This window comes from Vigna umbellata, chromosome 8 (genome assembly GCF_029865625.1).
Source record: "Vigna umbellata cultivar VRB3 chromosome 8, Vumbellata_1.0, whole genome shotgun sequence".
NCBI classification, from domain to species: Eukaryota; Viridiplantae; Streptophyta; class Magnoliopsida; order Fabales; family Fabaceae; genus Vigna; species Vigna umbellata.
The window spans coordinates 32,469,612-32,611,835 of NC_142172.1; the positions used below are offsets into that span (position 1 = coordinate 32,469,612).

Here is a 142,224-nt window from a genome sequence, read left to right on the forward strand (position 1 = left end):
GTTTTAAATTAAGATTTTTATTATCAACAAAAAAATTATTAATAATAAATTCATCAATAATATTTGTCCATAATTTATAATATTTATTATAAATGGATAATTTTTTCGATGAAATGGATGTCGTTAAAAAATTGTTTATAAATATATTATTTTGTATATATTTTAAATTTGACAATAATTTTTTGCTAATTTAATTTTTTTAAATTTGCCCATTACTTTGTTTGTATATTTATTATAAAATGATGTCAATTTTCCTATTATATATGAAGAAATATCTAATGTAAATTAATTATAAAAAAACATAAAGAAAAAGAAAATGAAATGATAACAATAATAACAGTAATAATAATTATATTTATAAAAGTAATGGTAGGGATGGAGTTGGTAATGATGTGACTAGGGTTGGCAACCGAGCAGGTCGGACACGGGTAGTTCTTACTCGTAATCCGACTTGTTGGATAAAACTGTACACGTTATCCGACCTATTATTCGTATAGGTACCCGTTTAAAAAATACCCGTGGGTATTTTAAAACCCATGACACCCACGAATACCAGCAAAAATAAAAAAATATATATTTAATACAATTTTAAAATAAAATTTAAATAAAATTACAAAAAAATATATATAATATAATATAAGTTAAATTAAATATAAATAAAATTTTAATTTTAATTAAATTTAACCTAATAAATTATAATTTTATTTTAATTTTAATTAAAAAATATATAAATTATTTTTTTATAATTTTTTGCGGATAATGAATACCTACAGGGCGGGTAGTATACTATCCGTACCCGACCCGTTTAGAAGCAAATATTAAAATACACGCTACCCGTTACTCGCGGATAGTAAATACTCGCAAATAGTAATTACTCGCCTCGGATTTTATCCGCGGATAACCATGTCCGCACGTAAAATTTTCATCTAGATGTGACCGAGAAGAATGAATAAAAAGGTAAATGAAGAGAACAAAGGAAATGAAAAAAAAAGAATATTAAATTACAATATTTATTAATAATTAAAATTTATCGGTAATTATTAATAAATATTTTTTAATAAATAATTATCGATTCTATCAATATTGATGAACTTTTTATTAATAGTTTTTTAATCATTAAACATATATTAATAACTTTAGTTTATTAACAAATTTTAGTTATTGGTATCAAATTTTATCTATCTTTAAATCTGTTCCTTTTACTATCTTACAGAAATAAATTGTGATTACCAAAAAAAAAAAAATTACCTAAGTCTAGAATAATAAATATATAACAAGATTTTTCTTTTCCCTAGCTAAATCAACAACATATTAAAAGGCCAAGTTAACAAAGTGACTCAACCAGAGAGCAGACTATTGATTATGCATTGATACCGGAAAACAACCCCTGAGAGAAAAAAAAAAAAAAAGAAAAAAAGGGAAAAGTTAATGGTATCCACTCTTATACCAAAAACCAACTTACTAACCTAAGTATATATCCGTATTAAGAAATATGTAATTTTATTATATAAACCTCTAAAATTTTATTTTTAATATGTAATTCCAATTTTAATAATAATATCTTTATTTTCATAGTTAGTGATTTTTGTGTACATTTTCTTTTGGAATTAGATGACAGAAGTAAAATTTTTAGTTAAAAAAATTAATAATTGAATAACCATTTAAATTTGCTTTTGTAAATTTATAAGTTTTTATTTAGATTTATATAAAAAGAGTATATATATATTATAACTCTTTATATGTTTTTAAATTTATATGCCTCTTAATGCATTATTAATTTAATTTTTCTTTATATTTATTTAACTACTACATATCTATAGAAACTATTTTACATTTTTATCTATTTGTTATATTTAAACTAATTTGTCTGAAAAATATAAATATATTTTTATATTATTTTTTCATTTTAAATTTTATTTTTTATAATTTTTAAATACTTAGTCATTTAATATATTATCAAAGAATAACTCATATTTAAAGTATTCGTTATTGTTCTGTATTAATTTTTTAATTTTTTTTATAATTTCAAATTATTTGATCATTTAATAAAATAAAATTTAGAAAAATATATTTTATTTTTATTTATTAAAATAAATTTATTTCAAATATAATATATATTTATTAAATATAAATCGTTTATCCTGCATGTAAAAATTATTTCTCTAAATAATTATTTCACTATTATATTCATGTGTTATTAAACTTATTTACCGTAAAAATAAAAGTATATTAATTCTCTATTTAAAATCTAATAAAATACTATTTTAATTTTTAAATAACATTATTAGTTTTTTATATTTAAATTCTACATACTAATATATAAAATGTCAATTATAACTTAATTTTAAAATTTTATTCTTAACCAATTTAATTCAGGATATGCATTTTACAAATTATTTTAAAAATTAGTCTATTTTTAAAATAAATAAATAATTACTTTTTTCAATAGAGGTCTTTCAATAGGTGTTTTTATACACATATTTTATCCTTTTATAATTTTTAATTATTTTTTATTTAATAAGTTATTTTAAAAATAACTGATATTTAAAATATTATTTTTTTATACTACATATTTCATTTTATTTTGTTATAATTTCTAATTACTTGATGATTTAATAAATTAAAAAATATATTTTACTTTTTTCTCTTAAAATAATATTATTTAAAAAAATATTAATAATAAAAATTGTTTACACATTCATATAAAAAAATTGTCTATGTAAAGATTTGTTTTACTTCTTTTATCCATTTTATTTATTTTTAAGTTTAAAAAGTAAAAATATATTTAACTATATTATTTAATATTTAATAAATTATTATTCTAGTTATTAATTAGCACCATTAGTTTCTAAAATTTAAAACCTTCGTATCATTCTTTAAAACGTCAATTATGTTTAAAATTTGAAATTTTTTTATTAATTAATTTAATCTATGATACACATCGCTAAAATAAATTATTTTAGAAAAAAAGTTGACTTTTAGAATAAATAAATAATTATTTCTTTTACTATGCCGTTCTAAATACATTTTAATCACCGTTACAAGTTTTCTTTTTAATATAATATTGGATTCTTTTCTTAATCAATTTAATTCTTTTTTATATTATTTTTTATGTTTATTTTATCCTTTCATATTAATTATTTTAAAATATACTTTTAATATATTTATATTATTATTAAATGACTCTGTGAATATATATTATACATATAACTATATTAATTAGGGTTAAATATGTTTTTAGTCCCTAAACTATTGACCGTTTCTGGTTTTCGTCCCTCTTCCAAACTAAGGTACGATTTGGTCCTCAATCTTTAAAAAACGTTCGTTTTAGTCGAAAAAACGAACGGACTAAAACGAGGATTAAAAACAAAATTTTGAGGACTAAAACGAACGTTTTTCTAAAGAATGAGGACCAAATCGTACCTTACTTTGGAAGAGGGACGAAAACCAGAAACGGCCAATAGTTTAGGGACTAAAAACATATTTAACCCTATTAATTAGACGAGTACTATAAACTACATTAGTATAATAAAAATATTAAATAAAAATAACTTATATTAAGTTATTAATTCTCCATTTTATATTATATTTTTCATTTTCAATTCTAACTTTTAATCATTTATAATTACTTATTCATTTAATAAAATAAAATTATAAAAAATAAGTTTTACTTTTATTTCTTAAAATAATATTATTTAATTGAATTTCTGTTTAATAATGAGTTTTAAAAATGTGAACTTAGGAGTAAGAGCGTTAACTTCACGCTTAAATAGTTAAACTCTTTTTCTCTCTCCTCTCATCTTCTTGACACCTTTTCTTTCTTTTTTTTTTTTTTCTATTTTTCTCACCGTTACAAAAGCTACTCACAACAGTAGCAAACCACAGCTTCAATCTCTCCCTGTTTGCATGTTGAACCAGAGTATACTCCATCACGAGGACCCTTTGTCACTGGAAGTGATTCACCTGTAAGTGCGGACTGAAAAGCACAAAGGAAAAAGAGGATAATTGACCAATTACGCATGTGGAGAATTCAAAGAACAAATACTATAACATAGATATATGAAAATAATAATAAAAAACAACCCGCTTGATCAATTTCCAAAGGATCACATTCAAGAAGCCGAGCATATGCTAGAATAATATCTCCAAGCTTGATGTTGATTATGTCACCAGCATCTGCGTGGTGTAATATATTTCGAAACGAAATTATAGCTACTCACAGCAAGTTCAAAAGCTTCCATAAGATCGAATGATGATAAGAACCATACTTTAAAACGATGACGTCTCGAATTAATGAAGAAAGAAATAAATAAACATATACTAAAGACCTTCTCACCCAGCAGAAGCAGCAGCGGATAGAACTACATTTAGAAGATAATATCCTCATCTTTGTCACCCACAGCCAACAAATGAGAGGAATTGTAAGAAACCGCTTTGTGCAGAGGTAAATTAGACTCAACCTTCTTCAACAACATCTGCTTCTCAATCTCCCTCTTCTTATACCCCTGAATCTTCTTCAGCCTGAAGAAATCTTCCCTCTCGAGCTCATCCAACTCCCCCTTGATGTAACTAATCGTATTCTCCAACCGCGGCTTCACCACATTCTCCTGAGCGTTAACCCTACGATTCGTGGTCTTGATAACCTCATCGAGAGTGAGGAACGAGGTCTGAAGCGAGGCGAGCTCGACGAGAACCTCGATGGCCTTGATGTAGGCGGCACGACAGTGCTGCACCTGCTGGCCGCCCCGCGCCAGTCCGGTGAGGTCGTTCTTGTTGGCGTCAGCGTCGGAGGTGTACTCGAACTTGGGGAGCTTGACACCGGCGACATTTTCCTGGCGCAAGCGGACGCGGAGGGAGGCTTCCCGGACATTCTCGAGGACCACGTGTTTGATATTGTCGCCGGCGACGTACTTGGCCTCGGTGAGCGCGAACGACGAGGTTTTCGTGATGTCGCCCATGGACTCCTTCGCGGTGACAATCTTCTTCAGGATCTGACGGAACTGCACCGTGAGCGCATCGCTCTTCTTCTTCTTCTTCAGCGCATCACTTTCTGCTTTTACTCGATGGTGAGAGAAACAGAAGAAAGAGAAAAAGGTGAGAAAAAAATTGCAACCAGTTAAGTGTCAAATTAACGTTATTTCTACCCGGTTAACTTTCATAAGAAAAACTGATTATTAAACAAAAATTAACTTCTTAATAGTGAGATCAAACAAAAATTTATTTCTTGATATGGAGATCAAGTAAGTATTTAAACTTATTATTTATTATATTATATATATATATATATATATATATATATATATATATATATATATATATATATTGATAATAATAAAAATTTAGAGTGTTACACAAAAATTCTCATGTGATAATTTTGTCTTAAAAAAATTTTCAACAAAAAATTACATTTATTTTTTTATATTAAATTATAATACAAATATTTTTTTTAATATTTTTCATAATTTTTGTATGTAAAAGTTAAAATGAAATTATTTAATAAAAAGATTAGTATTAATCATATGTACATAAAAATTGATAATAAGGTTTTAAATAATTATATTTGTAAATGAGTAAACTAAAACATTGTAGTTAACCGTTCATTTCAATGGTTTAAGTTATATATTTATAATAAAAAAATTACACCTTTTGATATTATATATATTTTGTTTTATATTCTTTGTATTTACTTTTTATTATTTTTTAAGTTGAAAATGTAGACTTAAGACTTTAGTAAGACCAAAATGAAAGGTAAAATTAACAAATTAATTGTTTTAAATATATCACTAATGTATTTATATTGTTATTAGATGAGTTCAAAAATACGTACATTAATTATACAAGCCTAGCAACACGCTAAACAAACATAATAAAAATTATTAGATGAGTTTAGCAATATATACTTGACGAGTATGTCCATACATTAATTAGACGAATATAAATAAAATCATTAGATGAGTTTAACAATACATAATAGATGAGTTTGCCTATACATTAATTAGATGAGTATAACAAAAAATATTAAAAAGTTTGTCAACAGTGATTAGACAAGTTCAATAATAGAGATTAGATAAGTTGTTCATACAATCACTAGATAGTAAAAAACATGACACAAATCATTCCACATATTGATTAGAAGAGTCTAATTATGATGGTAAAATATAATTATGATGCAAAGAAGAAATTGTGCTCGATGGGTATGGAGGCAAAAAGATTCATGCATGTATGAACGATTATGTGTTGTATATGAAGGAATTTGAAAAGTTACATTAATGTCCACATTGTGGATTATCAAGATACAAGAAAAAAGATGGTGACTTTGAATATGATGTTAGGAAGGGTGTTCTACCAAAGGTGTTATGATATCTTCCTATAATTATGAGGTTTAAAAGATTATTTGTTAATGTAAAAGATAAAAAACTTATTAGATAACATGCAAATGAACTTAAAAAGTATGGTCATTTAAGGTATCGAGCTGATTATAGTCAATAACATGAACTCATATGGTGACTTGAGTAATAAACATAGTACATGGTTTGTCATGCTAGTGATCTACAACTTACCTCCATAGTTGTCCATGAAACGTAAATATGTGATGTTATCTTTAATGGTTTTTGGTCTACGACAATAAGAAAATGACATTGATTTTTATTTAAGCCCACTAATTGAAGATTTGAAAATGTTGGGGGAAGGGATTGATGTATTTAAAGGGTATACATACTCCACTTTTAAGTTGCATGTTATATTATTTTGTATAATCAATAACTTTTCAATGATAATTTGAGTGGGTAAAACACAAAAGGTCACATAATACATATATTTTAATTACTTTTAGGCTTCAATTATTGAAAATCTTACAACATATTAAAAAAAAGAAAAGTAAAAACTCTCCAAGTATGAAGGTAACATTGACCATCTTATGGTAAACAACAAGAGAAAGAATAGGAAACATATTTAAGCTTTAGCTTTAGTAAAGACCCACCTTGTACTGGTGTTTTGTGGGTGTAACTTACAATACGTCATCCATAAAGATGAAAGAAAATCGTTGATCATAAGCACAATCCATATAATTTGGTTAATTCAATTGAAATAAAAAAGAAATAAATAAAATTAAAAATTAAAAATTAAAAAGTTTGTTTGAGTGAAAACATAAGTTGAGAAAGACAAAAATTATGCACCATAACAATACGCTTAATAATGCTGGAAAAAAAAGGAGAGTTAAATTTTAGCTTTTAAAAGATTCAATTGTTTTAAACATAAAAAATAAATAATAATTACTTTTATCAAAGTTTGAGTAAAACTGAAACGTTATAGTATTGTCGGTATAAGCACGTTTACAACAAGCTATTTACGCCAAAAGTAACACCAGAGAGATACGTACCAAACGTTTTCCTTAGGTGCATTGAGATTGTGCTAAAAGTAAAAGTAAAAGAAAGATTGCACGTGTTAAAATAAAAGTTGTAAAAGTAATATTTCGCATATACTTGAAATAGATAAGAAGTTGATATAGCTACAATTCGATTTCACAAGCCATGCATTTGCTTACCGTATTACAGTTTGTTAAGAACGTTAGTTTGCGTAAGTAATTTGGCAGTGTTTACTTTCTTATTTCACTTTTTATATTGAAAAAATATATTTTAACACGATTTTTTTTACAATATTTTAATACAACACACATTATTTTCTTACTAGTTTATTATTTATTTGTTATTGAAAATGTTATAAAAAAAATCTGTGTTAACATATTATTCTCCTTTTATATTACAGAAACTCCACACTTACGCTAATGCTATCCACGATATCCTATACTTGTTGGTGTTTCTTGTGTATATATTTGAATAGAGAGACATGTATATCTCATACTCTGGAACATTTCATTTCTCATCCTTTGAAAAAACTCTGGCCAAATTCCCAAGAAGAACCTTTGAAGAGAGAATGGGTGGTAGCGTTATTCCACTCTTGGCCATGATTGTTGTACAATTGAGTTATGCAGGAATGAATATTTCCTCAAAGCTTGCAATACAATCTGGCATGCACCCTCTTGTCCTTGTTGCTTATCGTCAAATTTTTGCCACTTTCTCCTTAGCTCCTTTTGCTTATTGCTTTGAACGGTAATACACATTATATCATACACTAATTACCTCCCTTAAACACTTTTACTTTCACATTAACACCTATTATTTTTGTTTGCTTTCAATAGGAATACGGCTCCCCCAATGACAAAGCGAATTGCGTTCCAGATATTATTAGCTTCCTTAACAGGGTAAGTTTAATCTGGTCTGTTGCTGCTACCTTTTAACGTCTTCAACTTGCACTTTCTTCTTATGCTATATAACGTACAAGTTACAACCATCATTGTATTTCTAATCGATACAAAATCTCTTATTTTGTTTACTGATTTAGTGTTTCACCCATTCTAATTGTTTAGTAATTATTAGTTTGACCTCGAATGCAGAATTACAGGAAATCAGATACTATATTTCTTGGGTCTTAAATATTCAACCCCTACAATTGCATGTGCACTAAACAACTTGCTCCCAGCATTCACTTTCGTTCTTGCAGTTCTCTTCGGGTAACTATCATGCAAGCAAGCAAACAAACAGAAGCAACCACCCCAATATTTTCTTTGCAGTGCACAAATTCATGTTGTAATTGATTAAGATTATGTTTTTATGAGCAGACAAGAGTGTTTGAGGATCAAGACAAAGGCTGGGGTAGCGAAGGTGTTTGGGACAATCCTTAGTGTGGGTGGAGCAGTGGTTCTATCATTTTACCATGGAAAACTCCTTGGTCTAGGTGAATCAAAAATTCAATGGAAATATGCTGAGAAAATGGAAGGAGGAGCCTCCTCTCGCGGTGAAACAAACTTGCTTCTGGGTCCTGTTACTGTAATTTGTAGCGCTCTTCTTTGGGCAGTATGGTTCATAATTCAAGTAAGGATCATATAAACTAAGTTACGTTAAACTAAACAAACACTACATCTTAAAAAAAGCTCCTAAATTAAGTACATACACATACACTTGTTTTGTTTGTTTGTTCAGGCAAACATAAGCAGGAGCTACCCAGTTCCTTTTACCAGCAGTTTCTACATGTGTTTGATGGCAAGCATTCAGTGTTTGGTCATTGCCTTGTCTGTCGAACACGAGGCCTCAGCTTGGTCACTGTACAGTACAATAAGACTTACCTCTGCACTTTATGCGGTATATATATTATATAGTTTCCATTTTCTATGATGAATTGGGTTATTCATTTCGCTAATTATTGCATTTTACAATGTCGGTTTCAAGGGAATTATTTCAACTGGGCTAACCTATTCGCTCCTCTCGTGGTCTATCGAGAAGAAAGGTCCTCTCTATGCGTCTGTGTTCTCCCCTTTGCAGCTTGTCATCATTGCTGTTGTTAGCTGGGCACTACTGCACGAAAAAATATACATTGGCACGTACGAAATTCATGGACTTCAATAAAACTCAATAAAAATTGAACATTTTGGGTTCTTCAATTTGATTTCTTTGTTCCTAATCAAAGGTTTTTGGTCATGTTCAGTGCGATAGGGTCTCTGGTGATAGTGTTTGGGCTGTATTTTGTGTTGTTGGGAAAAAACAAAGATGTGGATGAGAATGACGGTGTTGATGAGATAACGGAGGCAATGGAGGATGATGTGAAAGACCTGGAATTGGAACCCTATAATCCTTTCAACGGTAACGGAAAGCATCATGAAGAAGATGATAAAAGGAAAGGGAAGGTGACAGGCAGAGGATTCGACGCAGATTAGGTGCATGAAGACAAAGACGTTTCTATATTATAGTGCAGTTTGAAATGTCGCATTTGAAAGTCTAGATCGAAAATTGCTCCTACACATTTCAATTTATTACCTTTATCTAACAACAAGGTCGAAGGTCTCTTTCACATTTAGGAAAGATGATTGTACAAGTTACTATAGATCATATGAGTTTTAAAGTAGAAGAATTCCATATAAACTTTCTTCTATTCCTATCGCTCCTCGTCTATCATTATTAGTTTCCTCGTGCTCATTCATAATTCTTTTTGCTTTTATTAATAAACGGCATCCTTACTTCAAAATTTCCCTTCATTAGAATTTTTCTTAAAACAAGCAAGAATCATAACCTGAAATCAAAGTTATTATATATATATATATATATATATATATATATATATATATATATATATATATATATATATTTCATCTTACACTTTATAAAAATAACGTGAAATATTTTTTCAATAAACAACACATAAAGATTGTATTATAAATTTTGTTTGTTATATAAGGAACCGGTCTCCTCCTAATGTCGGTTTACATCATTTTACATAAAATACAGAAATATATATTAGTTTAGTTTATAGGACATATATAATATACTTTTTCTTTTTAAATAGCTTGAGGTAAAAATCATATTTAACCTAAAAGTTAATCATATCGAGAAACTTATAGCTATAAATGTTAATATAAAAGATTTGGACTATGAATGAAAACAAAAACTCTACCAATAAACTTTATAGCTATCACATTATTACAATTTGTTCTATGTAAATAACTACCAACTTCATTCTTTTAGTCTGAAGTCGTTTTTAACATAAAACTTTGTAGTCATGTCTTTAAATATTGATTCTTTTATTCTCGTTCACACAAATGGTATCAATTTTTAGGTTCACACAACGATAGCAGTAATAAAAGAGGACAATTGTATTATAAAAGAAAGTCAATCAAGAGACAATAAAAAGTTTTTTAATTCTATGGTATTAAATAATCAAATTACTTTAATCAATCTCATGAATTTAACATTTTTTTATTTCTAATCTAAATAGAATATTTTATCATAAAACATTTAAATACTTTATATTAATATAAGCTTGTTTTAAAATATTTTATATACATAAATTTTCTTTTAAATACTCTATTACGAACACATTATAAATATTTTGTTGACATATATCGTTTGATGAATGAATTTTAAGATTTATATTTACATGAAATAAATTTAATTAAAATGTACTAGAATCTAATCGTATACGACCATGCATAATTAACTAGGGTATTAAATATAGAATAGTATTTCTCTTTTATTATATTAAATAATAATTTTTGGTACTAAAATAACTCAATAATATTAAACGTAAGAAGCATCGTTCCCTTCACCACCACCGTCTGGATTCGATTTGGAGGGAGCTTCTTCTTGGATCTACCCTCTCCATTTCTCTAATCGTCTCAATTATCTGCCTCTTCTTCTTCTACAAAGTCATCTCTCTGTAAGATTCTTCTCTTTTGGACTGTGATTGATTCATTTTTGCCTCTCGCTTGCTCTAGATCTGATTACCTTTTGTTCAAGTTCTGGATTGAAATCCTTGCCATCTCGTTACGTGTTATGATAGCAGATCTGTTGCAAGTAAAAAAGTTTCTCATTTTCAATTATAAAATCAAGCAGGTTTTTCTCAATTACGGAGATCTTGGCTTTCACATTTCCTGTCTTATGATGTTCGATGAAGAAATCGAATAATTTCATTTCAAAACTTTCTTTCGTATTTGTGTTTAACAGACTGTTCATCTTACCTTGCACCGAATTATGTTATTCTAATTTTTTGATAGATTTCGCGAAATAAATTAACACTTGACACCACCTCTCCAGTTTTCAAAAATTGATGGGATATCACTTGCGTGTAGTATTTTTTTTTTCGTATTTCTGTCTGAATTTGGAAAATTAAGGTTAATGGTTCTCATGTACATTGATTCTTAAAATATGAGTTTTGACTGCGACTATCTGATTTTGTTGACATGTACCTTCCCATGAATATCTGCATCCAGTTGAAGCAAGATGGGGTTGTCTTTCACCAAGCTTTTTAGCCGGCTCTTTGCAAAGAAAGAGATGCGTATTCTCATGGTAGGTCTCGACGCTGCTGGTAAGACAACCATATTGTACAAGCTCAAGCTGGGAGAGATTGTGACAACCATTCCCACAATTGGTATTCTCCTGAATTTGTCTTTTACATGCTTCAGTTTTTGCTTATGTTGCGATTCTCCTTAGTTTTAGAAGTTCTAGTGCTTTTATGATCTGATCCAAACTTACCATCCAACTTCTCTTGTGTACATCTTTTGTTTGTTGAAAAAGGAATTGCCAATTGATGCTGATGTTTGTTGTTATACAGGATTTAATGTGGAGACTGTGGAGTATAAAAATATTAGCTTTACTGTATGGGATGTGGGTGGCCAAGACAAGGTCCGTTGCTTGCATATTTGTATTAAGATCTGTTAAGGTTTTGGAGGAATCGTTTATTATTTTTGTCCTGTTCCTTTTCTTTGTTGATAAAGCACTCTGAACCTTAGACAACAGATGTGAACATGTGGCAGTAACTACTTCTTTCTTTGTTAAACATACTTTTTGACGATCAACGTAAACTACATAAATCTCGTTACAAGTTTTATTTGAACCATATTAGGGAAAATTATAGCGTTGTGCTGTGACTTACCTCTTAAAAATAATTAAATAGAATTCATGTAAACAGTGATGGAGCATTTCAGAAAATCACCCAAAAGTTTGATGGGGACAGGAGCTTAATGAAGGCTTCTATGTAGTTGTGGTGAAAAAGCTTCGAGCTTTGATTGTGATAGAAGATTTATAACCAATACAAGAAAGATAAAAAAAATTAGGGCGCAACTGCCACCCCTCTCCCTAAAGATGCTCCACCACTGCCAATGAACATATACAAGGCTTTATGTTTCCTTATTTGTAGACATATGCTATCTTTCACAATTTATTCTAGATTTGCTGCTTGAAATTTATAGGTTTTGATGAAAATATGCTTATTGATGGTCCTGTGCCTAGCGGAGTTTCTCTCATTAACACACAACACAAACATAAACTAGTATTGAGCCATCGATGTTTACAAGTTTTTCCTGAACACATTGTGACTTACAGTTTAGATGTCAAACATATATATTGGTGTTCATTGAAGAGTTGCATTTACCTATAGACAGTCTGTGTCGAGTAGTCTATCTTCCCAGTACTTTTCTATGCATTTTTGTTAAGAACGTTCTTCATTTGTCCATTTTTCTTGCTTTGAAAGTATTTACCAAATATATATTCTATTATGTGCTTTAGATTGACTAAAATTTTTGTACTCGCGTGTGGTAGCAAAATTTCTACCGTGTTCCTGTTTACTTTTGAAAATGTTTTGGATGGTTTCTATGGCTTTTGCACCGTTATTACAGTACATACGATACAAGGTCTTTTAGGTTAGCTTCTAAATTTTTCTTGCCTTCATCTTGATCCTTGCATGTTAACATTAATGGTCTTTTGTGCGGTGCTCTCACAGATTCGTCCTTTATGGAGACACTACTTCCAAAACACTCAGGGACTTATCTTTGTTGTGGACAGCAATGATCGTGACCGTGTTGTTGAAGCTAGAGATGAGCTCCACCGGATGCTGAATGAGGTAAATGGATTAAAATAAGAGCAAGATGAGTGTAAATTAATATGGACGGCATCACCGTGATCGAAATGTCTTGCATTTTCAGTTGTTTTAAATAATTTTGGACTTTAATTTTTATACTTCTCTTACTCTGTCAACTACATACATGGCCTTAGTTATGAGGTAAATGGATTAAAGTAAGAGCAAGATGAGTGTAAATTAATATGGACGGCATCACCGTGATTGAAATGTCTTGCATGTTCAGTTGTTTTAAATAATATTGGATTTTAATTTTGATACTTCTCTTATTCTGTCAACTACATACATGATGGCATTAGTTATACTCTTTTTATTGATAATCTTCTGGTTTTAGCCTTTCTCGATTGACCGAGTGTTGATAGTGAAACTGCTGCATTTAAGATTTACATTGTGGTAGAAAATTTAGTTGTCTACTTGGTTAATTGATAGGATGAGTTGAGAGATGCAGTTCTCCTTGTATTTGCCAACAAACAAGATCTTCCAAATGCTATGAATGCTGCAGAAATCACAGACAAGCTTGGTCTTCATTCTCTTCGTCAACGCCACTGGTATTCAAATGCATCTCTGTTATGTATGCCGCATGCTGCCATCTTTATCGATTACTTATGATAATTGGATTTTGGTGTTGGGTGTTTTGTTTTTCTTGTTCATCACAGGTATATCCAGAGCACATGTGCCACCTCTGGGGAAGGGCTCTATGAAGGTCTGGACTGGCTCTCCAACAATATAGCTAACAAGGTAGGTTTAGATTCTTCATCTCTTGCGTTCGATGCTTGAGCTGTATAACTGTAGTTGATTTCTGTTTACTTTTCTGGATCAGGCTTAGGGACATTTTTGGGGAACGCTGCTATCTTGCTCGGCTTTACGATTATATTTTGAAGTTGATCGGTTGATGTTTAAAGTCTTTTTCAACTACTTATTAAGTTCTTTTTGTCTTTATTTAGGTTTTTGATACTATATTATCATAGCAATCTTATTTGTTCCTGTAGAATTTCTAAACAATTAATAATATTAATGAATTACAAACTATACATGCAGTGATCATGCTTTTCTTAGAATTCTGCATGAGTCAATAATCTCACCCATTTTAAGCCGCGACTGCTAGTTGTTCCGAGGTACAATGTACTGGTTATACTCGTTATATGATTTTGATTATGCAGTAACGTTGGTACTTTTCAATAGTGGTACTGTTTTTCTTTTTTTCAAAAGAAATTAAATTACTTGAGTCATGAGCCTAGGGTTGGAAAAATAGGTTCTAATAGTTAATATTTTGCTCACTACGAATTTGAACCGGAAAAAATTTAGGATTTTTGATTGTGAATCTAATTAGACATAATTCACTTAACTAGGAGATTAAATGGATTCAAGTTGAGTGAAGGTGGATTGACTTAGTTGACTGTTAAACAATAATTTTTCATTAATTTTTTATGATTTTTTATCATAATTATTTATTATTTCTAATTATGTAGATTAATAATTTGATATTTTTAAATATTAGAACATTGTATAACAATATTTAAATAATTTGAATATTTAATTTATTTATCTGTTAAGTGATTGATACTTTAATTTTTAACTATTAACTATTGTCTTCGTAATAATGTTTATTAAAATAGATGAATATTTTGTTTATATTTTTATAAAATAATGAGTTAAATTAATTTATTTTAATTGTATTATAATAAATATATAAAATAAATTAAAATGTAAAATATTATTTAGTAAATTAGTTTACTAATTTATTAATATGTGAAGAGTGAAACTTATTTATAGAATATTTTACTCAAAAAATAAATTGTGTTAGTCATTATATTTAGCTCCTAGGATGATGAGTGTGGTTGACTCACCTTGATACTCTTTGCGTAGTGGTTCAGTTGCAATGCATAGCAAAGTCTATGTTACGTAGAAATTGGGAACCCCATATGTCTTTCACAGACATCACAAGATTCAATTGAAGACATGGGGAACGGATATACGATTTAAAGTGCAACGTTATATTGCTAGCGTATTTTAATTCGTAGGATAAATAAAGCGTTTCCTTCTTTGTTATCTTTTATAAACAAGGTATGTGGAGAATTACATATTCTTTGTTTGTAAAAGCTTATTTTTCGTGGAAGTGGAATTCTCTGATATTTGGATTTACAGTCAAAGACTCCAACTTAATGAAAAGAACAGGAAATTAATGGTAACGAGAATTTCACGAGGCTATTTTCTTTATTCTCATATATCGAGCACAATTTTGCAAATACTAAGGCCACATTAGACATATATATTATTACCTCACATGTTATGCTTCCTATATAACAACAACTCATCATATATGCCATAAGGCACTGAAGAAGAAATTTTGTTCAGAAGTTGATTGCATTTGAAATTTATCTACTGCCTCAGTACTCGATTAGAGCTGAGGATGAAGTTTTCCTCACCAGCAACGGTGGAATTTAATCGTCCTGCTGCCCACCCATTATTAGTTGCTCGAATTGCAGCACGTGCAGGATCCCCTGTTACACGGCTTCCCTCAATTTTCTTTCCAAATTCAGGAAGCCCAGCTGCTTTTCTTTCTTTTCTTTTCCTTCTATCTTCATCTCGTTCCTTCCGCAGCCAACTTTCTACTGTTCTCTGCATATTCAACACCAATTACTTTTGCATATACTCAAGACACACAGCACATTACTTCGCGTTACAATCTAACAGTAGCACACATATCAATAACATGTTGAGTTATCCATGTTTGGGGTCTTGACAAGTTTTATAATGGCCGAATTGTTATTTTCTTTGGCATAGGCTCGCACTACGGGCAACAAATAAATAATCGATCAATAACTCATTCAAGTCTTAAGATTATGTACAAGAACACTAACCATTAGTGACAATTTGCTAATTTCTTTGACTTTGTCCATAGGCATTGCTAGTTGCAGCTTTCCATGGGCTACATACACCTGATAAAAAGAACATTAAGAATGGTGTAGAGCTTATGCTAAAACTGACACAAAAAGAGTTCAGAAATAGCCCAAACGTACAATATGTGTAGGCCAATCCTCAAGACCGTCAAATATATGTGTTGCATAGATAATGGTGGCACCCCTCTCTTCACATTCCTTTCTTAGAAATCTAAGAAGGTCAGCTCTTGCTAGAACATCAAGGTCAACAGTTATCTCATCAAGAAGAAGAACCTATATAAACAAGGAACAAGCTTGTACATATGTGTAATGAGGCTAAACTGACTTTTTGACAGATCAAGCACAAGATTAACATACCTTGAACGGTTTGAGAAGACCCATACAAATCTGTACTCTTCTTCTTTGACCGTCAGATACTTTATGCAATCTCCAGGAAAGATCAATGTCCAATACCTACCCAGTTGAACAGTAAAACTATATATAACAAAAAACATGAACATGAAGAGAAAGTAACAACTTGGTTTTAGACATATTCCGATAAATATCTGCATAAACACTAAAAGAAGAGAAAAATGAAAGTTTATCCATAAGCTTAAATTAGCTAATGCAATAAAAAATCATCTTTTGGAAAAACTAGTATGGAAGAATTTCTACAGATTAACTAAGTATAAGCTAATCTTAGTTTATCAATAAACAGACCCTAGTCAAGTACCAAGCTCAGTCTTCATGGAATCAAATATTAAATTGATGGATATAGAATCAGGTACCATATAGAACACATTTAGGTTCTTATGTTTTCCACCACGATGAGTTACTTATATTTTATCAACATGAACGACATAAGTTAATAGAAACCACATGCAGAAATGAACAAGTAGTTAAAACATAATCAATAAATAAAGCAATGGAAAAAGGAGGAAATAATAGGAAAAGATTCATCCAACCTTGATGAGCTCCGCCCTTCTTTGAGGATCAATCCCAGCCACACCAAATATCATTTTTTCAGCAGAAACGTCCATCTGTATTGGCACATCAAAACCCGCAAAAGCAACATCTCGCCTCCACTGATGGAATCAATTTCAAACAATTAAAAAAGTTCCAGAGACACAAGAAATAAAATAAAAATGCAGATCGCAATACCAATTTCCGACAGTCCTAAAGTTTAACTGGGGAGTTGGGCATATAACTAGTTTGTAATAACCAAAATGAACATTAGTTATTAGTTACATAAACAGAAGCAGTAGAGTTGAAAGGTAAAAGTAAAATGAAAACAGGAACGAACCTCGCCACCGAGATAACAGAGATCACCAGAAGACACCAAAGTGGTGTCGTGAAAAGCTGATCTTCCAAGCACGCGAACCATGTCAGGTTCCACCAAGTGCTTCCCTCCTAGTATCTTCAGGATCGTGGTTTTCCCTATAAATCGCAAAACCAATAAACTTACAATTGAATACAAAAAAAGGGCCAATCGCATATTCCAAGATTCAAAGAGAGAGAGAGAGTACCGGCGCCGTTGGAACCGACGAGAAGGCAGCGGTCGCCGGAACCGAGAGTGAGAGAGAAGTTTTGAATAAGCGGTGAGGAACCCGGCGGCGCGTGGCCGTCGATGCCGGGGTATGTAAATTTGAGATCTTTAATGACAATTGTTGCAGCTTTTGAATCTGAATGGGTCCCATCACCGGCCATTTTGATTTGAACTTTTAACAGCGAAACGTATCTGAGTGTCTCTGCTTCTGCTTATTCTTGTGAGCTTTTGATTGGCGAATAAATTGATTCATGAAGTGGGGTTTGGTGGCTTTGAGGGAAAGGAAAAGGAGTTGCGTGGCTTCTTCTCAGACACTCGCGTTGGCCTCCGCCACCAACCCAAAGGACCATCAAAAATGGAAAACTCTGAAAACTCATATATTGTCTTTTAATGAAAACGGTGGATCTACTTAGCTTCTTTTTAGTAACCTTTGTCAAAACACTATAAGATTAATTCTTAAATAATTTATTTTTTTTAAAATTTAAAAATACTTTGACAGTTATATTAATCAAAACTTGAAAAATATTATTTGAGGAATTATGTTAATGTATATTCAATACCTAACTTGATAATAAGTGATTGAGATTTACAATTTTATTTGATGTTTTCAGGATTTATTAATCTTTTCATTATTTTATACATTTTCTGACAGCACAGAGGCATTCTTTAAGAAAAATATTGTTCCTTTAAAAGAAAATAAAGAATTATATCTTATTATATGTTCTATGATGATTGTATAGTTATAGAGCACTCCTACTTCTAAAAATTTTTATAGTTACACACAATTACATCTTATTGATATGTTTATAGAATAATTTTATCATTAAATTACGAGGTTTTAAAACTAATATAATATTAGATCATATTTTTCAAAGAATGTTTCACCTTATGTAATAAAATTCAAGGATTAATTATTATTCAGTAGTAAAATTGAATCGGAATTTTCTTTTTTCACACACCAACGGAATAAGTAGTGTATACAAAGAAAAGTATGTGAATCATGTAATGTAAAATCCTATCACACCAATCTGGTTATAATAGTTGAAAAAAAAATATATGAAAAAGGACACAAAAAAAGGGTCCTCTCAACTACAAATCCATAAAACTTAATGATCTACAAGTCTTAAATATAGTATATGGAAGCAAAAACACTTTAAGCAGCAGATGGAGCAGGAACGTAATTGAGTTCGCCACCCTCTAAAAGCGCCTCAGTGAACCTTTCTGCATTGAGTGAATAGTTATAATCCAAAGTCTCATCCTCATATATATCCCACCACTTCTTCACTAACATCTTTATATCTTCTCTCTGCATATTCTCCTCTTTTCCACTGTACCTCCAAGGTTTTGATCCCTGTCACACCAATGCAACCAAAATAAATAAATATTATATCACTATTCTACATTCCATTTTCATTTCATTCAGAATTCAACACTCACCGCAGCACAGTAGTGAACCACTTTAACTTTTTCAAGCTCAACATTCTCAGGGTGACGCCATAACATGGCCAGCACAAGATTGTACATATTGGAAATTGGCTTATACTTATCCTTGAAGTACATGTTCAGAAAATCCTGCAACACAATAAACAAAATCATAAGTTTCTGTCATAAGCTAATTTCATACTAACATGTTTGTTGTATCAGCAATTAGTACTTGTTCAGCAAAGGAAGTGGGCTTGGTGACTTGAACTTTTTGAAGAAGGTCCTTGTAGGTAGCCAGATTGGGCTGGTAAACAAACATCCCAGCGTTGAAATAGAGAGGAGGCTTTGGCCCAAGGTTGGTGGGCCACTGAACCTTGTCGGGGCACTGCTGGCAGTACCCGATCCCATACTGCGGAGTGTGGGCCCAGGTGGCTTCACAGAAACAGTCCTTCACCGCATAGAAGTAGTTGTCAGCCAAGTCGAACAAGTGGTCGATGTTGTCAAACACTTGGATATCACCATCTAGGTAAATCATCTTCGAGTATTCCACAAACTGGAACATTTGGCAGAAAAAAAAAACACATTAATACTATAAGAAAATGGAAAAAAGAACAAAAATTAAAAGATGAATTATAGTTGTGTGTTTACCTCCCAAATTCTTAGCTTGGAGTAGTTGATGACATAATATGCCATGGCAAACTGGGTTTGGTTTTCTGGAGGGTACACGGGCTCAATCTCTCTAACAATGCAGCCTTGGTTGATGAGAATGTTGCGATGCTCTTCGGGAACATCCGGTAGCATTGCTACCACCAGAGGGTACATGCTCTTCACCTTTCTCAGACCTTTCGCCAACCCAACCACACCTTTTACATAGTCACCGTTTCCGGCAAGGAAGGTCACGTAGGCACGGTCAACACCTCCGACGGATTTAGCTTCTGCTTTGGTGAGATTGGCTTCCACGGTGGTCATGACAGGGGCCATGGTCTCAGTGAGTAGTTTTACTTGCTTGAAGGATATTTTTAGACAGGACACTGCAAAGTTGCAAAGAAGATCTTGGTTTGTTGCTGTGTTGATCGGGAGTTGCACAATTCTTTATATAGATCTCCGAAGGGTACTATAGTCATTAACTACGTCATTAATCCAACGGTTAGGAGATCGTTCTGGAATCTCACAGTGATATCTTTCATTGATTAATTAATTTATTATTCCACTGATCACGCGGTTAGAAATGGTCTTTTTTCCGGTTAATCAATTAAAGAAATTATCAATCAATTCACATTATCCCTTTAGTGTACTTTTATAACATTAGAGTATTCTAGCACACTTTCAGGATGAATTATTGGTGTTATTAATTACTGTTAGGTGTAATTATGATAAATCCTTGATAAAAATGGATAATATAGGAAAATAATGATAGTAAAATGGGTGCTTTATTAGCTGATCAATAGAATCTTGACATTAATGTAGTCCACAATTTACAAGCTGACTCTTATGTCATTATTACAAGCAAATCATAGTTGATTTTTTTTACAATATAGTATATCTCAGTAGAAATTAATAAAACGACCTGAATCAAAATTATTATAGTTTAGGAACATGAGAGAATCTTCAATTTCTAGTAAAGAAAACACATTGAAATATTTGTTTTTTTTTTGTCATAATAGTTATTTTCTGAGGAAAATATGGAGTAATAGCGTTGAAATGGACACATGCAAGAGGAGAAAAATTGAAAAGAAAAAACCGACATCCAAAAAATTTGGAAAAAGTTAAACTGAGGTGACATGATGAAAGAAAGATATGGGCATGCATAAAGGAGAAAAAGAGAGTACAGATAGAATATCCGTTAAGAGCTTAACTGCCACCGCCCAAACAGTGGATATCATCACCACCGACTGCCACATGGACTATCATTGGACACGTGGCATTAAATGAGGGTATTGTTGGGAACTCTGTATATTTTTGTGGGATCCATGAAATCCTTTGCGTGTGTAAACGGGGTGGTGCTGTAAGGTGGAGAGAGAGCCACATGGTAGTTAGTTTAACTTCCTATCACAATCGTTTTCTGGTTTTGTTAGTTGGTGGACCAAATATAATTCATTTTGCGACTCTTTTTATTTATTAATTAATAAAATATAGTAAGGTCACTAAAAGAAATTTAAAAAAACACGACACTAATCCATGTTATAAGATTTATAAGATGTTGCAGCATGAAGAATAGTCAAATAGTCAAGTGAAACGTAATTTTATAATGTTAGGATAATGCTTTGATCTTCTTTTCCAACGCCGACAGCCTTAACTTGGGTTCGAAGGTTTTCCTTAAATTTTGACAAAAGAAACTCACTGCCAACGCCTAGGAAACATCCTTTACAAGAATATTCTCTGAAATTCTAGATTCCTTTCTTTTTTTTCTTTTTTTATATTTTGATTATTATTACCTTTGACGTCAAAATGAAAAAAAAAATTAAAATGAATTTTTATTGATAGCATCAAATAAGAATATTTGTATTGCTTTTCTATCATTGTAGAAAAGATACTAGTGAAACATGCATTCTATAATTCACTTATCTGTTTGCTTGTAGATTAAGTACAGAATTTTTACTTCTAACATGCACATGATTTTAACTGTTTTAACATGCACAATAATGTATATTTAATATTTCATAATACTTTAAAAGGTATTGTTCCGAATAATAAAAAAAATCTGTTAGAAATTACAAAATATATACTGAAAGGCGGTTTTTCCCTCCACCTCTAATGTTTCTCCCAGCATTAAGTTTACAGTTTCTTTTATCAGTAAAAAAAATTATATAAAATAAAATAAAAATAGATAAGCAATAATTGTTCATTACCAAAGCGTATTTATTGTATTTTTTATATTTATTTAATCATGTATCCTTTAAGTCTTCATGTGTTTTTTTTATTTCTTTAGTCTCTTTTCACATATATTAAAATTTGAAATTCCGTTAAACTTATCATTTTGAAATTCATATTAAAAAATTACTCAATTTTAAAATCTAGTTTTAAAAATTATTGGATTTTGAAATTTGATTAAAAAACTTACATAATTTTGAAATCCAATATTTATTGATTTCAGATTTTGAAATATGATATTTATTATTTTTGGATTTTGAAATCAGTATTTATTTTCCTCGAATTTCAAAATTTGGTGTATATTTTTTTTTTGGATTTCAAAACTGATGAACACTCCTACTTAATTTCAAAATTCGGTAATAAAAAATTATATATTTACATGTTTTAATTCATAAATAATTTATTATTAATAGTATTAATGATATTATAATTAACATAATATTGGTAATGATATTATAACTTATAATAATAATATTAATAATATAAATTTTATCATTAAAAATTGTAGGAATAATGTATCAAATTTTACTATTTTTATTTATTATAACTGAATTCATCATGTATTCTTCAAATAATTGATCTAATTTAAAGCAAAATTCCAATAAATATGTCAATTCTAATTTTGAAATCATGTTAATATAATTTAAAATATATTAAAATATCAAATTATTCTAAAACGAAATTCAATTAACTTTAAATTATATTAAAATGAAATCAGGTTAAATATAAATATGAAATCTGATTAACTAAACTTAAAATATTTAATAAATTTTATTTAAACCTTTATTCAAATGAATTTAAATTTCCATTATTAAAATTTGAAAATCCTGTTTAAATTATGTTTAAAAATAGAATTTAATCATTGTTTTTATTAGTATAATTTATATATATATATATATATATATATATAATATATATATATATATAATATATATATTCATTTGAATTAACATAAAAACAAAAATTATTTTATTTGGATCAATTTTAATTTTATAAAATTTAAATAATTCAATCTATGTTAATATTTTAACATATAATTTATTAAAACAAGTAAAACACATTTAACAAAAAAAATTAAAAAAGAAAAGAAAATAAATAAAATATAATAATAAAATCAATAGTGAATTTTGAAATATAAAGAAAGTGTTTATTGAATTTTGAAATTTGGAAGAAATGAACTTTATCAAATTTTGAAACATTGAAAATACATTCAACCTAATTTCAAAATTCGATAAGTTTTCAAAACAGATTTTAAAATTTGATGAGTTCTTAAATTAAATTTTAAAATTTGAAAAATTTCCTTCACCAAATTTTGAAATTTTGTAAATTTTTAAATCAGATTTTGAATTCTGATTAGAGGCTTTATCTTTTAAAATATAGTTAAGTGTCACTATGTTTAGATTAAGAAAAAATGAGAGTAAAAATGGGTAATGAGTGGATGAGGTAATTATAGGAGAGAGAAAAAATTTTACATTTATAAAGAGAGTAGTTTAGACATTAAAAAAAAGTTTGGAGGTGGAGAAACCTTGGAAATACATGGAGAAGCATCCGTACTGAAATGCATGAAACTTCCACCCGGCCCGCTAATTTGTTTTATTGTACTGGGCTCGAAAGATAGCCCAATTTGTAACATTTGGCAATTGCTTCCTACACTCTATTATTTTCTTCCTGTACTCCATCATTTTATTTAATTTCCATTTTGGCCCTGAGACTTTTATTTGAAATCTATCTCAATAAAGGAGTCATAGTGAACAAGGAAGAACTAGTGTTGCATTGTTGAAGGTTCTTGGAAAATAAAATGTTATCCTAAATGATTGTGGAGGTGGGAAATTTATTTTAGAATTATGTTTTCAGAATTTGAAATCTATATTCCTGAACCTGATTAATAAATCTGCAAGTAGTTTACTATGTTCTGAAAAATAAATTCTGTAATACTAGTTTTGTTTCGTTACAGAAAGTGAAAACGAAGTGTAAATATGACTTCCGGAAAATCTATTTCAGGAAGCATAAAATATCTTATCCGTAAAATGTCTCACTTTTGGGTCATCGTGGGAGCAGAAACATTTAACAATTGCGAAAATTTGTGGCAATTTGTAGGCTTCATAGCTTTTCTCTGTTATTTGCGCTGTCACTGGTGGAAGCAGTTGTCACCATGAACGTAGAGAAGAAGATGCAATCAAGTGATAACGGGAAAATTTAGGATAAAGTAAAAAAAGGTATAAAGGTCAGTTCTGGTATTTCACATGTTTGATGGGTACAGAAATAAAATGTTAGAAAGAAAAATAATAGGGTGCAGGAAGCAATTTTCCTTTCATCTCCTTGAAAAAGCCCAATCATTAGCCCGAGTAAAATTCCTTTCCAGCACAAAACGTTTTTGTTGTACAGTTTGCAGTTCCTCGAAATAAAGAAGTTCTTACTCTCCAAAAATATTTATTTAAGTGTTTTGCTAACAAATTTTGGTCCGAAATTCGTTGGAGGGTATGAGATCTGGTATGCTATAGTTCCCAAGACTCTCGTTACTTGCAAGCTTCGTTCATTCTCTCTCATCTGTACACATGGATCCCAACCAGGTTAGTCAACCACCTTTCTACATTTCTTCGCAATTCCTAGATCTGGTGTTATCCAAGTTCTTTCATTCAATTACTGTGCGTTTCTTGAAATAAAGTTTATTTCATTTTTGTCGCCGAGATTATCTAACCAAATAACATACATGCTTAATTTCCTCTGATGATTTACAATGTCTTTGATTTTCTGCTCGATTTTTCACTTGTTGCGCTGGACACTGAAAATGGATGTTTTATGATTGATCTTGGTATTGAATATTGATTCTTTCCAGATTTAATTGATTAGATAAATTTTTCTGTGTGCAGCCTGTGGGTGAAAACTACGCTAATCCTAGGACTTGCTTCTTTCATGTCCTCTTCAAGGTTTGTTTATCCAATTGTGCACTTTAATATGTATTTTTATGCAAGCCATGTTCATTTCATTGAGGCATAAGTTTTTTCTCTGTATCTTGCAGGCTGCATCCTTGGCATTTTATATTCTCTCGGCCTCCCCCCCTTTTTATTTTTTTTTTTGGTTTTTTTTTTTTTTTTTAAAAAATCGATAACTTTGTCATCATTTTTGTGGTGACTGTCCTTCTCGCTGCCCTTGACTTTTGGGTAGTCAAGAATGTGAGTGGGCGAATTTTAGTTGGTTTGAGGTGGTGGAATGAAATCAATGATCTGGGTGAGAGTGTTTGGAAATTTGAGTGTCTTGACCAAGAGGTAGGTAGTTCTTCTTCAGATCAGTGGCATTTTTGAAATGATATCTCTGTCATGTACTGTTTCTGCTGAATCGGAACATAGCAAAAGAACGAGCGCTTAATTCTTTATAGATACTTCCTTGCACCTTACACATTGACTTTCCCCCTGCAGTCTTTGTCTCGGATGAACAAGAAAGATTCTTGGCTTTTCTGGTGGACCCTGTACCTTACGGTAAGTAAATATAGATTGATTACCGTATGCAATGGCATTCCCAGTTTTCTCTCGGATTGTTAGAATTACAGTCAAAATGTGGGCGTTGGCAGTTTTTGATAATGGGGGCTTTATGTAATAATATTGATCAGATTCATTCACATGGTGCATGTGTTGTTTAGGATTAAATAGTATTCTAAATAGGTTAATACCCGCCAGATGGAGAGAAACTCTAGGAATTAACATGGCATGGTGTGTTAGTGCTTAGGGTCATTGCGTCTGAAAGGTGGTTCTGATGTGATGATGGGATGGCGTGACCAACTTTCAAGAAGATACCATACTGAGTCTATGGTGCGGCAGATTTGTGGTTGTGCTATGGTGAATATCACGCTCACCGCGCAATAGAGCCGAAAAACAGTTATGGTGGAAAATTCCCAGGAAAAAAACGGGGCCACTCTAACCTGACATGTTAGACCCATATTCATGGATATACCCATGATTCATAAGTTCTAGTGTAACCGTGTTGCACAATCTTCAGGAAACCTGTATCTTTCTCCTCAGTTTTCATTTTCAGCACTCACTCCCATTCTAGATCTTTCCTCGTCCACCTCTGGCCAGCCTAGACTCTATTTCCCACAGTTTCCTCCCTGTTTTTGGTTTTTATGCTCCCTGACCCCTTTTTGTGTCTCTTCCATATCCTTACATTCTCTAGGCAGACACTGTTTCTTTTTCTTTCCCGTTCCATCGGTTGTCTTTTTGGATTTATTCTGCACTCCATTTTTTTCGTAAGTGTTTATTTAGGTTCTAGTGCTCTGTGTCTAAAGTTTATGAATTGAGCATTTCTTTTGTGCATTGTTCTTTAACACGTTGGTTTTATGTTCTATTGTTTAGTTTTTTATATTTTTTGCATCCACTTTGAAATGCTACCCCTTCTAGCAGATTTTTATCGGCTGTTTTGACCTGTTTCCATAAACCATGATCTCTCATTAACAAAATTGCTTGTAGTTTTGATACAATCCCCCTCCGAGAAGTTAAAATCGTAATGGTGATCAACATAAGAATTGATGTTTTCTATTTGTATTTTTATACAGGCTACTGCATGGATTTTTCTGGCAATATTCTCGCTCATAAGGCTTCAAGCTGATTATCTCCTTGTTATTGGAGTTTGTCTGACCCTCAGCATTGCAAATATTGTTGGTTTTACCAAATGCAAAAAAGGTTAGTAAGTTTACTGATAGTATTCTTAAAAGTGTATGTTTTCCACTCTCCTAATATTCAAAAATTGATTTGGAATGGAGGAACCATCTTCATATAATAATAAGATACGGGTAATTTTTATTGTTTATGATATATACTATACATATATCTCATCATGAAGTTATTGAAACTTAATCTTGAAGTGCCCTTTTCCTCATCTCATTTCTAAAAATGTGAACTCTAATTTGCTGCATTCTCCTACTTCCTTAAGTTTGTTGACATATTAGGATGATCACTAATAGATGATTCATGTTTAGAGTCCACCTCTTATTTGTGAACTGCCAATTTATGATATTTGTTTCAATTCACTGTTGGTGAAAGGGCTTCATTATGAATCAACATGACCTTTTTAATATCTGAATCATAATTCCCCAGGGTTGGATATGATGTTAAGTATGAAAAATGGTTTGGGTGCTGATATAAACTTATGTAGGGTGCTCTTAGTCTCATTCTACATTCACAACAATTGGAATATATTACTAGTGACTTTCTGCCAAGCACACCATTAGCATTAGTAGTTTTAAAAGTTAAAGTGTTGAATCCTCGTGGACTCGATGTAATGCTGAGAATTATACTAACTTTGATCCTACTAGGCATAAAAGAAACAATCAAGCATGAAGTGAGACTAAATAGCAATAACTTAAAAAATAGTAAAAATTAAACACTACAATATTTTTGATATTTTTTAAATATGAAAGCTAGTCAGATAGAAATATATGATGGATATTCTTGGGTAGACTTCACACCTCCCTCTCCTGATTCATTAAGCTCATGAATAAAGAGTTTCCTCTTCTTTGACATCAATCCTTATCATGAAAAGTTATTCTCCAATTTCTCAAAGCGAACCTAAGTATACTCCAATCTCTTAGAGCAAATTGAATTACAAATCCTTGTCAAATTAATAAAATCAACACGCATTGTGTTCAAGGATTTGAAGATGATCAATAAGTCATTCTCTTTCCTAGACAAATGATTTATTGATTGTTTTATCTTAGGTCAAGAACTCATAAGGGTTTTCGAACCTCTTACAACTTCACTAATTTATGATTGAGTAAGCCACAATAAACAAAAAGCATTAAGAGTAAACATCAAAGGATAAGAGTAATATAACATTGTACATAGATATAGTCAACACATACAAGAGAGTTTGGTGATTATATCTAACCCCAATAGAAGAGGGTTTAGTTGGAGTTGAATAACATGGAAGCAATGTTTTCATGCTCTTTGCCTATAGAACTCACTAGGCTACCCTGATCTCTTGCTGGGAAGACCTGATCTTCCATATATGGTAATCTTTGGTCTATGTTTTGTCTGAGCAAGGAGAAGATTGATTAAGAGCGAGGTCAATTTTGGGCAAGCAAGGAATCATGTTAGCTTGGCTAGCTTTGCTTCTTCCATGTTCCTTTATTCTCTTAACTTTTTTTTCTTCCCTAAATCCTACCAACAGAATTTCAAAATGTTATCAATAAAAAATATGTTAAAGCTTTTTTTTACTGTAATTATAAAAAGAGAAAACTGTGAGAGTCATCTTCAAGTGTCTAAAAAAATGAAATAAGTGAATATTATGCTTAAGCATAAAGAACTCTATCAATTACAGTTATTGTTGTTACTGTACAAAATAATTGCAGGGGGGGTGTTAAGTAACAAAAAACATTTTGGAACGAAGATTCCTTTGTACTAGCACCTGTTTTTGTCAGATTGGGAGCTCTGGGTCTTGTATTGTATCAATATTTTCTGCATTCCATCTGGTTTAATTGATGTTACCACGGAGGCATGTTTCATTCTGAATGATTGGGATGTTTGTGAAACATACACGCCTAAGGAGTTCTCTATTAGTCTAGTTTTACTCATCTCAAGAGTGGTTTTATACTCGAAATGAATGGCTAAAAACTTGCAATGGTGAGCTTATTGGTTTTATTTCAGATGCCAAGAAGCAGATACAACAATTTGCGTCTCAGACAATTGCCTCTCGGTTCTCATCAACCCTACAGTCAGCATTCAGTGTCGTCTGATTGTGAAAGATGGAAATACAAGTTGAATTGAGATGCGGTGGAAGTTTGTACATGATTATACAGCACGTGCAAAATTTTGTACTTTTTATATTAAATGGCTTGAATGAGACTTTTATGATCTAATAGCGAAACAGTTATTTTTAGGCGTAAATCATGTTTTTTTCTTGTATTCTTTTTCCATTGAAGGATATTCAATATTGACTGCAAAAAAAATCTTTACGGCATATATAATCAGGATATTGACTCATGGAAATGAATGATAATAATTATAAATGACGATGTTTCATAATCACGGGTAACTGGCCACAGTTGTTTCACTGAACAGAATATATGCAGAACTCGCATAAAATTTATGATTTAATTTTAATCATCTTTTCCTGTCTACATATATAAATTCTAACTGTTTCTAACCACTTCAACACAGGACAAGAAAAACAGAGTTTCCAATTATATAAAGCTCTGTATCTCCGATAACTGTAGAATTTATTTGTTGCAACCTTCGATTTTAAAATTTATTTTACGAAATAGTATAAATTCCTTCTTTTTTCCCTTCTGTTTCTTCCTTTTGTTGATACGTTTAACACCTTTTTCATATAATTTTCTCTGCTTCTTTTATGTAAGACACTATTAATTATTTGGCGAAGTTCATTTCATAATTCAACTCCAGCCTTTGCAATTTCCGTCAATCACAAAATTATATATTTTTTTATTTAGTGTTTAAAAGTGTGTTAATATCATTTTGATAATCATTAATATATTAAATGTATTGTAACATCCAAAAAATACAATGTAAAACCATATACGAGTGTAATCACATATTAACAATACTACAGATCAGTTCAACATTAAGCCAGATATAATTATGGCCTTACTTAACAACAAGGAATTAAAAACCACTAGACCGAACGGTGTACAAAATAACTTATATTGAACGGTCTTACAAAAAGGTAAGCTAGCAATAGACCGAACGTCACTAAGGTTCGGCCTTCACTTCCGTCGCGTCTTCCAATACTTCTTCCAGCAGCTCTTCTCCTTCTGCTCACATCCACACGGATGATCATTGCAACAGGACAACGACAGGAAGCACAACACAGATAAAAATGATAAACAGGGTAAGCTTATGTAATTTAATTTATTGAATAACAACGTACAACATTCATAATTAAACCAACAACACCCAATTTATTATTCATACATCAAGGCATACAAATAACGACCACTTGACTATGACTGTCCGGACTGTATGAATCCTGTGTAGCTACGACGTTCGTGCACCCGGGTGATGTAGTAACTGGGATACCTTCAACAGCTTCCACCCGAGGTTGATCCGTTCCGTCCAAGTTAACCTTATGGACTAGGACCTCCGGTCATTCCTACACATGACTTACTCCTCTCTAAATGAGAACTAGTAATCATGGAATATCAGGATGAACGCCTGCTAAGCTTTGCCCACGTTCATACTTTACCAATCAGTAACCACTTCCTGAGATATTCCTCCCTGGAATACTCGTTCATAATCACATTATTTCATTCACATCACATTTCAAACTCCATTAAAATCAATCATTAATACATTCGACTGAAATACGATCACATTCTCTCATCATCTCATAAATTCGACTCGAATAATACTTCTTAGAAACTAACATGACTGAGCGTTACTTATTAACTTAAATAAACAGACCACTAAGAGTTCAAAACGGACGTCACGAAGCCTAGGCCGAGTACTAAGACTCTAGGCCAAACACCTTTTAAAGACCAACATTGTTTGACATACAATACTAATACTGATGAGAAACTATGAGTAACGAACGCTATCGAGTTTGAATAAAAACTCTTATTCTAAAAACGGTAATAATATATTATAGAAAACAAGACTCAACGCTTGGTTTAAGACCGAGCCCTACAGAAACCGAACACTATTGAACGAGCATTGGTCCAAGACCAAGTGCTTATCAGGAACGAACGCTACTGAGACTGAACGTTTGGTCCAAGATCGATCACTAATAAACTTACATAAAACGAATGAATCTATATATATACAATTGAGCCACCACTTATTCTGAATGAAAAAGAATGATAACGTCCACGACTTTAAGTAGTATATAATACATTAACTAAACTGCTTAGGAAACCTAAAGAAGAACTACACTTAGGCCGAACACTCATTCATACATTTCTAATATTATAACACGATCGTTATTACCGAAATTCCTAGTATAAGAAGAACATAATATAAACGGACGCTCGACCAGATTACCACCTTTACTCAGAATACTACAGTTGACGATCAATCCCTATCTCAACTCAATTCACCACATGCATCATTCATCCATCCACACGTCCAAACAAGCACTACACACCTACTCATACTCATCAAATAATCAAACAACAAATCATGCAAACATACCAACGTTCAAACAAGAATTTAATCAAGTTATATAAGATTCCCTTACCTCTATACGTAACCGAACGCTCAACGATGCAGAATAGAACTCCCCACTACCAAAGTCTTAACGTTCGACAGTCACGTTTTAGGAGTACGACTCAAAATCATAAACCGATCGGTTTAAACGAAAGCTCTTGTCGCCGGGAGTGTTCCAACGGTGCCTGAGAGGTGATCGGAAGAAGAAAATGAGAGATTTTCTTAGAGAGAAGGAGGAGATTTTAGAGAAAAGGAGGAGAAAAATGGTTTCAGCAGTTAGGAGAAGAAGAAAGACATGCAGAGAAGTGGCACGACATTTGAAATTTGGCATTAAATACTGCCATCACCCAAACCGAACGGCGACTCTCCTGCAACCACCTGTTGTTTTCCACTAACTGAAACCCTCAGTCACTTCCTGCCACATGGATCCCACTGCTTGGAGTTTTGAGTGTGTTTTAATGGGTCTGACATATATCAATTTATAACAAATTATTTCTTTAATCAAATTATAAAACTACCATGAAATAATTCTTAATATATCTAAAACATAATTGATATAAAAAAAATCTAATCATTCATAATTCATAACATTAGTAAACATAAAAGTAAATTATATAGTTAAATACTTTAACTTTTGAGATTAAATCAACATGTGACTGCGTGAAATAAATTACAGCAATGTTGTGACAGAGTTTTGTAATAATTATTTAAAAATCAGATATAAAATTATTTGTATTTAATCTTCACTTAAGATTAAATTAAGATAATAGTTTATTGGATATCCATGTCAGCAGGAAAGTTTGCCAGCTTCTTTGTGGTTGGAACTTGGAATCATTGCAAAGCTGACGAATTGTTTATAGTTTCGCAGCAAAAGCAAACTTTTTCTCATCTTCTTCACTACCAATTCTGCTTCCGATTTTGGGTATACTCCAGAGAACGACAGTGATGCTGCAGTGCATATTTCTCCTCTCAGATGCCGGGTAAGATAAATCAAACTTCATAATCTTCATTTTATTTTAAATCTGCTCTACTTGCTCCAAATTCAGTTAAATTTTATTGCAATTTGAATTTGATTCCATGTGAAGAGAGGTAGTACTAGAGAAACAGCTTTCGGGGCACTGCGTCGATCGCTCCATATGTGCCTGGTTCTGGGAACAAGCCGTTTCATTTGGCGACTCCTTCAAGGTTTTTTTTTTTCTTCTTTCAGATTTTTGAACTTCATTGACCTTATTTATTTGCGCTCTTCATTCAACTATTTTACTTTTAGCAACAACCAGTGATCACCTCTCATTCGCATTACATTTTCCAAGTTTTTCGCGATGGAATCACTTTTTTGGGGTGCACGCAAATTGAAATGCCACCCTTGATGGCCATTGAGGTATGTTTTTTGCTACTCAGAATATGAAGCCGAATGAATGCTACTCTGTTTATTTAATGATTTTTCCCTTAACTATGTCAGTTTTAGTTCCTTTGTAGGGCCGCTGATGTTCTCAATGATTATTTTGGGGCCTTAAACGAAGACATAATTAAAGACAACTTTGTCATTGTGTACGAGGTACTTGTCTTGAGTACTAATGTCTACTGACAACTTTATCAACTGGTCTCTGTTGATTAGATGCAAACTGACCAGTTTACTTTGCGTTATTCTTTTAGTTGTTGGATGAGATGATAGACAATGGATTCCCCTTAACTACAGAACCTAGTATCCTGCGAGAGATTATTAATCCCCCAAATGTGGTTAACAAAGCTTTGAGTATTGTGACTGGTAGCAATTCAAATGTGAGTGATACCCTTTCGAGGGCTACTGCATCTTGTATTCCCTGGAGAACAGCAGAGCCAAAGTACTCCAACAATGAAGTATATGTTGACCTTGTTGAAGAAATGGATGCGATTATTAACAGGTCTATTATACACATTCTTCTTTATCACTTCTTAATATTACACTTTGATATTGATAATATTAACGGTGTTTTTACTTTTTGGATATTGCGGTCGAATGCCACAATGTTTTTGTAATGGGACATCTACCTTACAATATTTGTGAATGGGATATTACTAACTATTCGAAGTCAGAACTTGGAGGAACCTTTTTTGTAAAAAATATTGCAGATCATGTTCAGACCGCTCTTTTGTAGTTTTTATCTTTTGGAGAATTTCATTATTTCTTAGCAGTCACAGCTAAAGTGCTTTATTCATTCAGGGATGGAGGTTTGTTGAAATGTGAGATCTATGGTGAAGTTCAAGTAAATTCCCGTATCTCAGGTTTTCCTGATTTGACCCTTTCTTTTACAAATCCTTCCGTCCTAGATGATGTCAGGTTCCATCCGTGTGTTCGTTTTCGGCCTTGGGAGTCTCATCAAATTCTTTCGTTTGTGCCTCCTGATGGACAATTTAAGCTTATGAGTTACAGGTGCAAAATCCCCTCGTGTGTTGCCTGGATCAAAATTTGAAACTAGCATGTGTGAGCTTTGTTTCTCTTGGCGGTGTTTATCAAGAACCAAAATCTTTTTGGAAAAAAGTTGTAATGGATACAGTTGTGATTCTGAATGTTAAATTATCCCAATTTGTGTTCTTTCAATAATTCAAGCACTTCACTTTTCAGGGTAAGAAAGTTGAAGAGCACCCCAATATATGTAAAGCCGCAGTTAATATCTGATGGTGGGACATGCCGTCTTAGTGTATTGGTTGGAATAAGAAATGATCCTGGAAAGACAATCGACTCGGTTACTGTTCAGTTTCAGCTCCCTCCTTTCATCTTGTCAGCTGATCTGACTTCAAATCATGGAACAGTGAACATCCTTGCTAAAAAGGTACTTAAAATTTCGCTAGCATCATGTTTCTAATGAATAGTGAGTAGTGAGCATCAGTGTTTCATATTGACAATTAATTATCCACTGTGAAACTTGAGAATAATTAAAATCATTAAAGACAAGCTTCTGGGTCCATTTTTGTAACATCATTATAGATAGTATATACATAATATAAAAGGTTTTCATACTGTTATCCAATTACAAATCCATTGCTAAGTGATTGCAATGATTTTTACAATAACTAGTTTAAAAACGATGATTTCAGACTGACTGACACTGTAAACTTTTATCCTATCATTACTCTTGCTTTATTCTTTCTTTATATCATACCAGACATGCATATGGTCCATTGGTCGGATTCCAAAAGATAAAGCCCCTTCCATGTCTGGATTATTGGTGATTGAAACTGGCTTGGAGCGCCTTCATGTCTGCCCCTCATTTCAAGTGGGTTTTAGGATTATGGGTGTCGCCCTCTCTGGTCTGCAAATAGATAAACTGGATCTGAAGAATGCACCATACCAATTTTACAAAGGTTTTAGAGCTCTTACTCGGGCAGGTCAATTTGATGTAAGATCATAATTTATGATCTACCATAAGTCATTTGTATAGTGTGGATATGAAATTATTGTCTGTATAACATTAGGTGGTTTTTTTTGTAATTTGTTGGAATTTTGTAACTCACGTTTGGTTGAAAGAGTCAAATAAGTTAAATAAAAATATATCCCTATCCTATTTTAGGAAGATTTTATGCATTATTTAATTAATTAGGTTTAGTAAATATTTTTCAAAGTTGGTTACAAATCTTGTAATTTAAATATTTACTGTTTATGTTCAATAAAAGATATCAGTTCCCCTTTCATTTTTTTGCCTCTTATATTTTAAAACCCAACAATTGATATCAGAGTAAAAAGGATCTCACAGGATCTGTGATATAACCCACAAACACCTACAACCACAAAATAGCCACCACACATAAGATGGAATCTCAAACATCCTGCACCTGAATTTGATGGACAAAACTATCAAATGTGGGTTGTCAAAATGGAAGCATATACAGATGCTAACCATGGAAAGCATATCAAATGTGGGCTGTCAAAATGGAAATTGTAATAATTACTAATTATATACAAATTAACATTTCTATTATTACATTTAAATAAAAATGGTAATAATTACTAATTATATACAAATTAACATTTTTATTATTACATTTAAATGGAAATTGTAATAATTACTAATTATATACAAATTAACAAACATAGCACACAGAACAAAAAAAACTCTTTGTTTTAACACTAAAACCTTCTGGTAATCAATTACCATACCAGAGCTTATGTCTATTACAGGTGAAGTCGTGCCTCCTCTACATGAGTTCAAACTTCTGTAATCGATTACAAGGCCGGATAATCGATTACCAGACCTAAAATCGTTTCAGGGGTACACGACTTCACTTCTGACTCGTGTCAGGGTGGAGCACGACTTCTTCATTTGAAGTCGTCTGGACCCCACAACTTGCCTAAATGTGTAATTTTTAAAATTTTTGCCTATATCTATAAAATGTTTTTCAAATTTGCCTATTTACGTAAAAAAATCCAACTTTTAAATATAAGCTCCATTCTATTTATTCTTGTGATGTATACTATATCTGCCAGTTCTTACTATATGCATTAGATGGTACTTCACTTTTTACTTACACAACCTTTCGAATTGAAAGAAATTCACAGGCAATCAAAAGAAAAATGTGGTTTACTTCCTTGAAGCTCCTGTTTCGGATAGCAAGAAGCCTGCAGAAGATGGCCAACTAGTCATACTTGTCGCTGGGGACAAGGTATTAATTGTTGATAAATGTTCTTTGCATGCTTCTCTGTTGTGCCTTTAACTATGCGAGGGCATTGAAATATTCATATGCCTCTTCTCTCCACCATATGACATGTTTGCCTGACTGGATGTTTTCAGAGTATAGGATGCATAAGATATATCAGCAACCAGTTAATGCCCTCAAAACCTTTTAATGAATGTCATTGATGATCAGTGTTCTCCTGGAGTATTCTGTTGATTTCCCAAAACAATAAAATGATGTATATTTGAGTAATTTAAGCAATATTTAGTGTTGTAAAATGCAATCTGATGACAACAATGTGAAGATAATATCTATAAATTATGGAAACATCTATTGATTATTGTTATCCAAACAGCAGTCAACTTTCCACAGAGAACTTGAAAATATCATGACAGAGTCCTACCAGTCAATTTTAAAATGTATAGGCAAAGACGATTGTTGTGAACCAACTATTCCATAAATTTAAGTTGCAAAGGAAGTTATCAGGAAGCAATTTTAAAAGGTATTATTGTAAAGGATTTGCTACCGTACCATGAATTAGGATTGATTGGTCATGCTTGTTGTATTCGCGTTGATGTCCATAATTCTAGCATAGTTCAAAGCTGTATAAATAGTATTTCTTGTTATACTGTGCTCTCATTCAGATTCTTTGTTGTGAACTGCTCCATACTGAGTAAAACACGAGAATTGTTGATTCTTTTGACTTGCAGGCATTGTATGATGAAGCACTTCCAGCATTTGACATACTGGGGAAGAAGTCTTTCTTTTTGGGTGACATTGTAGAATCTAATTGAAATGAATGAACCATTTAAAATTTTGACATCGTTGCAACAATATGCCTTAATATGTGAAAACGAGTTTAGTTCAACTCATTTATGATTAGATAAACAACACGAAAGCATTAACCATAGAAAATATAATTTTCCCTTAATTGCACCGGTGGTACCCATCATTTATATTTCATACAGTGATGTCAAAATGGGTTGTAACCCGCGAGCCAACCCGACTCACCACGGGTTTGAGCCGGATTGAGTCTGAAAGAAATGTAATTTTTTTTTTATGCAGATTAGTTTTCAACCCGACTCACTTAGAACCCGGCTCATCGGGCTGAACCCGTGGTGAGTCGGATTGAACCCGTGGTGAGCCGGGTTGGCTCACCAACCCACCTAATTTAATTTAATGATTTATTATTTTGTGTTTCAATATTATTAGTTAGCATTTTTTTTTATTATATTGTAGATAGTGATAAAGAAGATGTTTTAAGAGAGAAAAATATTATAGATTTATTTATTCAAAACTCTAATATTATAAATGGACAAGTGATACAAAAAATTTTAATATTAAAAACTTATTTGTTCTTGTGTACATGTTTTTGGATTACGCTTGGATTGTATAATATTTCTTTATTTATTTTGAATTATCTGAGTTTAATATCATTTTAGAGTTACGTTTATTTATATTTGAATTTAAAAAAATTGTAACTTTTTTATTTTAAAAAAAATTATAATTAAATGAACTAGTGAACCAACTCGTTTAACCCACCAACCCGTACCCGTAGTGAGTCGAGTCGGATTCGAATTTTTTCAGCTCGATAATAAGTAAGCCGGATTGGGTTGACTCACTAAATGATCAATCCGTGGTGGGTCGAGCCGAGTCTAACCGGGTTACTGACACCTCTTTTCATATCGGTATAAAGTAACATCATGTATATATACTTGACATATATGAACTTAAAAAACACTTGACAAACCATACAACTTCAAATTATTTTAGAGAGAAGTAAGAAAATTTAACGTAAATACGACCAACATGCAAATTGTGTTTCTTTGTAAAACAAGATGGAACACTTTTTTTGTCTTAACTAGTGTGATTTTAAGTTTAATAACTTTTTCATAGAAACTTCATAACTTACTAGAGTTTAATTTATAAGTGTTCTCAAATTATATTAAACTTTAACGTTAAAATTAAAAATAATTTGATAAAATATATTAAAAATAATTTTTAGATTGAATAACCTAATATTAAAAATAATATTTATAATTTATAAAATAATCTATAAACCATAGATAAAACATAATGATTTTAAGTGAAAATACAATTTTAAAAATAAACTACTGAATTAAAAAGTAGAAATAACATAAAATTTTACCTTATTCATATTTAATATATTACATAGGTTTCTTTATATTCTAGTTAATGAAGTATATTATAAATATTAATTCTTAATCTTCAAATTTATATATCATTATATCTTTAGAGATAAAGTATCTGTTTATAATGTTCCAATATAACTAAAAGATAGAAACAAAAATCAAATTTTAAACCGTAAGTAAAATATAACTATTTTTAATGAAAATCCAATTTTAGAATACATTGTTTTTTTAAATACGTTATCCAGTGCAATAATACTTAATAATAAAATTATCTTATTTGTATTAAATAATGAATAAATATATCAAATTAAATTAAGCATTCAAAGAATAAAATTAACTTAATTTAAATTTTGTTTACTTCAATTACTTTAATAATTAATAATTCTCTGTTTTACAAGAATAAGACGACAAAGAACATTTAAAAAAATCTCAGATTTAAAATTTGAACATTATTTTCAAAAACCAAATATATTCCTAAAATTTGAAATTATTTGAGTAAATACTTATTAATTATAAATATATATTTTATTTTAAACTTTGATAGTTATACTTAAGGCAGAAATGCTTTAAGATCAATTATTATATTATTTTCATAGATCCGACCGCGCTATGAATATATTACTTTTTGTTATCAACAAGTTCAAATTAAAATAAAAATAAAATAAACATAAAATTAAAGAAGAACAAATATAGCTATCAACCGAATTCGAATTTAAATAAAATAAACATACAAAAAAAATAAGTTGATTTCAAGTTGAAAAATTGACTACAATTAAAAGATAAGAGCGTAATCTTTACAACGAAATTTCATCCGATATTAAAACTACATCTCCTTAGTAATTAAGGGAATAACTAAATAATTAACAAAATAACAGTGATTAACAAAATAATTAAACATCTCAAAATTTAGTAATTTTTTTCTTAAAATTTGCCTTAGTAATTTTGCTGTTCGTTGTAACATAAATTTTGAGGCCGACAAGGAAATGTAAACGGCTGATTATACTACTAAGGAAAATACCATCGATAATCCATTAAAATTAAATGTTAAGACAAAAATAAATATAACTCCACTCCAAAAGTATCCCAAAATTGTGATCCAGATGCAAGTTAAACACCTCCTATTAATGCAGCAATTAGACTGCACCCATGATAAAGTTTCACTCATCATCATCTTCATCAACATCAGCAGCAGAGTTCAGAGCCTGCAAACGTGCAACCAACTTGGCCTTTCTCTCTTCATAAGTGAGCTTCTTCAGGTTGTACCTACGCAAAGATGGAAATACTTTCAGAAACATTCTCCAAACCAGACATTACAAATGTCAAACAATATAATGAGCACAAACTAGATTAAAAACATGTGCAAATCCAAAAAATTGATAGACTATACATAGTTCATTATTTGTGGAACGTATAAGCATTCTCAAAAATTATCAGAGCGATTTAATTTACCTCTTGTGCTCCTTTGGTGGCTCTTTCTCAGATTTCTTGACAGTAGGATCTGCACGGATGGCAGCATGGACATTCTTGTAGAGCTCCTCCATACCATCAGGCTCTATTCCACGCTTAATATACTCACTGAAGTGTGTCTGGTATTTTTCTGGCTCATCTTCGATCAGGCTCTGCAAAAAAAATAAAATGGTTTGCCTAGCTTATCCTTTGAAAAGTCACAATAAAGCTCCAAAACATTCTACCAGCACGATGCTAAATAAAATCTGTCCATACCTTCATATAAGAAGCAACATGTCCACCAAAGACATATTTGCGATGAACATCAGCATCAAGCTCCTTTTTATCCTTATCAAATCCAGCAAACCTTTTGTCACTGTGAGGAATATCCAAACCACCATCCAGAGCTCCCTGTAAACGATTACAAATACTCCATTAATAACTAATAAATCAGAAACAAACCAAGTAGCATTGCGTATAGATCACCTTAAGGGCACCAAAGACACGATTTCCCGTTGTAGTCCTGATAAGACCAACATCAAGGAGAGCACGGAATGGTCTCCTGGTATCAGCGGGTTCAACAGAATAATCCTCTCCACTGGCCTAAAAAGTGAAAAAAGTTAACTAAATAAGATGTAAAAACAAATACAAACACAGATCATAGAAAACTCCTATACCTCAACATTTCCTTCATAATCCTCGTCCATTTCAAGCTTTTTAAGTACTCGACGGGCCAATAAGAGCCCAGTGCAATAAGCTGTTCACAGACCCAAAAGAGTGAGATATAAGCACAAAACAATAAGTGGGTTGGGGAGATAAACTATAGCAGAAAATACCTGCAGCATAATTTGTAAGGCCTACTTCAAGACCATAGCGTGGCAGCTCATGTGAATATGCTGCAGCGAGGACAATATCGCCAGCAATGCTAGCAGATGTTATTTGCGCGATGATGTCTTTGTTGGTCTAATAAGAAGGTCAAGGTTTGTACACAGACACATAACAGGACATATACCGGTAAAATAACTTCACTTATTCACATAATCTAAGTATGTCTCAACATAAAAATCGGACGATCAATGAATTCTAAACAAGTAAAACCAACTAGTCATAACATAAAAAAAAATTATAAGCAGGATACAAATCGAACCACAAAGCGATATTTTGGAGTGTTGTACTTGTTCTTATCCTGGTTAATCAATCGAATCCTGGCTCGGTAATCGGTTTTACCCTCTGCGATAATTAAAATTACAATTATAAAAAAAACGTATGGAAGAAACAATTTAAACATTAAACACAAAGAAACAAAACAAACAACACACCTCTTCTTCTTTTAAACTTCACTTGATATCTCTTGAAGTAGGCCCTTGATTTCTGAGCCTTAACAAACGCCTTTCACATACACACAAGTTTCGATACAAATTATGTCAGAGACCCGTTATATATTATCAAAAGCTTTGTTTAAAACAGACCCGTTATATAATTATCAAAAGCATAAAAACTCCGAAAAAAAAAATAAGAAAACAATGGAACAAGATGCAAAACCCCATCGTAATTGAAAACTTCAAAGAGACGACGTAAACACATTAATTGGATTGGACACTTTTGTAAGCAAGATGCGGTTAGCGGAACTCAGTTCTACGACCTACCCTTTTGAAGTCTTTTTTCTGGGACTATAAACCTTTGGAATTGATGCCAAGACTAGATTCGAAACTAGGGATAGTTCTTGTTCAGGAAAATATTACTATAACTACCCAAAACCCTTACTATAACAAACAATAAAAGTATAAGACAAACTAAAACATGTATAACTGAAGTTCAAATTAGGGCATCTGATGAGATGAAAGAAGAAGGATCCAATACGCACCATTGCTGTGAAGCTCGGTCTCTTCCCCCGACTGTGACTGATGGAAGAGTGAAAGCAAATTAGGGTTTGCCAATATTTTTTGCTTATAAAGACGTTGAGTTTTGGGTAGACTGGTTTGTTGTGGGCTTAGGGTTTTGTAGGCCCAAATGGGGTTATTTTTTTGGACTAACCTGCTGTTTGAAATCCTGCACCATATTTTCTACATATACCCTCATCTCACTAAAAAAACTGAAATATCTCATGTGGATTTTAACTTCATTGTTTCAAAAACAACACACGAGGAATTACTTTTTGCACTCATGTTTTCTTTTTAGCAAATTAGAAAGTGGTAAAAGATGTCACCTAAGCATTTTCTATGGGTAGATATGACTAAGGATGTACTTCCTAATGTAGAGAATCCTTCACGTACTTTTAGATTATAATTATTGTTAATGTGAGAAGTTTATAATCAAATCGTATTCTTATTTATTAAATTGACAAATAAAATTATTGGTGAAAGACATATTAATTACTGAAATATTGTTTTACTATTTGACTTAATATATATTTTTTTATTGAGGTTTATAAAATGAAAGTTATTAAAATGAAATAATTTTATTAAATTTATATTTTAGTGTAATTCATTTAAATTTACATTGCATTAATATTTTAATGAGTAATTTGATTTAAATCATATTTTTAAAATTAATGTTGTATTTACTTGTATATTTACAAAGATTATTTTTAAATAATTTTATTTAAAATTTAAAATAGAATAAGATATAAAAATATTTGTCTGTGTCCATGGTATTTACATGTATAAAAATACTGCAATATTTCTTAATAAATACCCAATGGATAATGTGACTGATACCGAAACAATTTTTTTAGACGACAAATAATAGGTGGACATTACATATATCCGATCCATTGTCATTTATAAGTGAGACTCAAAAATTTAAAATGTTAACAATTTTAGATTATTTATATAATCAAATACGTTAGTGTCGTTATTTTATTAACTAAAAATATGAGAGTGATTTAATTAATATAAAATTGTATTTAAGAAGATATATGTCTAATTGTATAGATACCATAAATAATATTTTTAAATTTAATAAGGAATAAAATTAAAAATATTAAAAATTATGAATGTAAATAAAAGTTATATAAAATAATTATAGTTCTCATATGTAAAGAAATGATATTATTTCTATTTTTTTTCTTTTCATCCTGGTCGAAAATGCAAATCATTAAAAAATTTAAAGTGTTACATGCTTCTTACTCATTTTATAACTTTTGTTACTATTTTTAATGAGAAATCCATATACGCTCTCGTGTTTTCATTGGAATATCATATGCTTCTGCAGTTTTTAAATGCTATAAAATTCTATAAACCTTTATTTCTTTATTTTTTGTTTTTTCCTACAAATAATTTGACATAGTACTAACACCAAGCTAAGAAACTTTAGCAGATCCAATACGAAGATAGCCATAGTCAAACATTGTGTGATACTATTTACCACTACAAATACTAATATGCTGCAGTAATTTCATTAGAATGTTTATTCATTACCATATCTAGAGGAACATAATCACCATAGCAGCCAGTGAAATTCTTTAATTCTTAGCATATGCTGAGAACATAAAAGGCTTATTAAATGTTTATTTAATATAAGTTACTAAACATGGAGTCAAGCAACCTTAGTATCAGATAATTGAGTTGTTGGAGAAGATCATAGAGATCAATTTTAATAGTAGTCAAAGATAACTGTTAGAAGTACACTTGTAGGGTGAGGTTTGCACCCACTTATAAAGTATGAATTGACCTCTAGTCGAGACGGAGCTTCCAACAGACCCCCTTCATGCCGAAATATATACATCTCGAGCATGGAACTAGACATTTTTAATGAGTGGTCAGATAGATTTGCACCCACTTACATCGAGCATAACAAACAATAAATTATCGCTAGGATAGGCTCTAACCATGACTCTGATACCATGTTAGAAATGGAGATTAAGCCTAACTCAACCCCAAAAAATCGGTTTGTAGGGTGAAATTTACACCCACTTATAAATTATGAATTGGTCTCATCTCTAATCGATGTGAAATTTTTAACATCAAGTAGAAATAAAGTTCTGGTGCTTACTCATATAAGGTTGATTCACTATAAATTTGGGAAATATCCTGTCCAAGTTCAGATTCTGCTGATCTTGAAGTAACCTCTAGCGGATTTGTCTTTAATCTTTTGTACTCCCTTTATAACAAAAGATATACTAATCATTTTGTTATAACAAAATCCAGAGATTATCAAAATTTGCTTTCTTTAATAGATCAAAGTTAACTCTTCTTCTCTTATAAACGATAACTGAAACAAAGGTAAAATTCAAATTATTAAATGCATGTTTCAATATGCAATGATTTTGTATTTAATTCCAATTTCATATTAAAAGTTAAAAGTTAAAGTAACAAGTTACTTCCGCATATTCAAATTTTGGATCATGATGACACTACAAAAAATTCATATTAAATAAGATGATATGTGATATAAAATGGTGTTTATGACAATTATATTTTGCACAAATGACATTCAAATATCACTCTATATATTGTCGTCACAAAATATAAATTTTTCTAAATTTCTATAACTATGTTTCTACCTAGTTTTGTCTCCCTCGCTTAATCTTCTTACACCAGTTTGATCTTCTTACATTCAGTGGTGATGAACGCTATTTCTAACATTCAGTGCCTGAAATAAAAAATATACATATAAATTATTTAATTTCAATGTTTATAAACTTATGTAGTTTTTTGAGTCTGTCTCTGACCATGTTTTCTGTTATTTGAAACTTATCAATAAATAAATAACAATAATATACAAATGGATTCTTATGTATTATCATTTAAATCTAATTTATTCTTTATATATGACTAAATTATATTTTAATTGAAAATTAAGAATAGCAAAATTAAATTGTATTTTAATGAATATGTAAGATTTTATCTAAAATGAACTGAAAGTTATTTTCAGAATCTTATTTTAATTTATTTAAATTTTAAGACCAACTTCAAACCTCCAGTACTTTCAGCAAACCGTTCCATCATTTTATTTTCACATACTTCTATGGAGTATGCCTTGGGAACAAAAGACCGAAAAATAAAATTATATGTAATGAATAAACATTTTGAAAAAAATAAAAACATATACAGAGGCACATATAAATAATCATACTTCATACTGCATGCAGTGTACTACTATAATTGAATAAAGTAGGATATTTAAATCAAATGAATTTATGTCCATTAAAAAATAGAAAACCAATTTACTCTGTTTAAAAATTCATTCAGGTTTTTTTATATTAGTGAACAAAATTATTAAAATTGAGTACAGGTGTACGTGAAGAGATAAATTTTAGACACATGATTATATAGTCCAAACACTACAAATAAAAAGGTTTTTTCAACTATAAAACTAAACTGGTGCCAAAACCATATATTACCTTATTACTGTATTTGATCCAGTAAATGCTTTAATATTTTTCCAATCACAATAAAATCTGCATACAAAAGGAAAGCAATAAATTAATATAGGAAACATCAAATGGTTCGATTTTAATGGGAGCATCACTCTAATACTTATCATAACTTAGAATTGTGATGGTAAATTTTAGGTTTAAACTCTCGTATTTGTGTGTCAGTTTTCGTTTTTTTTTCGGTTTCAATCGGGTCTATAAAATGAGTCAATTAAGTTTTCTCTGTTAATTTATCAGTAACGCCGTCTAACTTTGATGACGTGGTGCACATATTATTAGCTAAGTTATAAGGATTAAATTACGTGGATATTTATATATAAAAAAACAGTTTTTGATGTGGCAGGAAATTAGGGATTTTTTTTCTTGAACTTGCATTAGGGATATGTTTGTTCAGAGTCTTCATCATTATTCACCGTCTTCGTCTTTCCTTTTGAGCCTTTTCCTTTCTCAAGGTTTTGGTTTGCACGGCGGAGATGGATGAACTGGGGGAAAGAGGGGTGTGGTTTCAAACTGGGCTATACTAGATCCGACTCTGGATCCGCACCGACGTCGCTGATATACTCCGGCCAGACTGCTACTTCGTCAACAGTGAATGTTCTCCCCACCAGAACATCTACCCTTCCGGGAAGATCTTCGCATTCATCTGCCCCACCGGCGATGAATGCTCTCTGATCATGTTATTTCTCTTCACCATTTACCATCCTTACCTAGTAGAATTTTCTCTAATGGAAAGAGCCAGGGTTCGTGCATCTTTACGCAGTAGGGCCGCAAGGGTAGTAATCAGGATGCCATGATTGTGTGGGAAGTAAGGGTATTGCTTAAAGAGAGACTGTTAATTTTAGACACTGAATCCTATTTTGGATCTGTATCTGTGCAAAATTTCATGTCTGAAGATATGATCTTTTGTGGTGTTTTTGATGGGCATGGTCCGCACGGTCATCTTGTTGCACGCAAAGTTAGGGATGATCTACCTCTTAAACTACTATCATTTTTGCATTCTTCTAAATCAAAGTGAAATGGGTCTGGTAAAACTTGCTTCAAAGGGAATGTAAAATTTGATAGTGTAGAATTTGAGAAGGATTCCTCCATAGAGGATAAAATGAACTCTATGTGGATTGCTTCTGCAGTGGGAGCACTGCTGTGACTATAGTGAAGTGGGTAGTAGAAGAGCACCATTTTACTGTTATTATTGTTTCCCATTCTTTTTCAATTTTCTTGATTTCTTATCTTACCAGGGTTCCAATCTGTTATTGACAATGGCGCAAGGGCAAGCTTCCTTTCCTCTCCATCTTTCTCTGATTTTTGATTGGGTTCTCTTGGGATTTCCTGTTAGTGTATTGCGGTCTTGAAATTGGGATTTCTGGGAAGGTTCATTGGATTTTCTATGCAGGTTTTTTATCGCATTTTTGGAAGTTGGAGTTGAATTGGGATTTTGATTTTGTGTTCCCATTTGTGAGCTTGAAACTGTTAGGTTTAATTGAATTTGTGAGTGGTGGTTGTTGTTGTTGTTGGTGCCAGTGGAGCAACGACGGGGAAGGACGCAGAGGGGGAGGGAAGAGAAGAGCTGGTGGAGCGTGTCGTGCGAGAGACGGTAGATTAAAGGCTCTCTAAATGTTAGGTGGAATTGAGATGGTAAAACACATCACTCACTAAATTTAATCACAATGATACGTACTCTTAAAAAATAATTACAGTTCAGCATTTGTTAACACCGTCTGAGAACATTTAACGGAAATGACAAAATAGACTCAAATACTAATTTAGACACTTGAAATTATAAGAACTCGCTTGAGATTTATTAACAATATGAGGACAAAAAGAGGGTTTAAACTTAAATTTTAAAAAGGAATTTGTTTAAAATATGATTTGGTGTTGTATGGTTCTTGTAAAATTAAATTAGGTTTTATAAAAAAAAATATTTTTACTTTTTACATTTGGACGAATTTCTGATGAGAGATTCCAAAATGATTTTTTTGTTTCATATAAATCTAAAAGCATATATATTATTTTTATAAATATTAAATATTTGGACATTTATACAGTGATAAATCATGTTCGACACGTCCAGTCGAGTCGGTAATTGACAGTCATGTTATTATGAACCAAGTGAAAAAGAAAATAATATAATTAGAATTGTAAAGTTTTTATTTGTGATCATTAAATTTAATACTTTTTTAGGAAACCTTGTTTTTTTTTGTAAGTTTTTTTTTTCACTAACAAAACTCAAACTATTATTTTTAGTGGTGATATTGATAATTATTTTATTTTTCCATTTTAGGAGAATAATTATATGTTCCAGAAACAAGTAAGATTTCATGAGTTTGACAAAATTGTTGTTTTTCTTATTTTTCCATGGAGAAATCTGTGTCAAATTTATTATGTTGGATAAAAGTGTAGTATTATTACAAGGACCAAAGTTATAAAATAAACAACAAAAAACAAAATGTATTTAAATTTTCCGGGAGGTTATAAGGATCAAAACATTGAAGTGCAGACAGGTGTAGATATCAAATTAATAGTTAAGCCAATTAAAATATTTTAAAACTAATATTTGGATAACCCACTCACGTTTTAAATCGAAAAGGTGTCGAAGGATATTGTCTTCCCCGCCGGCAACAGCACCGCCTTAAGCCCACATGCCATGATGCCATAGCCACTCAACCTAAACTTTCTCATTCATTCTTACAAACACCAAATTTCTCATTCCCGAATGCTAATAACATCGTCTTTAACATATTTTTCGTACAAATTTCCTTAGTTTCTGTATCTGTTGCCGTTCTTATTTCTTTGTCACGATGAACACAATTGTCCTTATTCGCAACCGGGCCATGAAATCCATTCGCAGGATTCTCATCAGTTCTCGGAACTCATCGCCTTTTCTGTCCACACCTGCAAATTCAGGTCATGCTCCTCCTATTGCTAGCAATTCCCCGAAACCCCGTTTCAATCATCACCAGCCTTTGCAAATGCATCGCATAAAGGGTATTGCGCAGAATTTTTTTGGCTTGCCCTCTCCGAATTTCGCCCCTTTAACAATGCCCTTTATTTTAATCACGTCCAACAGGGACGTATCTACCTTCAAGGTTCGAAATTGCTCAACCTCTGTGGAGAGCCGTGGCCATGACAAGAATTTTGAGAGGATTTACGTACAGGGTGGCATGAATAACGTGAAGCCCTTGGTGGTGGAAAGTTCTCATGAGGATGTTACAGATGAGAGAAATTTAGGTGATGTGAATGTGAGTGTGGGGAAGAGTAAATGGGAGGAGTCAGATGTGGAAAAACAGGCATGGAAGTTGTTGCAGGGAGCCGTTGTGACTTATTGTGGCAACCCTGTGGGGACTGTGGCGGCAAATGATCCTGGTGACAAGCTACCCTTGAATTATGATCAGGTCTTTCTTAGGGATTTTATCCCATCAGCACTTGCTTTCTTGCTTAGAGGAGAAAGTGAGATTGTCAAGAACTTTCTTCTTCACACCTTGCAGTTGCAGGTAATCTACCCTTTTGAAGTCAGACACCTAATGATTCAATCACGTGCTTCATCACTTGAATACCTTCTATGTAGGAAGAATAAGAACTGTGGACTACACAAAATGATTTTCATGATTTAGTAGTTTTTAATAAACTCTGATAATAGTAGAAAATGTTATAGAAAAAGCGAGTTGCTAGCTATGAAAAGGATTGTCAAATTAAACAAACGTTTGTTGGGTTTCTGGCAGACATAGTACTAAAACAACCTTAGTAAGGGCAGATACACACTGTATTCCATGATAACTAAGAATATTATGAAGTTTCTATTATGTTTATGAAAATAGGCCAGAAATCACATAATCAAGAATGTTTTGATTTATATATATGCATTATTTAGAATGTTTTTATTTATTTTCTTCTTATATCTTTATATAATATGAAAATTGTTAAAGTTGTCAATTCCAAGTAGAGTGTCTTTCTTTTTCAATTAGATGACGAAGAAGATGATAAAATGTCCTAAATGAATCCTCTTTTACTTTTTATTTATTTTAGATAAATGGATTAGATTCAATTTGTATTTGGTAAGAATATATTTAAATTGTTATATTTTGCTAATCTTGTTATAGATAATTTTAAATAGATAACTTATAATGATTTTCAATATATATATATATATATATATATATATATATATATATATACTTTTGTTTTATTATACGTGATGTAATGTCCGTGTTATGTTGCTAGTACTCCTTTTTGGATGAATATATTTTACAGTTCAGTGTTTTGTCTGTAATTGATTGATCCTGAAAGAAAGTGATTTTTGTGTAGCAAGATTCATTTAGTGTTTAAAAATTTTGTTGAGAAATGATTGTTAATATTATACATTTTTGTTAAAAGAGTTGGGAGAAAACAGTGGACTGCTACAGTCCAGGGCAGGGCTTGATGCCTGCAAGTTTCAAAGTTAGAACTGTAGCTCTGGACGAAGATAAACATGAAGAAGTTTTAGATCCTGATTTCGGGGAATCAGCTATTGGTCGCGTTGCACCTGTAGATTCAGGTGAGCAGTTGATTATTTAGCAGTTTCTTAAATACTTCCCATAGAGGAATATGTTGAAAATTGCTAGAGTTGTACATACGCAATGAGAACTCTGGAAAATATTATTTGAGTAGTATGGAAAAGAACTTTCATTTATTAATTCTGTTTTTGTTTTCTCGATAGGATTGTGGTGGATCATCCTCTTGCGGGCTTACGGGAAGCTCACAGGAGATTGCGGCTTGCAAGAAAGGGCTGATGTTCAAACAGGCTTAAAAATGATCCTTAACTTGTGTTTAACAGATGGTTTCGATATGTTTCCTTCTCTGCTAGTCACTGATGGTTCTTGCATGATAGACAGGAGGATGGGGATTCATGGTCACCCCCTTGAGATCCAAGTAAGTTTAACTATGCTATAAGCTTTTTCATTCTTCTGCTGTTCTGTGCCTGTTCTGTTTAAAATTGTACAATGCTCTGTATTACACATTTGAAATTGCCCAAGTCTATGCATCTATCATTATATGCTCCCGTTCCATTGAAGTATGTTATTTTAGTGCATATGCTTCAGCTCACATTAATCTGTCTGCTAAATAAAGATAAAACTCTCAATTCAGGCAACGTGGTTTCTGCAATGTACTTCTACTTTTTCACATATTATCCTTCCATTTAGCTGTGGCAGTTTTACTTTTCAGGCATTATTTTACTCAGCTCTTCGCTGCTCACGTGAGATGCTTGTTGTAACTGAGGGAACTGATAATCTTATTAGAGCTATTAACAACCGGCTCAGCGCTTTGTCATTCCACATTAGAGAATACTATTGGGTGGACATGAAAAAGATAAATGAAATATACAGGTATAAAACAGAAGAGTACTCCATGGATGCCATCAATAAATTCAACATCTATCCAGAGCAAATTCCACCGTGGTTAATGGATTGGATTCCAGAAGAAGGTGGATATCTGATTGGGAATTTGCAGCCAGCTCACATGGACTTCAGGTTTTTCACACTTGGAAATCTTTGGTCCATTGTATCGTCATTGGGCACCCCAAGACAGAACCAGGCTACTTTAAATCTGATAGAAGCAAAATGGGATGATCTTGTGGGCCATATGCCTCTTAAGATATGTTATCCTGCCTTGGATAATGAAGAGTGGCGCATAACTACTGGTTCTGACCCAAAGAATACGTGAGTTCATACCATAATTTTCCTTTTTGTTGTTTGCAGACCTGAGAATTTTGATTCTTTTTTAATATGAAGCACATTTGTTGAATTCCATTTTCATTATTTGTTAGTCTTTGTAGTCAGAACTGCGAATTCCATTTTTATTATTTGTTAGTCTTTGTAATCAGAATTGATGCTACTGTGTGCATCTTAACCTAAACACCGTGCTTAACTTTTGCAGCCCTTGGTCATATCACAATGGTGGATCTTGGCCAACCCTTCTGTGGCAGGTAAATTTTTCCTGATGGCAATGGGTGTATTTTAAGGAAAGCTAAGACTCGTTGTTGGCTATTCTCTTTGGCCTGTGTCTTACCACCTAAACCTTTGAACTCAATGGGGAATAATAATAAGCATGGCAGGAATACATACCAGGTTACCAATAGAAACTCATTCTACTATAATGCGGTAAAGTGGAAATTAAAACCATACACTGCAGAACCTGAAGTAAGAGAAAAATATCCAGAGAGATTAGTTCCTCGGTTTTTTAATTGAGAGCAAAATATTTTATAAATAAAACAAAATTATTTTCCAGTTTTGTTGCTGGGACCTTGCATGTCAACTGTCAAGTCATGAACTGTTGCTTTAATTTCTGATATATTCCCTTGCACCTCATCTCATATTCAGTTCACGCTGGCATGCATCAAAATGGGGAGGACTGAACTTGCCCAGAAAGCAGTTGCTTTGGCTGAGAAAAGACTGCCAGTTGATTCTTGGCCTGAATACTATGATACACGCACTGGAAAATTTATCGGAAAACAAGCCCGGATGTATCAAACATGGACCATAGCTGGTTTCCTTACATCCAAGATGCTTTTGAAAGATCCTGAGACGGCATCCAGGTTATTCTGGGAGGAGGATTATGAGCTTCTAGACATATGTGTTTGTGGACTTAGCAAGAATGGCAGGAAAAGGTGTTCCCGTGGTGCTGCCAGGTCTCAGATTCTTGTATGATGAAAACCTAGTGTTGTGTGAAATTCAGAGTTCAGGGGATCATTGGTATATGCTTATAGTAAAAGTTACATAGGAAGGTTAACATATTCTGCATTGGTATAATTATGGTTGAGAAGGCGTTCCTTTGTTCTAGGATGGCAATTCTTACTTTATTTTAACAATGAGGAAATAGAAGGTTAAAAGTACGTCCTCTTCTTGTATATGAACTAATATTCACATTGATTTATTATTTCACACTATACAGTCGCTCCTTTTCAGCATTTTGTAAGAGTTTCTTTATCTCCCAATACAATTGTTTTACCTTGTTCTGGTTCGTGTTTGACTTCACTTTCTCATCACTGGTCTTAAGATTGAAGGACATTACTAATCATATAGTCAAGGTTGCCGTATAGGATGTTTGCAGAGAACAGTGGCTGTAACACTACCAAGATTAATGATTCACCGTTTAGTTTAAAAGGACGCATTACAAGGTAAATTATAATTATAACCCTTGACTAGAACATTATAGATATTGTGAAAGAAATACTGAGTCCAGAAACTTATCAAGTGATAATTTCAATAGTTATTTTTTTGTTAAGAAAAAAAAATCTGTAGTAGTGCAAGATCCGAAGAACTTGAGGAACAATAGGGAACCACGAACAGAAACAGTTTTGAAAGCCACATTGAATTGAGAAGAAGAATACAAGAATATGAGAAACGTCAATTGAATGTCTTCACATAAGGTCGGAGTTGCTTATATAGCAAAACTGATCAACTAACTCCTACCAGAGTTAACCCCTTACTATTGACTTACTGCAGCCTAGTCCTAACCGACTAATGGCTATACAAGTTTCCTAACATGGCCCTTCCCTTGAAAGAATCCTTGACCTCAAGGATGGAAGATTAGGAATTTCTTTTTCAAACCGTAGTAGTATTTCCAAGTTGCATCTTCTAGAAGCTGGTGTTTCCATTTCACAAGGCCTTTAGTAACAGGCATGCCTCTTCTTCTAGCTATCATACGATACGTTCAGGCTCCTTTTCCGCAAAAATATCTTCTTGCTGGTAAAGAAGATAAGTGGCAGTAGCCAAGTTGCCCCCATGTTTCTTGAGTTGAGAGACAAGCCTGTATGTAGGCTACACTACCAATGCAGTAAGAGGCTAAAATATTTAGGACTCAGTTTAGAATTGTGCCTGAATGCCATTGATACCTGTCTATAAGGATGTAGCTTCACATAGACAAAATCTCTAATCTTAAATTGCTATCACTTCTATGTTTATCAGCAACCTGTTTCATCCTTTCTTTGGCTCTTCTCAAGTGGAACTTGATTAATTTCATAATTTCTTCTCTTGATTAAACTTTTGTTCACCAATTCTACTTTTGATTCTCTGGGGAGGTAAGGGAGATTGATTGGGTTTGGCTGTCCATACATTATTTCGAAAGGAGTAGCTTTAGTAGCAGTGTGGTAGGAAGTGTTGTACCAGCATTCAGCCAATGGCGGCCACTTTGACCCCTTGTGAGAACCATCATTACACAGACATCTCAGATAAGTTTCCAAGCATCTATTAAATGATAACTTCAGTTTGACCATCTGTCTGCCGATGGTAACTTGATGACAGCTGAACCTAAATCCCGTGCAAAGTCATGAAATTTTAACACAACTAACTGATAAAAATGGGATCTCTGTCACTGGGGCTGGTGCTTGGGAATCCATGCAATTTAAACACATTATCCATATAAGATTGGCCACATCACTGTCTGTATAAAGATGGGACAAATCCATAAAATATGCAGCTTTGCTCAATCTGTCAACCACTACAAATATCACGTTCTTACTGAATGAACTTGGCAAGCCCTCAATGAAATCTATAGTGACATGCTTCCAAATTTGTTCAGGAACTGGAAGAGGTTGATGTAAACCAGGAGCCGCTGAAGAGTCATATTTTTCATTGTTGGCAAATTGTACATCGTTGGATGAACTTCTTGACATCATTGATTACCCCTTTCCAATATACCACATCTTAAACCGGTTTCATAGTAGCATTGATCCCTGAATGTCCTTCCCCAGCAAAAGTGTGCAACCACTTTAAATATCATTCCCTAATGCTAGATCATTGCCAATAACTAACTTGCCCTTCCTTTTCAATTCTCCATGCTGCCATCTATAATGATTTTGAGAAACTGATCCCTCTTGAATTTCTTTGATTAGCTTCTGTAGGTTAGCATCATTCACCCATGACAAATGAATTTTATTTATCCAATCAGCTTGTAACTGATGCATAGGAAGACTATTGTATTCAATCATAACTCTTCTTGAAAGAGCATCAACAACTACATTTTCTAGCCCCTTTTATAATCTATTGAAAAGTCAAACTCCATAAGTTTAACTAGCCATTTTCGCTGAAAATCTATTGACAACCTCTGCTCCAGTATACACTTAAGGTTGTAATGATCTGTTCTGACATTAAAGTGCCTGTTCAAAAGGTAGTGTCTCCATCTCTGAGTCGCAAAGACAACAGCTAATAACTCTTCCTCATGTGTGGCCAAAGATTGTTGCTGCAGATTAGAGGACTCTATTGATATAAGCATAAGGTGTTGATCTTGCATAATAACTGCTCCTATTCCACCACCCGGGGCATCCACTTCCACCACAAAAACTTTAGAAAAATTAGAAAGAGCTAAAACTGGAGTACAATTGAGCAATTCTTTCAGTTTCTGAAATGCCAGTTTAGCATCTAGGGTCCCACTAAATCCATTTTTTTTAACATATTAGTTAAGGGTTTTACTACTATTCAATACCCTTTCACAAACCTTCTATAATATCCCACGACACCAAGAAACCCTCTCAATTGTTTGATAGTCTGTGTAAGAGGGCAGTTGAGCATAGCTTCAGTTTTATTTGGATCTGTAGATACGCCTGAACCATAAATGAAATGCCAAGGTGTTCTACTTTACAAACAACAAAATAGCATTTACTCCTCTTAGCGAACAATTAATTGTTCCTAAGAGTGAGTTTCAACAGACCAAAGTGTTCTTCCAAGGTCTTCCTATATACCAAAATATGATAAAAAGAACAATAAGTGTCGTCTCAAGAATTACTGAAATACTGTATTCATTAACCACTGAAAGGTTGCTGGAGCATAAGTGAGACCAAATGGCATCACTACATGCTCATAGTATTCCCTATGAGTCCTAAAAGCTATCTTGTACACATCCAAGGGATCCATCTTCACTTGGTTATAGCCAGACTGAAGGTCAATCTTGGATAAGATTGAAGATCCAGGAAGCTCATCTAATAAATCATCTACTAAGGGAAACTCATTCTTCAAAGTGTTCTTATTAAGTTCCTTGTAATCGATGATCCTTCTTTTTTACCCACCAAAATCACTTAACTAGTAAAATGACTAGTACTATTTTGAATGAATAGAGTTGTAGAACTGAAATGTGCTCCCCTGCCGCTAAGGCTTTATTGAACTGTTGAGCCTTGGTAGACTTGCCACTATTATTTGATTATGGATTCCATGGTAACTTGTCAAAATTTCGAATTATGTCATCCAATGTAATTAGCCACTCTATCCTTAACAACAAATCACAACAGCCAAGTGGGGTTACAAACATGTCTGAGGTTCCTCGATTTGTCACCCCAATTTCTGAGCCATGTCAACATCCAGAAAATTGTGTGTGGATCCACTATCAATCAAGATGTTTAGAGGATTCTTTTGCTTGTATCATGTGATTCACATGATTCTGAAATTTACCACACCAGTCAACGCATTCATTGATATTTGAGGAGAGTTCTTATCAGAGTCATTAAATGAACTACCAACAGGGTCTACAGATTCACGTAAGTCCTCCTTTCCCTGAGCCTCCAAAACATGCACCTAAATCTTTTTGTGTTAAACTATGCTCTTGCGAATATAGCACATCACATAAATAACATAGTTTTTTTGCTCTTCTTTCACTTGTATAAATAGGGGTTAAAATCCTGTTATTTCTGACCTTAGGACTAGTTTCCATATTAGACCGATAACCAAAGTTAGGAGCAGTCTTAGTAGGATTAATCGAGGCGACAAGTTTAGATCTAAGATTCGTTTCTGAGGCGTAGGTAGCACAACAGATTGAATAGAAGGGAATTGGCTGCTTCATACATTCTTGCCAAGGTAAAGGCTCGTCTCACTGCTGTAGGCTGAAATATACTAACCAACTTGTGGATTTCTTTCTTTAAACCCCCTAAAATGCAACTCAACATATAGTCCTCACTAAGATTCCGTCTCATCGAGATTGAATCAAGGTCCTCTTGTACTCAGACACAAATTTCTTCTGCCACAAACAACCTCATCAACTCAGCTATAGGTTCATCACAAATTTGTCCAAACTGCTCAATGAGTAATCTTGTATATTAGGTTCAAGAAATCATTGGAGAATAATGTGCTGACCTGACCATAGCCGTATGCCATTACAAAGCGTGTCCCCCATATGACAATTGCAAGTTTGACTCGAACATTGTCAGGCGTATTATCATTTAAGAAGTAGTTTTCGCATTGAAATATCCTTGATGGATAGCTTATCCAGAAAAACGAGGGAAATTGATTCTTGCCAATCTTGTTCCACAACAATATGAAGAAGAACGATGGTTCTCACCTCTAGAATTCACTCCAGTAGAATTGCCAAAAACATCATCAAAATTTTGCTTGACCAATTCTTGAATTTGATCTTTAAAAGAATCACCCACGGTTTTTTTCATTGAACCCACAAGTTCCAGTAAACGCGTTTCTAATCTTGTACACACGTGTTCTTCCAAATCTCTAATTGCCGCTGCATTATGGGTACCCTCTGTCATAGCTGATACTGTGAATGGACTGTTAAGGCTTATACTAACTGTTAAGAAATTATTTTCTAGTTTTCTAGTTCTAGGAATGCAAGGTCCAAAGAACTTGAGGAACAATAGGGAACCACGTAAAGAAACAGTTTCAAAAGCTATATTGAATTGAGAAGAAGAATACAAGAATATGAGAAAAGTCAATTACATGTCTTCACATAAGGTAAGAGTTGCCTTATATAGCAAAACTGACCAACTAACTCCTCGGAGTTAATCCTTCACTATTGACTTATTGAAGCCTAGTCCTAACTGACTAATGGCTATACAAATCTCCTAACATATTTATATTTATGTTCCGGACTTCAGGCCATGTTCATAAAAGGCCAATTATGCTAGTTGCCAGAACAGTTCTCAATTATATGAGCTTATTCAGAACATGTGTTTGTGAAATTTCAACATCTGTATCCATCCCCAAACCTGTATCATGGCATCATCCTGACACACAAATAAGAGAGTTGGTTGCATGGGCATTTTTGGAAGATGGTGTTTACTGAGAAGTTACTGTCCTCTTTTGGTTTTCAATTCAACCTTGGTGGTAAAAAGCTATCTTCACAGCATCCAATTGAATGAACTGTTTCCCCCTAAGGATTTGACCATTTAGCCAATGATATTTTAATATTCTTCTTGATAAGAGCTCAATCAAAGAGGCATGTGTTTTGTTTGAAGAAATGCCCCATAGAAATGTGATCACCTAAATGCCATCATCAATGGAAACAATTTGTGCAACCGCTATAAGCATGGATGGAGTGTCTTTCTTCAAATGCTTAGAGATGGGGCATAGCCCATTGAATTCACCATATCTGCTATTTTGAATGCAGGGTTTGAAAGCTCTTTGTGTGGCCAATTAGCTCATGCTTTGGCCATCAAGATTGGTGTCCTAGGATGATCCATATATGTTGACAATGCACTCATAGACATGTATGCCACTTGCTGCAATGCCATGGACTACACAAAAATGGTTTTTGAGGATATCACAACCAAACTTATGACTGTCGGACTACTTTGACCACTGGATACACTCAGAGCAGACATATGCCATGGTCTTAGAATTTTCTGTCAAATGTTTCTGGTATGTTTTTTCTTAATCCCTCTTGTCTTGCTTCAAAGCCATATCTATTTTTACTTAATTGTTTTATTTATTAGTGTTCTAAATAGCACAGCACAATTTCTTGTTGACAAACAGGAGGAAGGACCACCAAGTCCCTTTAGCTTCTCAATCCCGCACTTCTGTCTTTATTTGTTTCGGTTTTTAGGGTAAGTATGGAGTTGAGTCCAACCTTCCTATTATGCATTCCATGCTACACATAGTGTCATTATGTTTTCAGAGTCAAAACAATTATTATCTGAAATGACTCGGAAAGACATCATCGTCACATTGAATACTTTGATAGCTGGATTTAGAAAGTTTTAATCAAGATTGCTTCTCCTATAGATGCATTTACTAACTTAGCAGTTCTATCTTGTGGCCAACAGCTTCACAGTGTAATAGTTCATACAGGCCTTGATAACAACTTGGAAATATCCAATGCCCTAATTTATATGTATGCCAAGTGTGGAAATACAGCTTATTCACAAGAAATATTTAACAAATGTTATTCACAAATCTGGTCTTTTGGACTTCAATGGTGAATGACCTCTGGGATCATGGATATGGTAGAAAAGCTGCTGAACTTTTCAATGAAATTGTAGGATCAGGTACTAAACTAGATAGGATATTGTTTATCACAATTGCTTGTGGCCAGGACTAGTGGGTGAAGGACTGAGACATTTTATCTTATAGCTCTGAAAAAGTGAAGCAAACTTGTTAACTAATTGAGAATATACAATTTCAGTCAGATGGGTCTATATGAGAGGCTTATAAATTGCATGATCAACCCAGTGTGGCCAAATTAGCATGTTATAAGGGATTCGGATATGAAGCCAATAGGAACTTATGCCTTGATATCAAATATTTATGCTGCTGAAGCCAATTAGACTGATTTTTCTAGTTTGAAAAATTAAAGTGAAGTATTAGAAATAAAAGTGACTTGAGAAGGAGTTGGATTGATCTGAGAAGAGGTCTGCAGTTTTGTTGTTGGATTGTTCCAAAACTTTTTATAAAAGTGGTAAAAACACTGAAACTTTATATGATTAAAAAAACATTTTAACCCTAACAAGTAAACCTATTTAAACAACTATAAATAATAATCTGTTTTGCTGTTATTGTTATATTAAATTTTGTTACAAAGCATTACAATCATATAATTTATTTATCTTTGTTGATCAGGCCTGTGTACATTTTAATAGTTGGTTTTACAATAATTTTCTTTTCTATTCATTATTTTTTGTTAAGAAAGATAAAAATATAATAGTACATAAACACATCTTGAAACAGGACCAGTGAAGCAGATATTATAAGTCATTTAATATTTTATTGAAAATATAAAAGTTAATTTTTTAGTTAAAAAAACGTTCAAACTGCTGTCAGAAGAAAGATAGAGAGTATTAAATATGTTTTTGGTAAAATGTTGGAACTCAAAATTAATCAAATAATTCTATATCTTGTTTAAATTTTAAATAAATAATGTATTAGGTTATATTATATACAAACAAAATTATATATATAAATGATTACTAATTTTAAAATAAGTGTTTTTTATTTATTTCAAAAGCCTAAAACTTACAAAAGAAATTACATAGAAAAAAAAACTCAAAAAAATAACAACGTAGTTTATAATAAAGTTGTTTTAATGTATATTTTTTTTTCATTTTATTTGTTTTAATTATTAAAAAATAAGTTGTTTAGTCAAATGTTATCCTACAATATGCTCTTATTAACAAAACTACAACTTTTAACAAGTTTATTTTAACAAAATCTTAGTAATTTGGTTGAACGATCTTGCACATTATATTATATATTTTTTCCTAAATTTATTTTTACAAAAAATATTTCTATATACTTATAAATATTTCCACATAATCAAACATTTACAAATACAAGGATCATCTCATTGTAAAATGAATACAAATAAGAATGTGTGTGATGAGACTACAAAAAGTCATTTAAGCCTTAAGTATCAATTCCAATTTTTACTAACTCCAAAGCAAGCCATAAATAATCCATACTGAACTTGCATTACCATTGTGCTAAATTGTTTCTTCCCAATGTCTGCTTAATATTTATGTTTCCCAAATTATGAGATTATTTTTATGGCCTCAATTTATTATTCTTTTCTTTTAATGTTAATTTTTTTTTTCTTTCTTTAATTGACAATTGAAAGAGATTGATTTTCTCTACCTAAATTATCAAGATTTCATCAAACAATTTATAGGAAACCCTTTATTTCTTTTACATATTTTGTACCTTTTTATACTTATTATAAAATTTTCTTAGCTGAGTTGTAAAAAAAAAAGATTCCAATAAATAAATATATGTTGCAGAAGAATAATTAAGACTGCATACGCATTAGAATGTGAAGAGTTCCCAAGAAGAGACTAGTATCTTCGCATTCCCGCCAACTGCATATATAAAACACATTCTCTCTTATTCCGTTCCGTTTAAATTTCCGCAACTGGTACAAACCCTAAACCAAGAATACAATGGTGCCGAAGCCTAAAACCGAAAGTGCATCGGGTTCCGCCGCCTTCTTCAAACCAGGTACTGTGGTGGAAGTCAGCTCTGAGGATGAAGGCTTCCGTGGCTCCTGGTTTTCCGGCACCATCATCCGCCATCTTGCTTCTGACAGGTTCCTAGTAGAGTACCACAACCTGATGGCAGACGATAAAAGCTCAAAGCATTTGAGGGAAATTTTGCATATGCGTCAACTGCGGCCCATCCTCCCACCAGAGACAGACCAAATATTCAAATTTGGGGATGAGGTTGACGCATTCTATAACGACGGTTGGTGGGAGGGATTTATAACTGAGGAATTAGAGAATGACAGATTTGCAGTGTATTTCAGGGCGTCCAAGGAGCAATTAGTGTTTTCCAAAGAACAACTCAGAATCCATCGAGAATGGTTCGATCACAAATGGGTCCCGCCACTCCAACAGGTATATTCATCTCTTAATTTTATTTATATATTCCGGGTCATAACCTGAAAATTTTAAACTAGAGGAGTAGGCCTAATTTGGTTATAGTTTAATGTTATGACGACAGTGTTGTTAATTACAGAAAAACGATGAATCTAATGAAGCTGCAAAGCCAGATGAATCTAATGAAGCTGCAAAGCCAGATGAATTTGTCCAAGGGGCTATAGTCGAGGTTAGCAGTGATGAAGAGGGGTTCAGTGGAGCTTGGTTTGAAGCCACTATTGTTGAAGCAAAGGGAAATGACAAGTTCGTTGTTGAGTACCAGACTCTGTTAGCTGATGATGATTCTAATCTTTTGAGAGAGGAGATTGATATCTTTCACATAAGGCCTCCTCCGCCCAATACTAATGTTGACGGTCAATTCAATCTTCTTGACGAAGTGGATGCCCTGTACAATGACGGTTGGTGGGTGGGTGTGATTTCAAAAGTTCTTGCCGACTCCAAGTATGTGATTTATTTCAGGTCTTCTAACGAGGAACTAGAGTTTCATCACTCCCATTTGAGGCTGCATCAGGACTGGATTCATGGAAAATGGGCTATGCCTTCTAAGGTATGCACAGTATTTACTGAAACTCTCTGATCATGCATGCATGTTATTACTTTTTTAAGAATTTCACATGACAACTTATAGTAAAAAGTAGTTTGAGATTCATTTCAGTCTCTATCTTGATTGAAAATGTATATTCTCATGTTAGATTCACATGTGAAAATTCAGCATATGAAGGTTCATTGTCATTTAATTTGATGGTTTTATCTGGAAAATTTGCATTTAATCATGTTAAGATAATTACCAACATAAATAATTGAGTGACTAGGTTTAGTAGGTCGGAATCAAGATATTAAATAGTGCCACCGTGGAGGTGTAGTGAGACAAAATTTGGGATTTCAATTTCTAAACTTGAAATCTATAACTGCAATAGTCAAAATGATAGAGACTTGAAATTAGAAGATGATGATGGATGATTCCCATTTGAAAACTTGTACTTGAATTTTGTAGTTATATTTACTTGAAAGTTTTTCTTTGGTCTTCTGGCACTAGGGTAGCGTAGTTTTTTTATTTTTTATGTGTTTAATGCACCTATGCCTTTCTATATTCAATTCAAATGTCACACACTTTGATTAGCCTTGATCACTTTTGAGAATTCTTATGTATATAGTATGCTGGAATAAGCTAATAAAAATTTTCAGAATTCCTGCTATATGCTATCCTGCTATACTGTTTTGGGGTCAGCTGCTATATTGTTCTTTAAAGGAACAATATCCAAACCTGTTCCAAATGATTTACTTCACTACTTCTTAGCCCAAACTTTTGAAGAATAGACCTAAATTTTTCAAACCAAGCACATGGTGATTGCTTGAGGCCATATAAAGTGTGATGCAATTTGCATACTATATCACCTAAATTTTTCAAACCAAGCGCTTGAGGCGTGATGCAATTTGCATGCTATATCAAACTCCTCTCGAACAACAAACTCAAGATTGCTCCATATAAACTTCTTTTTTAAGATCACCATGGAGGAAGACGGTTTTTTATATCCAATTGATGAAGTGACCAATGACAAATTGTTGCCACTGAAAATAAAAGATGAATAGTAGTCATCTTGGCCAAGTAATTGATATACTGTTGAATTTCAAGTTATTGAATCATATAATACTAATTCATGCAAAAAATAATCTTTAGATGATTACTAGCTTTCAACGCCTTTGGTTAAAAAATTTCAGGCGATGAAGTTGTGAACGCTGAAGATAACAAGAGGTAGAAGAAAAAACCCGGATTCGGTTCAGTCACTCGTCAGAACTTACCAGTTTGTTCGGATCCATACTCGAACTCATCTCACCGGATATGCTAATGACCACTTTAGATTCTGATTGTGTAGCTTTGCTTTAGACATTGACCTTTGACATTTTCTGGTAAGTATAGCCAGTACATAATTCTCTCGAAATTGCAATTTTTGCTTGTGTGCAGTCCTTTTGTCATTTGATTTGCTACGTGCAACACCAATATTTTTCCTAATGACAAATATCATGGATTGCATTGAATAACAGATAAGCCATAACGAGAAAAATGTTTTACTAAAAAAATGCTATTAGTATTCTTACAATTATTAGTATTATGTGTCGTGTATTGTGAGTATTTAATTCGAATCAACGATGTGAAGAGCAGCGCGCCATAGCTTTTCACTCCTGTAAAATAGTCAAGTCCCATGTGTTTGTTGCGTTAGCACTGACTTTTCTTTTGGCGCATTAATGTTGGTTTATTTTGGCAATTAAAACTTGATAAGTGGTGGTTGGTAGGGCCTAATGCTTCTTTTAATGACGTTGATGTTAAACTTCTTCCTAAATATTAAAAATTGATCACTTAATTATACCCAAAATAAAGATAAGCAAAACAGTAAGGAAAGTACATTACTTGATCAGCTCAGATTCTCTGCTGCTGAAACATTATCTACATGAGTCCCAATCATTAAAAATAAAGTTTACAGTTTAAATTATAAATAAATAGTAAGTTAAAAATTGTTCACCCTTAGATTTAAGACTCATGATCCTGCAGTTTCTTTTCAACTGCAGATGATCCTTAATCTTTAATTTCTTGGCATACTGTTATCTTGTTAGTGGTTTCTTTTTCTAGTTTTTCATTTTTGAGAAAAATAAGGGTGAATGGCGGACATATTAAGCTTCTCTTTTCAATGTATTTATTTTCTCATGTCATGCTTCGCTCTCCAGAGAGTGTGAATACAATGACGCCATAAATGTTTTTATACTCAAAATTATAAATTATCAGAGGTTTTTTTATCTCTTTCTTTGATACATGGTCATATAATTAAATATTATTTAATTTTGAAAAGAAACTATTTAAAAAGTCAATAAAGATAGTTTTTAATAATTTTTTAACGAAAATAGGTATAGAAAGGACCACTTACCATCCAACTAGATTGACAATAATTTTTAATTAATTAATAGGATAATGGTGTATCAAAATAAAATTCTGATAATAATTAAAACAAAGAATGATATCCAAGCTTCATTTGCTCATCACACCCAATTTAAACCTGAATCGCGCAAATCACTCGTTAATAAAATTTTCAAATTGTAGAAAATCCTTAAAAATAGCCTATAGATTTGCTTCTCATAGATATCTTTTCATTCCAAACCATGAAGATGAGAGCTGTTTACTGCATCACAAGGTGCTGAACCACAACAGGAAACTGAGGATCAGTTTAACTTAATTAAGAAAATGTGAAATCATATCAGAAACATAAGAGAACAAATTTCAATACTAATACAAATTTATAACTTAAGCATCGTTTTCTCTTTCAAAGTGTAGATAGCTTAGATGCCAATATAGCTGATACATAGTTAGCTAGATATAGCTGTAGCTGTAATACAACTGAGACATGAAACCTATAGAATATAATGAACTTATTATAATATAACAGTGAGAGGAAGAAGAATCAAACTTCTTGAACTTCAACAGCATTACCAACTTGTTTCACTTGCTTCTCTTCTTCTTTTTCTTCTTTATTCTTGAGCTCCTTAACTGGCTCCTCAATCACAAAAGCTGAGACAGGGAATGTCCTGAACAACGCTGTAGGGGTCTTGAAGGTGATCTTCCCACTGGGTGGATCATCAACAAAGATCTCATTCAGTGTCACCCAAATCAAGAGTTCCTTCGCCTTCACACCAGTGAGCTTCTTTATCTTACCAACCTCAACAAAGGCTGTGATCTCAGTTGCATAGGACACTAGCTTCCCAATCTTCTCAAACTTGTGGTTTATGGTCTTCTTCTGCTTCAGCCACACAAACCCACTTTCCTTCTCGTACCCACACTCTTCAATGTCCTTCAAGGGCAAAAGCCCATTGGGTAGCCCTACCTCCTTCAGCAGCAACTTGGTCTTTTCTTGGCACAGTTCATCTCCATGGTACACCTCAGATTTGGCCTTCATCTCTGCAGAAACTTGACTCATTTTCACTTCTTTTCTGATACTATGATCGGTTAACGTTTGGTATGTGATGGTGAATGATGAAGGTGGGGTTGATATATATAGCTCAAGGGCTATCTCTTTGCCCTTGTATCTCCCATAAACTTCAACAAATGCCACCGTCACAGTTCATAATGTGCCCCCATACTCACTTTAAATTTTGTAGTATGTTATGTGTTGTGTAGTACTCACTATTAAGGTAGTTGGTGAGCAAAAACGTGTGTCTTAAATGCTTCTCTGCATGTTGTTAATATATGGCTGAAGCTGTATTAAAAGAGTATTCAAATGAGGGTCTTTTTGCAGTAAAATTTTCAATCAAATTCGTTTGAGAAAGGTGTACTTTTCTTTCTCACTGTTATAGCTATGCCAAGTATTGGGAAATGCATTCAAAACGGTCAGAAATGACAGCATTCATGTAACAACACTTTACTCCTGTCTGATAAAGATCGAACGAATTGTGTTATAAATGTGTGTTCTGTTCTGAATCTGATTTAATAGGAGTTGTTCGATTGTCACTGGTGACGGTTGAGATTTGGTGACTGGGTAAATGCATGCTATTGCAGGTTGCAAGCAATTAAAATTCTAATTTTACCGTTTAATGAAGCTGATATGTTAACCAACCATCTTAATTGTATGCAAATACATATATGTGGTTTTCATTTAATTAAAAAGAAAATATTAGATTTTTTTACTATGCATTAATATGAAGTGTTTATTAATTTTATTGATAATTATTTTCTATTGAATAATTTGACTAATTTTTTTTAAGGACATGTTTCTCGATAATTATGTTCTTTTTGCATAAAACATTAATCTAATTAAATTATTGACCGATTGTTTTTCTTTCTTTGCAACTACATTGAGTTAGCTCACCTGTGGACATAGCTCATTTTCTAATTAACAAAACGCATTTATATCTCTTTAATTATAACTAAATTATTTATTCTTTCACAAGTTATCTCCTGAAAATTTAATTATTAACTTAATTATTAACTTGTATGCATGTACCTTATATGACAAATGTTTTGGGTATGGATTTCTTTTTGAAAGCACTCTAAGTTATCCCAGAGAGATTGAATGAATTTTATAATGATCTTCCATCATTTAAGTTACGTTGTTCGTTTTCTCTCTCTTGTGTCCAAGTCGTGTGGGTGAATACTTATAAAAAACATTCTAATACTCAAGTCATTAATATAACAGATTAGTTAGCACAATAAGTTATACATACATTGTGCAGGATCTCTTAAGTCATACATGAAACCTTAATTTATAGTAATTGTGATAAACGTTTACTTTTTGCTAGTTTAATGATTGTTCAATCACGTCTTAACATACGTTAAGAGTTTAATGAGTCACTACCACTAATAATTTGATCATAATCATACTGAATATGACTTAGGTGGTGGTATGAATAGTGTTTGATTCCAAAAAAGATCATAGAATACAACAATCTAAAAAAGTTGATATATATATATATATATATATATATATATATATATATATATATATATATATATATATATATATATATATATATATTTTAATTATGTGTATATGTAAGGAATAAAAGTGTAAAGTTGCACAATCCATTCCATTCCATGCTTGAGTCACTTGTATATTTTAAATGTCGTATATTTCGTTAATATGAATTTAATACGAGACATACATCTTCATTCAATCTTGAATGTAAGATTAAACATTAATAATAATACTGGAGAGTAAAATGTGACTAGATGGTTACTTTATTTATGTTTTCTTTTCAACTTGATCAGAGGTTCATAGCATACGTGTAGGAACGAACATACAGAGATATGTACATATGTCCTGATTCATAAATACTCACCATCAAAGTATCATTATGTGTTTGTTTACTACTATTAAGCATGATGTACTTGGGTCTTCTTATGTCACATTATTTATATAATTCTTTCTTAGAAATACTACTAGACATATGTATGAGATTTTTTTAGGCTTCACTTCTTTATAGTCAATTATTACTTTCTTGTGGAGTTTTCTAGATGTTCTTGTCAAAAGTTCAATTCTTTTAAACTTTTTCTTTTTTAAATTTTGATAAGTTGTTTAGCCCAATAATAAAATATACAAAATAAATAAAAGTTAAAATATTTTTTAGAAAATATTAAATTGAAATAAATAATTAAAAATTTTAGTGTGTTTTTGCATAAGAGAATATGTCGTGCTCAACACCAATATCTCTGGTGGCCTATGACAATACTTAAAAAAAAAAAGATAATGATACTTTGACAACATTTTAATATCATTTACGTATCATTCTGTGATTAGTCCAAAATTATTTCACAATCAATAATAATAATCATAAACACTAACATGGACCAATCACAGAATGACACGTAGGTTATGTTAAAATGTTATCAGAAAAATGTTGTCAAAGTATCATTAATGTCCAAATTTCTTGAAAAGCACAGCACTAAACATTTTCATATGGTTGAAAATTTAATGCGTAATAATGAGTGAAGAGAGAAAACAATGAGGTGTGATATAACAGTTGGGAAGGTCACCTAATCATTTCTTACGAATGGAATGAATATAAATTTTATCAACCATCCAAGCTCACCTCACATCGTATTCAACTAGTAAAGTTGTTACCTTTTTAATTAAATTAAATTTAATATTGTATTTTAAGAAAAATGTTAACTAGTATCCTTAATGGCTAAGGATACTTTTTGCTGAATTTTCTATACTTTTTTTCTAGAACAAAAAATTGAAATTGTCCTTCTTATAAAAATCAATTCCATAAGCTAAAAGCAAAAATTTATATAAAAGAACTGTTGCAAATTATTTTATAAATAGCTTAATGTTAACTTATAAAAAATACTAATTTCATATAAATAGTTAAACTATAAATAGATATTAACTGCACTAATTACTAGTTTTTTTACCGTCATAACTACAGTTTTAATAATATAATAATTATACAAATGGGAAATCATATAAGAACTAATTAATTTTGGTTGTGAACAAACTAACTTTGTTGATGTTAAACTTATAAAATTAGCTAGCATCCGACAAATTTAGTTTATCTATAAATAAACTTGACCCTCATACATAACGCGAAACGAAATAAAAATGAAGTTATTGTAAAGTAACTGCCGGTGAAAATTCTTCTGACTAGTTTAATGGTTACGCAAAAATATATTATATGTCAAATTTGTTTAGTTAAGTATAAAACGATTAAAGTAACAATTATCAATTACAAAGTTATTAAAGAGGAAAATTTTGTTAAAAATTAATCTTAAAATACTTTGATTTTTCCTTTTATGTAATTTTGAAGTTAAAACAGAAGATAAAACACAAAAGAAGAAGAATTCAAACAGCTCTTTAGGTTGTGCTGTGCATGTGTGAAAAAGAAAATAGATGGATAAGTTTGGCCCATAAGGCAGAAACCTAAAACCTTTACACCAAAGAAAATAAATATTTCTTGTGGTTTTAGACAACTATGTTTCACGAATACTCATTCCTTAGCATAAAGAGAAGTAAGAATATCATCATGAAAACTATATAACACAATAAATGTTCACTTAATTAAGAATGGTAGATGGTTTATAGTAAATCTATAAAGATTTAAAAAATGACATTATAAAAGTGATAACTATTTAAAAATAGTGAGATTAAACTATTTTAATATTAAAATATTTTAATACAAGTAATTTTGTTACAAACTAGTTTTATTATTTTAAAATATATTATTTTTTTATAAATTACATTTTTAAAGTTCTCTTATTTATGTATAAAGATTTTTCTTTTTTATAGTTTGAATATTAAAAATCATTAGAGTGATTTTTATGTGAGCTCTTCACTTTCATATGTTTCTTTAGAATAAGTTGATTTTGTACTACTTCCTTTCTCTAATTTGTTTTTCTTTATATACAAATTATATGAGATTATATGTGACATTTGAGACATCTATAAGAGTCTCTACTAATTAGTGATCATAACGTATAATTATGTGCTATTGACTTAGACTTATCTGAATGAGTTATATGTTATTGACTTAGACTTATGTTTTGTACTTTCTTAAAATTGAATCAAAGTTAATCTTAATTAAATTTGTTGAGTTTAAAATGTCATTTGCTATGAAGTTCTCTCTAATTTCATGTTCGAGTATGTTGAACTTCTTTACCTTTTTCATATGTGTATTTCATTACCTTTACCTTATACGTGAATTATACCGTTCTTAATCATCAATAACATTGATTTTTATTTTTGTCTCTAATGTTAAAAAGAAGAATAATTGAAAGCTTTGGACCTCACCACCAGGTTGGAAGGATTGCGACTACACTCCATCTCTATTAAAATTCGTCATTATTTGGTACAAATTCAATTATATAATGCTAAGTTAAACTTAAATTTGATATGATATTAAAAAAGTTATTCAAAATTTGTTTCTATGTAATCATGTGTATTAAATTTATGTATTACTTATTTTCATATTTTTCTTAGTCCCAGGACGTTATATTTATTTATTTATTTCTATAATCATCGGATAACAAAGTAACCATACCCAAATTTAATAATACTTTAATTGACAATGAAAAATTAACCAATAAGGAAATATTCATAAAAAATATTAAGTGTAACTCAATTAAAAATATTATTCAATGATATTTTATAAAAGCATCGCTAACATAGCTATAAATTATTACATTTCAGTTCACTTTCTGAATAACAAATTCATAACAGTCCAATATCTGTTAAAAGGTAATACTACTGGTTTCCTTTATGTTAATTCTTTAAGTTTTGTTTCATCTAAATCACGAAAAATATTTAATTAGCATGTATTGTTTTGAAATTTAAAAAATTACAAAACATAATATTTTTTATTGAAAAAGCCGACAATTAAAACAGGAATAGGGAATAAGTTGCAGTAATGCAATCGTAACGTCAATTAATAATTCAAATTAAAATATTGCTTTGGTTCAATTACATCAATAAGAATTAAAAAAAGAAGAGTAACTATTAAACCACACACAAAACTAGTCAATCAAATAGAATAATATAATATCAGTATTGTCCTTTTCACATTTCAACCGTTTACATTCCAACAGCACTGAACAATTTATCTGCAGTCGGTCACTTCTTGAAATCGCAATCATCAATCATTTACAACTATGAAGTAAAGAACAGAACAGGAATGAGCCATAAATTGGATCATCAAGGAAATGGAACAATAATCCATTCAAGTTCCGTTCAGTTGCAAAGATAGAAAGCATGAATAGACAGTTTTGAAATTTATACCAAAGAAAATATAGAAAATAATTATTTTTTCTATTTTCTTCTTATTTTGCTCTTCAATCAAATCAGATAAAATGTATGGTTATCCATTTCTTTCTCTAATTTATCTTTTATCATCCAAATCCTAACACTAACACAACATAAATAACATATCCCCACCCTCGACCACCTCGTTGTCCTCGTCAAGATTATAAAGTACATGTTTCACAGGTTGAAAAAATATGCAGGAGACCAAAATAAAGGATAAAAATTTAGTTACTGCTCCAAACAATGGCATGCCCGTCTCAAGGATTCACTGTTCTGGTTGTTGTCTGCAACTGCTGGCATAAGGAATATATCAGTTGGATTAACCTCTTCAGTTGTTTTGGCTGTCCAGCGTTCCCATTCCATGGCAGAAATTGTTTAGCAAGGACTCAATATGCTTCACTTCTTTTGGGATTGATGCTGTTAGGACCTGTGTAGTTTCCCAACAACTTAAATATCAGTTACTGATTAACTGTCACTAGTATCTATGCAGGACAAACCATCTGTAGATTTTGCAGAAAGAACACAAATTAAATGTTCTGTCTTGCTTTAATTGTCTAACATTAAGTTAACTAATGCGATGAGATAATTCCCACCATTAACATGGTCACACAAAAAATTAACGTGACAAGATATTACTTGAGAAGTAAAAAATATCGTAATAAGTTTTTTGTTGAAATGTTATTAATTGACTCCACCGTGATTTTCAATGTATTCTTAACATGAAATAAAGTGTTCATATATGAGGTGTAAGAACAACAATATACTGCAAGCGTTGCTCAGAGAAAATCACCGCAAAACATCTAAGAGACTGAAACTAAATCTAAGAGCTCTCTTTCTCTAAGATCTTTCAACCCAAAGTTAAGGACTAATCCCTTTAAATATTGAAATCTATTGAAACAAATGACCTTTCTATATGGATGTTTTTTCACACACAAGTCTAATGATCAAACCTATAAAGACATGTGTAAAAGGCAAAAAAGGTATGCATTAATCATGTCACACTTTATTTACTTTTAAAGTTTCGTCTGATATAATGCTTGCTGGTTTATTTTGATACTGTTAGAAACATTGATTATATATATACAAACACATCTCTTTTTTAACTAAGAAGATTAGACCTTTTCCGTTAATAAAATATTATGAATACAAACTAGGAATTTCAAAATAATGTTTGCTTCAGGGGAGGGATGTATATATCGAATTGAATTTATTGAATTAAACCTAGCACATCCAAGTTTGTAAATATTCTAACGACTTAATTCTGATTGATTAGACGATAATTGATGGAGATTAATGACGTTGATTACTTTATAACGTAACAATATCCTTCAATTTATTGGTTTGTGATTTGACAAGTATGGCTCACAACTAACTGATTACTCATGTAATGACACTGTATAAGACGACCGTGTGTTACTAAGAAATTCTACCACCACTAATACATATACGGATTTCAGAGAGACCAGACCAACTTGTGAGAAGCAGCAATCCCTAAAATTCTTGACAACTCATCAAGGGTAATAAAAAAAAGTACCATAGCTGCGCCTACCACAAAATCATTAATGCTATGTTTGGTAGGGAAGAAATGAAAGAGAAAAGAGAAGATGAAATTAAATCGAACTGTATAATTTTAAAAATAGTAAGATTCACCTTATTATTTTTAATCTGCTTTCATTCATTTCTGTATCTTTACTTTTACGACTTGCCTATTTCTTTTTAACAAAAACATTTCAAGCTATTTCTCTCCATTTTTCCATACAGCTTTGACAAGTATGGATAATGATGCTGTGTAAAAAATCATTATCCGTTTTTGTCAGCTTTTAAGTCTCATATGCGGGAGTTTTTACCACTGAGCCTCCATTTGAGTTTTTTAGGTACTATCACAACACATTATTATCCAATATGTCCCCATTTATTTATGGAGTGAAATCGGCTTGGAGAGGTCGTGTTCGTAACATAAAAAAGGGGCATATTAGATAATAATATGTGAAGGAGGTCGCATTGTGAAACTCAAATGGCGCAAGTACTTACTTGTTTGTCTTTTAAGGATAAAGTATTTACTTGAACTCATCTATTGCAACCTCTTGCATCTTTCATTCATCATTCTAACGCTCAAGAGAAGCACAATTAGCAGATGACCTAGCTATCCCAATTTACATACTAGTTTCAATATTCAACTGCAAAACTTTAAGAGAAAATACCTCATAACCAGTTTCTGTGATGAGAACCTCATCCTCAATCCGTATCCCAATGCCTCGATACCTGCAATTGGACCTCTTCCAAGATTTATTATATTGCGCAGGAGACAAACATTTAATGTCAAGAGTGAAAACATCCTAAATGTTCATACGGAGTATACGTGGACAATTGTGAACAGGGCAGCGATTGACCAAAAAAGACATAACAAGTAGAATACAGGTGAGAGGAATAAGATCATATCATGCTTGCCCAAATGTCCAACTGGTACAACGATTGAAACAGATTAACTAAAGTAAGATTCTTAATTTACATATGAAAAATTTGAGCAACAAAAACGGACACATGTCTCTTAATGGCTTGAATAATTTAGGAAATATACATCTTCCCAACCTCCGGCCCCACTGAATAGGACTGCAGATGAGAGTGGAATAGCCATATCCACTGCCAAGTGTATATGATTAAATGACTATTCCATTCCAGTCCTATAAATAAGAGTATAATAAAACGTTATTTATAACGAGATGGAGTTGGTGCAATGATAGTTGGGGGTTGAAGGTGGGGACCCTGATGGTCCAGCTACTGGTAGAAAGTGATTTTTCTCATTTTTAGGGAAAACATGGTATATAGAGGTATTGCAGTAAATCTTGATGGAACGAAATACATTCCTATTTTGGAGGGAATGGCTATTTCGTTTTTCTGATGGTACAAGAACACCCTAGACAGTGAATGAATAGTCTCATTGCAAAATTCCAAAATAAGACCTTAGGGATTGAGAAGACTGAGAAAACAGGGTAATTGGTGCTAAATCATCCTTGGAAACTATTTAATCGGGATACTCAATTCAAGCTTTAATAAACTGGAATACGAAACCAGATTCTTGGAAGGAGAAATGAAGGGTAAATTCGTGGAGCTAGTCAAGGCAAACAAACTCCTGTGAATTAGCATTCTTTAGTCGATTTAGCTGGTAAACCAGAAAATTTCCTTAGACCAGTAAGCAATGGGAAATCATCAATTCGGAAAAAACAGTTTGTAAAAAACAGCTATTTAATCAACCTTAATAATTACCTCCCCGGACCATTAAAAGAAGACGGGATGTACACTCCTGGTTCAATAGTTATTACCTGTACACAGACACACCACACAAATTATAAAAAAGAACAGGCTGTCTGCTAATATGGGTACACAGTGCAACTCTGAAGCATATGTCCCCATAAGCAGGCAATCAAAACTCCAAAAAGAGGTTATCTTGCTCAAAGAGGGTTAAAATTAAGTGGCAGGATTCACCTGCTTCAATTCACCACCTAATTCCCAGCCCAAAAAGATTATATTTGTTATTTGAGCCAGAAATTGTTATGTAGTTATATAACAAAATATGTGTTGAAAAATATCAACGAAGAGCCCTAGGCTGTAAATTTTAAAAATTAATTCAGTTAGCACTAGCTTTAACATATTTTTATGCAGCAGAGTTCTTCTGATAGCAGTTAGCTGAGAGCACGTATACACTTGAGAGAGAAATATGAAGCAATTACATCATCTCTTATAACTAATTCATTAATTAATAGAATTCATACACCAAAGATATCCAGAAAAGTAATGAAATGATCAACCTACACAGATCAGATAAGTAATACAATGGATAAGTTAACATATTCTAACAAGTTAGTGCATTCAAATAAATTAAACAAGTATGACAGTCCCCCTTAAACACAAACATATAGATTGTATGTACCAAACTAGGAACAAATAAATTTAATTTGAGATCCTCTCAAAACTTATTCAAAATATCTACAAGTTGATCATTGGAGTTTTGTGCAAATTTCCTTTGATAACAAGTTCTCTCAAACAAAACAACAATAAATGTCTACATTGGTTCTCTCACGAAAAATAGGATCGGTTGCAATGTGAATAGTTGTTTGTTTATCACAACAGTACATGCTCATTTGTTACATTTCACAAAATTTCAGATCTTGAAGGAATTGTTTAATCCACATAGGCTCACAAGTGAGTGATGACATAGCCTTATACTTAGCTTCATCAGTAGATCGAGCATCCACATTTTGTTTCTTGTTTTTCCAAGAAACAATACTTCCTCCAGTGAAAACACAATATCCACTAGTGGATTGCTTATCTATTGGAGATCCTAACCAATCAGCATTACAATAACTAGTCATTTGATTATTTCCCTTAAATATCCTTGTCATGGATCCTTTTTGAGGTATATGAGGATGTGAATGACAACGATCCACTGATCTAGATGAAGATCCTACATAAATTTAGTATTTAATACAATGCAAAAGACAAGTTAGGTCAACTAATAGTGACAAGAATAAATTTCCCAACGAGTCTTTTATATTCTTTTGGGTATGAGAAGAGCTCAATCTATTCTACAATCAATTTTTGTTGAGAAATCACAATACTTTCCTTTGATCAAATTACTTCAATACTGAAGAAGTATTTGAGACATCTAAGATCTTTGGTCCAAAAGTGATTGCATAAATGTTTCTCTAGCTTAAAAGTTTTAGTAGCATCATTCCCTGGAATGACTATATCATCAACGTACACGATTAAGTACACACATTACTCCATAGAAGTTGGACAATAAAAGACTAAATAATCTATTTCACTAAACCCAAAGTGCTGTAAAATGGCTGAATTTTCTATACGAAGCATTTGGTGATTGTTTAAGATCATAGAGAGATAGAGAGATTGGCGCAATTCACAAACTAACCCAGAAGGTTGCTCCATGTAAATTTTCTCCTCTATGTCTCCATGAAGAAAGACATTATTGCTCCATGAATGAGTATTTAAAGTTTTTAAATTATCTATAATTCAATTTCTCCATAATCTAAATCAATTTCTCCATATATCTGAAACAATAATGGATTATAATTTTAGAGGAATAAGGCAAAGATATCTCCATTAACCACGTGTGACAAGTGATTATTAAATATTATCTGTCAGTGGTTAGTGGAGATGGAAAAAATTTGCTTTGTCAGGGAAACTACTTACAACACCTGGCTTCAGAGGACCGTCAAAGCTGACCATTGAACAATCATGGATGTCCATCCCTAGATAGTGACCTGGATGGACCAATAAAGTGTGATTAGATATATATCAGCAGTCGTACGAATATACATGACAATTATTTTTCTCATAACTACATATTGCACACTTTGTCAGCAAGCAGATATGAGCACATAGCTACCTATAGAAGTTGGGTTAAGCTTATGGTAGGAACTGCTTCCAACACCTCTCAAAATCCCAAGCTCTTTGAGTCCTTTTTGCAGCATTTCAACCTATGTAACCAGATCATTTCAGATTACACTTTGTATAACTTCAGCTAATTGAAATGAACAATAATAAAACATTCAAAAGTGAAAATTTTAAAAGTAAGATGACAATCAAAAAATAACGATGGGTTTGTGAAGAAGATACTCAGGCCACTAGCACACACTAATTACTGTTACTGGTTATAAGATGATGTTCGTCAAGCGCAAAGCAAATATTGAAAATTTTTTTGGTGGTGAATTGGGTGTTAATGCAAAATGAACACTTAAAAGAAAATATTTGATGATTAACTAAGACAACATAAGTTCAGATCCACTTGAAATCTTGAACCAGAATACAGCTGAATTATAGGACAGTTTCAACAAGCCAACAACAGAAACCAGAGATAATTAAATTCCCTATGCTCTGTCTTTGGTATCTCCCAAACTGATCATAGAATAAAATAAGAATTAATCAAATGACAGTTCTAATAAGATTTACTGATGAGCTTCACATAGAAAGGGATATTTGGAGAATCCCATGCTTTACTACCCACATAAAATAAGCCAGCAACATCCAACTTTTGAGGCAAACCAAATTCTAGACTTCTAGTATTTGTTTGTGCTGGAACAGAAGCTATTGCATAGGTTGTTCAATTTAAAAAGTAAATAAATGCAGACGGACATCCTATATTATTACCAAATATATCTATGTTGATATAGGTTGTTACTAGCTAAGACAAAATAATTTTTCCATTAATGGACAAGGCTGGATTTTGTTTAATCCGAATAAGCAATTCCATGCTGTTACTAGCTAAGACAAAATGTTGTTTCTTGTTCACCAAAAACAAATATAAAACAAATTATTTTATTTAATTACATAACATTCTACACGTGGTTAAATATATCTTGAATCTAAATAAGTTCATACTTTTGAATCTTTTGAACAATTACTTGAGAAAGTACTGCATAATCCTAATCAGATCATCAAGAAAGTTTTAAGATTAGAATAACTAAGGATACTCTTCCCTCTAAATCCTATCATGAACTGGAAAAGAGAAGAGTAACAAACACAACTGACTAAAATTTCTGTCAATCACCAACTCTCCATAAATATTTTATTAGGTAAAGGCTCCAAAACGGCATTGTTATTTATACGACACAATCCCTCTTGTTGAAAGGAAGGAATATCACAGGCCCACCCAAACTTGCAATGGAATTCAAATTTTATTCAGAAGCATGAGGGCAGCAAGAATTAAACTATTGGCAACTTAGTTATATCTCCTAAAAACTTAAGCTATTAGGTTGGTTTAGAGTGATAGTGACCTTATTACATCTTTCGAAAATTGAAAGGGGATAAGAAAAAAGGGATACCGAATGGTTGTGTATTTGCCTAATACTGGCACCAGGCTTACAAAGTTCCACACAATGCTTATTTGTTTCCAGTATAAGCTGATAAAGCTCCTCCTGAAATATAGAAGAAACCATGATATTCATATGAAAAGTGGCAAGAATAAAAGAGCAAAGCAATAAGTTGATTTTGACATTAAAAGAACAAAGTAATATGGAGATCAAGAGTTTCATTTTGTCTAGATTTCACAAGGCATGGATAAGGAGCAAAACACTCGAACTACACATGGAAACAAGAAAATAATTTTATTGATGACCATACCAAATACATTATGAGGTCCTCTATTGTAACAATCTCTCCAAAATATAGAAAGATGTTAAGGATATTTTATCTTAATCAATATGGAGATTCTAAACATAATGTTATCTTCATAAACCATTATTTACAATAGTTTCCCTCAAGTTAGTCAATAAATATCAATCATTCTCAACTTACCTACAAGATCCTGAAATCCTTCCTAAGGAAGCCCTTTAGTGAAAATATCCACTGTCCTAAGCTTAAGTCTTATAGGGACATGGGTCGTAACCTCACACTCTATCTAGATTATCTTTGATGAAGTGATTGTCATTTTCAATGTTTTGCCTGGTCACGTACTAGATTATTGGCAATGCTCATGGTTGACTTGTCACGACAGAGCTGTATAGGAATGTCCACCTTGATTTTATGGTCATCAAGAATTATTCTCAACTAGAGCCCTTTACACATTTCTTGCACAAGGGTTCAAAATTTAGCTTTTGCACTGGAACAAGATACTCTATCATGTCTTATGACAGCTCCACAATCGATGCAATTGTCAACATAGTAGTTGCTGACGTGAACCACACTGTTCTAACCCACCACTGGCCCCACAACAGTGGGGGTGGCACAAGCAACAGTGCATCCTTGTCTCATTGTTTGCGAAGCAGAAAAAATAGAGCTTCCAATATCAAGAGCTCTGATTCTAACTTGCATGAACAAGAAAATAATTTTTTTGATAACAATCCCACCAATTATATTCTCAGCTAATCTATTTATAACAATCAATATCTCTTAAATAAAGAAACAATATATTGAAATAAATTTGAAGATTCTAAACATATTTTATTCGAAACAATATTGAAATCCTAAACATATTTTATCATAATAAACCGTTATTTCCAACAAAAAACTAAGCTTCAAACATTTTTATGTCATAGTATACCAAAAGCAAAGAAAGATCCGACTTGTATTACATAATTATGTCCCCAACGGTTTAGGCCCATTAGATCCCTTGAAGAAAAGCAAGAGGAGAGGGCAAATCTATCCCTAATTGAATGACCAGATATGCATAAATTATTCAAAGTACCTCTCCCCAATTAACTATATTTCTATGTACAAAAATGTCTATTTTGGCTATAATAACTGATCAATATCTCATCTTCTGTTTCATGTCATGGAGCACCAACAACTAGCGGTAAACTTTTTGTACTTTTAAAGTATTTACCCTTCACCATGAGGCCATTTGCGTAACTATAATCTGCAACGCTTCTTCCCTTAATCTGGAAGTATAGAGTATAACTATAGGCTTAAGCAAATTCAAATATCATAACCACCAACACTTACCATTATTTGTTGAGAAGGCAATCTCATAAATAACTCCCTTCCCTCCAAAAAATTGCAAGAAAAATAAGTTGTGTTGGTTTGAGAAAATGTTTTCTGTTTTAACTTTTAATTACGTATGATATTATTTTCGTTATATTTTCCATTTTAAGGGTTTGTATAGGAAACAGTGAAAAAGAATGTTTCCTTTACAGATCTTTCACAACAAACAAAATTATTTTCATTATTTCCTTTACAAATCTTTGACTACAGAAAACAAACATGAAGTTCAAAACAAAGTAACAATTTTAATGATTTAAATAACATTTTCTTGAAGTAAAAAAGCCATAATATTTCATGTCGTGAAGTTAATGTTGCAGAATCTCGGCCTTGAGTAGAAAACTTAGCAAGCACAAGATGATGGCCAAAAAAGCTCATTACAAGAAACAAAAGGGAAGTTATTTTAACATCATAGAAACTTGATAAAAAACAAGTGCATTATGTATGAGAAGAGTTATATGTCTACAAACAAGAATACCTATAAGTATACAGCCATCATGCAATAAAGTATGCAACAGGAAGTTGAGAACTTGAAGTCTGTTTGTCCTAGATTGCTATTAATTGATCGATTAATTGGATATCAAATGTGAGAAAAAATAAGAAAGTGATATAGACATAAGCTTATTGTATGTGCTGAAATGAAAATAAACTCTTCCTTATTAAGCTCTCCTGCAATTAGTAGATTGAATTGCTAAACGGACATCAATCATGCTAACCTGGGCAGAAGAAAAGCTACCACAAGGTGGCCATGTCCTGGTAAGATCACTGGCATAGCCATGTAACTCACATCCAATATCCATCAAAACAAGATCCCCTTGTTTAATCTGCCAAACAAGTAAAGATTAGAAACACGAAACTAAAGTTACTAGGAGATGGCATTTATTAAATGAATTTACTCTCTGATCATTCCTAGAATAATGTATAATGCTTCCATTAGGTCCACCACCAACCACAGGATTGAATCTGATACAGAGGAAAAAAAAGGTTATATCATTAGTTATGGATGAAATGATCCTTAAACTTGAATTTCTTTTCTATTAATGAACTTCTTTACTTTTATTCTTTTGTGGAAGCTTCTTATATTATCAACAGCAATAGATGAAGTATTCAGACATAAAAAACTCCTCACCCCATCCGCTGGGCACCTCTAATTTTGCATTCATATTCAACCTTTGCTGCAAGTGTACCTTCAAAAGGGTATGTCTTTGAATGTAGCATTGTCAACAAAAGAGCCTGTTCAAAGATCACATGGATATCATTCTACATGTAGGACCTACTAATGGTATTACCAAATGTGCATTCAACAGCCTCAATAGGAGTTTGGAATATTTAGTTAACAAATAGTTACCGTAGCACTAGAGATGAAAGTACCTGACAAGCGATGGATGCAGATTCCTTCATCAGCTTAAGCTCTGCTGGTGACTTTATCCATCGCAGTTGATGGGTGTAAACAGCTAGATCCATTACATTGTTACAGTAAGCTAGTTTTTTGAATGCTTCCATTTCCATATATGATGGAGTTGCAGTCTGGACATTGTGGAACACTTTTGATGATCCCTTTATCATATCGGGAAGGATCTGAATCAGTAGTAAAAAATGTTAAATAAAAATCATTATAAATAACAGTTGTAACAGTTTAACCCAGGAGATGACAATGCACTTTTTAGAATTGAAAGATGTCATAACATTGGCTTCAAGCTTCCAGCAAGCTTACCAATGGAAATATTTCAGTCGTAAGAACAAAATTGTTTGCTATATAATTTCTATGGAAGTAAAAGCTTTTGATGGTTGATACCAGTAATTCACCTCATGCAATTTTCTCATTGGATATGCCTTATCAGCCTTGAATGTATCTACTGCTGCATCAACTCCTGCTATCTGCCCTTGCCAAATAACATCCTACACACATTTGTAGTTTTTAAAACGTTCACTTGAGATTAGGTAATTCTCTATAACAAAACTCCATAGAAGTCAGAACAAAAATCACACACATAATGACCAAATTGACATATGGTTAATCTAACATGAAAAAACAATTGAAATCATAGATTTATATAGATAATAAGATATTTATATAAAAGAATGCTTTTATATGTAAGTAAATAACTGAATTAAATTTAAATAAACTGACAGTCTAAAAGAAATTTACACAGTCATCTAATCACAGATTGTTATATAAGATAAAATAGTTGAACTTTGTAATAACTTCTTTACAAGTCACAGATTTCTAATTGGTTAACTGTGTAAAAATCATATCATTGAAAATGCATGAAGATTAAACCCATAACCAATTTATGTCAATTAATTACATCTTTTTACACTGGCATTGTATTCCTATTGCAAAACATAGTTCTATTTTCAAGAAGATATAATGTCAGACACACATAAGGCTTAGCTTCTGGCATGAACATGCATAAACCACAGTCGTGTCCCAAAATGGCCACACCACCAGGCTGTTGGCAGCCTGTGATATACAAGTAATCAGCATCTTGTCGAAATGTATAAGGCACAACATCTGTCATCATCTTTACTGGGGCAGCAGCGATGATTGCCAAACTCTTCTCTGGGAGAAGTTCCAACAACTTTTTTCTTCTTAGGATGTATTCCTCAGTAGATATGCCCGGTGTGAGCTCCCCATCTTTTAGTAGCTACAATGTAACATAACATAAAAAAATGCTAAGTAGTCTTAACAAACAAGCATTTTAGCTAAATGCTCTACACGATAGTGCCCAGCAAGACGATAGTGCCCAGCAAGACGATAGTGCCCAGCAAGACGATAGTGCCCAGCAAGACGATAGTGCCCAGCAAGGAAGCCCTACTTCAAAATAGTTGGCTTGCATGTGGCAAACACACAATAGACACTTGAAATGTTTATATCACAATATTCTTTTACTTCTGTTATTGAACTTCTAAAAAACACAAATAGAAATACAATAAACCTGGGGATGAGATGCGGAGGTTGGCTGTCCAACATCAAAAACAACCCCGCCAGTGCAATAGGCACGAAAACCTACAACCTGCGAGCGAAATTTGCAAATGCCAAGTAGTCAGAGTAACCAAAATGAATTATTTGAATAATCCCTAGATTTACCCTTACAAATAAGAATAAAGAAAATAGAAAAATGAGATCATCAATCATGCATAGCTTCCGGTGAGAAGAACCGGTTAAAGGCCGAGAGTATGAATTGTTAAAGTATTTGCCGTGCGAGAAGATTGAATTGACCAACAGAAAAGCAAGAGTTACAAGCATTTGATAAAATGGGTAACAGAATTTGAAGAAACAAAACAAAATTCCCACGTTCGAAACCACAGTAGCATCAGAAAATCATTTATTAAAACATACTAATCAGACAAACAGTTTGAGAAGCTATGAATACGAAGTACGAGGTTGAAGAAAGCTATGAAAGAAGACATACTTGTCTGTGTGAAATTATGCTGGTTAGTTTTCTTACGACGCGCTGCATCTTCTTTGTGTTCAACAATGCACTACAGTGCAGAGGTTTAAAGGGTTTTAGAGTGAGTTAATCCTCACAAGTTTGTACTGTCACTTCATTTGTCTCGCCCAATCGTTTTACTATTGTTATTATTATATTATATATCATTATCATTATTATGTTCAATTTATTTTCCCTCTATAAATTAATTGTGCTGTAAAACGTTGGAATGCCCTCTCTTTCGAATAACATTTATACAGTCTTTTATAATTCAAAAATATATGCTGGGAAATATTTAATATAAATATTTATATTTATTTGATAAAAAAACAACACCAATAAACGATTTAGTATTACTGAGTTCATTGTTATTTAAAAATTTTGATTATAGTTTCTTCAAAGAAAATAATAGGTGACCAAAAGCATAATGAAAACGAAATGGTTTCAATGATTTGTCCAATAAACATACTTACAACAGGTGAATTCTAATTACAAAATTAAAGCTTCAACTCTAATTGAAGCAACAGTCAGTGCACATGCAGTACTGCACTCATCCATCATACTAAAACAAGGCTAGGACCAGGAACCTTTCCCTCAGTCAACCCCGCAGTAACCTACCAAAATTTAAATACTAAATACTTCAAATGAAATATGTTAAGATCATTATTGGAAAAATCAACAAAACTTCCTCTTCCTTTCATTGATGAAAAACCATTGCTATTGCATGTTTTCGAGATGGCCTAACATTTTCTTTTCACATAATCACGAAATATAACGAAAAGACGTGTCTAATTTTGCTAGTTCAATTGAGGCAATCGCATAGTAATAGAGCATTGTACAAATTTTTGTGGCCGTACATAGAAAGACAAGATATCAAACAACGACGTAAATTTGAATGGTATCAAAAACTTGAGATCATTTTTGTTTGAACTCCTACAGAAAGCCATTAAGAAAATCCTTGATCTCATCAATACATGGGGACCGAGTAGGAATTATATGACCATTATCATGCTCAACTATCGCAGAACAATCACCGTCATATAGAGAAGCAAGTTCCTTGCTTGTTTGGTTAGCTATCTGTCTGTCTTTACCATGTTCATTACCAAAAATATGAAGAGAAGGGCACTTGATAGGGCCACACTCCATGGCTTTCATCCGGAGAGCAAAGCCAGAGCACAAGACTACAAATTTGAAGTCCATTTCACCTTTCAGCTCTTCTTGTAGTGCTGAGATTAAGGCAGCCATTGCTGCTCCCTGTGAAAATCCCAAGATTCCATCAAATGGTCCTTCCCGGGAAAAGATATTCTTTAAGTGTGATAGTGAAACATCATATCCAGCAGTTTGCTGCTGGTATTGAAGTGGATCAAATGGGCCATTTGCTACCTTCCAGTCAACACCACTGCTTCCATCAAAGTTGGGTGCCACAAACCATGCAAACTTCTTCTTGCAATTCGCCAATGGTGGTGGAGGACTAGATGGCAATGATGATGATGCACAATTTTCATTTGACTCAAACATGGGGGTTTGGTAAATGAATGGCAATTCATGGGGAGCATCAACAAAAACAAATTCAGTGATTTTCTTTAGTTTCTTGGCTAGTGATGCTGTTCTGCCTTTGAAACTGGATGCATTCTGCCGAAACCCATGTAAGCACAAGATTCTCAGTTTTCTTGAGGTCCTTGGATCTGAACATTAATCATTAGGATGTTAGGAATTGCACACTTGTAGTAAATTACAAAGGGCATTTAAATTGCCTGAGTTGCAAATTTTAAAAAAAGAAACTTGAATTTTTCAGTAGTCATTATAGTGACAATTGTAAAATTAACCGGTTAACTACAAACTTTATGGAACGCATGTGAACGTAAAGATTTGTCGAGCAATATGGATCACAGACCTTACCATCTCCCCTGGGCACTCGAGGCAAATCTGAACAAAAGTTGTTGAACTCGGCACCCGACAATGATGTTTTTGATTCTCCAATTTCAATTAGCTGTGCTGACTCGGCCTTGCCCTGTTTCTGACATAGCTCACAAACATACACGGTAGATTCACTCTGGTGGAACACAACTATATCAGAAGCAAGAAAAAAAACCAAGAACCCAGCAATGAAATAGAAAAAATATTAGACTCAAGCAATTAAAGATGGTGGAGAAGGAATAAATTTTCTGGAGTACCAATTAAGAAAAGTAGTTAATCAAAGATATAGGACACATGGCATAAGGACAAATGTTATTCAAGTGCAAGCACGCTTGAAGCTGAATTTTGAGGCCCAATGACCACAGCAATAGCCGGGCTGGAGCCATACAAAATCAATTAAAACTTGAACCTAATTTGGGAAATATCCAACCTTTTTACCAGTAACAAAGTTAAACTCTTGACCAACATCAAGTCACATTATCTGTATCACCCAGAACCAGTTACAGGTAAACCAGCCCAAAAGCAACTCTAATGTTAAGCTCTATTAGTACACAAATAATCAGAACCAATATCTTATTTAGAACTTCATGGACACTTCACAAACTAACATATATAACAATTCTAAGTTCTCTAGAAACAGGCAAACACCAGCACGATTGAGACTGCTAGATTCAGTATATAATATCAGGAGATATTAAATACTTCCTTTTCTTTTCTTTTACTTTTTCTCCTCCCTAACTCCTTCAAGATGGTTAAATTCACAAAAACTGCAAACAAAAAAATGTAGGCATAAATAATACAAATTATCAGATCATACCTCGCAACTACGGCACACCAAAACAAGCATTCTGCAATAAGTACACCGGCAGCGAGAAGTGTAATCATCAAACGAACATTGACACATAAGGCAGGTACCCATAACATTAGCATCTGAACTTCCAACTGATATCCTACAGTCAATGAATAAAATAAGATTCGTTTCATGCACTGTTGCAAAACTACCCCTATGATTTTGACCAGCTTTCAATATTACCCCCACTCTTTACTAGACACTTGCGGACTTTCAATGAATGAATATATGTAATAAACGAAACCACTAATGCATTAGAAGCCACAAATGTTATCATCAGAAGACAAGAAAAAGTGAACCACCCCCACCCCAAAAGTTAAAAGGCAAAGATATTAAATTAGAATTATCAGCATGTGCAGCAAGCTATGTGAACAATACACCTGAGCAGTGAACGCATTAAACCATGATAGTTTGTCCAGGTTCTTTAAACTGAGATTTAAAAGCATAGGCCGTAATTCGGAAAGAATATACATGTAATTATGAAAGTCATATTGCGCATAGTAAAGCTTGCTTTCCATTCCATACACAATAGCGGAAATAGCACTTCTAGAAAAACAAATTAATAGATTAAGTCATTCCATCAAATTTTAAGATAAGCACAGATTAAATACACTGGAAAATGAGAGGAATGAAGATAGGGGGGATTAATGGTGACCTGATAAAAATAAGAATGGTAGCATTGAGAGAGGGTGAGGAAGAGAGAGAAAACAAAAACTTTAAAATCAAATTTGGATGAAAAGCTTACAGCTAATGCTGAAACTAATTTCTGTGTGTTAATTTCTGTGTACTTATAAAATAATCATATTTTGTAGTATGAGATCCACACACATATCCAATTTATGTTACATAGAGGTATTTTCATTCCAAAAACAAAAAGTAATGGGTTGTAGTATAATGAAGCTTAAATTACTGTTGTAATTTGAGATAATATCTTTAGAATCTGCCTAATTAGAGGAAATAGATATATAATCTTTATTTTATTTTACTTTCCTAATTTCCCTATTTCCCTTTATTTTACTTTCCTAGTTTCCCTATTTCTCTTTTTAGGAGAATTAGATTATTACAAATAGAAAGTATCAGAATGTATTTTTTATGATTGAGAATAATAAATCAATCTTATTTTCCATATGGTATCAGAGCTTGTCTGATCCGCTTCCGCTGTCTTTGCTGTCTGCCGGCGGCCCCCTAAAAGTCTCTTCTTTAACATATGTTTTTAATGGGCTCCAATTGCCCTAGTCAAGTTCTACCTTAGAATTCTTGCTTTTTCTCCAGCATTACCAACACACCCATTAATTTCTACCTTAGAATTCTAGCTTTTTCTCCAGCATTACCAACACGTTTGTCCTTCTGATAACAGCTACACAAAACTGTGCTTCCAGAATATGGCCTAGCTATAAGCTATACTTCCAGAGTTCAATCTGACCTAGCTATAAGCTATACTTCCAAATAGTTGAATCTGACCTAGCTATAAGCTATACTTCTAGAGTTCAATCTGACCTAGCTATAAGTTATACTTCCAGAGAGTTGAATCTGACCTAGCTATATGTTATACTTCCAGAATTTATCTCAAAATGGGTATTTTAAGTGATGCCCAATCTTTTTCGCATTCTCATTAGCTGCCAATCAAAGACCGAAAGTCTCTTCTTCAAGAAACCATGAAAGGCCATTGCCTTCACTAATAATTTTGTGCACCACTGTTGTCCTCCATCCTTCTCCGGCCACCGTCCGCCGCCGGCCACCATCTACCGCCGGCCATCGTCACAGTTTCAACCGGTGACCAGCGGATCTAGATCGTCTCCTCGAGCGACGGTCAACCCCGTCGGAGTCAGAACCAAACTCCTCTCAATGCGCCTCCACGCGCCGCCTTTCTTAAGCTGGTCTCGGGTGCGTGTTTGTCACGTGCCGTCATCCGGTGTCGGAATCACACCGCGACGCTTCTGGTCGACGCTGGACCTCCTCCTCTCTGTTCTGACCCTCCATAGCTGCCATTGCTACCATCTTTGTTGCTTCACAGAATCTTCATCTTCCTCGCAACACACTTCCGCGACGGGTTGACGAGGATCCATCTCAGCCGCAAGGAGGAGAGGGTGTCACCTCGCGTTTCCACTTCGCAACTACTGCCCTTTGTTGTTCTCTCCAATGCAGTCAGCCGCCACCGCTGCAGTCAGCCGCCATCGCTGCCGTCACAGTCAGTTGTCATTCCTACCTCTACTGCTTCCACTATTTTCTTCTCCATCCTGAAAGGTGCTATCCAGTTGCACCTGGAAATTGATTCGCTGAAAAATTGTGAAGAAGGCCTCTGATTCCAAATTTGTAGGGGGGGCCTTAGCCTTCCATTTTCCCTCATTGTCCGTTTCCTGGACGTTCTCAAAAACCACTTGGGCAATGGGCCACCGCTAACTCCATCGTAGTTGTCGTAGTCACCAGTAGCATCGTCGAAGCCAGCTTCTTCAGCGTCGGGGAAGGAAACATGGTTGATGTCAACGCGGACGAAGACGCGGTTGGATTGGGAAAAAGATGGGTCAGAGGCGTCGCGAGCGATGAGCTAGAAAGTGGCAGAGTTCTTCTTGTCAATGAACTTCTTCTTCCTCCCTCCCATTCTGCCTTCCAATTGTTTGAAGAAAGGAAAGACTCTAACAATTACGAAGTGTGTCAGTGATTCGGTAACTTCTTGGGCGGCATTGTTTGTTGTGTTTCTTCCATCATCTTCTTCTCCATTAAGAAGGGTTCTCTACCTTCACGGGCTTTCTGCCACCACCAATGGATTTCTTCTTCCTCTTTCTTGTGCGCCACTGATTGGTGCTACTTGCCGACGTCTCCGCGGCTTGTGCTGCCGAATGCACTGACACCTGTGGCCAAGCCATTCTGTGATTCTCTCTTGCAAGTGTGATGTCCCCGTTGGCCTGTGGCATGAAGGGGAGTCTATTTCTGTAGCTGTAATGTTCCAGTCAACAATTCATCAGCCTTGTCGGCAGGTGCTTTAATGTCGTTGTTGCTGCAGTCAGTTGTTGTAACCTGTGCAGTTTGTCGTTTGCCGTGAGGGGAAATATTTTTCAGCCCCTGCAGAAAACTTTCTTTTTGGGCTAGAGTTTAGCCCGTACTTCTTGTGATACAGTGTTAAGTATCACCTTTTTGGAGTAGTCCAGCAAAGAACTTTGGACCTCCAACCTGTCTTTGGCCTTTTGATGCCATCATAAGTCCCAATCTTTGGTGTTTTTTGGTTTCTGCCAATGCCTTGTTGTAATAGCTCAGTGAGAGTTGTTCTATGAGACCACCCGCTGATTTGACTTGTTCGATGTTAGGGGTTTCAGATTTGTCCCCAAGTACGGATTGGTTCTCACCCGTTCTTCCACCTTCACGTTCTGTCATTGACGTGCATATATCGTTCAGTCGTTAGGGGAAGAAAAGTTTCAGCCGTCGCAGGGTAGTTAGTCCCTGAAGGTTTGTTGTTGTTTCAGTCGTTGTAGGGTGGTTAAGTCCCTATAGGTTTGTTGCTGTTAGCCACTGCAAACAGTTCAGTTCCTGCAGGTTTGTTGTTGTTCAAGGCAGTTAAGTCCCTAAAGGTTTGTTGTTGATAGGGCAGTTAAGTCCCTAAAGGTGTGTTGTTGTTCAGGGTGGTTAAAGTCCCTACAGGTTTGTGGCTGTTAGCCTTTTAGTGCCGTTGCAGGGTAGTGTAATCCCTGCAGGTCTGTTGTTGTTTAGGACAGTTAAGTCCCTGAAGGTTTGTTGTTGTTTAGGGTAGTTAAGTCCCTACAGGTTTGTGGTTGTTAGCCTTTGAAGGCCTCCCATATGTTACTCATGGAAATCATGTTCTTGAAGTTTAGTTGTTATTCGCCACTATTGATGGCATTCCAGTCCCTGCAATTTGTTGTTGTTCGCCACTGGAGGCCCTTCATCTGTTCTTGTAGTTTGTTGTTGTTTGCTGCTGCAAGTCATCATTCATTTTTTATGGAAATCTCCCTCGTCCATTACTGTCCAAGTTGAAGTTTCATTGTGCTAGTTCGCCCTCGTCCATTGCTATCCAAGTTGAAGTTTCATGGTGCTAGTTCGCCCTCGTCCATTGCTGTCCAATTTGGTTTATTGACGTTCTCTACAATTGAGTTTGACTATTCCAAGCTTGGTTCATACAATCTTGTATGATCCAGCTTGAGGAGGAGTGTTGTAATTTGAGATAATATCTTTAGAATCAGCCTAATTAGAGGAAATAGATATATAATCTTTATTTTATTTTACTTTCCTAGTTTCCCTATTTCTCTTTTTAGGAGAATTAGATTATTACAAATAGAAAGTATCAGAATGTATTTTTTATGATTGAGAATAATAAATCAGTCTTATTTTCCACAATTACATTTTCAGGTCTTTGCCTCTATCACTCCAAAAACAAAAAATCTACGGCTATAACTCTTGTTACCAAGCACAAACACTGACAACCAGAGAATTTAACATAATATCACTATTCCAATCACTACAAGATTACAAGATACTGGTGCAAATTCATTCCTTTGAAAAGGGGCATACCGGTGGTCAAATACAAAATTCTTTCCTTTGAAAAAACCACCATCTGGGAATTGCTCCAAATAGCGTTGTATGCCACCAAATAACTGCAGTTAATACAAAATCATAAGAAATATTGTTAATCAGCCTTAAGGCTATTCTTGATCATGTATGTAGCAACTTCTTATAAAAGGGTACTCCTCAACCGCAATATTTCCACACCCCAAAGTAGGTATTCCATCACACACACTAATACCAGGGACCTTATGACTACATAGGCTCTTTTATAAGGCAATAAGTTGTGCCGATATGAACACCTTGTTAACATAATACATTTCCATTGCACAATTATCGAGATTTCTTCTTTTATTTTCAAAAAGAGTGAATAGAAAAACAGAAAATTCAGGTTTTACCTGAAACACATTCTCAAAACCGGCACCTTTAGACTTAATATATGCTGATGCCATCTCACACCGAATTCCGCCAGTACAATACCTGCAACCAGTCAGTGGAGCCACAGGATAACTAATTACTAGTTACTCGAGCACAAAACGATCGCAACATGGAAAACACCACCCCCAAATGACTGATCAGATAGGCAGCACCAACACCTCGGTAGAATAGCACCGTGTATGACACTTTTTGGATACAACACTTGTTACATGTCTGGCACTCTTGAACCATGTCACAATTAAAAAAATACTTTTTTCAGCTAAAAAACCTTTACATGGCTTCAAGTAAAGAAAGTGAACCAACATCTATTCTTGACTAAGCACTTACTAGACACTACTATCATAAGGAAAGGTAAAAAAAGAAATTAAAGGAAAACAAATTATATTACAAATAATGCAGGACTCACTTTTGTAGGCTTGTGTCCTTAAGACTTAACTAGTTATTTAAACTATTAAGATATATGTTTTCGGAATTCTATTGTGAGAGCTGTTATTATAGGAAAACTATAGCAATTTGCCTATATGGTATAAAATATAAAATCTTAGTTTTCAATACAGACTTTTGTCGTGTTGATTATATATATATATATAGGCAATATCACCGTGTCTTACATTTTGGACATCAGTCTGTTCTTGTGTCCCTGTCTGCCTGAGCCGGAGCTTCATAATCTATCATATCATACTTTATAATTTAAATCACCCTCAAAATGTCATAAAAGAAAACTTACATGAAAATATTTTTTCCTTTCAACCGGTCACCATTATCATCTATCCACGAGGATAAATCACTGTACTGCCTAACTTGTGGATCCAAAGTCTCAACATTTGGCACGTGAAACTTCCCAATCCTTGTTTCATACATATTCCTTGCATCAAGTAAAACAAGGCCGTTTTCTGGATTCTCGTTGTCTACAAAATAATGGATTACACAAATGATGATACAAGACTCAAGTTCCAATACCAATTCCCCAAACATAACCGAATGCAGAAGATAGAGACAACAAAAGTGAGAAATAAACAAATTAACAGGGTAACACTAAACTGGGGGGGGGGGGGGGGGGGGGGGGGGGGGGGGGTGGAATTGCATAAATGAATGGTGTGAAGTTATAGAAACTTACTGGCATTGTGAAGGGAAGAATGGAAGTCAAGTGCAGATAGATGCCTTCCAGCATTGGAGATATCAGGCGCTTTTAACAGTGGCTGAGAACTAAGAGTAACAAGTTCATCCACAATCCGAATAGAGAGAGAAGTGAAGCCACACTCCTGGGCAACTTTGTCGTTTAGTGGGTGATGACACGTGGCGAGCTTAAAATCAGTGCGGTGAAACAAGGAGTTGTAGGCTTTGAGCGCTTCGATGTGGGACTCGAGAGAGGACAAATTGCCACCAACCTGTGCGAAAATAATTGAGTAGCTATAGGAATTGAAAGATGAAATGGAAAAAAAAAAAAACAAACAGGAATAGCATATATGATTACTAACAGTGACATTGACACCATGGGTTGAAAGGCGAACACGACCTCGTAGGTTGAGGGAGGAGCAGTTGGAGTGGTAGAAGGTGAGGAGGTGATTGAGGTCTGGAATTTCAGCGTAATTGTAATAAAGGAGCACTCCGTACTGCTCCCTGTCTTTGTCTTCGGACATGATAGGGTTTAGGGTTTATACTCGCCGGTTCTGTCACAGCGGGTGCAGGGTTGCGCAATTTAACGGCGTACTGGGCTCCACCGTTTACCCCAGATCCTTTTGCTTGTTTTTTTTTTAAATGTCTTATTTGAAAATATAAATTTATTACATTTTTTTTTAGGTTAAACCCCGTTAGTTACTCTTATTTATGTGTGTTTTTTTAGTTTGATCTTTGTTTTTTTTAAATTTATAGTTGAATCTTAAAAAGTGTTAATTTGAATTAATTGAGTCTCTATTAGTGTTAATTTTTTAAACGTGGCATTCTCATAAAATTTTGAAAATTGAAACTCAAAGGTTCATCGTCTTCCTCAGACATCGAGTTATCTTTCGTTGGCATTTTATCATAGAAAAAGAAAATGGAAGATGATTGAGGCTTGAATGAGTTTTCGCGTTTGGAATCGAGGTTGAAATTGGGTTTCCTGGTTGTTGCGATTTTTAGGTGTTCTCTTAAATCTTTTCTGCAGTTTTGGATCTCACGGGGGTTAGGGTTTGCAATTTGTTCTTGCAAATTAGGGTTTTTGATTTTGTTTATGAATTCTCTTCTAAGTGCTCTATTCTTGTTTTCTCAAATTGTGTTTTGGGGTCAGAGTTCTACTTCTTGTGTTCTTGATCTCGTAAGTTTCATTTGAGTTGTTGATCGAGATTTTCGGATTATGGCTTTTAGGTTATGTTTTGGAATGTTTTGGAATTGGGGTTCCTGTTTTAAGATAACAACAATTATTCCAGATGTTAAAGCACGATTTAGAGAAGCCAAGCGATGGCTCAAGACCGGTTGGAATGTTAAGTACTTGTTAGAAAGAGGTTTTTTGTATCGAGACCGGTGTTGCCAGGGGGACCAACGACATCAATTGGGACAACTAAACCACCAGGGGGAACAACAACGACTTGCAGTGTTGGGTGGTGTTTGAATGACGGTGAGGGAGGTTGATGAAGATGTTCGCGAACTGGTGGAGAAATCGAACTCGGGACGGCGCTGCGATTCGCATTCAAGGGTTCTACTGGAGAAGATGAAGATGGTTGCTGGAATGCTATAAATTGATTGCGTGACGGCGGCACAAGGTGGTCTTGTGGCGACGACGCTGGTGTTGGGTGATGGCGAGGTTGCGGCAAGGCGGCATGGTGGTTGACGGTAGCCTAGGGTTGCCCATGGTACTAACGACGGCACAAGCACATTCCTCTCAACATGCCACGTTTATAAAAATTGACACGTCAACCTCCGTCCTCAGAAAAACTCAACCCGGTTAAATCAAATTAACGATAGGTGCTTAATTGATTTAAATTAATACTTTTTAAGACTCAATTGGAGATTTTAAAAAAATAGGAATCAAACTGGAAAAAATCCACGTAAATAGAGACAACTGAAGGGGTTTAACCTTTTTTATACCAGACTAAGTTACACCCTTAAGTGTCTTGAGAGGTCAAATATTCAACGACTATTTATTGAAGTCGAAAAAGTTAAATAAAATTTACGATATTATATATATATATATATATATATATATATATATATATATATATATATATATATATATATATATATATATATATATATTATATTATATTGAGAATTTATTTTTGTACCAATTTTTTTCCAATGGTATATTTTAGTTAATTATTATTTTAAACTAAAATAATTACGTTTCCATTTTTACTATTGTTATCTAGATTTAATTTTTTTAAATTAAAATGATTATTTTATTTTATTATTTTGGAATTAATTTTTTAAATTCAAATAACTAATTGTAACAAAAAATATACAAATTATCTATTTCTATAATTATTTTTAATAAAAATTATTGTATAGTTTAATAAATTCTTGTATGAATAAAAAAATATTTATTTATACCTATATAATAAGATTACTTTTTCGTGTACATAATATTTTTCCAATTTTATTCTTTAATTAAGCGTTATTTAAAATTAAAATAATTTATTTACATTTTTACCTTTTAAATTATATTATCTAAATTTAATTTTTATAAATTAAAATAGTTATTTTACCATTTTATTCTATTGATAGCTATTTTATAAAATTAAAAGTATTTATTATAATAAATAAGATACAAATTATCCCATTTTATAATTATTTCTAATACAAATTATTTTACAATTTAACAAAATTATGTTAGAATAAAAAATTAGTAATCATTATATCTATTTTGTGTATACATATTTGTTTTTTCAGTTTTAATCTTAAAAGTTAGGTTTAAATCTTAAGATGATATTTGTATTTGTTAAGAAATCTCAAATGAATCTTATTTTTTAAATTGTCAGAATTGGGTCTATATATTTTTAAAATTGAGAACCAATTTTGTTGTTTCCGTTAAGTTTTAAGAGACAGTATTAAACTGTAATTATTTATGTATACATTGTTTGATTATGTGAATTTTTTATTTAAATTAAAATATTATCACATGGCAAAATTGTAAGGGAATTAGGAATTTGAAAACACTGCGCTTATGCCGATATACCACCAGTTCCTCATTTCTGGTTGCCTTTAGCTTCGTCGGACACACTGCGTTCAAATCCATCACGCACCCCGTGCTCTTACAGTTGCTGCCTGACCACTTACGGGAACAACAATCGGGCAGGTCGAACCCGTCCACCAAGCTCACGTCATAAAAGTCAATATCGTTGAAGCCGTCTAAACTGAACTCCACCAGCGTGTTCGGTGGAGAGCCTCCACTTCCATTACATGCCATCTTGCCAGAACTGCAGTCACCGGTAGCACAAGAGAATTTTTCGATAATTGAGTCGGTGGTGCAGAGTGTACGGCCCTAGATTCGACCCAGCCAATTCATGAGTACATTGACACTGGAATTTTCGCTGCTTGGCAAAACGAACCCCGTGGTTGAAAGACTGACCTTACCGCTCAGAGCTGGCCATACCGTGTAGTTGCATTGGTTGATCAAAGTCATTTTAGCGAAATTGATCCCTGTCCAACTTCGAAATTCAAAAGCTTCTTCCATCAAATCTATAAAAGAACAAAATTTCAAAATTATGTGGTTTACTGTTCAGGTTGAAGCATCAAATACAAAGATGTATATATCAATGAAAAAAGTATTAACAAAAAAATACAACTCTCCACAGAAAAAGAAAAATATAAAAAAGATATGGAATAACCAGCTTCAGTGACTCACGCATATACACCAAAATATTTGTCCTAAGAATGTCAAAGAATAGTTTAATTTCAAATATTCTCTGAAATAATCAGTAAAAGGAAGCATCTTTCGAAAAGGGTTAGAGATCAAAAAGATAAAGGGAATTTCGATAGTAAAAAATCAAATATTCCTGATTGAAGATAATTGAAAAGGTCTCAACTTTACATGTTCATCTCACATACTCTCCAACAAGAAGAATTTGGGAATACATAACATGTCAAAAATTTTCCAGCTAGAAAGAAAATGCGAGAACATTTCCCTTGATAGAACAAAAATGAAGTACATTTTTTTGTTTTTCCGCAAGAAAGCCTTCACAGGCTTGGGTGAATGCCATAAATCACACAGTCCAAGTGATGGACACAGAGTTGATCAATCCTCCAACTTTTGCAAAGAACGTTCAGAAGAACGCGCGGTGGTTTCCAAATCTCTAATTCCCTTCTCAATTTTTGTTATGTCATAATTCTTTAATTTAAATAAAAATTTCACATAATCAAATAATGCACATCAACATACACACACTTCATCACAGTTTAACGTTGTCTATCAAAACTTAACGGAGAAGGCAAAATTGACTCAATTTTACAAGTATATGGACCAAATTTTGATAGTTTAAAAAACGATGACCCACTTGAGATTCTCCAACAAATATAAGGACCATCCGAGGGTTTAAACCTAATAGTTATTTTAAATTTAATTATTTTTATATTTTTATATATTTCGAAGGTAAATGTCATTTGTCTTCATTACAAGTTGTAAAATGGATCAATTTGTCTCGTTTAAACTTTATCCTACTTTGGTTTGGTAGAAGCAAGTTAGGATGGAGTAGTCCATGCACTTAAGAATGAGTTGAATTTTACAACCCGACCTTTTGAGCTGTTGGAGTGTCAAACTAGCAGGTTGAATGAGTTGTCAAGCTAAAATGAGTTTATGTTGGGTTGCAGGTTAGGTCATCGGGTTGATGTTGGGCTGATGGCTTATTTGGATATAAAATTAATGATGTTGGGTTAGTTTAAGTGTTGTCGCGAGCGAGGTTGAGTTGCTTGTATTTATGTTTTTTAATGATCTCAGGTTGTCCTGAATGTTATCACGGATGACGTCGAGTTTCTTATATTTAAGTTTTTTAATAATGTCGAACTGTTCAAACTGACATATCAAATTGGGCGAGATGAATTGTGTCAAGATGTCAGGTTGAAGAGGTTGACCCAAGCCTTTTTTTCTTGTCGGGCTAAGTCACCAGACTTTGACATTTTTTGTCACCCCTAAATATATATCATGTCATTTATTATGGGATTCAATATTCAACCATTATCTCAAATATTAAAATGAAAAAATTACATATGCAACTATTTCAAATATCAAAAGGACAAAAGTATACATATTCAAAAATAAAAAGAAAAGAAAAATATAAAGAAAAATTATGTGAATTTTTCACACCTAATTAAATGACTTGATTTTCTTTCATTCCGAAGTAATTGTAAGTTGCAACTGAAATAGAAATTGTAGGATGAAGCATACAAATAACGACATTTAAAACGAGATTTAGGAATTGTCATCATGATTTTTTTTAATTATAGAAAACTATAAAATAGACATGGTTTACAAAAATGAATTTTGAATTCGATACACGTAACAAAAATATTAACAACTTGCTGAATTTATAAAAGTTGCTTTGGAGTGATACCTGAATGGTGGAAGAAGAACAAGGTTTATAAAGATAGTATGAATTGTTATAAGTTATTGTTACGAGGGGATGAAAGGAGGGGTGGCATTGATTTAGGTTTGGCCAATAACAGGAAAAAACACACTTACTGTACTAATTTTGAAAACAGAAAAACAATGGTTACAAATTTCGAGATCATCATGTCTAAATATTGTTTTACAAAATTTAACGAAAAAGGTTTGAATTTGATCATCAAATTTTAAATACGAAAAATAAATTAAGACAAATAAAAATAAAAAATTTATTTCAGATTTTTTTAAAAACGTAATCTGACCTAACATTATTTTAAAAATAATTTTTAAAACCTCGAAAACAATACATCCTTATTTTTTTTAATATTTTATAAGTTAGATTCCAAATTTTCTTTTGTTCCTCAGTTTTTAACCATATATTTCTCCTTTTAATTTTGGTTTAATGTCTCAATAGATCCCTATTTTTGTTCAGAATTTAAAATAGGTCCCTTTATTTTTTGGCGTCTCAATTGGGTCCTTATTTTTGTTAATTTGATGCAAATAAATCCTTTCCGTCAATTTCATCAAACGGCGTTAATGAATGTGTGACGTGGCCTGAGGACAGTATTGACACGTGTAAGGCCACGTCACACATTCATTAACGCCGTTTGATGAAATTGACGGAAAGGATTTATTTGCATCAAATTAACAAAAATAAGGACCCAATTGAGACGCCAAAAAATAAAGGGACCTATTTCAAATTCTGAACAAAAATAGGGACCTATTGAGACATTAAACCTTTAATTTTTTTTCATATATCAAAGAATAGAAAAAGTTTGAAAGTTGAATATTTATTTTACTAGAAAAATGTGTGGATGGATTTTTCTTATCTCATAAAATTTAATTGATTTTACAACATTTTTTTGGTAAAAAAATCAAGAAATATATGATTATAATTTATGTATTATATAAAAAATATCTAATCTTTTCCTAATATATGATGTAATTGATGCTGGGAATTCAATTATAACTTTAAGTTTCATTGTTACGTGTGTGTGTATATATATATATATATATATATATATATATATATATATATATATATATATATATATATATATATATATATATATATATATATATATATATATATAAAAGAAAATAGAGTACCAATACTTGTTAATTTATTATTGATTTAATAATTTGGCAAGTCTCATTTTTGGTAGGAATCTCAAATTAGTCCTCTTATTTTTCGGCGTCTCATCTTTATTTTGTGAAAATTATAACAATTAGACTCTTGTAGTTAAATTGAACCCAAAGATGTTAATCTGTAGTTGACATGACAATGTTGATCTTCATTTTTAAATGACTGCTCATGTTATACTAACAGGAAAGTCTGACATGGAATTTTATTTTTTTTAAATTAAAAAATTTGAAAAACTTAATTACACATACTTGGAAATCAAGAGAAATTGAAAATTTGGTTCGAGGGTTCATTTAGATATCGCGATTTGGTTTTATTTTTTATTGAAAAATTTGGTTTTATCGATAAAGGATTTCACGATTGTAGGGTTTATGTTTTGTGCGAATTTAGAGGCTTTTCCGACTTTTTATTTGGGATTCTCTTTCTCTGCAGGTTGCGATTATTGTTTGAAAGGGAACATTGAGGCTTGCGGTTGTGGTTTGAACGCTTGCGAGGAAGGTGGTCGCGTGACATCACGATTCAAATGCGATTTATGCCATGGAGAGCTCGAACGCGATTTAGGGTTTGAAAGGGTTTTTCCAATTGGGAATTTTTCTAATTAAAGCTCCTCTGCTTTTGATTTCTAGGTGCAAGGCGCGATGCTCTCTGCTGAAATTGATTTGGGTTTTCTATGATTAGGTCTAGTGGTGTTTCATGGAGGTTGACGTGCCGATGGTGCTTGCGATTTAGGTTGCGCTAATGGAGGAGGCTTATACGGTGGTTATCTGTGCGAAGAACATGATGCGTTGAAGGTTGTGGTCGGCACAAGGAAGCAAAACATGATTCATGACGGCGATGACCTGAGGGTTTGGAAGCGCGAGGAAGATGATGCGCGAAGATGGTGGCGGCGCATAAACTGGTTTCGCGTGGAGGTTGTAGCGGGGGTGGTCCGACGAGTCCTGCACGTAACACTACGACAGTGCATATGGTGGCCAGGGCAAAAAGTGTCTTTCCTCATATCTTCTTTAAGAAAATAATTTCAGAGGCAGTTCCAGCTGTTATGATTTTGTTGTATGTGTTAATTCCTTCAATCTTGTATTATGATTTCAGATATAATTCATGCATCATCTTCCTTTGAAGAAGAAAATAAAAAGATGATCTTATCTTAACCAACATCAAATAAGATACTCCATGTCATTTAAAAATGAAGATAAGCATGTCATGTCAACCATACATCAGTTGGACTTAATTTAAAGGAAGAAGTCTAATTGTTGTAATTTTCACAAAATAAGGACCCAAAGTCGCCGGAAAAAGAAGAGAACCAATTTGAGATTCTCACAATAAAAAATAGGACTTGGCGAATGATTAAACCTTTATTATTTTAAGGTTTTTTTTGGAAATTATGTTAATTCCTTCCCAGATTGAATTTAGATACGATTGATGCCGTGCCTGTTTCAGGAACTCTTCCTTAATAAATCTAACAAGTGATATTAATTTATTAAAAAATTAATTTAATAGTCTAAATTTATGTTAATTTTATTTTTAAATTAATTAATTATATTTATTTATTATTTAAATATTAACTTCAATTATTTATTTTTGAAATAAATTCATCAATAAATAATAATATTAATATATTAAATAAAATTATATATATAAAAATAACATAAATATCAGTTACACAATTATATATAATTGGTTATGTAAGAATTTTGTCTTTCATGTTCATTATTTCCAACCTTGTTTTTCTTATCATATAGACTGTAGTTTGTGTTTTTTATCATCCAATTAACTATACTTTTTAAAAGTAGCTACAAAGTATAATTCAAACTAGGGGCGGGATTCAAAAACAAAATTGTTTAAATTCAAAACTCTCCCGCTTCAAGACTGCAATTATTTTGTGGTATTCAATGTTGTTAATTTTGATTTGATGGAAACTTTGTTGACTGTTTGTTACAATGTTACTGTCTCACACTTTGTCGAACCGCAATTTATGCCGAACCCGTACACTTGTATGTCCTACTCCCACTCATGAAAATTACTTGACTAGTCCATTTTCAGAATGAACAGTTGTGGATCTCTCAAATTCATCTTCAAAATTTCTATTGTAACAATTATGTATAACTTTTAACCTACTACCATGATTAATATTTGGAATCAATAAATACCCACTCTCCTTCACAACCCTTTTCACAAGAAAGTGAGAGGTATTCGACATTTGGTCGGACGATGTGGGAGCTCTCAATGGTGTCGTCATGGCCAGGAACATTGGCATCGTACATAACTCCTCGGTGGTCGCCGGTGAGGTTGCTGAGGTGGTCGGGGATGATGAGCGTGACAATTGTGGACGAGGTGGTGTGGAGAGTGGTGACCGCGTTTGAATCGGTGGCTCTCGTTTCAATGCTCTGTTTCTTTTTCTTGTTCTGTGGCTGCACTATTTGATCCCAACTCTCAACCCATTAGCACTAGCAGTGAACTTATGGTTTTTAGAATTTTTTGTAATGGCATTCGAAAAGTAGAAATGCACTGAACTAGGTTGAAATTTTGGCTACTGTTGTGTGTACTTTTCTCAGACTTCCTGAGCTATGTGTATAATAGTAAAGGAGAAAATTAATGGCGTTTAATTTGTGCTGATCCTCTGAATTTGGTATCCCTTCCCATTTTTCTTTGTTGACTCAGGAAACGAGGTGGTGTTTTGAACTAAAGGCGTCGTGTTTAAAAAACTATTTTTTTAAATAAATAATAAAAAAATATGTATGTTCTTGTTCATTTAATAATAAAGTGTAAGAAAAGGTGACTTTAATACTATAATTAGACCAGACTTTTTATTTCCGGTTTACTACATTTTTGCAAGGAAAGGTGTACAATAAAGTATTTACGAATGAAGAAAAAGTGGTATTTTTTATTCTTTTCTCTACTTATATTTTTTTTTTTAAATTGAAGAAATCTCATACTTCTTTCTATAGTACACATAAAGAAAAGGACATAAAAAATATTCACCTTACAAAATTTATATATATATATATATATATATATATATATATATGAATATGAGTGGAAAAATAAATTGAAAATGATTAAATTTATACTTTTGTTAAATTAAAAACATAACACTCATTTTTGTTTTGAGAGTGTTTCATCCTACACCTCCAAGATCTCATCCTGCACCTCCAAAAATTCCACTTTTAACCTTCTGACATTTCATCATTATCCTACACCTTTAACTTTATAGAAAATTCTATTTTTAATTTTAATAAATATATTTTTATTTTTTTCTTTTTCTTGTTAAAAAGACTCTATATCACCTTAATAATAACTAAATTTAAAATTCAAATATTATTTAATATAATTTCATATTTTAATAATTATTAAAATATGATTTATGTTATAATAATTATATTAAAAATATAAAAATAAAATAATTAAAAATAAAAATAATAAAAAAAAGTAAATTATATTAAATAAAATATTTAATATATTCAAATACATTAAATTATATTAAAATATTAAATTAAATTAAATAATTATTAAAATTTAAATAATAAACAAAATTTTAAAACAGTTATTTAACAAATAAAATTATATTAAATAAAATACTTAAATATACTAAATTATATTAAAATATTAAATTAAATTAAATAATTATTAAAATTTATATATAAAATAAAATTTTAAAAACTCTTTATCGGATATGGATATCCGATTTATAACTTATCGGATATCTATATCCGATTAACAAATTTTTCAAAATTTTGTTTTTCTAAAATTTTAATAATTATTAAATTTAATTTAATATTTTAATATAATTTAATATATTTAAATATATTAAATATGATTTTAAATATTGTTTTTATTTTTATTTTTATTCTTATTTTAGTTATTATATTATAATTTTTATTTAAGTTTAATATTTATTAAATTTTAAATAAAAAGCAAAGTATTAACATATTAGATTTTAATATATAAATAAACTTTTTAAAATTTTCATTTTTATTTAAAATTTAATAATTATTTAATTTATTTTAATATTTTATTATAATTTAATATATTTGAATATATTAAATCAAATTTATTTTTATTATTATTTATTATTGTTATTATTTTATTTTTATGTTTTTAATGTAACTATTATTATAATATAAATTATATTTTAATAATTATTAAAATTCAAAATTATTTTAAATAATATTTAAATTTTAAAATAAGTTAAATTAAATTATTATTAAGGTAGTGAAGATTATTTTTAATAAAAAAGAAAAGAAAATGGAAAAATATTTATTAAAGTTAAAAATAAAGTTTTGAAAAAGTTGGAGGTGCAGGATGATGATGAGATGTTAGAAGGTTAAAAGTGAAATTTTTGAAAGTGCAGGATGAGATCTTGGAGGTGTAGGATGAAACACTCTTGTTTTGATGACCTTGATACAAACATTGTCAACACCAATGAAAATACATTTTAGAAGTTATGCGGTGCATTTAGCAATTATGGAACTGTATAAAGAAAAAGACCAAAGAGGAAAAAGGGGGCCTAACCCCATGTTGGGCCGGTATAGCAAGACACAGCAAACGTTGATGCACTTGCTTAAACGACGTCGTTGACTATAAACATAGTCCGAAACTCCACAGCCGAAGCCGAAGCCGAAGCCCTGTATGAACCTGAAGTGTGTGGCGAAACATTGAAGAGAAAAATGGGAATGGCATGGTTGCAGATACAGAGAATCATCACCAAAGGAGGTGTTAATCTGATTTCAACACTTCCACACTCTATGCCTTGTTCTTCTTCTAGATTCTTCTCTAAATCATCCACCTACGTTGGTAATCTCTTTCTCTATCTTCGTTTTTGCTGCATTGATCACTAAGCAACAAACAAAAAAGCACGCCCTAATGTGTGAGCGAATTATTAATGTTTTTTTATTTTTGCTGAATGCAGCGAAGGTTGGAATACCAGAGTTTTTAAACGGAATTGGGAAAGGGGTTGAGTCCCACGTTCCCAAGCTCGAATCCGAAATCGGAGATTTCCAGAAGCTTCTTGTCACTCGCACCCTCAAGCTCAAGAAGCTCGGTATTCCTTGCAAACATGTATGTATTCCTTATTCCTATCACTTTGTCGTCATTCACGATTGCTTTCTGCATCTTTAGCTTAATATGTGAAATTAATTCATCACTCTTGCCAAATTCGTCAATGGAGTGATTTTTTCTTTTCTGCCTACTGTGTATAAAATTTGGGGTATTTTCGTTTCCCTATTAGTCGTAAAGAAATTGGCAATTCTCCAAAAGTAGAATTTGGATGAAGACCTGGAGAGGGAGAATGAGATTTGCCACGGTTGCAGGTGCATATGTGAAAAAAGGTCAGTCCTTTTGCGCATTACGTAAACTGGTAATAAAAACAAAGAAGGGAGATTGGTGAATACTGACAAGTGAGATTAAAACTCAAACTAATACAGGCCCAGCTACACACACAGATAAATGCTGTTAACTGAAGAACTAATTGATCACATAAGCTATTTACACGTACTCAAGTTACAATCAATCAAGTTAGACAACTAATTAGTATCACGGAATTCAATTTCTCAAGTTCAAGATTTTTGGGTTCTGTGTCATCAGCTTGATTTGTGTTTAGTAACTCCTGGTGAAGCCACTGGATTGGCTTGTTTGCTTTATTAGTTCAATCTGTGTTGAATTGTGTCTTGGTTTCTTCCTTAATTCTGTAAGCAAATTTGTCTTTGAATATTTGAATTTATGACTGGCATTGTAACTCCTCATTTTGTTTGGTTGGAGGGGAATTGAGGGAAGGGAAAATGAGGAGCTGAGCATTCCACTCCTCCAATATCAGAAGATGTCATTTTCCTTTCCGTTCTCTCCCTTGTATTAAATGGTCCACTAAAATGACGATGAATAACTATGGTTTAGTGAAATATATCAAATTGAGGGCCTTGATTGTAGGATTATCCAAGGGCTTTTTAGAATCTCTATAGGGCTAACAGTGCATCTTGTTCTACAGCATAATTTGTTAGACATTAATAAAGGCTGAACCGTCATTCAACATTTTATGCTTTTAAGAGAACTGGTATTTGACATAAATTTCAGATCTGAAAAATCCATATGACTTTTGAACCTGTTGATTTTCCTGTCCTTGACAAAATTTATTCTCCTCTCAATGTCTGCTACCTTTTGTATGACTTTCCCTTCTGCTCTGTATTAAGCATTTGGATTGGCTCTGACATGCTAGTTGAAAGGGTCACATGTATACATTGTTGAGTGATTCAATTTTCTGCATCTTTCTGTGTTCATTGAGGTGTTTGATGTATGTAATGGATTAAACTCAAAATTATAGAATCAAGCAATGTAACAGTAACCGAAACAAAACAATAGTGGTTCCAAAATTTATTTAACACGCAATAAGAAAAATATCCGTTAAACAATTCAATGCATAGAATAAGAAAGACGATTGACATAATATTCTGTTAAACTCGAAAAGAACGTGAGCTCATCCCATTCTTGCAATTGTTAAACAGGATATGATGATGTAAGAAAAGAGAGGTCAAGCAGAAAAGCTGAATTATGAGAGGAAGAATGTTTCAGAGAATATCAGTGAGAGAAAGTCTCATATCACACAATCTTAATTATCTATCACTTAATCATGCCATTTAGCACTCTCTTTCTGGACGTCACAGCTCTACATGGTCCATTCTCATTTTTTCTTTGGACACGTGGCCACTACCTTCTACTAACTCTCCCTCTATAATAGCACCAGCCCTTTTGTTTGTTACAATGTACTATTGTCATCTTCATCCTGGCACACTACCTATGTTAGGTATATGGTTATGTTACTGCATCTTAGATGTCTTAGGGTATGTGATTTCCATCAATTAAAACAATGTCAGGCTTTATGATCCTAAATTACCATTTTTACCGAAGTCCTAACATGGGTTATCTTAGATGCCACTATAACTTGTATTCTATGTCTTACATTCATGTATCCAAGATAAATTTGCACAATTCATAGGGCTGTTATGGACTCTAATATTGGAAGTAAAACGACTGCTTGTCATGGTAGTCAGTTCTTGTGAGACAATTCAGGCAAGATTTTCAATCCCATAACTTGTTGATTGGGATTGAAATGACCTCACCTTCTGTTAGAATTGGGTTTTTTTGTACTTAGATGGATTTTAAGATACAACGAATTGATTTGTCCACAAGACATTGTTCGGTTAACTTGCAAACTCTTCCTAACGACTAGTTTTTGCTTTGCAGAGGAAGTTAATATTGAAATACACACACAAGTACAGGCTGGGATTATGGAGGCCACGTGTTGAGTCCATCAAAGCTTGATTGTTCTAACTAGTAAGCAGTTACAGTTTGTTAGGTCATATTCCAAATGTTTAGCAGCAGCAGCAGAATGACAATGCTCCACTTTACATGAAAAGATCAAGTCACTTTCTTTAGAGACCACAGATCTTTTCACCCTATTTATCTCTTGCGAACAGATATTGGTATTTACACCAGTTATGTACAATGGACTTATCTTAATTTACAGTTGTTGTTTCTTATTTCGTATCCCCGGTGACATCATTGCATATTATTTGAGTAATGCACCTCTTGTTTTTAGCGAAAAGAATATTGATGGCTTAGAAGTTTGCCATGCTTTCATATAGTTCAGCTAGCCGCGCTTAAATCCAAAGATGTTATCGCAATCTTTCGCAGTCTGACATTAATTGGTCAGCAATTGATTCAATACTATGTTGATCTTGATAAAAGTAGGAATTATTAATCAGGATATTCAATTTAGTACAAGTATAAATATATTGTTTTAAGGGAAAAAAATACAATCATATTAGAGAAATTTTAATTCTATTAATTTTATTTGAACTATGTCAATTGTCGGGATAATTGAATATATATTTTTAAGCAATTGTTACTTTTTTTATTAATGGGCAAATAAAAAAATAAGCTTAAGTGCATATTAATATTAAATGTTATAATTACTAAATATCACCTTTTATTAATAGATTATTTTATTATTTTTGTCTTTTAAAATTTTGTTAATATTTTTCTATTAACTATTATACGAATTTTATCCTTTATCAACATATTTTCTTTTATTATTTTATGTTTTAAGTTTTTATAAATGTTTTTTAAAATCAATTAACCATCAAATTGTGTGATAATTTTTTATTTTATTACGAAAAAGAAAAGTGAATAGACATGGGTCACCAGTAATAAATAAATCATTTATCCTTTGTCTAATTTATGGTAGTCATTGATGGTGGGCTCTAATATTCGTTGAGTCATCATTTAATGTTTGGGCTTTTGAACTCAGTTGAGAGTGTTTAGGTTTTCCTATTATGGGCCGAACACGGGGATGTTTGCTCCTTTGTTTCCTTCATTCGGTCGGTTATGTTATATTTATAATGGGGTGTTACTCCCTCTACCACCACATTTTCTCTATCCACCTCCCCAATTCTATTACATATTTTTTGAATTACAAAACTAACCTTTTATAATTACAAAAATAACTTTTATACTTTTTAATCCTAATTATTTCCTTTAACCCTAAAATATATCTTTCTACCCCTTCTCACTCACCTCCCAATCTTCTCATATTCTCACCCAAACTCCATCATATCCGTTTCTCATCTTTCATTTTTCCTTTATATCAGTTTTCTTCCTCCTTCAGCAGTTCGGCGGTGGGGACGGTGTGCGGCGCGGCAGTGCAACAGTGCGGCGGTGAGAATCCGTAAAAAGGACTGTAAAATATAAACCGTAATCTTTAAACGGATGTGAGCATCCGTCAACGGATGTCAACATCCGTTTAAAGATTATACAGTTTATATTTTAGGGTTTTATTACGCACCTTCACGCCTCTGAACCAGCACCTTGAAGCACCACCACACTCACGGCTGTAGATGAATTGCTTTCTCCACTTTCAATCTTACTAAACACAAAGTCCACCACACTCTCATATCACAATTCCATAAAAGAGAAGAAGAAGTGGAACATGAGAGACAACCCAAGGATAATGGAACGTAAGAGACAACCTGAGAAAAATAATAAAGAAAAAAAGGAAAAAATGATAAAGAGAATGAATGTACACGTGAGATTTTAAATAATATTAACCCTAAAATTTTAATAAAGATAAAATAGGAATGAAAAAATAAAGAAAAGGGTAAAAGGGGAATGGGGTGGTGAAGAAAGCAAGTTGTGGTGCTGGAGGGAGTAACACATTCTAAGTTAAATAAACCTGGAACATACAAATGTTTAATTAGTAATTTTATGGACAATCTCTTTAAAATTAACTTATTTTTACACGAAGAGATAGAAAAATAAATATATACGATATATAGGAGGAATGGTAGATTTTATTTGATATCATTTGCTAAGACACATTCCATGAGTGTATACATCTTTGAGTTGAATTTTGTCATTTTTCTACACATACTGACGTTTAAGAAATAGTTGAGGGAAAAAAAAGACAATAAATCTCATCCTAAAATTGTTGTGAAAAGTATTAGAAGGTGGGTTTTAAGCCTAACTCATCCCCACAAAACCGGCTTGTAGGGTGAGGTTTGCACCTCACTTATATATTATAAATTGGCCTTATCTCTAGTCGATGTGGGACTTCCAACACACCCCCTTCACGCCGAGGTATAGACATCTCGTGCGTGATAGTAGAAATTGGGTGGTCCAATAGCGGCCCGATTGCGGGTGGAATAGAAGAATAGAATGCCCACTTAGAACTCGCTAGGATAGGCTCTAACCATGGCTCTGATACCATATTAGAAAGTGGGTTTTTAAGCCTAACTTAAATTGGCCTTATCTCTAGTCGATGTGGGACTTCCAACACACCCCCTTCACGCCGAGGTATAGACATCTCGTGCGTGATAGTAGAAATTGGGTGGTCCAATAGAGTTAGGCTTAAAACCCACCTTCTAATATGGTATCAGAGCCATGGTTAGTGCCTATCCTAGCGAGTTCTAAGTGGGCATTCTATTCTTCTATTCCACCCGCAATCGAGCCGCTATTGGACCACCCAATTTCTACTATCACGCACGAGATGTCTATACCTCGGCGTGAAGGGGGTGTGTTGGAAGTCCCACATCGACTAGAGATAAGGCCAATTTATAATATATATAAGTGAGGTGCAAACCTCACCTTACAAGCCGGTTTTGTGGGATTGAGTTATGCTTAAAAACCCACTTTCTAATAAAAAATATTAGTGATAGATCGAGAAGAGTGTGGAAGGGGACCCTATACATAAAGGGTTAGTGTCCATCATTGGAAGAGGCCACGTGTGGTAAGGGACACTTTGGGCCCACTCTCCAAAATAGTAGTTGTTGTATTTGTACCACAACCCTTTCTCCTTTGTTTCTTTCCTTATTTTTTTTCTTTTGCCTTTTTTGCCAACCACCACAAAACCCACCAAAACTCTTATATCCAACAAAACTAAGCAACCAAAATCATGTCAATATGAAAAATGGGAGAAAAATCACGTAAATAATAAAAAATATATATTGAATAAATAGTTTGCGTTGTGTGAAGCACCACGGCATCTGCGCACGATGTTCATTGAATGAAAATTGGTGAAGGTGGTTTGTTTGACACACATTTTGTCGGATACTGGGTTTTGGGCCCATGGGCCCAACCCAATGTGACCACTCTTTGTTTTAGGGCGTTGTCGTTGAACTCTGACAACTCAAAAGTAATTCTCGTCTTGTCGTTTGTGAACTCCACTATTCTCTTACTCCTCTTCCTATCTAATCATTTTAATCTAATCAAACTTTGGCCTTAACTGCTACTTATTTCTAAACTAAACAAACTTAGGATACTAAGAAAATTTTTATATTAATAAAATAAGAGATGAAACGAGTTTATATCTACAAAAAGTATTTCTGAATGGTATTAAAAGTAAATTTATGAAAATTCTTATTTTTTAAAAATGATTTTTCATTAAAACCATATTTTATTCTTTTGGAGTATAGTTTTATAATTTAAAAAAATATGTGATTTTTCTCTAATTTTTAATTTTATATATTGTTAAATATATTATATTATTAGATATTTTTTATATTGATATTTAAATATCGCGTTTATGAACATGTAGGTACGATGATGTGGATATTTTATCAAATTATCTACACTTTTTAGAATTTGAGACGTTGAGAATTATAATAAATGGAATTTGGTGATTTGTTAATTGAAGAAACTAGCTGACAGATACATGGGTTCAATTATTAGGGCGTTGAATTGAAAGGGTCATCGTTGTTTTGCTTTTCTCTTTTGGCCATTTGCTTTGATTTCGATAAGACCCAAGGCAGGCAGAAATAAAAAAGCAAAAGAATAAAAATTAAATAAGTAATGTATATTTTTTTTGTTGGCTTCTGGATTTAGGAAAATGCAAGTTCTTTCTTTTGATCCAACTATGACATGTCACTTGGTAGCACATGGATCCACTTATACATTCAATTACAGTTTCATCTGAATTTCTGAAAGAAAGTGACACCCCCCTATATATAAAAATAAACAAATAAAATAGTATTCTCACAAGAGACAGAAATTCCAAAAAAACGTAACTTGTTTAAGGAATTTCATTAACCTTATCTTTCGATTTGTGGTAGCAGGTTAAACAGAGAAAGATGAAGTGGAATGAAAAGTTTTTCTTTTGTATTGTTTGGTTTCTAAAAATAAAAATAAGAATAAATAATAAAATGGCTATTTTTTTTTACAAAACTTAACCTTGGTATGGTATCTTTAAAATAACAATTTTAAAGTATAAAATTTGTGAAAAAACAGTATTTCATTCCAGTATAAGAACGACTTCAGATATCACATATAATAAGACAAAATTAGAGATATAAATGTCATTTTATAAATCTATTTTATAAAATTAAATTCTTAATAAAAAAGATATGTTTCACTACTTTTTTTAATAAAAGGTATGATGTTTTGCTACATTATAATAATATTTTGTTCTAACTTGTTTGATTGTCTCACTCGGTCATCTCAAATTTCTTTTACACAAACAAAACTAAAATATAAATAAAAGTATTTTTTTTTTCAATTTTAAATATTTGACCTTCTCAAATTTATACATGCACACTTTTATAAAAGAAAATGTTAACGTCATAAAATATATTTTAAAGATCTGCCACTAGTCTCGTGAAAATATAATGTTAGTGTGATGATAATAAGCAGCCAGGGAAAGACATTTTAAAGATTTTGATTAAAAAATAATAAATTATTTTAATAGTTGAATATTATTTGTTGGTCAAAACATGAATATTGAGTGGGACAAGAAGAAGATATAGGTAAAAAAACAGAAACCAAACTAAAAAAAATGTTATAAATAGTAAAGAGGTTATAGACGTTAGTTGATGATTGTCTTTAATGAGACAATAAAAGCAAGATGGGTCATTGCCCAAATTATGATGGCTCCTAACATATCATTACTTCAACATAATAAGCACTAAAAGTGAACTCCTTCTAACGCAATTCAAGATTTTGGAACCATGACACCAATCATCACACTAAGGTAACTTGTTTTTTTCTTCTTAATATTAAAACAAAAGGGTTGTTTGTGAAAGAAGGCAATGATCGATATTTTACCTTGTCGAACGAGGTTAAACTCAATTTTCAAAATCATTGATGTAACAAACTCCATTTTACCTAGTACCACATAGTAGCTAGGAATCAAGATATGTCACTAGATGGACCACGTTTCAATGTTGAAAATAAGATGCATCCCTGTTTGAGAAAAGAACTTTTTCCATCCCACCAACTCTTGTTCTACCTTGTCTTTTAGGTTTTTTCCAAGGAAAATAAATGGGACGCATAGCATTAAGAATTTTTTGTTAAATTTCTTTACATTAAGATAGATTAAGAAAGATCAGACATTTATCATGTACAGAGTAAGATTTATAAATATCTTTTAAGAAAATAGTATTTTTATTTAAGATTCAATATCAATATATAATGTTTCTATTAAAATAATACTTATCTTAAACATATAATAATAATATAGTTAATAATAATATAATGATAATTTATCATAAATAATAATTATATTATTAAATTATCAAGATTAATTATAATACGTGTCTATTATCTTAGTAGACGTAAATTTTGATTGATAAAAAAATCTAATGATTCTTATTGAACCGTGTTCTTTTATATGTTTATTTAGTCGAATAAGAACAATTTTTAATAAAATATTTTTAAATTTAAAGTTTAACGTGTAAGAATTTATCATTTAATCATATTTTTATTTAATATAAAACTTTGAACTCGTATTTAAATTCTTAATACTAATTTACATACTAATAGTTATATATATAATGACATTTTAATGTGATTATTTCACCTTGGTAGTTACTTGATATGTAGCATGATAGTTACAATGTAAAATACATTGTGTGTATTTAAGAGGTAATTTTTCTTTTCAGTATTTTCCCTTGAGGCAGATTCCATGAATTAATTTGAGGCAGTAGTACATGAAGAAAGTAAAAAACAAAAAGGAAGATAAAGATGAATGGAAACCAAAAGGAAGAGAAAAATAAAGAAAAAGAAGAAAGAGAAAAAAGGAGAGAGAGAAAGATGGCTTCTTAAATGGAGGCACATGGATGCATGTGAAATGTAGTCACTAATGAGAATGAAAAAGAATAAACCAAAGGCCATACATAATGTGATTTCAACAAGTTCAAGGGCCAACCCAACAATATACACATTATATGTATTTGTGGTCCCTTTTAATTAACCATCTATGCTATCAACCCACCTTTTCATCAATTTCTCATTATTTATTTTCTTTATTTAGTTTTAATTTTGGACAACATGTAAAATATAATCAATTTTAAAATTATGTATAAAAAGACAAATAAAGTATGTTAAACATGTTACTATTACAAAAGAAATGAGCATTTGATAATAAAAAATAACAAGAGAATGAAACGTTTAAACTTCAAAAATAAACTTCGCAATATGATTATTTATAATTTTTCAGCATTAAAAGTTAAAAAAAAACACAAAAATATGAAATGGTTGACATTAAAAGTCTCTACATTAAAAGAAGTCACTACTTTCAATAAAAAAGACTCAACTTTAATATACAATTTCTTTTATTTCATTAAACTATTTCTATTTTTGAAATTGTGTGGCTGCCGTGAAAGGAAACCCTACCTTGAGATTACCAAGTGGATAAAAACTATTTTAAGACAATAGATAATTCGGTTAACGAGGATGTATGTATACCTAACACTACCACATCTTTACATGACTTTTTAATAAATAATTTGAAAAAAGAAACTAAAATTAACTTCTTCACAAACGAAAATATTTTTAAATTTTTTCAAAATTTATATATTTAAGTATGAAATAGGTTTTGTATGCATGGGATGGTAACGGGGTGTGTCACAGTCCGAGCATGTGGAACTTGACAGTTGTAATGTGGTTGCCCTACAGCACACGTGTCACCCTTTTATTAGAAAAAGGTATCCCTTAAAACTCGCTAATCCTTCATCCAGAGGGTAGGGTACTAGGGTAGGGTCCAACCCTAGAGTCTTTATCCCACCCTCACTGTCTGTTCCGAGAAGAACAAAGTTTATGCAAAAAAAAATAAAACTACTATTTCTTCTTCTTCTTCTCAAAACACCATGTGAAACTCTTCCCCATACACTCACATTCTCACATGCAACCCAATGCATAACCCTTCATTTTGTAGGGCCTCCCTCCCACATGATATACATAATATACATCAAACTTCACCCTCTTTTCATTTTTTCCCCTTAACTTTCTTCAATTTGTCGGCTTCTTTAATTACTTTCCCTTTCACAGAAAAACTATCCAAAACTACCTTCTTGCTCATGTTCTTCCTCAGGCTATTTCTAATCCGAAAATCTTGCACCTCAACAGCAAGACACAATTTTTTTTACCTTTTTTTAAATAACATGGTATATCACTGATACCCTTTTTAAAATAATCATATGGGCTGCTTGGTGTGTAATAAATGAGTGATTTTTAGGAAGATTTAACGGCTTAAATAGAAGAAATGTTGGTGTTGGAGCAGGAATGGGTTTGCCAGCAGATGACAACTAAGTAAGTAGCTGAAATGAGTATAGAGTTATTAGTTAAAGAGATTTAATGAACTTGAAATGTACTAACTAGTTTAAGCATGGTGCAGTCAACTAGAATGATAGGTGACCAAAAATGGCGAAGCAAATGACAGCGGGATAATATACATGATATGCTAGTAAAGCTGTCATGGACCGTCGATTACGCGGCTCAGGTGCTTTTATTTATATCTATGTCTTTCTTCGCTAAAAGGTAACTAGCACTTCATCTTCTTTATTAGTTCATTCAGACTCTGTAACTTTTTACTGTGTCAAGCTTTTAGTTCGTAATGGTATAACATGAGTCATTCGGTGTTTGTGATGAGTTTTGATGGACCATATTCAAGATTTCTACTGTATATATTATCAACGAGATACAATCGATAATATGATTTCAAAATGTTTCTTAAACTAATGTTAAAGGATTTTTAATTACACTGTAAAGATGTACGTTTTTTTTTCTGACAGCAGACATCTATAATTAGTTGAATTTCACACATGCCTATCTTTTTATTTAAGAGAATCATGTAAGCCTAACAATGTATAAAAGTCATATATATACTTTATTAAGATAGTTTTATTCTGGTTTATTTTTGTATCGGTAAAGGTCAAGATATTTTACTGTTAAAAACAATCCATTTATCAGTAGCATAGTTCACACGGGAAATACATTATTTTTTTTTAAACATCATTACAACACTCCTAAATTTATTTATTTCTTTCTTTAAACTACTTTTCATTTTTCTGCTGCTTTCTCCTTCACTTGTATTGGTTCGGACGTCGTTTCGGCATCTGCTCCCGTATAACATAAACGTTATACGATCATCGCAAAAATAAGATTTTTCGGCACAAACAAACAAGTAAGGGTGAGCTACCATGCAAAATTCAAAGAAAAGCATTATACTATTATTATACGTAATACATTCACCATAAATTCTTGCAAGATGCAATTATCATACTAGACTCTATTATCCGGATATAATGTTGATGGAAGTCTCGGGTGGTCATGCACTTGTGGTGACATCTACGACACAGTTATGGCCAAATATTATATATCACATCACCCACAAGGTTAGTCCATTAACGTCTATGAATATAGACTAGGACCTCCTACTACTCTCACCATATAACACATCCTTCTCTAATTGAGACTGGACAATTATTAGAGTTTTAGGATAACCACCAACAACATGACCCTCAACATCAACATATACACTACTACCATGCCATTATAGAGTCTCTCCCCGAGACTCATACTATATTTCAAATGCATAATTTCATATCAAACATCATAAAATACATTGATAATAGAATTCATACAAGATAATTATGAACAATTTAACAATCATAAAATATTACTATAATTGGTCAGAGAAGAATTAAGTATTTGACAATCATATAAAAAATAATCTTAATATAAAAATTCTTGGGGAAACAAGAAGTTGAATCTGGCAGAGCCGGTTAGACAACTTCCCATCCTTCCAAAAGTACAATATAAATAAATAAGGAAAACAAAAAAATCTGGAGAAACAAGAAGTTGAATCTGGCAGAGCCGGTTAAACAACTTCTCATCCTTCCAAAAATACAATTTAAATAAATAAGGAAAACAATAAAAAGTTTGGGGAAACAAGAAATTGAATCTGGCAGAACCGATTAGACAATTTCTCATCCTTCCAAAAATACAATATAAATACAATATAAATAAATAAAGAAAGCCGTAAAAAGTGTGGGGAAACAAGAAGTTGAATCTGGCAAAGCCGGTTAGACAACTTCTCATCCTTCCAAAAATACAATATAAATAAATAAAGAAAGCCGTAAAAAGTTTGGGGAAACAAGAAGTTGAATATGGCAAAGCCGGTTAGACAACTTCTCATCCTTCCAACAATACAAAAGAAGCAACTAATAACATACAAATAGCATAACATAATCAATATCGCATTTTACAACTATCAAACTTGGATCTCCTCACAGAAATATGTTCTTATTCAAAATTCAGATCATACAGAAACAAAATGCTCCATATTCAAGATTTAAGATCAAACAAAAGCAAAATATTACATATTCAAGACTCATGATAATACAAAACAAAAACTTAAGGTTAGCTCCGCTTACCTCTATTTCAGACTTAATCTCCTCCTCTGAAACCGTTCTCCGAAAACTTCCAGAATTTCCCCTCTACAACTAGAATTTCCTCCAACTCTCTTCTCTCACAAATTTTTCTAGAATTTTGATGTAAGTTTCAGCCTTCCCTCCCTTGCTATTTATAGCCAAAAAAAAAATATTACTATTCATTTTTACTATTCATTTTTTTACTATTTATTTTTACTATTCATTTACTATTACAAAAATATTATTTTAATCACCATTTGCTAAATGCTTATATCTGATGATTCAATTATACGTGGAGTGTTTATCTCTTCCACAATTTAATTTAATTTTTTTTTAACTATTCACTTTTTACTATTCATTTTTTTTAAACCCTCTAAAATTACTCCAATCCTTTATCTTAAATTGTTAATTTTTCTTATCATAAGTTTTATTATTAATTATATTTTCTACCTTTAAAATTATTACTACAAAAAAAATAATTGATATGATTTATTCGAATAGATAATATTTTTTTTTTTGGACTTTACAATTGTTGTATTCCTTTCTAAATTTTAGTATATGATTGGATGCAATTATAGAGTGATTTTTTATCATTTAGACAGACTCAAAGTATTTGTAGATCATTGTGTGTTTTATATTTCTCATATATTGTATGTTTTAATATATTTTTTTCTGTTATATTTTTCATTTATTTTCTGCACAAAATTTAGAGGTTATAGATACATTTTGACAGTTTATGATATATATATATATATATATATATATATATATATATATATATATATATATATATATATATATATATATATATATATATATATATATATATATATATATATATATATATGGGGTTTGCTAACGCGCGTACTCAGTTGGTACATTTTAGCAATGTGTACCGAATTTTAGTAGACAAAAATATCCTTATATATTATGGATTCTAAGTTTTAAGGTTAAGGGTATTTTAATAATTTTCATTCTCAAAACTTTAAAAAAAAAAAAGAAACCCCCCAAACCCTTACTCACCTCTGTCATTCCTCTCAATCCTTTCTCTTTCATCTCTCTCACTCCAACCTTTTCTCCCTCATTCCTACTGTAGCCCCAATTGAAAAAATCAGAAACACTTGTCTTTAAAAAATTTGTCTTTGTAAAAAGTTGAGTCATTGACATATTCACCTTCAAGGCAAACGTTCATTCAAGATCTCTTCAATTTCATCTAAAAAAACCCTCCAGGCCAATTACCAATTCTTTTGAATGTTATTATGCTTGTGAAAATTAGATAAAATTATATACGACAAAAATTATAAAATGAAAACTCATTATAAAGTCATTTTTTGTAAGAAATTGTTTAATAACTGAGTGTTTTTGGTTTTTTTCCAGGCCAATTACCAATTTTTTTGATGTCATTATGCTAAAACTCATTATGAAATCATTTTTTGTAAGAAATTGTTTAACAACGAGTATTTCTCATTTTTTCCAAGTCAATTACCAATTCCTTTATGCTTGTGAAAATTGAATAAAATTAGAAAAGACAAATTATAAGATGAAAACTCATTATAAAATCATTGTTTTTGTAAGATTGTTTAACGATAAGTGTTTCTGATTTTTTTTCAATTGGGACTACAGTAGGGATGACAGAGAAAAGATTGGAGTGAGAAAGAGGAAAGAGAAAGGGTTGAGAGGAATGAGAGAGGTGAGTAAGGGTTTCTGGGTTTCTTTTTTTTTTATTTTAGTTTTGAGAATGAAAATTATTAAAATACCCTTAACCTTAAAACTTAGAATCCATCCATGATATATAAGGATATTTTTGTCTACTAAAATCCAGTACACATTACTAAAATGTACCAACTGAAAAACAGGCGTACACGCGTTAGCAAATCCCATATATATATATATATATATATATATATATATATATATATATATATATATATATATATATATATATATATATATATATATATATATATATATATATACACACACACACGATGTAATATCCAAATGTATAAGTAAGTTTGCTTATAAATCTAGTTTTTATGAATTATATTTATTTGTAATTTGCATACTTTTAAGTAGAAGTATGGCTAAATTGTAGATTAACGTGATATTAAAATATTATTACATTTATTTATTCTATTTTATTATTAAAAATATTATTTTCAAATTATTCAACTTTTTTGTTGGAGATCTAAATTTTGAGTTGTTAATTGGTAATACTAAAGTACATATAAGCCTTTATTTTTTTTGCCCTTTCATTCTGTTAAAGAAAACAAAAGTTGACTCAACCTTACTTAAAAATAGTGTATAAATTGATATATAAAAAAATATTATTATCTATTATTATAACAGAATTTAATTTTTTGTAAAATCGACAATTTTGAACACAAATTATATATAGTAAAATTAGAAGAAAGGAATGCAAAAAATTATGAATTTATTCTTCTCACTAACTTATGGAAGTTATAAGATTGGTTTAACAAGTTAAAAAAAACGATAAATATTATAATATAATTTTTTTTATTAACAAATACTAACAATTAACATTTATTAATTTTAATATATATATATATATATATATATATATATATATATATATATATTTAAAGTGATTCATCTTGTACATTAATTTTAAACCGAAGAAAAGCTCCCTCCCAAAAGAAATACGGAATCTCAAACACTTTTGGATTTTACTGTAACTAAATTTGAACTGGTCACTTATTTTTACAACACTTTATTGTAAAGAGAAGAATAAAGAGCCCAAATCAGTAATAAAACTAATTAACAGTCTATAAAACATAGACATGTTTGGATAAGTTTGTTCATAAATAAATAAAAAAATTAATTTTTAATTATGAAAAAAATAATTTATAAAAATTATCTGATAAATTTTTATAAATTAATTTATAAAAAATATTTTTTATTTTTCCTTTTTGTAAAAAAGTTTATATCTGGATCAAAAATATCCGAAATTCATCCACAGACAAAGAAAACCTTAAAAAATAATTGAAGATTACCTAAAGCTAATTTGCTTACCTATAAAACTGAATACGAAGTTGGGCCTAATCACATTGGATCAACTTTTGTACTGCTGTCATTAGCTTTTCATTTTTTCACTTTTCAAGCATAAATGAAAATTCCTATTGTTACACGGAATGTAATTGCAATTATCTGAGTTGATACCTTGTACGCAAATCAAATCCCGATAAAAGTGAGGTATTAGCTGTGATAAACGAGAGGTGAAGCCTTCTAATGATGTTCAAATTCAAACGCCAAAAGGCTGCAAATGACCATGGATGAAGATTAACAGCGTAATTTGCTTTTCTTATTTTTTTAAAACTTAAATTATGTTTTGTTCTTTTTAATTTTGTAATAAACCTTGAAATAGTAGGCGGAGATATTTTTACGAGCTTCAAAAATCAAGTGCACTGTACAGAATTTCCTTTCTAGTTAGATTTAACTAGACATAAAAAACTGTAAAAATAAACTAAAAAGCTCGAGGTCTTCCTACGATAGACTTCACGATTTCACAACCACTCTTTTAGAAGCATTCACGCATTCACGATGAATTAAAAAGTTCGATAGAAATTTGAGAAGGACAAAAAATAATATGGACTTAAATGTTATTTCCAATCGATAATTTGAAGTGACATTTTATTTATTTTTCCAGATAAATATGCATAACCGAGTTGTTCATTTATGAAGGAAATGTTAAAAAAAGAATAAAAGTAGGTAACATGTTGACATTCAATTAAATATGAAAGAATAAAAGAAATAAAAAAAAATGGAAGGTGGAGAGGATAGTGGAACTCGAAAGAAGGAGGAATAAGCAAATGGCATGTACAGTGTACACGATAAAAATACATGAATCTGGAAACCATTAAAAACGATATAATTAAAAAAAAAAAAAATAAGAAACACCTGGCGCAATATAGCCTAGGCGTTGTAACCAACGCGCGCGGTCAACTCAACGCGCCACCGTCTATACCAGCCGGAGCACCCCCGGAGAGTAATTCTGCTAGAGCCGTCATGGTTCGCACTTGCATCTCCAAGGCGGAGATATAGTCCGTGGCTTCTTCCAGAAGGTTTGGGAACGAGACCTTCCGGCAACCGGGAACCAACCGGCTGAGAACGCGCGCTTTCTTCTGCACAGCCGGTAACCGGTTCCTCCTCTCTCCGCTGTTGATCCTCGCTCTCTTCAATCCGGTGGACGATGTCTTCTTCGCCTTCTTGTGCTGCGTGCGAAGCTTCCTCCACCGGCCCAGAATCGCGCGACTCCACCGCGTTCGGCCTCTGGCGGTGGCAGCGAGAATTCGGTCTGCGGTCTCGCGGACCTGGCCGGCGGCCGCAGGCCTGGCAACCGATGATGGAGTCCGGCGGAGAGCCTCGACGAGGCGGCGAGAGTAGATCCGTTGCTCCGCCTCGGATCTCCAAGGGACAGCGTTGGCGGAATTGTGATCGGCGGCGTGGTCTCCGATTTTCCTGCGCTTCTTTTGATTAGATTCTCGCATCGTTTCTGAATTACTTGAATCTACGTTGGGCTCAAAAGACTCCATAGATAATTGCAACCGAATGATTTGTCGATTGAGATGAAAAGATAAGAAGAATTTGAACGAAACCGTGAGGAAGAAGTCGATGGTGTTGGAAGCCAAGTGGGAGAAGAAAATAGAAGAAGAGAAAGAGTATAAAAGGAGTTCAAGTCACGGGGAACCACGCGTCCTTCAGTTACTCACATTTATTGCCCTACTCTTTCCTTTCCCCTTTTTTTTAACAATAGAACCAGCCTTTCAATATTATAAAATAAAAGGTTAGGATTAAATATCATTTTAGTTTCTAAATTTAAATGTGAAATTAAAATTTATAGGTTACAAATTTTGATTAAGTTTTATTTTTAAGTTTTAAAAATAAATAAATATAATAATTTTAATTTAATGGTGTTAACTTGTTTTAGATGTCAATATTTATTGTTTACATTATGTTTGAGTTCGAATATCAATTTAAAATAACAACGTTTAACACAAAAAAAATTAATATTAAATTAAAATGAATATATTTATTTATTTTGAAAATTTAAGACTAGGTATATAAAATTTTGAATTTTAATTTTATATCTAAATTTAGAGATTAAAAATATAATTAATTTTGAAAAATATATTTCTATCTTTTCCTTGAAATAACAAATAAGGTGTATACTTTTATTTACTAAAAAAGTTATAGATATGAATTGGTTTTGAAGAATAATTTTGAAAGAAATAGATTGAGGGGTTTGATATTAACATGGGTGAATATTGATTTATTTGGTGTATAATTAATTTGAGGGGGGGTAATGAAAGGGGTGGGAAGTTTAAGTATGAGTTTAGTTTGACTAATAAAGCGAAATGAAAGATTAACCAACAACAAGTATGTGGTTTGAATATGATAATAATAAAATAGAGAGAGATAGAGACCTCACATGAGGAAAGTTGAGGTTTATTTGATTGGACAAGAAGGGCTAGTGGACAACTTGCTTAATTAATTTTATCGTATTCTCCCCCACAGTTCTAACTAATTCCTTTTCAATTTTTAATTTTGATTCTAATTTTCGGTTGAAGAAACTTTAAAAATTTGCATGTCACGGGAGGCATAAAACTAATTGTAATTAAAGGGAGAAAGGGGACTCCATTTTCAAAGCATGTACATCCTATTAATCACACTATTATTTTGTGCCTCATACGGATAAGATCTCCCATGTTCCCTCAATCATCTTAACTTGCTTGCAAAGACAGAGCCTAAGAGGAGAGAGGAAAGAGAGAGGAGGGGACAAAAAAGAAAAAATTAAAACATGATTAGGTTAACCCATGTGTCTACCTTTCATTTGGCGCAACATCACCTATTTAAAACTCCTGTAAGTAACTCTTTTTACAAAAACTGCACATTTTAACCCTTCTCAGAAATCAAACAGAACCGGGGCTCATCAAGATTGATGGTCAGAGTGGTCATGACCCGGTCACGCTAAATCATGAACTTTTCTCTATTTCGTTCGTTCATTTTTTGGCTGGGTGTGAATGGCTAGCATGTGATAAAAGCCACAAAATGTGTGTTAAATTTCACTGTGGATCTTACCTTTGCCTGCAAGGATTGTTTAATGGTTTGGTTTATATTTTATGATTGGTAAAGAAATAAGTTTTCCAATGTTTTGGACACGAGGTTTGAAAAACAGGTTGATGAATTGATAAAGTAAGGGGTTTATTGGAAGGAGAAAAAACCTTTTATTTTTTTTAATGAGAAGGCATTGATGATGAATGGGAATGAGAAACGGAGTTGTCCTCTGTTGATTGGTTCCTGAAATGGGGCCAAACTTGTTTGTTTTTATTCTTGGCAATGATTAGGGGGTGATGCACCCAAATGGATGCCAAAATACAGAAAAAGGAAGACATGTTTTTTTTTTCTTTAGCATTTTCTATCTATCGGCTGGCCCTCTATTTTGTATTTATTTATTTGTTTTTCAATGTATGAAAGAAAGGATTTTTGGACTGACTTCCTCCCTGAGACGGTGTGGCCAGGTTTCATCCACATTGCCCACCCCTTTTCTCTCTGAAGAATAATAATATTCTACTGTACACTGCCCTGCATTATTGGTAAACTAAGCACTTCATTTTGGCCACCACCACCACCCTCCATGGCTTTGAGAAAAGCATGTTAAAATATCAGCAACAAAGTTCAGAATAAAATAGCTGTGGCGAGAATGGAAAATTGGAAACAAAATCTGTCAAAAATCTGATCAGCCTCGTATCCAAATGGCAAGCCAGAGAGCTTTGTCTCCCGGAAAGAGACACGCCTTGCTGTCTTAACTCCCTCCTAATATATTAAACAACAACGCAATTGGTCCAGTACAATCATTTTTCGCATTCACCCAAGAAACAAACAATACACTATTACTTTCATTCTATCATAACCATCTACAGTTCAAAACCTATGTGATAGTGAGACCGAGAGAGACCTCCTCCATCGATATTTTCACCTCATCATATCAAACAGATGCTCAATTACTGAAAGCTATTTTTACCTTTCTTATAGATTTGCTCCGAATCTTGTATTTTCATGTGGGGTTACTTACGAGGATTTCCACTTTAAAATCTTGTTATCAATCCATGTGAGAAGATATGACTTATATGATGTGATGAGACTTTTATGCAGCTCCTCTTCTTAGTTTATAATCAATATTCAATTTGACTTCTAATAAACCAATAATTCCATCCATCTCCACTTAATTAACCATGTTCCGTGAAGAACCCAATTTGCGTTTCACTTCCTCGTTTCTGACCATATTATATAATAATTTGCTGGAAAGTTCAGCTCTTGCACAAACATTAGTATATATATATATATATATATAATACAAAAGATTAGTTATAGCAGGTGACCGCATAAGACAAACAACATTCATTAATGATGCCGCTATGCTCCCCAACATGTTTTTCTTGCATTAAATAACCTCATAACGTATTGTGCAGTTTCTTATTTGTTTTATCTTTTCACCTGTTATGATGATGCATGAATGGTTGACCTTGGACAGGCAAAGCAAGCGCCGACTCATCACAATTCACGAATTTGATGCAGAGCACCAAAATTCGCACCTTCTGCTAATTTTTCTTGACAGCACTAAAAAGAAGAGGAATGATGTCTGCATAGAAAAATGTTTCTCCCACGAGAATTCTATCAGCAAATGGCTTGCACCAAACTAGTAGTAGACAATTGTTAGGCAGAGTTTTAATTTGGGATTTGGTGCAACTAACGCGTTTCACTCTGTCTTATCTTGAATATTATTATAAATTATAGTAAGTGTTGTGGTGAAGAAGACTGTTTCTAAAGACTAATTAATTTGTTTGCAACCTGTTTGTGGAAATGATTTATGCTTCTCGGCATTCTGAGAGCGAATAAAACACACGAATGTCCAATTATTGGCCACCCCACAAGCTTTATATTAATCAAACGCAACTGTTTGCCTTGCTAACCAATCCATCCCTTGCTTATCCACAAAACAATCATCATAATCCTGTTTATTTCTATAATATTTGCTATTAAGCGTATTCTTCAATGTCATTACACAATTCTGATGTCATCTTATTAGGCTAGAGAAAGCCAAAACACCTGACACACACATTGCAATTCTGAATTTGGACGGATCTCTCTGGAAGATGGATGTGTCTTTATTTTGTGGATTATTTTTTTTTAAAATGTAATATGGAAGCTATTATTTTTATGTTTGTCATTAGTTTTTCAAATTTATTGTAACTATTATTATTACTTATGTTTATTTAAATAAAAAATCCTAAATATTTTTGAAAATGTTGAAATGTGTGAGAGAGGTTTGTTGCTGCTGTGTAGTTGAGAAATCACTGTCCGAAGGTGGCCTCACGACAATTTTACCTTAATTTGGTTAATGTAAAGGTGTATTAATTCGAAGTTAATTATTTAGTTATAAATAATAAATTAAGCTTTCATTTCACTTTTTGCATACATTACAAAAAAAGACTAAAGATACTACCAAAAGAACTAGACCGTTACGCTTATTTCCATTAGTGTAAACCGTGTTTAATTAAAATGTTTTATAGATATAGTATATTCACACTAAAATTTAATATATCATCCTATACGAAAATTTAATAAAATTATCTTATTTATTATTATCAAAACTAGGATATTAAAAACAAGACTTACAAATAAAATCTTTTTATACCTTAAGTATCTATATTGATTATTTAATTAATATTTTAAAAAAACGACATAGAAAATCTTAGGTTTAAACCCTCCCTTGGTCCTCAAGTTTGTATGAAAATCTCAGTTGGGTCCTCAAGTTTTTTTCTGTCTCAATTGGGTCATATTTTTTGTAAAAATGAACAAATTTTATCCTAACCGTTAAATTGTAACAAACGGCGTTAGTTGGTGCTGACGTGTTTCATAATTAATACGCTGATGTCAAAATATTTGATTACGTGGAATTTTTATTTAATTTGAGAGATTATGACATGGCACCGTTGTATTGTAGATTTCTGTTCAAGATGAGACAGAGGAAGAGCATTCCGACTTTCTTGCGACCAGCGAACTTGCAGATCCAAAGGAACAACCTCTCCTTCTCCTTCTCCTTGAGCATCTTTGTTGCCTTTCGTGCAAAGCCGTTCTGTACCTGTTTATCCAAAGACCCATAACTTCCAGAACGAATTCAAATACCCAATGGAGCAGACATTTATGCCCCACTCATTCCTCGCCCTTCTCTTTCTCTCCACCCAGATCACGCATTCATCCACGCAACAAAATCCAACGCCACCAATTCCCAATGCACTCTCATCAATCCCACTCTCACTTCCAACTCAAAAATGGGAAAAAAAAAAACAAATAAACAATAACAATAGGAATAGGAATAAAACAAAGTTGATTCCCCTTTGTGGTTATTCAAGATCCCGAAATAACACAAAGAACAGAACCATGTATTGGGTGGAATCCTTCTTTAGAATTTCCAATTCCTTCACTGGTTGTTATTGAACAACCATGTATGCTGCAAAGTAGTGTGAGACAAGAGCTTGCTGTAAAATCCTCAACTTGTTCAAGCACAGGATCGTATCTTGAAATTAAAACTACACAAGCACCACATCCCCTGAAACCAACCATTTCAAAACATCAAGTACCAGATTGAAAAAAGAATTAGGACTACTTAAAGCCAACACCTTCTCCTTCTTCATCTGCATGAGTAGACCACTAGAAAAATAAGACGAAACATTGAAATCACAGTTGTCTAAAATTAATCTTACAGAGAAAAAAAAGGGGAAAATAGTAAATACCAAGCTTACAGAAATTGAAAGGCAAAAATAAAAAATAAAAAAGATCGGAAATTCAAATACACCCATGGGGGAACAACGCTAAAAACTAATTCAGCAATGAAACAAACAAATCAATAAACTCCATGAGCTCCGAAAGATATAAACCCTTTGTGGTTATTCAAGATCCCGAAATAACACAAAGTTGATTCCCCTTTTTGGTCTGTGATTGTGTTGTAGATGGTGGGTGGCGCCGGTGGAGCAACAATGGAGGAGGAAGCAGAGGGGCAGGGAGGTAGTCAAAACATCATCACGTGCCATGTCATAATCTCTCAAATTAAATAAAAATTCCCCGTAATCAAATATTTTGACATCAGCGTATTAATTATGCAACACGTCAGCACCAACTAACGCCGTTTGTTACAATTTAACGGTTAGGGTAAAATTTGTTCATTTTTACAAAAAATATGATCCAATTGAGACAGAAAAAAACTTGAGGACCCAACTGAGATTTTCATACAAACTTGAGGACCAAGGGAGGGTTTAAACCAAAATCTTAATATAGTAATATCTAGTTCTTATGATCTACTCAACATATAAACTTCAAATTTTGAAAATTTTATAACATCGTTTATTTTATCTGAAAATCTTGAGTTAGAATTTAAATGAAGTTTAATGTAAATTATCTAAATCATGATTTAGTATAGTAAAAAACGTTGTAAGTATACGGAGTTTGGTAATAATTTTTTTCTATCCATAATTTATTTTTATAAATCAAATTCCGTCTTAGATAATTAAGTTATACGATATTTCTTTTTAATTTGGTCTTTACGTAAATCTCTAAATATATAATAAAATGTTCTAATACTTATATTGGTTTTTATGTTAGTTATTTTGTTTTTAATCATTAGTTTCTTTTTTTCCTTTTTCATCTTAATAATAAATGCGTAACATAATTAACAAAATTGACAAAACAATAAAATTAATACAATACAAAAAAAAACATTATTTTAAATTTTGAAAACGCTAAATTTAATTTTAGTTTTTGAAAATGAAATCATTTAAAAAGAAATGGAGAACGGAAATATTTATTCTCTTGTAATACACATGTTTGTTTACAAACTTCTTATTTCATCTTCCTCTTTTATTTGTGAGATTAAGTAATTAGTCTCGTTTTGAAAGGAAAACAAAAACAACACTTATACCTAAAGAAATATGTTTAGGCTTTAGACGTCTTAATATTTAAGGATTAAAGAAAATGGCACGATTATATTGAGATACATCTCCACCATGTAAATAATTGTCACATGGCTTAAGTAATAAATTTGTTTAACATGCAAGGAGATGCAACTTGAATGGACAATTTAAATGCCCATCTTTAGAGGTTTATGAAATAGTATTGTTAGATTAGACATTTCTATCTTTTTGCATTTCATATAATTAGGTTCATCAATGACGTTTTTAGGTTTAGAAGATGACTTTTACCTGTGTTTAGTTATTAATAATTTTGTTGCAACGTCTATCAGAATGTGCTTAAGAATGATAAATGACATGTTTTATTTAAATTAAAATTTGAAAGAAAAGAAGACCTTTGTTTCTCGAAATAATTGGTCCTTGAAAATTAATTTGAAACGAAGGATTTTTTTTTCATAAGTAAATATGGAAACTAAATCTTACCAAAATTCTAATATATCTATTAAAAATAATTAACTTATAATTAATAACTTTTAAAATATTTGTTTAATGTCAAATAAATATGTGAAATTATTTTGTGTACAATCGATCGAGAGACAGATTTTATGAAAGCAGAAAAAATGGAAGGTCGTAACGCATACAAGAATTGATTTTTTATTTTGAAACGAGTTTTTTTTTTGTCGAACAAAATATAATTGAAAAAAATAATGTTTGTTAACCGTAGGAAAAAATAACTTACGTCAAGTTGATTTAGTTACAAACAAGGGTAAGATAACAATCAAAATTAAATCCTCGAAGAAAAATATTATTAAAAATATATTTCTAAAGAAAAATTCAAGATTTACAGATATGAGAAAACTGAAAGTTAAAATTCTTTGCTTGATATTTAAGTAACTAAATTATGCACACTGATGATAAATTTTAAGATTGAAAAATATTCTTTTGATACACTTAAATTTTTTACATTTATTTAACATTATCTTTATTTTTCTTTTATATTTTTAAAAAAATAAAAAATTTTATATTTTTATGACAATTTTATCTTAAAAGTGTGTCATATAATATCGTTAAGATATTATCTATTTTGTGTTTGTTCGGGTGAAAATAGACTTCATTGAAATAGGGAAAGAGGTAAAATCGAATACCAGGTTTTACTTTTGTATTTGCCTTCCCCTCCCCTTTCCCATCTTATGATGAAGTTGTAGAAAAATTATATTTTAAAATAATAGAGGAATATTGTTTTTTCTTCGTGTAAACAGTATACTAATATTTTCATATAATTTATTTATTTATTTGTACTTATTCAAATAAATAAAGATCATTTATTAATTTCTTGTATTAATCTATTGGTTCAAACAGGATATCTTTTCATTTTTTTTAAATTATCATTCCTAACTATTATATTGTTTATTTTATTTTATATCCATAAAAAACATAAATTATGTCAATTGGCCTTTTTAAGAAGAGTTGACAAACTGTCTTTTCTAATTGTCTTTTTATTTATGAAAGAGAAATGAATATGATAACATTTATAGAGCATGGCATCAAGCTTTCTCAACTAAATAAAGTCACCATTTTAAAATTGAGAGTTGATAAGTTGTCTCAATTAAATTTTTTCGTAATTAAACTTGGCAATAAATGTAGTAGATATGGTTTTGTTACCCTTTTAATTAAAAGTGAGAGTTGACAAAAAATGTTGTAGTTTTCACTACCTACTATTAAAAAACAAATAATAATAATAATAATAATAATAATAATAATAATAATAATAATAATAATAATAATAATAATAATAATAATAACACGTTGCATAAAATTGTCTTAACAAATGTGTCCTTTTCTCTTTTCAAAACACAAAAATGAGTTGAAGAACTGTCTCAACTAATTCTTTTCCGTGAATTCTTTGACAACAAAAGAAGTGGTTGCATAATTACTGTTCAGATAAAGAATTAATTGCTTGGAAATTATCGCATATAAATTCGTGTCTGACTGTGAATTATATATATATATATATATATATATATATATATATATATATATATATATATATATATATATATATATTTTAAATTGTTTCTTCTCAAAACTAAATTATATATTATATTGTTTGTGTTTAAAAGTTATGTAAAACATGATCTACTGAGTGACATTTGTCCACTATGAAATTTATTTTGTTATAAAAAAAATCCAACGACTACAACTTTTTTATAGAATATAAAGATAAGTAACATATAATTTAGTTTAAGAATAAAACATATTTTTTTAATGTTTTGAAAAAAAGTATTTAATAATTTTTTTGTGAAGTGATATGAGGTTGCCATAAACACATGTCCATGTATGACTAATGGTGTGAGATTGAATTATGTAAAAGACATACATTTGTTTACCTAATTTAGTTAGTTGATAAAGCTATGAAGCGAGGAGAAGCATTTGTCAAAAATAGTAGGCGTGTGACTTTTCTTCAGGGTCAAATACAAAATCCCTTTTGTTTTTAAAATGAGTTAATTCACTTGAAAATAAAGAAATTGATTTTAGTTATTAACAAGATAAATATATCAATATATAAGTATAAAAAGTTACACAGATAAAATATAAAATATCAATAATTAAGTATATGTTAATTCAAACAGAAACGAGTTGATGCTTTAGATTATTTTAGCTATAATTTGTGTCTATAAGACAAAACTGTTTAATAAAACAATATCGTTTAGCAACTCGTATTTTAAAGTTTAATAAACAGTGCATCTAATAAAAATGAACCGTTTAGGATAAACTTATTAAACGTTTTAGTCATATTAACTTTATCCTAAACGTTAACGTGAAAACAGAGATTGTTTTAATGCTAAGTACACGTACAATGCCTAAACGCTTAAAATATTAAATAGTACTAGTTTGTCGTCTGTGTTGTGTTCTGTTTATATGTGCATATAACAAAAATACAACACTTTTTCAAATGTTGTGCATTGTACCATAATAACATTAAGAGACAGAAATACATTTTTTGAATGTTTCTTCAAGTGTTTTATACTTTGTTAATCCATGATCGTACCTTGCCTAAGCACTTAAGGTATTAAATACATTATGAATAGTATTAGTTTTTCTTATGTGATGTGTTTTCTTTATCTCTACGGATCACAAAAGTACATCGTTTTTTCAAATGTTCTGCATTGTACTAGAAGAACGTTAAGAGATAGAAATGTATTCTTTGAATGTTTATTCAAGTGTTTTACACTTTGTTCATTTATACAAGTTATCTCGTGTATAATATTTGACTTCGGACCAAAAGACTGCCTATGTTTTAAACTATCTATTCGAACTATCTCTTTTTCTGAAATTTATCTGTATTAATTTATATGCATTGTTATGATAAACTTAAACTCATAACTATAATTAATACTATATTAAAAAGTGAATATTATGTCTAACTCAATTTCATCAAATCAATTTATAAAATAAAATTTATACTCATTTATATATTATAAATTTGTGTTATATTGGGTGTGGACTATAATAATATATATTAAATCCACTTTTATGAGGGGTTTGAGTCAAGTGTTTCTAGACTGTTTTCAGATACGTTTAACACATGTTGTAGAACCACGTCTCAAACATTAAACGTGCTTTCAAATCTATGTTAAAGTGTTTGTTTCATACTTCTATAATCAAACTGTACTTGCATCAAAGTTACGACTTGTTCTCTATCCGAGAAACAATGTTTTGTCGCTGTGCTGAAGTGAAATCTCATTTGATATTGTTCACAAAAATATAGTCATATATAGTTTACTACTTTAACCACATTTGTTATTTCAAAACCACTTTTCCATCAAAAACACTTTTAAAACATAAATCAATCTACTCAGACGCACTTTTGACTAAAATCAATTGTATAGTGAAGTTGGTTTAAATTAATTTCTGAAATTGTAAACCAAACGCATACTTAGTTGATAAGTAATCCAAAGTGAAAACAAGAGAAGATGACGAGAGTATCTCAAGATTCTTAACAATCTTCCTTTACAAGTGAAAAGGATGGTGTTTGTTAGATACATAAAAATAATTTTGAATATTTATAGATTTTTATAAGTGAAGACGATGGCCCATAAGATGATGAATGGAAAAGTTAGCCATGTGATTATGAATTATTGATGTAAAATTTTTACGTTTCAGCATTTAAAGAACTATTGATTTAAAAGAAGAGATTATATTCATATATAGAATTTAATATTTATGGATTATCCTTTAATCAAGTTCTTAAGACACAGAGTTTCAAAGCGAAGTCGTTTTTCACATGTGGCAGACCCACATTTATTTACTTCTAGAAGGTAGATCACAAGATACAGCTAACAACTACGAAGAACACTACTAGGCCACAAAAACTACAGCACTATCAGTGTTTATAATCAAATTTTTATGTTGACTTAGTACACGTGCTTAGTCATATTCACGTGTCCTCCTAGAACTTAGTCATATTTTCATTCAATGTATCACTTCCTCTTATTTATTAATATGATTCTGTGATTGTATTTCTATTATTATTTTCAAGCTTATTAGGATCAAAATGATTTTTCTTGTTCTTTTTATAAGAATTTTGTCAGAGACATACAAATACCAAATTTATCTTTTTTTATCATTAATTTAATTTGTAATAAAAATAAATAAATTAAATTCATATTATTTGAATACCTCTTTTCACTGTATGGATACTAATTTAAATGTTATCATTAGTTTACATCTCAATTACGCTAATACTCCAGTAGAACTTATGTATGTTTTTTATATTGTTTTAGACTTGTCTGTTGTAATTACAAAAGTTTAAAAAGTGAAAAAAAATAGTTTAATTGAAAAGAAACATTTTTTTAAAAAAAGCAAATATTTTTTCTTAAACTTTTTTGGTAGTTGGCTGTTGTACCAACACTGACTTCTGAATCTTATCTTTTTTCTATATCGGGCTTTATTCGGCCTTACATGCTCTTTTGCCAAATACAGATAAATAATACTAAATACACCCTCTTTTACTAAATACACCCCCTCTTTTATTTTCTGTTTAGTTCTCTTTATCCGTTCATAATTCCCACTCAGTCATTCAAACTCGGAACTAATTTGTACTGATGCTTGTTCAACAATTTAATTTTCTAACTATTTTTGAAGTTAATTAAAATTAAACCTTTGGGATTATCTAATCAAACAATTTGAATACTTCATGAGCCTATAAATACCACGTGAAATTTGAATGAAAAAGAGATTAGTTAAATCAGAATCCGCAACATAGAGGAAGAGAATAGAGGAATTAAAGCTTCATTGCAAATGTTAAGTCCCAAGGAAAACGCAGTCTGGAATAGGAGTTACACCACACAAGTTTGCGTTACCATACAAGACTTTGCTACATATATCTACATACTTTCCTAGTGTCAAGAGAAAATGCTATGACGCAACTATTACAGGCCCATTTAAGCTGTTCCAAAACCATGGATATATATATACATAGCAGCAAGGATCGAGCCACTGTAAACAGAGAACTGCTGAATGCTCAGATATGGTCTCAGAGCAGAAAAAACCCGTCTACAACTAGTGGAGTTACTCGGATTCCCTTGTTGCAAAATCAAGTGAACAATTTCCATCCCAATCCATCTGAAATGGAGGATCCATTGGTGCTTTTTCAGTCATTTTAAGAGCTACATCTGCTTCAGGTTGCAGTGTTACATGGTAATCACCACAAATACTAGACCACTTCTCTTCCCTGGTCTCTTGGCTGCTCTGCTGTTTATTGCGTCTAACCATTGCTTCCTTAATTTGTTCTTTGTTCTTCTTGCTTTCCTCCACATATGGCTGCATGAAAAGTTATCAGAAATGGAATACATAATAAGCCAACCAGACCAACTTTTACATACCTGTTTCTCAGTTTCAGACATGGTCCTCCATGAATGAATAGCCATACTCAGTATTTTTCCATCCAAGACCTCATTGCAAGTTTTCAACCGAGCACATTCATGCTTGAGGAATATCTGATATGCAGTCTTTCGTCCCACCGGGGCACCTCGGCGTTTCTTCTTTTCTTTCGGAGGTGTTGGTAAAAGCACAGGCTGTTGCACATACCCAGCCCCAGCTAGGTTGGAACAAAAAGTATAGCATAAGCATCTCTGAAGTCATAAGCGTTACTGAAGAAAACCGATTTACATAGTCTCAAAGCCTGAAAAGATTTTAGCCAATCAACAAACCTGTCATGTGGCAAGAGTATTGCTTGGACATTTCTGTGGCCTTCTGATCATCTTTACTATCCATCTTAGGAGCCAAACTCACTGTTGAAATCCTCTTCTTCCTAAGCGGACCTTCTTCTAAAGAGGAAGACGTGGAAAGGGAGCAAAAGGAGCCTTTAAGGTCAATCAGTACATTTTCAGCCAAAAACCAAAATGTAGCAAAAACATCAAATAAAAATGTTGCTGAAATGTCTTGTGTTATGCATGTCTAAGCAGTAAATGTATGTAGAAACTGCCAAGAACATTCCATATCAAACTTATGCTCAAATGCCAGATTGAATTTGTATTGTATCAACTTAAATAACAAATAACAATAGGGATATTGGGCTAACCTTTGTTGCTGGCAGATCGGAAAGCTAGCTTTTCAGGACGCCTGTAGAAGTACAATTGCTCAAACTGGTAGAGAAGATGTGAGTAAAGCCTTTCAACTTGAGCAGATAACTTCACACTATTCCCTTCCAATTTCAGGGCAATCACAACTTCACCCCACTTCCTTTCTCGACCAACCTGAAAACATTTAAGAGAAAATCCATGACATTAACATTGTATTAAATTAGAGACAAATTCATGCAGTATACTGACATTACTCACATGCACAGAGAAGCTCCAATACTGACAAAATAACACACGAAAACAACTAAATATCTTGATGTCAATTTGGACCACACTTCCACAGGGCAATGCAATATATATATATATGTATGTATGTATGTATATACCTGTTGATATCCTCCTCTTCTTGTCACCTCCAAGTAAAACAGGTACAAGTCCAGCAATGTTTCTCGAACATTGAAACTGCCAAGTAGAATTGGATTAGAGCATTATTATTCAAACCTTTCATATTTCACATCACCCTCCCCCACAGTTATCTATTAAATAACAAAATTTCATGATGAACCAGCAACAGTAGACTAAAAAATGAGAGAAAGAACAACTGTAAGAAAAAAAACAAGTAACATTTTGCAAACCTCGATTGAGACAAAAACAGATAATAATTTTAAATTAGGAAGGTGGTGGTGACTGTTTCTGTTCATGAGAACAATCATGAAAAGTCAAGAGCTCAAACTCGCCAAACTGGAAGCACCCACTAAAAAAAAAAGTGAACTTTCTTTGCATGCAATGCACCTTGAGAGCAACCAAACAACAGCTAAAAAGAAACGTGACTGGAGTGTTTCACCACCCCATCAGAGAAACAAAACGCAAAATGGGAAGCACGTTAAGAATATATGAAAACAAGAGGCAGCTACAATGTTGTTGAGTGAATGAAGTGTTTGTTTTATATAAGCAGTAAATCACTCACATGAGAGTGAGTCCAGAAGACTCCAACAACTCAACGAGTTTATCATAGAAGCTGTCGGAGTCATCACCCGGAGAACAGTGCCCTTTGTGGGACCCAACAGGCCTTGAGGTGGAGGAAACATTGGGAAGGTCCTTGAGATGGGTCTCGGATGGCAATGGAAGTATTATCTCCTCTTTCTTCTCCATGTTTGAGGAGGCAAAGCAACGAAGCTAGGGTGAAACACTAACCCCCAACTACTTCAAATGAACATGGAAACCTTAAGTTATGCCTTTGCGACAGCTGCACGCAGTACGTGGCGTTCCTACTTTTTACCTCATCAAAATTCAAATGGATAAATACGATTTTGCAGCATTTTACTGTTTCTATTTCGGGTTTGGTTCTACTCAAAATATACAAAAAAGGAAATGGTTTTTTGGTCATCTAGTTTTAAATGTACAAATATTAACGTTGCTGGCAGCAATGATGATCTAAGGACAGTTTTGGGTTTGGATCCAGATTATCTGCAACCCCTGTGCTATAAAAAGTTGAAATTTTTAGTTCCTGGGGTCGATCATGCTTAAACCCTGATTTGAAAATCATACTGAATTTTTATAATTTGAAATCTTTTTCAGTTATCGGTAATGTTTTTTAAAATTTGTGTCTTCTTTAGTACAGGAGATTTCAAGTTGAAAAAAAAAAACATGAAAAATGATATTTTGATATACATGAATCTTTTATTTTTATTTACACAATTCTTTTTCTTTTTATTTTAAAAAAATATAAAAATACATTTTTTAGAATTATTTTATCCTTATAGTACGTATATATAAGGTAAAGAAAAAGAATAGATTAAGTTATCAAGGACATCTTGTTAAAGAAAATAAACAAATTCACATTCACAACACCTTTTGACAATATTTTAATATTATTTACGTATTATTTTATAATTGATTCAAAATTACTCCACAATCAATAATAACAATCATAAATATTAACATGAACATAACACATAGATAATATTAAAATATTGTTAAAAAATACTGTGAAATATTATCCTTATCCATAATAACACGACAGATACTGTAGTATGGGAGTATATTTGTGTTTACAAAATATTCGCACCTGTTATATTTAATATAATTCTACCCATACTTTAAGTGTATAGTTTACATAGTTTTAAACAAAATATATATTTAATATTTAAGTTAATATAGTTTAATAAATCTTAGTATATTTTCTAATAATCAAGATAAAAGTGGCCTTTTTACCTTTTAAGATTAATTAAAAAACTTAAAAAAATATATAAAACACGAGTAAATCAGGTCCTAAATACGGATTTTAATCAAGATGTTACATTTAAAAAATATAATTTTAAATGTAATCTATAATCTATAAACTTATTAGCATCAATAATTTTAAATTTATATCATAAAAATAAGGATGCATATGGAAATATAATTATAAACTTTTATAGGATTTTAAATATAATTTTGTGTATCACAGAGAGGATAAAGATGATCTCATTAATACATTAAATGAGATATAAACATTATTTGCAGCTAGTTTTTATAACCAATACTAAGTGAAATTTTATATTTGAAAAATACTAATCATATTCTTTAATTATATAACTTATATCATAATACTATAATATTTTAATTATTTATGAATTCAATTATTGATTAAATAAAGTTAACTACTTATAAATAAATTAAAAAGAAAGTTTCTCCGGTTTTCTTAGAATTTATATTTTTTTTGGTGGAGTTTTTTTTTTATTGTTAATATAATGTGTCTTCAAATATATATATTAATTGATATTGATTTTTATGTTTTAAAATATATTACGAATTTATAATTTACAGTGTATCTTTTTAATGTTAAGCTGAAAAGAGTACCAAAAAATTCTATAGAAAATATGAACTCCTTTTCTTATTAAATTCAATAATTTATTTTCACTTTTAGACAAACATCTTATTTAATAAACATTAAATGATTGCACAGATAAAATTAATTATTCCAATTCTTAAACGTTTTATATATAATTGTAACAAACATTGTTCAATTGTATCAATTAATTCAACATTTCTTTTAGTATGGAATTAATTACTAGTGAGATCATTTTTTGTATTGTTGCCATTGTTAATAATAACAAGTCACATTCACATCTCTATTTTAAGTCTACTTCAATTATGATCACAAGTCATATAATTGAAAGTAATAATCACACACCAATTCATACAAACAAGCACAAATCATATAATTAAAATATTATTTGAGAAAATTTTCTTAATATTTAACTTGTTGTTAAATAGTTCTAATTCTTATAGATTCGTAATAACTCCAATTGTTATAATTCGTAATAGCTCTAATTTTTATATGTGGTTCTAACTAAATAAAAGAAAATATTCTAATTATAAATTTAAACACAACTCTATTATCACAAACAAATTGATGTTCAATTTAAGTTATTTTAAGTCATATATAAACTAAAAGACCCCATATAATTCAAAATGTTAAACCGATTCAAATGAAGAAAAAAATGAACTTATTTTATTTTATATTCTAATCGTTTAGATATATAATACTCTTTATAAGGATCCTTTCTATAATCTTTAAACTAGAGGAAGGATGGTATCAAAAATTTATAAAAAAGGAAAGAGAAATATGGGAATAAAGAATAAATATTTTATTACATTTTATGGAAAGATTGAGATGTTATTTTATTCGGTTTTCATAATTTGTTGTATCGATTTTTAAAACATCATCGCATTTCTTTGGTTATTAAGTTTCCGTATCTGGAAAGAAACATGTGGATAAATATATTAGTTTACTTTTTTTCCGGCTGTCCGCATATTACTTTGTCATATTACTCAATACCTCACTGTAAATTTTTCCTCAATTAATAAGTTTTATAAGATTTACACTTTAGTTAATATTATTAAATAAAAAAACATTTATTTACAATTATCATCTATAATCTTATTTACCACTAACATATAACTATTATATTACATTAATTTATAAAAGTATATAATACAAACATATAGTCATATAATTAAGCTAATAGAACAAAGTATTTTTTCTTTAAAAAAAAATTATACATATCAATATTACCTTAAACTATATCCTTATTTTTTATTGTTCACACCATTAAGATAATTATTACAAATAAAAGAGCACAAAAATAAAACAACATAAAAAAAAGGTAAGTTAATATGCAAAAAGAGTAATCATAAAACAGGTATAGAGATATTACATATAAGTCATTCATAACAACAAACTCATATTAGACTCGACGATCTAAACACATATATTGATATCAGACTCGAGTGAGTTATGTATTTGTGGAAGTCTCTACTACCCTGTAGAGTCATTGTAATGAGTTTCACCCTACCACACACAAGGTTAATCTGTTAACATCTTTGGTCAATGTAAAACGCCTAGACTATGACCTCATGTTCCTCTCATCACATACCACATTCTCTCATCGCATACCTCATTTTTTCTACTTAAGATTGGATGATTATATTAATACACACTATTGTAACTACCATTAATCCTCCTTGAATTATTACCAATCATTCTCATATTACATTATAAACCAATCATCATCTTAATATTCACAAAATCACATATTAAATATACCATAAGAGACATATCAAAATAAAGTTGACACAAATATTCAACAAATCACATATTAACACATTTAGATGCACAAGAGACTATATCGATTCTTATGAACAACATAAATATAATCATGACATATCATTAAAATCACTAATCAACAAATTTTTTTATAGAAGATCCAGACACTATGTATGAACCAAAATGGTCCACATATACATAAAGAACATATCGGCTAAGAAAAGGAACAAAAAATCAATGTACTTTATTAAAAAATTTATCAAACAAAACTAGAGAGTTCACTGTAATGATCACTCTAGTAAACTCCGATCTTCAAACAAGTGAACATATAATAAAAAAAATCTTTAAAAAAAATTAAAAAAATAATATAATTTTAAAATTATAAATCTTTGTTAAAAAATTCTATTTATACTTTCAATTTTTATTATTAAAATAATTAAATGTCACTGTTTAAATAACCTATTAATTCTAATACATAATTTTTAAAACTCTTAAATTTATAAAATTTTAAATATGATTTTGTATGTTAATAAGATAATACAGATGTACTCATTAATAGCATTAAATGAAATATAGACTAGACATTATTTGCAGCTGGCTTTCATAACTAAAATACTAAGTCAAATCGAATACTTGAAAATCATTAATCATATTCTTTAATTATATATTTAAATTATTAATTAAATAAAAGTCAACTAGTTGTAAATAAATAAAGAGACGATTTCTTCGGTCGTTTCCAAATTTAGATTTTTACTGAATTTATTTTTGTTGTTTTTCACTTTAAAAAGATTACCGATTTTAATATTTTAAAATATCTAAAAATATATATAATATATCAATATTATCGTATTATTAATGTTCAACGACAACAACAAAAAAATTAGTAAAAAATCGGAAATGGTTTTCTTATTAAAATTTAATTATTTATTTTTACTTTCTGACAAACATCTTAGTTAATAAACATTTCAAAATAAAAATAATAATCCCAATTCTCAAACATCTATATAAATGCAACAAGCACTGCTAAATTGTATCAATTGATTCAACATTTTCGAGTATGGAGTTATTTACTAGAGAGATTATTCTTTCCATTGCTGTCATTGTTGTTTCTTCTTCGGAGATTAGTAGAGCAGTGGATTGTGGTGGCCCGCAAATTTCAAGCACAATCGTAGTTGGTAGCAGCTCATCAAATTTCACATCAATTCAAGATGCCATTGATTCAATACCGACAAAAAACTCCAAATGGGTAAAAGTTCAGATAAATGCTGGCACATATAAGTAAGTTTCTAATTTTTTTCCAATATAAATTACTATTTTGTTGTGTTTTGTACGGTCAATTTATACTAAAATAACTAGAGAGAAACTAATTATATTGTGTGTAGAGAGAGGGTTACCATCCCAGTGGATAAGCCATGCATCTATATGCAGGGCCAAGGGGCAGATGTTACCACCGTTACGAACGATGACCACTCGGCAACAAATACTAGTGCCACATTCACTTCCATTTCAAACAATGTTGTTGCATCAGATATTACTTTTCAGGTATATATGTTCAAAACATTCTCGTTTTCATTTATCGATATTATTCATCAACTATTTACCACCGTTAATAATAATACAAAAAAACTCGAAATAACATATCATGAATCAAAGTGGACTTGTTAATACAAACAACGTATTACGGTTAATTAATATCATATGTTAATACAGTGATTCCATTAGATGGAAAAAATACACATAACACGACCAGCAGATATTATGTCTCACCATAGACATTAAACATTTAAAAGTTGTTACTATCGAATTCTGATATCAATGATGTCTATCTTTTTTTCTTCAGAACTCGTACGGTTTGGAAATGTTAGAAAATATGCTAATACATAAGATCAGTTTTGGAATAAGGATTCCATCGTTGGCTGCAAGAATAGCCGGAGACAAAAGTGCCTTTTATAATTGTAGTTTTGTTGGTTTTCAAGACACTGTTTGGGATGAATTAGGTCGTCATTATTTCAAAAATTGCATGATTGAAGGTGCTGTGGACTTCGTATTTGGTGATGGACAATCCTACTACCAGGTACTTAATAGGTAACAAATTAAGCTATGCAAATTAAATTATACACAATGGTTAACCAATTAATTAAATTTATGGTAGGATTGTGTGGTGAACGCGACTTCCTTGGGTTCCATAACAGCACAAGCACGCAATAAAAGTAGTGACCCATCTGGTTTTGTGTTTGAAGGAGGTTCTGTGATAGGTAACAGTAATGGAGACTCGTTATTAGGAAGAGGTTATGGTCATTGCTCTAGGGTTGTATTTTATAAAATGAACCTTAGTGGTGTCATCCGGCCTGTAGGATGGGATGCTTGGAAGTCCAAAGATGACGTGTATGATCTATCTATTCCTTTAACATTATATTCATTAATGTCTTTTATCTTCGACTTATGCTAACATGTTCTACAAATTGTCGAAAAATTTATGCAGGAGTTGTCTTTTCTTCTCTGAGATTCAATGTACAGGACCAGGTTCTGATACTTCTCAACGTGTTCCTTGGGAAAAGAATTTGACAGACACAGATTTTAACAACAAATTTTCAATTCCAGTGTTCATCAATCAAGATGACTGGCTCTCACAATTACCAATAGGGAAATAGAGACATATGTTGTTGTAATTTAGACAAATTTTTGTTTTATGACAAAATTATTAGGAATATAGTTTTAAGACAAAATAATAATATAAGTAACTTCAAAGAAAAAACAACTTCTTATATTTTAACATACGACTTTTTTTTTATTTTACCATTTTTTTAAACTTTTTTCTCGTGCCGACTTTTGAACAAAACAATCTTTAAGATTCAGAAGAATAACACATTGCACAGTATCAAAATAGATTTATGCAATTTAGTTAAGTTTTATAATTTTTCTTTTCGATCAATCTAAACAAAAATTAAATGAGTTGAAAATGAGAAATTGTTTGGATCACAGGCGACACTTTTCAATATTGGCCCAATTGTGATATAGAAAACCCATTGGGTTTCTTTCTATACTTTAAGGTTTCTTCCTGCATCTCTAATAGATAAAAATGACTACCTCTAGTAAATGTTAAAAAAAAAGTTAATAAGCAGTAATTATTATTTATCAAATTTCAACCGTTAATCACTTTCATTTAGTCGTTGTGCCATAAATTTGCACTTAGTCCTTCATAGTATATCTATAATTCATCTCGTTCTATCTTAGTGTGGTCATTATCCATTATAGTATCCTGTTGTTAAAATATTTGTGTTAAAATATGTCACATATTCTATTAACGGATATTAGCCACCAATCAACTATTGTGTTAGTTATAATTTAGATATTATTATAATTTGTGCAGATTTGTGTACCAGTCATTCCTTTAACAGATAAACAATTATAAGATTATTATATGTATATCACTCTTTGAAATAATACATCAGAATTATTCTTTAAACATTTTAATATGGTATCAGAGCTATGGTTAGAGTCTATCCTATCGATATTTGTTGTTTGTTGGACATGTTGTTCTACATGCTATCGGACCATTATCAGACCACTCATTAATGTCTAGTTTCACGCTCAAAATGTATATACCTTGATATAAGGGAGTGTTGGAAGTCGCACGTCGACTAAAAATAAGACAAATTTATAATATATAAATTGATACAAACCTCACTTCATAAACTGATTTTGTAAAATTGAGTTAAGTTTAAAGTCTACTGCTTAACAAAAATATTTATTATTTATAATATTAATTGGCTATTCCAAACACGAGTATCCATCAAGTAACTTTGCACGCAAGTGCATGTACTTTTTTATAAGAACAAAAATAACATGTGTTTGATTATTATTTTACAAGGATCAAGGTAAAATATTCTATTTATTTATTAAAGAATTTACTTTCCTTTTGAAATTTGTTATTTTGATACGTTTTTTGTGGGTCATACAATAATAAATATAATAATAAATAAAGTTGTTAAAAAGATAAAAACCCAAGCAAAATGTGATAAAAATACTTAAAAATTATTATGAACGTAATTTTAACACAAGATCCTCACGCAATTTCCTCTAATTTTATATATTTTAACCGATAAAATAAATCTTCTAGAAAAAAAAGTTTTAATATTTATTTTGGTGTTATGAGCAATAAATAACAAGTTATTAATCAAAATTGACTAATTAAATAAAACAAAATGAAGAAGATGCATGAAAATACAAAGAATAAAGTTATATCTTCGTGGTAGTAATATTATAACCATGATGTTCTTATGGGTTAGGCTACCAAAAAGCAAATGCATTTTGGTGATATGAGTAGTCAAATCAATCTCTTTAAGTTATCCTTCAACTGTATAGTCTCATACCTATACAGTCTCTAGATCCCTCTCATTCCGGTGTATGTTCGATTCATCCATGTGTCCCTTCGACTGAAAGCCTGTCAGGAGCCGCTCTTTGTTTGTGTCCCTTGCACTTTGTGCCTCTTGCACCGGCGATCACTTCCCTCTCGTCAGTGTCCGAGTGTCACAATTACAAAGAGTACTTTTACTCTGTTTTTAAATAACAGACAAAATTTTAAATATAGTGGTAAAATAAGAAAAATATATTAAAAGAAAAGAAAAATTAGGCATCAAACATTAAAACAATTCCTACAATTCAATTATGGTTTGGAAACACTGCAAAGGCATAAAATAAGTTAAGGGTATCATTAGGCGCAAGAATATCTGGAGACAAATCTGGCTTTTATTATTATAGCTTTGTCAGTTTTCAAGATACTGTGTTCGTTGGAAAAAGAAATTGTTAGTCGCACATTTTATTCAAACTAATTCTTTACAATCGAGATGGTTGGCTTCGCAATTACCAAAAAAAAAGAAACAAAGACATATTTTATTGTAATTCAGACACCCATTTTTTGAAAAAAAAAATTGAAAAAATAGTTAGCTGGCAAAATGTAACTTCAAGCGAAAAACATTACTTTAAAATGTTTTTTTTCTTATATTTTAATGTATGACTCTTAGATTGGGAATGAGTGATAGATTGTTACAGCTGTTGAGTAAAGAAATTAAAAAATCATCTTTCTTTGAATTTTATATTTTTCTTTAGTTTTATGCTTACCCTATGTCTTAACAAATATAATGTTTATTTAATGTTTAAGCTCGTTTTAGAAGAATTTCAACTTAGTTAAGTTTTTTCGTTCAATATAAACAAAAAAAAAATCTAAATTGAAAATAAATGAGTTGAAAAAAAGACGGAGTTTGGATCGTGGGCAGCACTTTCCAATATTGGCCCAATTGTAATGTCGAAGAAGCCATTTTTCCAGGTGGGCTTCAAGGCCCACACTCCAGAGATTTTCCCGTGGTCTTTTTGGGGCTTCAATTAGCAAGTGGCGGCCCGTGTTTTGTCTGGGCTCATTAGCAAGCCACTGGATCTCCACCAAGAAGCAGTGTGAGTGTGTGGAATCCTAAAGTGCTACATGGCACTTATAATCACGGCTTATTAGCAAGTAAAATCATGAACCAAATCAAAGTTCAAACCAAACACGCTCTGAGGAAACGAAAAATGGCGTGCAACGACGATAAAACGACACTGCCACGTGGCTGCTAAAGAATTCTCTTACGTAATGGTCTCAGCAAAGAAGTAGAGAGAAAAAATATCCACACAAACACTACCAGTTGCACTC

At 31.9% G+C, this 142,224-nt stretch overlaps 18 protein-coding genes and 1 pseudogene across 24 annotated transcripts in view; 10 read left to right on the plus strand and 9 right to left on the minus strand.

Annotated features, from left to right (window-relative positions):
- Nucleotides 1-3,747: 3,747 nt before the first annotated feature.
- On the minus strand, nucleotides 3,748-5,099 carry LOC148194489 (V-type proton ATPase subunit D pseudogene; annotated as a pseudogene).
- A 2,723-nt stretch (nucleotides 5,100-7,822) lies between these two features.
- Nucleotides 7,823-9,992, plus strand: LOC124826338 (WAT1-related protein At1g09380-like). Its single transcript, XM_047299147.2, has 7 exons — nucleotides 7,823-8,108; nucleotides 8,198-8,260; nucleotides 8,453-8,569; nucleotides 8,678-8,930; nucleotides 9,039-9,197; nucleotides 9,285-9,436; nucleotides 9,541-9,992. Exons 1-7 carry the CDS (start codon nucleotides 7,846-7,848, stop codon nucleotides 9,767-9,769), a joined length of 1,236 nt encoding a protein of 411 aa, XP_047155103.2. The 5' UTR covers nucleotides 7,823-7,845; the 3' UTR covers nucleotides 9,770-9,992.
- A 1,114-nt stretch (nucleotides 9,993-11,106) lies between these two features.
- Nucleotides 11,107-14,492, plus strand: LOC148194490 (ADP-ribosylation factor-like). Its single transcript, XM_088097837.1, has 7 exons — nucleotides 11,107-11,265; nucleotides 11,819-11,976; nucleotides 12,160-12,230; nucleotides 13,327-13,446; nucleotides 13,891-14,009; nucleotides 14,118-14,199; nucleotides 14,282-14,492. The coding sequence occupies exons 2-7, from the start codon at nucleotides 11,829-11,831 to the stop codon at nucleotides 14,285-14,287; spliced, it is 546 nt and encodes a 181-aa protein (XP_087953963.1). The 5' UTR covers nucleotides 11,107-11,265; nucleotides 11,819-11,828; the 3' UTR covers nucleotides 14,288-14,492.
- Nucleotides 14,493-15,640: 1,148 nt separating this feature from the next.
- On the minus strand, nucleotides 15,641-18,255 carry LOC148194491 (ABC transporter I family member 20-like). Its single transcript, XM_088097836.1, has 7 exons — nucleotides 17,867-18,255; nucleotides 17,644-17,777; nucleotides 17,306-17,425; nucleotides 16,719-16,814; nucleotides 16,482-16,634; nucleotides 16,323-16,400; nucleotides 15,641-16,080 (listed from the first exon to the last, which is right to left on the minus strand). The coding sequence occupies exons 1-7, from the start codon at nucleotides 18,045-18,047 to the stop codon at nucleotides 15,841-15,843; spliced, it is 1,002 nt and encodes a 333-aa protein (XP_087953962.1). The 5' UTR covers nucleotides 18,048-18,255; the 3' UTR covers nucleotides 15,641-15,840.
- Nucleotides 18,256-18,894: 639 nt separating this feature from the next.
- LOC148194492 (galactinol synthase 2-like) lies at nucleotides 18,895-20,377 on the minus strand. Its single transcript, XM_088097457.1, has 4 exons — nucleotides 19,957-20,377; nucleotides 19,541-19,861; nucleotides 19,324-19,458; nucleotides 18,895-19,237 (listed from the first exon to the last, which is right to left on the minus strand). The coding sequence occupies exons 1-4, from the start codon at nucleotides 20,287-20,289 to the stop codon at nucleotides 19,040-19,042; spliced, it is 987 nt and encodes a 328-aa protein (XP_087953583.1). The 5' UTR covers nucleotides 20,290-20,377; the 3' UTR covers nucleotides 18,895-19,039.
- Nucleotides 20,378-24,572: 4,195 nt separating this feature from the next.
- LOC124826343 (Golgi apparatus membrane protein-like protein ECHIDNA) lies at nucleotides 24,573-29,150 on the plus strand. The gene is made up of 7 exons (XM_088097741.1): nucleotides 24,573-24,749; nucleotides 25,050-25,106; nucleotides 25,199-25,233; nucleotides 25,277-25,445; nucleotides 25,596-25,655; nucleotides 26,726-26,852; nucleotides 28,815-29,150. Exons 1-7 carry the CDS (start codon nucleotides 24,735-24,737, stop codon nucleotides 28,901-28,903), a joined length of 552 nt encoding a protein of 183 aa, XP_087953867.1. The 5' UTR covers nucleotides 24,573-24,734; the 3' UTR covers nucleotides 28,904-29,150.
- Nucleotides 29,151-32,158: 3,008 nt separating this feature from the next.
- On the plus strand, nucleotides 32,159-36,772 carry LOC124826342 (AP-3 complex subunit mu-like). Its single transcript, XM_088095996.1, has 10 exons — nucleotides 32,159-32,308; nucleotides 32,414-32,513; nucleotides 32,596-32,706; nucleotides 32,794-32,883; nucleotides 32,982-33,229; nucleotides 33,529-33,738; nucleotides 33,931-34,138; nucleotides 34,472-34,705; nucleotides 35,853-35,966; nucleotides 36,689-36,772. The coding sequence occupies exons 1-10, from the start codon at nucleotides 32,274-32,276 to the stop codon at nucleotides 36,770-36,772; spliced, it is 1,434 nt and encodes a 477-aa protein (XP_087952122.1). The 5' UTR covers nucleotides 32,159-32,273.
- Nucleotides 36,773-39,111: 2,339 nt separating this feature from the next.
- LOC148194493 (large ribosomal subunit protein uL18-like) lies at nucleotides 39,112-41,561 on the minus strand. The gene is made up of 9 exons (XM_088097303.1): nucleotides 41,442-41,561; nucleotides 40,897-40,966; nucleotides 40,716-40,807; nucleotides 40,414-40,540; nucleotides 40,255-40,334; nucleotides 40,064-40,180; nucleotides 39,854-39,988; nucleotides 39,581-39,750; nucleotides 39,112-39,394 (listed from the first exon to the last, which is right to left on the minus strand). Exons 1-9 carry the CDS (start codon nucleotides 41,442-41,444, stop codon nucleotides 39,289-39,291), a joined length of 900 nt encoding a protein of 299 aa, XP_087953429.1. The 5' UTR covers nucleotides 41,445-41,561; the 3' UTR covers nucleotides 39,112-39,288.
- Nucleotides 41,562-47,522: 5,961 nt separating this feature from the next.
- On the plus strand, nucleotides 47,523-51,944 carry LOC148194494 (alkaline/neutral invertase A, mitochondrial-like). Its single transcript, XM_088097558.1, has 6 exons — nucleotides 47,523-48,442; nucleotides 49,323-49,482; nucleotides 49,645-49,856; nucleotides 50,151-50,644; nucleotides 50,862-50,910; nucleotides 51,305-51,944. Exons 1-6 carry the CDS (start codon nucleotides 47,750-47,752, stop codon nucleotides 51,629-51,631), a joined length of 1,935 nt encoding a protein of 644 aa, XP_087953684.1. The 5' UTR covers nucleotides 47,523-47,749; the 3' UTR covers nucleotides 51,632-51,944.
- A 1,982-nt stretch (nucleotides 51,945-53,926) lies between these two features.
- LOC148194495 (protein AGENET DOMAIN (AGD)-CONTAINING P1-like) lies at nucleotides 53,927-62,523 on the plus strand. The gene is made up of 4 exons (XM_088097559.1): nucleotides 53,927-57,556; nucleotides 57,671-60,519; nucleotides 60,641-61,108; nucleotides 62,281-62,523. The coding sequence occupies exons 2-4, from the start codon at nucleotides 60,067-60,069 to the stop codon at nucleotides 62,293-62,295; spliced, it is 936 nt and encodes a 311-aa protein (XP_087953685.1). The 5' UTR covers nucleotides 53,927-57,556; nucleotides 57,671-60,066; the 3' UTR covers nucleotides 62,296-62,523.
- A 1,224-nt stretch (nucleotides 62,524-63,747) lies between these two features.
- LOC124823266 (uncharacterized) lies at nucleotides 63,748-64,582 on the minus strand. The gene has a single exon (XM_047295446.2). It carries the CDS (start codon nucleotides 64,521-64,523, stop codon nucleotides 64,011-64,013), a length of 513 nt encoding a protein of 170 aa, XP_047151402.1. The 5' UTR covers nucleotides 64,524-64,582; the 3' UTR covers nucleotides 63,748-64,010.
- Nucleotides 64,583-69,823: 5,241 nt separating this feature from the next.
- LOC124826678 (intermediate cleaving peptidase 55, mitochondrial-like) lies at nucleotides 69,824-81,885 on the minus strand. 5 transcript variants are annotated; one of them, XM_088096901.1, is made up of 14 exons: nucleotides 81,746-81,885; nucleotides 81,269-81,346; nucleotides 80,714-80,977; nucleotides 80,136-80,228; nucleotides 79,701-79,907; nucleotides 79,459-79,562; nucleotides 79,226-79,292; nucleotides 79,046-79,153; nucleotides 76,676-76,768; nucleotides 75,241-75,331; nucleotides 75,045-75,115; nucleotides 73,101-73,156; nucleotides 72,038-72,098; nucleotides 69,824-70,263 (listed from the first exon to the last, which is right to left on the minus strand). In XM_088096901.1, exons 1-14 carry the CDS (start codon nucleotides 81,791-81,793, stop codon nucleotides 70,165-70,167), a joined length of 1,440 nt encoding a protein of 479 aa, XP_087953027.1. In that variant the 5' UTR covers nucleotides 81,794-81,885; the 3' UTR covers nucleotides 69,824-70,164. The 5 variants fall into 5 exon arrangements, 3 of the variants coding, with proteins under 3 accessions (XP_087953027.1, XP_087953029.1, XP_087953028.1); XR_015781636.1 differs by having other exon boundaries at nucleotides 70,184-70,263; nucleotides 75,050-75,115; XR_015781635.1 differs by having other exon boundaries at nucleotides 70,200-70,263; nucleotides 73,089-73,156.
- Nucleotides 81,886-82,569: 684 nt separating this feature from the next.
- LOC124826676 (rhodanese-like domain protein) lies at nucleotides 82,570-91,212 on the minus strand. The gene is made up of 8 exons (XM_088097339.1): nucleotides 90,956-91,212; nucleotides 90,595-90,865; nucleotides 90,205-90,385; nucleotides 89,438-89,519; nucleotides 89,049-89,131; nucleotides 84,498-84,630; nucleotides 83,663-83,816; nucleotides 82,570-83,448 (listed from the first exon to the last, which is right to left on the minus strand). Exons 1-8 carry the CDS (start codon nucleotides 91,115-91,117, stop codon nucleotides 82,697-82,699), a joined length of 1,818 nt encoding a protein of 605 aa, XP_087953465.1. The 5' UTR covers nucleotides 91,118-91,212; the 3' UTR covers nucleotides 82,570-82,696.
- Nucleotides 91,213-99,255: 8,043 nt separating this feature from the next.
- LOC148194496 (uncharacterized) lies at nucleotides 99,256-99,795 on the plus strand. Its single transcript, XM_088097887.1, has one exon. The coding sequence runs from the start codon at nucleotides 99,401-99,403 to the stop codon at nucleotides 99,611-99,613; it is 213 nt and encodes a 70-aa protein (XP_087954013.1). The 5' UTR covers nucleotides 99,256-99,400; the 3' UTR covers nucleotides 99,614-99,795.
- A 1,992-nt stretch (nucleotides 99,796-101,787) lies between these two features.
- LOC148194497 (xaa-pro aminopeptidase P) lies at nucleotides 101,788-104,718 on the plus strand. Its single transcript, XM_088096027.1, has 3 exons — nucleotides 101,788-101,983; nucleotides 102,099-102,247; nucleotides 104,423-104,718. Exons 1-3 carry the CDS (start codon nucleotides 101,857-101,859, stop codon nucleotides 104,498-104,500), a joined length of 354 nt encoding a protein of 117 aa, XP_087952153.1. The 5' UTR covers nucleotides 101,788-101,856; the 3' UTR covers nucleotides 104,501-104,718.
- Nucleotides 104,719-118,179: 13,461 nt separating this feature from the next.
- Nucleotides 118,180-119,106, minus strand: LOC124826743 (transcription factor bHLH149). The gene has a single exon (XM_047299663.2). The coding sequence runs from the start codon at nucleotides 118,929-118,931 to the stop codon at nucleotides 118,338-118,340; it is 594 nt and encodes a 197-aa protein (XP_047155619.1). The 5' UTR covers nucleotides 118,932-119,106; the 3' UTR covers nucleotides 118,180-118,337.
- Nucleotides 119,107-130,626: 11,520 nt separating this feature from the next.
- LOC148194498 (high mobility group B protein 10-like) lies at nucleotides 130,627-133,205 on the minus strand. Of its 3 annotated transcripts, none has more exons than XM_088097642.1 (6): nucleotides 132,915-133,205; nucleotides 132,334-132,409; nucleotides 131,947-132,121; nucleotides 131,576-131,689; nucleotides 131,249-131,463; nucleotides 130,627-131,186 (listed from the first exon to the last, which is right to left on the minus strand). In XM_088097642.1, the coding sequence occupies exons 1-6, from the start codon at nucleotides 133,097-133,099 to the stop codon at nucleotides 130,935-130,937; spliced, it is 1,017 nt and encodes a 338-aa protein (XP_087953768.1). In that variant the 5' UTR covers nucleotides 133,100-133,205; the 3' UTR covers nucleotides 130,627-130,934. The 3 variants fall into 3 exon arrangements, with proteins under 3 accessions (XP_087953768.1, XP_087953766.1, XP_087953767.1); XM_088097640.1 differs by having other exon boundaries at nucleotides 131,576-131,728; XM_088097641.1 differs by having other exon boundaries at nucleotides 131,576-131,692; nucleotides 132,915-133,203.
- Nucleotides 133,206-137,595: 4,390 nt separating this feature from the next.
- Nucleotides 137,596-139,244, plus strand: LOC124826745 (putative pectinesterase 52). The gene is made up of 5 exons (XM_047299665.2): nucleotides 137,596-137,816; nucleotides 137,921-138,080; nucleotides 138,379-138,612; nucleotides 138,691-138,923; nucleotides 139,021-139,244. The coding sequence occupies exons 1-5, from the start codon at nucleotides 137,596-137,598 to the stop codon at nucleotides 139,187-139,189; spliced, it is 1,017 nt and encodes a 338-aa protein (XP_047155621.2). The 3' UTR covers nucleotides 139,190-139,244.
- A 2,836-nt stretch (nucleotides 139,245-142,080) lies between these two features.
- The window catches only part of IREG3 (iron-regulated protein 3), a 5,114-nt gene continuing 4,970 nt past the window's right edge, over nucleotides 142,081-142,224 (plus strand). The window contains exon 1 of the mRNA XM_088097712.1: nucleotides 142,081-142,224. This exon is cut by the window's right edge and continues 379 nt beyond it. The gene's annotated coding sequence lies outside the window, so the exon portion shown is untranslated.

Excerpts from the sequence above, each read along its gene's own strand:
- LOC124826343 (XM_088097741.1), top strand. Across the intron at positions 25,107-25,198 it reads TCTTTCATGTCCTCTTCAAG|GCTGCATCCTTGGCATTTTA; the intron begins GTTTGTTTATCC and ends TGTATCTTGCAG. Across the intron at positions 25,656-26,725 it reads GGTGGACCCTGTACCTTACG|GCTACTGCATGGATTTTTCT; the intron begins GTAAGTAAATAT and ends ATTTTTATACAG.
- LOC148194491 (XM_088097836.1), bottom strand. The coding sequence starts at position 18,047 with ATGGCCGGTGATGGGACCCATTCAGATTCAAAAGCTGCAACAATTGTC. Across the intron at positions 16,635-16,718 it reads GTCTTCTCAAACCGTTCAAG|GTTCTTCTTCTTGATGAGAT; the intron begins GTATGTTAATCT and ends TTGTTTATATAG. Across the intron at positions 16,401-16,481 it reads AGGATTGGCCTACACATATT|GTGTATGTAGCCCATGGAAA; the intron begins GTACGTTTGGGC and ends TCTTTTTATCAG.
- LOC124826338 (XM_047299147.2), top strand. The coding sequence starts at position 7,846 with ATGTATATCTCATACTCTGGAACATTTCATTTCTCATCCTTTGAAAAA. Across the intron at positions 8,261-8,452 it reads TTATTAGCTTCCTTAACAGG|AATTACAGGAAATCAGATAC; the intron begins GTAAGTTTAATC and ends CCTCGAATGCAG. Across the intron at positions 8,931-9,038 it reads CAGTATGGTTCATAATTCAA|GCAAACATAAGCAGGAGCTA; the intron begins GTAAGGATCATA and ends TTGTTTGTTCAG.
- LOC124826745 (XM_047299665.2), top strand. The coding sequence starts at position 137,596 with ATGGAGTTATTTACTAGAGAGATTATTCTTTCCATTGCTGTCATTGTT. Across the intron at positions 138,081-138,378 it reads CATCAGATATTACTTTTCAG|AACTCGTACGGTTTGGAAAT; the intron begins GTATATATGTTC and ends TTTTTTCTTCAG. Across the intron at positions 138,613-138,690 it reads ATGGACAATCCTACTACCAG|GATTGTGTGGTGAACGCGAC; the intron begins GTACTTAATAGG and ends AATTTATGGTAG.
- LOC124823266 (XM_047295446.2), bottom strand. The coding sequence starts at position 64,523 with ATGAGTCAAGTTTCTGCAGAGATGAAGGCCAAATCTGAGGTGTACCAT.
- LOC148194496 (XM_088097887.1), top strand. The coding sequence starts at position 99,401 with ATGTGGGAGCTCTCAATGGTGTCGTCATGGCCAGGAACATTGGCATCG.
- LOC148194492 (XM_088097457.1), bottom strand. The coding sequence starts at position 20,289 with ATGGCCCCTGTCATGACCACCGTGGAAGCCAATCTCACCAAAGCAGAA. Across the intron at positions 19,459-19,540 it reads CCACTTCCTTTGCTGAACAA|GATTTTCTGAACATGTACTT; the intron begins GTACTAATTGCT and ends ATTGTGTTGCAG. Across the intron at positions 19,238-19,323 it reads TGGTTCACTACTGTGCTGCG|GGATCAAAACCTTGGAGGTA; the intron begins GTGAGTGTTGAA and ends TTGGTGTGACAG.
- LOC148194497 (XM_088096027.1), top strand. The coding sequence starts at position 101,857 with ATGGGAATGGCATGGTTGCAGATACAGAGAATCATCACCAAAGGAGGT. Across the intron at positions 101,984-102,098 it reads TAAATCATCCACCTACGTTG|CGAAGGTTGGAATACCAGAG; the intron begins GTAATCTCTTTC and ends TGCTGAATGCAG. Across the intron at positions 102,248-104,422 it reads TCGGTATTCCTTGCAAACAT|AGGAAGTTAATATTGAAATA; the intron begins GTATGTATTCCT and ends TTTGCTTTGCAG.
- LOC148194494 (XM_088097558.1), top strand. The coding sequence starts at position 47,750 with ATGAACACAATTGTCCTTATTCGCAACCGGGCCATGAAATCCATTCGC. Across the intron at positions 49,483-49,644 it reads CGTTGCACCTGTAGATTCAG|GATTGTGGTGGATCATCCTC; the intron begins GTGAGCAGTTGA and ends TTTTCTCGATAG. Across the intron at positions 50,911-51,304 it reads GGCCAACCCTTCTGTGGCAG|TTCACGCTGGCATGCATCAA; the intron begins GTAAATTTTTCC and ends TCTCATATTCAG.
- LOC124826743 (XM_047299663.2), bottom strand. The coding sequence starts at position 118,931 with ATGGAGTCTTTTGAGCCCAACGTAGATTCAAGTAATTCAGAAACGATG.
- LOC124826678 (XM_088096901.1), bottom strand. The coding sequence starts at position 81,793 with ATGCAGCGCGTCGTAAGAAAACTAACCAGCATAATTTCACACAGACAA. Across the intron at positions 81,347-81,745 it reads GCATAATTTCACACAGACAA|GTTGTAGGTTTTCGTGCCTA; the intron begins GTATGTCTTCTT and ends TTTCGCTCGCAG. Across the intron at positions 80,229-80,713 it reads TGCCAGAAGCTAAGCCTTAT|GATGTTATTTGGCAAGGGCA; the intron begins GTGTGTCTGACA and ends AAATGTGTGTAG.
- LOC148194493 (XM_088097303.1), bottom strand. Across the intron at positions 40,808-40,896 it reads GAAGTTTAAAAGAAGAAGAG|AGGGTAAAACCGATTACCGA; the intron begins GTGTGTTGTTTG and ends TAATTATCGCAG. Across the intron at positions 39,989-40,063 it reads GTGTCTTTGGTGCCCTTAAG|GGAGCTCTGGATGGTGGTTT; the intron begins GTGATCTATACG and ends AATCGTTTACAG.
- LOC124826342 (XM_088095996.1), top strand. The coding sequence starts at position 32,274 with ATGCTGCAGTGCATATTTCTCCTCTCAGATGCCGG. Across the intron at positions 32,707-32,793 it reads CACCCTTGATGGCCATTGAG|TTCCTTTGTAGGGCCGCTGA; the intron begins GTATGTTTTTTG and ends TGTCAGTTTTAG. Across the intron at positions 34,139-34,471 it reads TGAACATCCTTGCTAAAAAG|ACATGCATATGGTCCATTGG; the intron begins GTACTTAAAATT and ends ATATCATACCAG.
- LOC124826676 (XM_088097339.1), bottom strand. The coding sequence starts at position 91,117 with ATGTCCGAAGACAAAGACAGGGAGCAGTACGGAGTGCTCCTTTATTAC. Across the intron at positions 90,866-90,955 it reads CCCATGGTGTCAATGTCACT|GTTGGTGGCAATTTGTCCTC; the intron begins GTTAGTAATCAT and ends ATTTTCGCACAG. Across the intron at positions 90,386-90,594 it reads TTCTTCCCTTCACAATGCCA|ACAACGAGAATCCAGAAAAC; the intron begins GTAAGTTTCTAT and ends ATTATTTTGTAG.
- LOC148194495 (XM_088097559.1), top strand. The coding sequence starts at position 60,067 with ATGGTGCCGAAGCCTAAAACCGAAAGTGCATCGGGTTCCGCCGCCTTC. Across the intron at positions 60,520-60,640 it reads GGGTCCCGCCACTCCAACAG|AAAAACGATGAATCTAATGA; the intron begins GTATATTCATCT and ends TGTTAATTACAG.
- LOC148194498 (XM_088097640.1), bottom strand. The coding sequence starts at position 133,099 with ATGGAGAAGAAAGAGGAGATAATACTTCCATTGCCATCCGAGACCCAT. Across the intron at positions 131,729-131,946 it reads CCGATCTGCCAGCAACAAAG|GCTCCTTTTGCTCCCTTTCC; the intron begins GTTAGCCCAATA and ends TTGACCTTAAAG. Across the intron at positions 131,187-131,248 it reads TGTCTGAAACTGAGAAACAG|CCATATGTGGAGGAAAGCAA; the intron begins GTATGTAAAAGT and ends CTTTTCATGCAG.
- LOC148194490 (XM_088097837.1), top strand. The coding sequence starts at position 11,829 with ATGGGGTTGTCTTTCACCAAGCTTTTTAGCCGGCTCTTTGCAAAGAAA. Across the intron at positions 12,231-13,326 it reads ATGTGGGTGGCCAAGACAAG|ATTCGTCCTTTATGGAGACA; the intron begins GTCCGTTGCTTG and ends GTGCTCTCACAG. Across the intron at positions 14,010-14,117 it reads TCTCTTCGTCAACGCCACTG|GTATATCCAGAGCACATGTG; the intron begins GTATTCAAATGC and ends TGTTCATCACAG.